Source organism: Notolabrus celidotus, chromosome 17, assembly GCF_009762535.1.
Source record: "Notolabrus celidotus isolate fNotCel1 chromosome 17, fNotCel1.pri, whole genome shotgun sequence".
Lineage (NCBI taxonomy): Eukaryota > Metazoa > Chordata > Actinopteri > Labriformes > Labridae > Notolabrus > Notolabrus celidotus.
This window is the reverse complement of record NC_048288.1, coordinates 14,183,504-14,303,101: the sequence shown is the minus strand read 5'-3', so window position 1 is coordinate 14,303,101 and position 119,598 is coordinate 14,183,504. Positions and strand designations below refer to the sequence as shown.

General features: G+C 40.2%; 2 protein-coding genes across 5 annotated transcripts in view; one reads left to right on the top strand and one right to left on the bottom strand.

Moving 5' to 3' along the window:
• Positions 1-2,242: 2,242 nt before the first annotated feature.
• arhgef4 (Rho guanine nucleotide exchange factor (GEF) 4) lies at positions 2,243-115,692 on the top strand. Of its 4 annotated transcripts, none has more exons than XM_034706438.1 (15): positions 2,243-2,791; positions 6,109-6,138; positions 47,358-51,947; positions 55,403-55,675; positions 56,070-56,199; positions 94,554-94,705; positions 106,522-106,701; positions 106,959-107,159; positions 107,678-107,857; positions 108,060-108,292; positions 109,088-109,217; positions 109,333-109,464; positions 109,808-110,051; positions 110,988-111,065; positions 114,248-115,692. In XM_034706438.1, exons 1-15 carry the CDS (start codon positions 2,600-2,602, stop codon positions 114,403-114,405), a joined length of 6,903 nt encoding a protein of 2,300 aa, XP_034562329.1. In that variant the 5' UTR covers positions 2,243-2,599; the 3' UTR covers positions 114,406-115,692. The 4 variants fall into 4 exon arrangements, with proteins under 4 accessions (XP_034562329.1, XP_034562328.1, XP_034562327.1 ...); XM_034706437.1 differs by having other exon boundaries at positions 2,290-2,791; positions 47,358-49,358; XM_034706436.1 differs by having other exon boundaries at positions 2,290-2,791; positions 55,424-55,675.
• Positions 115,693-118,095: 2,403 nt separating this feature from the next.
• LOC117829066 (protein FAM92B-like) overlaps positions 118,096-119,598 on the bottom strand; it is a 5,258-nt gene continuing 3,755 nt past the window's right edge. Inside the window, exons 8-9 of the mRNA XM_034706599.1 lie at positions 119,215-119,421; positions 118,096-119,093 (exon numbers count right to left, since the gene is read on the bottom strand). Coding sequence (XP_034562490.1) covers positions 118,908-119,093; positions 119,215-119,421 — 393 coding nt within the window. The 3' untranslated portion in view covers positions 118,096-118,907. The remainder of the gene's footprint in view (positions 119,094-119,214; positions 119,422-119,598) is intronic.

The following is a 119,598-nucleotide window of genomic DNA, read 5'->3' as shown; positions in this document are numbered from 1 at the left end:
TAAATAGGCATTTACTGGCTCAGCTGAAATAAGCAATACTACAGTGTAAGAAAATTAAAGTTTAAATAACAGTATAACTTAAGTGTCACATTTAACATCATTGATCCACGTCAGGGTCACATTATCAGTAAATTATATGAATTGAGATTTAAGCTTCAGCCTTAAAATGTTACAGATTATGCAGAAGGTTACTGTATCTTTCAAGATGATCTCATTTATGGGCAAAATTTAAAAAAGTAACTTAAATTGAAATAAATGAAGTAAATATAATGGAGGCGAAGTCCTGAGAAGGAGTGACAAAAACTCCACTATCAACATTTAAGTTAAGGTTCATCACTTCATGCTCCAGTTTCTGCAGTTTAAAACTCCCAAAGGTTATTTGTAATGCCCTTTAATTTGATGTATGTTCATGTTTTTTTCACCAGAACTGAAGATTCATGATGTTTAGATACAGCAAAGAACTGTCTTAAAAATGTATATATCTTTGCTCTTGTTATCTCCACTGATCTGATGCATCAAAGTGTGTTTACAGGCACTGAGACACATTACTGCCAGTGTGAAGCTGTAGAGAGGAGCTCCAGGATCATCATCAATATGTGAGGTCTGTATTCATTAATCTATAAGTGGACCAAGATGGTCATCTACTGGTACAACCTAAAATATGTACATTATGCTATAAACCCAACACAGGAATGATGGAATCAGGACAAACTCCCTCTGGGGGGTATCTTTTATGACGTGCAGGTGTTTCAGCATGTAGAGGCATGCATATGGTGGCTGGGAAGTTCAATGCAAATTTACAAAGAATAAAACCCTTTTACAAAGTTGAAGACAAAATTACATTTTGGAAAACATTTTTACATTTCATAAAACAAAATTGTATTAGCTGAACACTTTTACCAAAACAAATTTACATGTAAGAAAACTAATTTACAAAGTCAGAAACACTTTTACAAACAGTGAGACAATTTTAAAAGTGGCGGAACATTTTTACAAGCCCCGAACAAATTTACAACTGCAGATTGTGACAGAAAGGGACGTACAAAAGATTCTAAAAATAAAAGACATCTGTAATAAAAAAATATGTAACATACAGGGAATTCATATATATTTGACATTAACAAAATAAATGTATAGACTCAATTTCAAATGTTTTTTTTTTTTGAAAATCCAAATCAGATATAGCTGTGATTGGCAGGAACACATTTTGCGGTGTCTGAATCAAAATATTTAAGTTGAAACGGGGTTGTTAGTGTGAAAAGTATTATGTCTCTAGCTGTTGCACGGTTTCATATTACAGATGTCTTTTATTTTCAAACACATTTTGTAAATTTGTTTTCTTAAATGAAAATGTGTTTTGGCGTTGGTAAAAGTGTTCTGCTGTTTTTGTTTTATAAAATGTAAATTTTTTTTCCAAAATTTAAATTTTTCTCCAACTTTGTAAAAGTGTTTCATCTTTTGTAAATTTGCATGACACTTCTCAGCCACCGTACATGCGTAGCCGTACTTAAACAAATAATTCAAAATACTAGAGTAGGCCTCCTGTAAATAAGTACACAACTGTACATTTCAATGCCACTTACAGTCAGGGGCGTCACCAGGAATTCTGGGCCCCCCTGAAAAGATATCTCAGTGGGCCCTATCACCAAAGCCAACCCAACAAAATATAACATTGCTGCTATAACACTAGTTTATTTGCATTAAGAAAAATGAATATGCTTAAAACTATCCTGGTTAACTGACTCAAATCTAAGCTACATATCAATATATATATATATTTACAATTTCTCCAAATGTAACTGCACAATATTAACCTTTAGACTGTCCTCCTCTGTTAACAAGATTATTTGAAGCCAGGTGACTTGTTGAATAACAACAAGGGGACATTATTTGGTATAATCTAACCTCTTAGGCAGGAGATGTGCATCTCACAGAGACTGCCCTTTTTTTTTTTTTTTTCCAGAAAGGAATTCTGAATGTTTGTTTATTTATTCAGACAATTGTATTTATCTTATTGCAGTTATCACAAAACAAAAGAACAGAAGAAAACACATTTTATGTCATGGGCCCCCCTCCCCACTTGGGCCCTAGGTAGTCAGTCCCCCCCCTACGACGCCCCTACCTAAAGTCAGAGTAGTTTTCAAAGTTGAAATGACTCCCACAATGACCGCAGCCCTTAGACTGTAAATAAAAGCTACAGCCAGGTGTGACTTAATAACAGGTGTAGTTGCTGATTAAGGCCAGCACGAGGCGCTGCAGCCTTGCATGTCGGTGTTTTGTGGAGTCTGTTTTGCTCCTGGCGATGAATGACAGTTCAAGCAGCAGAAACACCACTTGAATAAAAAGGGGAGGTCTCAGGCTAAATTTGGAAAAAAGAAAAAGAAAAGAAAAACAAACGAAACACGTCCATGTTTCAAGTGTGTCGAGCTCTAAGCTGCGGCTCAGCTGAAGCGCGTCTCCGTTCAGTGTCCTGGGAAAGTGAAGTTAGTCCGTGAGCTGACAGCATGGGAAACTTTTTATCCAAGTCCAACGCAACTCCGACACACTCCTGGGTGAGCTGGTAACTTCAGGAGCCTCATACAACACCCCAACAAGTGAAATGAACAGCCCCGGTGGTCACGGAGCTCCGGCCGCGGGGAGCAGCGGGGCAGCAGCCCGCAGAGAGGAGCCGAGCAGCGGGGCGCGCTCGGAGCTACTCATGTATCTCACCTGCCTGCCGGAGAGATACCGGACCGCCAAATTCACCCTGGCAGCTCACCTGCTCTGCTGGGCTTTACTCAGATGGTACCAGGTGAGATTCTCTACTAACATTTTTGTTTGTTTGTGGAACTTCTGTGGATCAGTCTCCAATAAGCAACAACAAGGTTAGGTCAAACACCTGATTAAAAGTGGAATTTCATGGATAAAGGGAAAACAAAGTTTGTCAATGAGAAAATGAACACCACACACTTCAGCCTAAGTTGAATATAACTAAGTAGGATTTTCCTGAGCACAAATTCAATTTAATTCTATTTTACTCAAACATTGTATGGCACTTTATTCTCCCACTTCACTAAATCCTAGAGGCAAACATCACCATGTCTGTCCATTAAGTGTTTCCTTGGACTCTGAGAGTCCTGGTGTCTTTTTGCACCGAGAACTACTTTCCCTGGAACTAAAAGGTTCCTGTGCCCCCATTGTTGTCTGAGATTCGACTGCGAGCTGAAGTCCCGGGTAGATTGTGCAAATCAGGCCAGTGACACATGGAGAAAACAAATTATATTAAATAATATCTTCAAATCTTTATAAAAAACTAAACTAGTAGGCCTATGCATCCCCAGGAACTTGCTGTGTTTCAACAACTGTGTAAACTCCACACACAATGTTATGTCAACCGAAAGTCCCAGAACCTTTGAAAAGTACTACCCCCCCAACTACTAATGACTAACACCCATTTTTAATCGGAGTGATCTCTTCTCATCAGTGTTTCCTTGTTCTCAATGTTTGTCATTACCTAATACTACAACAATAGTGATGACTGAGGCATTTGCAGGAGCTAAACATTTCCAGTAGGATGATGATGTGACAGTTTTCGTCCATTCTGGTGTGTTGGATCCAGCTCCATGCAGCTCTGTGATTCTTCTGGCTGTCTGGTTAGATCAGAGGCCTTCCTTGCTTTGTTGCTGTATTGTTAATACTGTGTTTAAGTGCTAGTTGGTCATAACATAGAGCTTGTGGTTGGGTAAAACTATTCTTATTCAATAATGTATTAGCAAAATGATACAACTAATGATAAACAATGTCTCTTTGTTTTAGACAACACAGCTGTGTGTCCAATGTTTATTGTGTTCATAGAATATGTGACACGTTTATTTTGAGTGCAGCTAACAGGGCAGTGATTATACAATGAGCGATGCTATTAATTAAACCACTCAACAGCATCTAAAGAAATAATTTGCCTAGACTGTGTTGCTCCTTATTGGTGTGGTTTGATGAAATTTTGTATAATTTGGCCAGGATCTTCAGTTTCCAGAGAAACTAAAGGGTAACAATGACTTTTTATTAGGTAGCAGTTTTAATTCACCAATTTATCTACTTTGCAAAATTGTCATTGTGTCTTGACTGGTGTCCACTCACCCGTTAGTGATAAGTTGGATTATGTTACGGTAGTGTTACACAGTGTTGAGGCACATACTCACACATTTTCCCCTTGCATGAGGGAGCTGCATTACAACCTCCGGCCGCGAGACTTGAAGCCAAAGCGGAAGTGTTAAAAACTGCAGTTCCTCTAGTGTCCGCTTGAGGCTGGCTCCAAGTATCGGAAACCACATACAAATTCAAAAAAGCCGATCTTCACAGCAGAAATAAACATGTTTACAGCCTGGTACAAAAAACAAGTGTAGCCTGGATAGCTCATTTCTTGATCGGCACACACTGTAGGGGGGGTGAATTTTTTCATAACGCGGTCATTTCAAAGATATTAAGATTAGGAGTTTTCCATTATGAGAGGCACAGCTGACTTGATTGACAGGCGTGAACACTGTAGCTGTTGGTGAGGAGGCTCAAAGCCCGCCTCTTTACGTCACACAAGCTCAACAGCAGTTAGGTTGAGTTCAGCATTTCCAATATGGCTCCCTGCAGCAAAACAGTACTTTAGAAACAGATGGGTGACATTACAGATACTACAACCATTAATTATACAGTCTATGATTACAACACATGATAACCTTTAAGTGTTAGAAAAAGATAATAAGTTAGTGGGATAGGGATCTGTATTTTTATAAGTCTGCTAAGTCTTTTGGGTCCGACTAAGTCAAACCAAATCAAGTCGTTCCCAACAAATTATTTTGGTTGGGACAGAGATGTTTGGTGAATTGGAATGGTTGGATCAAGGTGAAAGTTTAAGGATATTAGGACTCTTTATTTTTTTATATCTGCACATTGGGACCAGAGCCTCAGTTAGTCTCATGACATCCAATCTGCATTTTTTAAGTTGAGCTTTGTTGTCATTAGAGCAGTCTCTAGCTGTGGTAAGTTGATGTCAGTATGGTAGTATTGGCTTGCATGTTACAACAGAGTGTGAATCCTTCTTCAAATATGATGAAGCCTATAGGGGCTTAAACAGGGGAAACTTGTTATCCTATAAAGTCAGAAGCTTCCACTGATACTTTGCTCCTATTCCATAAAGACTGTGAGTCTGCCTCTCTCCCACCGTGGAGTGAATATGTTGTTTCCTTTCTTATAAAAAAAAAAAGTGATCATATGTCCTGTCAGTTTCCAAGCCTGAACATTGAGAAGGAAAAAAAAAAAGAAGAAGTCAGTTTAATAAGACAGGGCGTGCCAGGAACAGGGTCATCACACACGGTGTGAAATGTCTATGGACTTGTCTCATGTTCTGGTCTTTGCAGCACTGATTGCAGGGACAAGCAAAGTCATGTCTTGAATCTGAATGCAGGCTCCTCTCTGTTCAGCAGCAGAGTTTTAGTGGCTCAAATCCAGACCAGAGTGATCCAGCTCATTTCATGGACATCTGCAGACATGCAGTGTGTAGACTTGTCTTCAATTATGTTTTAGATAGAGGTTTTGATCATGCATAAGAAAATATTCCAGTCTTGATGAAATTGAGGTTTGTCTTTGACTAAAAACAAGAAAGGTTTGAAGTCAATCAAACTCAATGTGCTGCCTTGTTTTTACTCTCCTTACTTGTGTGTCTTTTTGCTATTTATAGTACTGTAGTGTACCAGTTATGGTTTTGTTGGAGCTCTACAACCACAATTACTCTGTCATAGTTACATCCTGTAGTTATAAGTGAGCATAAATTCAAAGATTAGACTCACTCAACGAATAGTTTGGCTTAATAGTTCAGTGCTGACATTTTTTATTTGATTCTGACTTTAACCCCTCTCTTTGCTCTGACCACCTTCACTGTTTTATTTTGGCATGGAGCTGCAAGTCTGTTCATCGATCATACTAAGTCATGAAGAGCTAACTAAGGAGAAGGATGGGGTCTTAAAGACAGGTTGATGGTTTAGCGGAGAAAACTGTTGAAACCAGTTCAGAAAGGTCAACAGGTGAAAAACAGTCCCCCAAAACAATGTGTTCATCATGTTCTTTTTTCTCTCTCCATAGAAACTCAGATGCCAGCCTGCTCATCTTCAGGTAAGAGACCCACTGGAAATGTTTCTTTTGTAACTTACTTTGTCTCCCAGGCTACACACACAGTCAATACACATGTGTGCCAGCTGCTTACACTCATTTATATGCCCTGATCAATACACACCCACGCTGGCCTCCAGGATAAATCAAACCAAGATGAACCAGATAGTGTTTTATTAGTATTTTCATTCAAAGAGCCTGTGTGGAGCATCTCCTCTTTAGTGGGGGAGCCCATGTTAGTGTGCAGAACACAGGTCTCTGCCTAAAATCAAACTTCCTCCCTACCTGTCTTTTATGATTGCATGTTTCCATGTTCTTCTTTATTCTTTTAGGAATAACATAAAGGTATTTGGAGTAGCTTCATAAAGGCTCAAACTTCTGTTATCAAAGCTGTGAGCAGTTTTTGTTATTGATTGAAACTTTTGCAGAAGTACCATCAGCTTTAAGCAGCCACTTTTACAGTCATTATAGTCTTAAGAGAAAATCCAGTTTCTGTTTCCTGTCCTGACTTGTGGCGAAGGCACTGAGTGTAATGGTTTTCATGTTTGGATCGAGCGATGACGCGCAGGAGCTCGTCTGGTGCCTTTGGCCATGAAAATGTCTGTGTGAATAGAAATACTTAGGGGCTAGCATTTTCCAAATATTAAACTCAATTCATAAGCATGCAGAAATGCTACTATCCAACAGTTTTAAAACACATTTCATTTGTTATATTTTTCAGATTATTTATTCAAGTAAATGCTTCACTTATAAGACGTATCTGCCAACCAGTTAGAAACTCCTGACTGGGCATTTTTAATAAAAGTTGTAATTTTAGTTGGCCAATTAATCTATTCTGTCGCTAAATGGCCTTTAAAAAGAATCCACATTTGACCTCTAGTCTCTTTCCAACTGTGAATACTTGATTGATATTTTCAGGCACATTTAGAATGTAAGGCGTAGCGTGATTGGTCTTCTCCTGTATCCCAAGGCCATCTCCCGCCTCTTTTTTGGAGAAGGGGAGGGAGATGGCGTTTCTCTCTGGCAATTCTGGATGTTCACTGCCCTACAACCTGAGTATAAAAAAAAGCTATGTAGTGAACACGGATACATTTGGTTTGCATATATTTGTCCGCTGATACGAAAGTTGCCAGGTCACCTGATCAGGGTACACATTCACAATCCACAGCACCATACAATCCCTGCAACCTGGCAGCCTGGCAACCCACAACGTGATTCAAGAGATGTGTGTACGGCTGCACAAGCAGGCATTTCATTGACTAATTTGATGAAAGCAACCTGGCTGTCAACCCCAAAACCAAAAAAACTCATGCAACCCCACTTTAAAAAAAAAAAACGAACTATCCCTTTGAATATTCACATGACTGCAGGCACTGATTCAATAGTTAAAACCATATGGCAGCAGAGGCCTGTTGTGGTACTTTGTATTTATATACTTTTACTATATGGTTATCAATAAAGGAAGACTACTACATTCTTCTGTTTCTTGACTCTTAAAGAAGAACCTGTTTTCTCATAGGACAGAATCTGAAATGTAGAGTCAAGTGGAAATTACAACATAAGCCTTTAAAGTCCCTTCACCCTTCCCTGTGCTGTGGGGCACCTCTACATTGTACTACAAAGGAGTGAAATCCCTTTCAGTACTGTGACCCCAGCTTGAACCAGAATGTGCGAGCTCATACAGACTGCCTGTCAGTAGACCATCTAGTTTGTAACCTGGAGACTAGAGCTCTTTGTGTCAAAATAAAAACTTGATTCCACATTTTGAGGACAAAATGAGGGGTAATGCTATCAGAGGCCATCTCCAAAAATGTACTGGGGGTTTGATTGGTTCAGCATGGAATTCAGAAATGACAGTACAACTCAGTAACAGAATCAGAGCTGTCTGAACCCGCAGCTGCTACTGATGCCTCTGATGCTTTGGTCAGAAGTAGACCAAATTCAGATCCTATACTGTATCAGAAAAGCTTTGTGGCAGTTTGCATTTAATCTGACTTGTGTGAAGTCTGGTGTTAGGCATATCTAAGTCACTGTATTACCAAACTGCACAAAGATTGAAAAAATGCAGCAAGGTGAGGGTCACCTGGGAATTCCACCAGATCCGTGTCCGGTTCGTCTCTGATCTGCTAAGGTCCGGCTCTGTGCTCTCTCACCCATCAACACCCACAGGTTGCATTTTCAGAGCGCAGCACGGAGCAGGACCGCTGGACCGCCGGACCGCTGGAGTCAGGTGACCGAGATTTTCCCATGGTAATTACTGAATCAAGGATTCTCCTCTCCTCCTCTCCTCATCCATGTTGTCTTTATCGTCCTCTGAAAACCTCTGACCTGTTGACTCCAGGCCTGGCTCCGCTCACCATGACAGTTTGTTGTTGTAGTTAAGTGAAATACTATCAGGTGATAACACAGAGTGTTTTATTCTGAAAATTAACTAGATGTTTTCATTTTGTTTTGGTGCCTGACTGCATCTGGCAAAATTAGAAGTCTTGCGTATCTGATCCGGAGGGCTCAGACTTGCCAGATCAGAGACCCAGCCGGAACATAATGAGGCAGATCCAATGGGAGTTAACACATTGACTAGAATAGAAACCTATCAGATCCCAATGCCGTGATGGTTCTGAGACGGACCGGACACAGATCCAGTGGAATTTGGACGTAAGTGCCAAACCAGACGATGAAGAGCACACAGAAAAACAGCTTTTTTCAAAACTCTTCCAACAACTAATATTCATGAGGAGTCATGCATTTAACTGTTATAAGAAACCAGGATTATATTTTTTTCAGAGAAAACTCCCTTGGCATGTACATGACAAAATCTGCACAGAGATGTGCATTTTTACCCACAGGAGGCACAAAAATCAACACAAGGTGAAAGTTCCTCACTGCAGCTTTAATTTAGCTATGTTTAAATTCTGAGCGCTAACATGCTATTACAATCAGGGTGTTGATTTTATACAAAGTTGAGGTCAAAGTTGACCTATGTCCTTTTTCTTATCTGGGCATTTTTTGTTTCATGAACAAGCTTTTATAAGAACACAGAGAATTGTCTGCATCTACCAATATTAGAAACTGTCTCAGTGTTTGGTCACCTCCATTACCACAACATGCTTAGTGTTAAAATCTCACACACACACACACACACACACACACACACACACACACACACACACACACACACACACACACATGCACACATCAGTAAATCAGAGTAAGCAAGGCAGAGCTGTCACATTCCTCTGAGAGGTTTCGGGCTTGAGTGGGGTTGAGGGGGTTACAGGGTGATGAACTGCCACCCAGGCTTAAACACAGTATAGAAGCTGACACAAGAGATACCCTGGAATCTTTCTCTTTCACATCCAGCCAAGCTGAGCCTTATGGATGACATGGAAACATGCAGCTGTCCTTGTATTTACCTTTGACTCTGCAAAAAGCTTCAGTCTTTTCACGTCACTATCGTGTCCCATCACTGCCTTGCATTTCCCCCAGTGTTTATTTATTGTTTTGTTGGCCTTTGATTTTCCAACAAGTGCAGAACAGTTTGCTGACTTCCTTAAAATATGATTCAGGGCTCCAGACTAACTTTTTGCATTGGTTGCATTGGTTGCACTGGTGCGCCTAACTTTTTTTTTTTTTGATGCACCAGCACAAAATTTACTTGCACCCAAATTTTTTATTGTGTCGCCTTTAACACCATAAAATCACCTTTTTATCGCTCTCCATAACTTTCACATAATGAGAATGATTTTTAAACAAAAATAAGGTGTTGAGAAATGCTCTTTATTTGATGCACAATGATGTATAAAAAGAAAATGTTGTATGCAACATTAAATTTGATTATCATGTCTGATTCCTCAGAGGACCTTATTCATTACTGCCTGCTGAGTATGTTTTTTAGACATGTTGTGTTTACGCTTACGAATGCACTATTACCTGCCATATTCTGACCGCACTCCTGACAGTAAACACAGTGCATTGTATTCCTTCCTTTGTCTTACCTCAGCCAGGTTAATTCTTTCAACCAGTCCTGTCTGAAAGATAAGAATTTGGGCTTTTTAATTTGAGTCTCGGGTCAAGGCTCTAGCTCAGACTCGGTTGTCTCCTCTGGTTCCAAGTCTAATGTTATCGCCGAAGAACCGGGGCTTGGCATTTTGCCAGGGACCGAGGGCTCCGTGTCTTGGCTGGATTGAATCTCAGGAGTGGGGATGGATAGAATGACAGGAGCAGGGCTGGATGTAACTGTAGGGTCTGTTTTCTTAATGAAAAAACATTCAATATTTCCCTGCGTTCTTCTTCCGTTTCAGTATGCCTGTTTGGCACTCAGGTCTATCGCAAAGTCGCAATTTTAAAACACACAAAACTTGGAGCAGTGAACGGGACCACAGCCAATCAGAGGCAAAGACCCACACGAGCTCTGTCTCTTATTGGTTTAAACCTTGATACAGCACAATAATCTCTCTACAAACAACAGTATCAGAAACCCATCACAATGCTCTGCAGAAATCTTAAAAAACAGAAAAAAATGTTATTTTGTTTGTTTGTTTTTTTATTTTTTTTAGTTGAGTTGTTTTCTAAATTGTCTTTGTGGGAACCGGGGTGCCCGGAGTAAACCCACGCAGACGCAGAATAGCATGTTAAAGTTTTGGTGGCTTTTGTCTCTGATGGTCTTGGGTCTGCCTCCTCTGCTGCTTGTACTGGCGGCGGCTCTTAGGAGTGAGGAACTTCTTGAATGTCCTCCACAAAGAGACCCTCTCCATCTCAGAAGTCTCCTGGACCATCTCAGGTGTCGTCCCAGATGTTTCTTGGTCCGTGTCCTGAGTGTCTTCTTGGATGTCTTCCTGGATGTCTTCCTCTGTGTCTTCCTGGGTGGTGTCAATTGGAAGTGAGGGAGCCTGACTGACCTCCTCCTGCTGTTTTAATTTGGAAGCCAGGTCAAGGCAGGTGCTGGACTTTTCTTGCAGCTGATTTGTCATTTTTTCCTGCTGCTCTCCATTTAAGACCTCTTTGTTGAGGGCCTCTTTCTGCAGGTCCTCGATCTCCTGCTTCAGGGTCTCATTTTGGGTGGTCAGCTTCAGGTCAGTGTTGGCTTTTGCCTGAAGTTGACATCTGACTTCCTCCAGATCAGTCTGGAGTCTGTCTGCCCTCAACGTCTCAGTCTGCAGCTGATCATTCTGGGATGAAGCCAGATCCAGGAGTTCTTTGATGTTAGCAGCATTGTTTGATTCCTCCTTTGGTCCTCCACTTGAGACTGTCTCAGAAAGTTTTATTTTTTGAGCAGTGATGACTCCTATGAGCTCCTCTTTTGTCTTCAGGGAGTAGTAGGACATGTCCTGGGGAGGGCTGCACTTAGGGTTCAGGTGCTTGAGCTGTTCTTTGAGCTGCCTTATGTCTTTCTCACAGTCCAGCAACCCATTGCGCTCCTCCTTCACCCTTTTCTCCAGATAAGCCACTTCCATCTTGTTGTCTTTCAGTTCTTCTTGTACTGATCGCCGCAACTCCCTCTCTTTTTCAAGATGTGAGTTCAATTCCTCAATTTGGCTTATCAGACTCACTTCCACTTGCCATCGTGGAGGGCGTCTGGGGTTCCCTTGATAGTAGGGGGCCTGGTGTTGGTGGCCTCCTCCGCCTCTTTGGTAAGGGGCCCTTTGGTAAGGGGCCCTTTGGTGGTGTTGGTTACCCCAGTTGCCTCTTTCCTGTGTTTGGTCAGGGGCCTGGTGGTGGTGTTGGTCACCCCAGTTGCCTCTTTCCTGTGTTTGGTCAGGGACCTGGTGGTGGTGTTGGTTACCCCAGGGGCCTTCTTCCCCCCTTTGGTCAGGGGTTCTTGCTGGTGGCTGAGGGGGGCACTGGGTGCTCTGATCTTTCTGGCAGCTATTGCCACTGTTGGTCCATTCCATTGTGGTTATTTGCTCCTCAGCCTGCAAATCCTCCATCTCCATCATATCTCCCCAGCTCAGGGTGTTGGATTCTTCAAATCTTGCCATTACTGATCTTAGTAGAGTCGTTGTCTCTGTTGCAGATCTGCTTGGGTCAAGAGTCTCAGAAAGTGTGGTCTCAGACTGAATCTCTCACCTTGGTTTACAGTGTTTTATTATAACCCTTTAGAATGTGAGATATGAGGTCACTCGTGTCCTTTTATCCACATTCTAAAATCATGGCATTGTGACCCGTCCAGAACTCTGGAATGCTGTTTTGTTCACTGCCTGCTAACTGAATATGAACAAAAGGGCCACCTTAACATCAACATACAGCCCAACCCAACAGCCTGTATACTGTGAACAGGCTGAGATAAAACCACACAACCATTGTTATGAAAATAAAGTGAACAATGTTTTCTAAGTAGTGAACTTTAGCATGTGGTGCACTATTTCTACAACCCCAATTTCCTGACTGTTGGGACACTGTTAAGATGTTAAGAATGGATTTTGATGGTTTGCAAATAATTTAAAGGCTTTATTGAAATGAAAATAGTGCAAAGACAACACATTAAATCTAAAAAAAAAAATTGTATTCTTTACTCAAAATATATGCTTCTTTAAAATTTGATGCCAGAACTATTTTGAAAAATGAACACTGAAAAATGTGTGTAATGCAAAAAAAAACCCCAAACACCTGGAGGAACATCTCCTAACCAGTTAGGCTAATTAAAAACAGGTTAGCAACATGACTGGGTGTACAATTAGCACTACAGAAAAGTTGATTCTCTCTGAAGTAAAGATAGGAAGAGGTGTGCCACTCTGTGAGAGGCTGCGTGAACAAATATTTCAACAATTTACAGAATAACATTTCTGAACTTTTGCGAAGAAACCCATCACAATGCTCTGCAGAAATCTTAAAAAACAGAAAAAAATGTTATTTTGTTTGTTTGTTTGTTTATTTTTTTTAGTTGAGTTGTTTTCTAAATTGTCTTTGTGGGAACCGGGGTGCCCGGAGTAAACCCACGAAGACACAGAATAGCATGTTAAAGTTTTGGTGGCTTTTGTCTCTGATGGTCTTGGGTCTGCCTCCTCTGCTGCTTGTACTGGCGGCGGCTCTTAGGAGTGAGGAACTTCTTGAATGTCCTCCACAAAGAGACCCTCTCCATCTCAGAAGTCTCCTGGACCATCTCAGGTGTCGTCCCAGATGTTTCTTGGTCCGTGTCCTGAGTGTCTTCTTGGATGTCTTCCTGGATGTCTTCCTCTGTGTCTTCCTGGGTGGTGTCAATTGGAAGTGAGGGAGCCTGACTGACCTCCTCCTGCTGTTTTAATTTGGAAGCCAGGTCAAGGCAGGTGCTGGACTTTTCTTGCAGCTGATTTGTCATTTTTTCCTGCTGCTCTCCATTTAAGACCTCTTTGTTGAGGGCCTCTTTCTGCAGGTCCTCGATCTCCTGCTTCAGGGTCTCATTTTGGGTGGTCAGCTTCAGGTCAGTGTTGGCTTTTGCCTGAAGTTGACATCTGACTTCCTCCAGATCAGTCTGGAGTCTGTCTGCCCTCAACGTCTCAGTCTGCAGCTGATCATTCTGGGATGAAGCCAGATCCAGGAGTTCTTTGATGTTAGCAGCATTGTTTGATTCCTCCTTTGGTCCTCCACTTGAGACTGTCTCAGAAAGTTTTATTTTTTGAGCAGTGATGACTCCTATGAGCTCCTCTTTTGTCTTCAGGTAGTAGTAGGACATGTCCTGGGGAGGGCTGCACTTAGGGTTCAGGTGCTTGAGCTGTTCTTTGAGCTGCCTTATGTCTTTCTCACAGTCCAGCAACCCATTGCGCTCCTCCTTCACCCTTTTCTCCAGATAAGCCACTTCCATCTTGTTGTCTTTCAGTTCTTCTTGTACTGATCGCCGCAACTCCCTCTCTTTTTCAAGATGTGAGTTCAATTCCTCAATTTGGCTTATCAGACTCACTTCCACTTGCCATCGTGGAGGGCGTCTGGGGTTCCCTTGATAGTAGGGGGCCTGGTGTTGGTGGCCTCCTCCGCCTCTTTGGTAAGGGGCCCTTTGGTAAGGGGCCCTTTGGTGGTGTTGGTTACCCCAGTTGCCTCTTTCCTGTGTTTGGTCAGGGGCCTGGTGGTGGTGTTGGTCACCCCAGTTGCCTCTTTCCTGTGTTTGGTCAGGGGCCTGGTGGTGGTGTTGGTTACCCCAGGGGCCTTCTTCCCCCCTTTGGTCAGGGGTTCTTGCTGGTGGCTGAGGGGGGCACTGGGTGCTCTGATCTTTCTGGCAGCTATTGCCACTGTTGGTCCATTCCATTGTGGTTATTTGCTCCTCAGCCTGCAAATCCTCCATCTCCATCATATCTCCCCAGCTCAGGGTGTTGGATTCTTCAAATCTTGCCATTACTGATCTTAGTAGAGTCGTTGTCTCTGTTGCAGATCTGCTTGGGTCAAGAGTCTCAGAAAGTGTGGTCTCAGACTGAATCTCTCACCTTGGTTTACAGTGTTTTATTATAACCCTTTAGAATGTGAGATATGAGGTCACTCGTGTCCTTTTATCCACATTCTAAAATCATGGCATTGTGACCCGTCCAGAATTCTAGAATGCTGTTTTGTTCACTGCCTGCTAACTGAATATGAACAAAAGGGCCAACTTAACATCAACATACAGCCCAACCCAACAGCCTGTATACTGTGAACAGGCTGAGATAAAACCACACAACCATTGTTATGAAAATAAAGTGAACAATGTTTTCTAAGTAGTGAACTTTAGCATGTGGTGCACTATTTCTACAACCCCAATTTCCTGACTGTTGGGACACTGTTTAAGATTTAAAGAATGGATTTTGATGGTTTGCAAATAATTTAAAGGCTTTATTGAAATGAAAATAGTGCAAAGACAACACATTAAATAAAAAAAAAAATGTATTCTTTACTCAAAATATATGCTTCTTTAAAATTTGATGCCAGAACTATTTTGAAAAATGAACACTGAAAAATATGTGTAATGCAAAAAAAAAAAAAAAAAACACCTGGAGGAACATCTCCTAACCAGTTAGGCTAATTAACAACAGGTTAGCAACATGACTGGGTGTACAATTAGCACTACAGAGAAGCTGATTCTCTCTGAAGTAAAGATAGGAAGAGGTGTGCCACTCTGTGAGAGGCTGCGTGAACAAATATTTCAACAATTTACAGAATAACATTTCTGAACTTTTGCGAAGAATGAAGGAATTTTTATTATCTACTGTTTAAATATCATTCAAAGATTCAGAGAATCTGGAGAAAAACAATACTGGATGGTTGGGATATTTGGCACTCATTTCACCAAGTCCTTAATGTGTATTTAAGCCAGCTGGATGAGGACTGGTCCACTTAGCAGGCTTTAGCATCCATATAAATCTGCTTAACAAGAAAGTGGGATGAGCCTCTGCAGTTTAGCCTGAGTGGATAATATACCAATATAAGTTAAGGATCAGGTTATTTGCAAGAATAATAATTTTGACAATATCTTAAGCCCAGAGAACATCAAGGTAAAGAATTGGTAGCTCTGTTAGGATTAGTTTTAGCTTGTTGGATGATATAGCTCCACCTCTTATTGTCAGTATTCTTAACATGCAAGTATACAAAGTATGAATCAAAGTTTTTGTTTACATCTTCCATTTTGAAATCCATTTAAACACAAGTTACAGCACTGCTGAAACGGCATGAGAATAAACCAGGAATTTACTAAATAAAAATATCTAAAAATATTTTTTAGCATAATCCTGACTAAAACAACCAAATTTCATGCAAGTACAGTTGAATAGCTCATAGCACACTGCTTACTGCAGGGCTAAAGAGACCACGCCCCCTACATGCACTGTGCATTCCTCCATCACATGCACAGATGATGTCTAGAATCTTGCTGAGGCTAGGCTTGAGAAGCTTGAGGGAATTTGCTTTTTTATTCGCATGTTGAATGGGACTTTTTTTGGAGGGAGAGGGGCTCTCTTCATTTAACATTTTGAATGGGACTTTGTATGGGATTGCATTTTTGTATATTTTTGAATTTGTGGGGTCAGGGGATGAGTAATATTTAAGTCAACATTCATGTTTTTCTTCTTCAATGAAAGAATTGATTGTTCAATAAAATATTTAACGCTTGATAAAGTTCTACTTACAAATAAATCTGTTTTAATTGTATTATTTTGGATGGATGTCTGCTTATAACAAAACATATTTATTCTTTGATATGATACCTTTCTATTAAAGCTGGGGTTGGTAATCAGATTTAGATACACTTTTTGTTATACTGGTTAAAATGATCTTTATGTCCTGATGGCAATCATTACATGATGTGTTCCTAAAAAAAAGAGTGAAAAAAAGCTGCTATCTACAGCCGGAGTAAACCTGGGAAAAAAACAACCAATCACCGTTTTTGGGTCCCAAAATTTTAAACCAATCAAATCCTGTCCTGCTGTTCTGCCCGCCTCCTGCGCGTACATTTCCCCGGCATGCACTCCGAGTCCCCGTCCCCTGCCTCTGCTTCCCCTGACTCTACTGACTGCCCCTCTCACTCGACCTCGGGCCTGTCCCCTCTGACCCAATGAGGTGCTTTGCTCAGGACTGTAGTCCGGATCAGAGTCTGAAAAGCTCTCACCATGGGAGCTCTGACAAGCAAAAAAAGTAAGGACATTCAGTAAGTCCTACAGAAAATGTATTTGTATTGTAGCGTCCCTCTGGACTCTGTAAGGATGACGAGCCGATTCGTGAACACGTTGAGCTTTACTAACCGGTCACTGTCGGCTATGACCATGCCAACCAACAAAACAACAATCAATGTTTGAATGAATGAAAAACTTCTCTTGTCTCTCCTCTCTTTCGCTCGCAAAATCTGAGTCTACACCTCTCCTGATGCCTTCACTTACTGTCAACACTGTCCTGAAGACATGCTACATTCAAATTCATGCTAGTTTTCCGAGACTACCAACCCCAGCTTTAAATTACCATCAATTCCCAGTTAATTCCCATAAATTCCCATGGAAAGTTTCCAATTTGGAATATTTCCAAATTTCCCCAGCTTTACATCCCATGGAAATTTACCAGAAAGTTTCCACCTCTTTGCAACCCTAGTAGAAAGCAGACCCATTCACTGTTAATATCATAGCTCCGAATGCATTATGCAATTGGCACACATCATAAGCCATTGAAAGTTATATACAGTAACAGATTCACACCGTGTTCTAATAGACCAATGAGTGCTGAGACTGCTTTCAGATTATTACTTAGCGACATCACTGCTTTAGAAATAGCGCACACACCTGCAAATACTATTTCCCTTATTCTCAGACGACGTCTGCGCATTTCCCCAAAATCTTGAATCCAGTAGAAAATCCAGAAACAAAATACACAGAGCCGGAGCCTTGTGGTGCAGGAGGTAATGATACAGCCACACCCTCACTCATGATGATTTTATACTCATCCATGCATATCCATGGCGTCAATTGTACATCTTAACCAGGGCTTTAGAGTAGGACTGCGTTACTGTGATCCACCCCTGACCCAAAGTTTACCATCAGCTGAAAATAAAGAGGAGGAGAAAGGGGTTAGAATGGCCAGTAGATGGGCAAAATGGACAAGGGAGCGCCAAAGAAAGCATTCCTCGAACAGGAGGATGCCTACTGACTGACTTTTCTTTTTCTGGACTTGTGGTCTCTCTGCCCAATCATTACGTTTCTCTGACTCCAAGTTCAGGACAACAGATGTGTGTGTGTGTGTGTGTGTGTGTGTGTGTGTGTGTGTGTGTGTGTGTGTGTGTGTGTGTGTGTGTGTGTGTGTGTGTGTGTGTGTGTGTGTGTGTGTGTGTGTGTGTGTGTGTGTGTGTGTGTGTGTTTGTGCCTGTTTTTCTGCAACAGAGAGAAAGAAAGAGGACATGACTGGAGTGGCTGGGTTTGCAGCAGACAAGAGAACAAGTAAACATCATGATTCCTTTGACTTCCTTTAACAAGATGGCAATAATGACTTTAGTCGACTTTATCCAAGATCAGAGTCATTCAATGGTTCTGAAGGAACATGGAATTACACTAGCATCAGTAGCTGGGAGGGGGCTTCTCTTCTTATTGTCTATCTGGTAATTTCCCACATTCGATGAAAATTAATTAAATGACTTATTCTAATAATATGAGATATGTCTTTACATTTTTTTTAGCTGTAGGCCATATTTATCAAATTAAAAATATAGATATATATTTAAAATATTTTAGTTTACATGAGTCCAGCATGAATAAAAATGAACTTGCTTAAATCGTTGATGAAAAATATTGAACTTTTTTATGATATTCTTATTCATAAGCATGCACCTGTACATGCAAGTTTAAAAGACACCTAAGAGAACATTTGTGTTAAATAATTTACTATAGTTTGTTGGATTGATTAATTGATTTGTGATGCTCAAGTCAATTGAAGGTCCCCAGACATGGGGATTTGACAACATGTATTGTCAAAATGATCATTGATTTTCCAGCTACAATTAGTCAAATGCACAGAAAGCACTACTGTCCCACCAAATTCAGTCAATTACAACAGTAGCTATATCAATTAAGGATGCTGAATGCTAGTAAGCCATTATAACACAAATGATCAGACTAAACTATTCAGCCCCTGCCAAAAGATTTCAAAACTTAAAGCTGGGGTTGGTATAGATTCAGATCCACTTTTTGTGATACTGGTTACAATGGTCTTTATGTCCCGATGGCATCAACACATAATGTGTTCTTAAAAAAGAGTAAAAAAAAGCTGCTATCTACAGCCGGAGTAAACCTGGGAAAACACCAACCAATCACCGCCTTTAGGGTCCAATTTATGAAACCAATCAAATCCTGTCCTGCTGTTCTGCTCGCCTCCTGCGCGTACATTTCATGTTTGTTTGTGTTTTTAACTTTCACTATGAGAATGTTTTGGTGTTTTCTTACCGCTGAGTGAGACATGAGTTGATGTAGTGCAAACAACAAACGATGTGCTGAGGACCGGTTTTGAATCAGTCACGATCATATGGTCATGAATCAGCGGCACTCGTGCATGTGGGCGGGGGCATCGTTTTGGAGGAGCTCTGAGGGGAGGGGGGGTTAGACAGAGTCCTGAGGAAATGCTACATTCAAGTTCATGGTAGTTTTCTGTGACTACTAACCCTAGCTTTAACTTTCACCTATTAAAAATGCGTACAGCAACATTCTTGCAACTCAACCAGGTTCAGACATCTGTCTGATCTCCTGTGAACATCAGATAGGTGTCACTGCACTTGGTGAAAAAGTTTAAAGAATGTCTTTACTCATATTCCTATAAGCAGGATTAAATATGTGTCACTTTACCTATAATAGGCAAGAGTCCAGGACTTGGGCTCCAGTTTGACTAAACTCATGCCTCGACTTGGACTAGACCACTGATGACTCAGACTTGGACTCGTGCTCTAGCATTGACTGCATTCAGTCTTTGGTTCTTGACAATACCCAGCCCTAAGTGTGAGTGTTCTGCACTGTGCTCAGGTTTCGTTGGCCCAGGCTGGAAGGTTGGAAGAGGTGGGCTTTGGCACGGTATGGTTGCTCATGCATGAGCACAATCACAGTACAGTGGAGCACCTGCGTCTTTCTGTGCCTGGAGCAGCCAATGATACAGAAAAATAACACTCTGAGTGCTCTGAGAAAAATGCTGGGTGCAGCGCTTTCTGCTTGATATGCTCTCTCCTCCTTGGGAACAGCTCGACGTATAGCTAGAGGCACTTACATAGCCTGCAAGCTAATAGGCTAACATTAATTCATATCACCTCACGTTTCTCTGCTGCATGCTAATTCACTAACCTCACACAATAGCTGGCATACCTTGAAACCGGTAACCAGCAAATGCCCTGAAGGACATGTATGAAAGGGGCATGAGATGCTTCATAACAGCAAAGAGAGCATAGAAAAAAGTAGGTTTATGTCTGTAATGTATTTATTTCATGAAAGTGTTTACATTTCAACAGATGAGGAAGCAGAGCCAGGCCAATTTCAGAAAAGGGGATGGAGAAAAAGTGGAGGGGTTCTTTGAGCTGGTGCTGACCCTCTAATGGGTTCCCAGAGTTTGCCTGGGCCTCTGCGGTGCTTGTCATGCAAATGAAGGAGCGAATGTGTGATGGTTTCCTCCTGTAACTAATGGTAACCTTGGAAATACAAAGGGGCTACTGTCTTACACTAGCTCATTGAGACGAAAGAAGAGATTGGTTTTGTTCTTTGAAATTAAGAAACATGACCATGAATGTTTTGGGGGACTGTGTGGTAAAATAAAAATGACATTAAAAAAAAAGAAGTTTGTCCATACTCCTAAAATTATAGAGACCCAACAAATGTCATCATGAGCACTTGCTCTATTTATTGGCTTTTACTGGTGGCTGACTGAAAACACTGTGCTTGTGTGGTTGCAGATGGTAAAAGGTAGAGCCCTTATTGGCTGTTTAAGCTGTGAATGAATGATGTCACTCTTTTAGAGTGACTTCTCTTTATGTTGCACCTCCACCGTTTCATTCCCTTTCACTGCCAGCAGAAATCATGACATCGGTTTGTAACAATGTTGAAGTCGGTCATGCCGTGTGGCTTGCTGGATTTAATGAAGGACGTTATTTGGTATCTGTATCTCATGAACTTTAACTGACACCTGTGTAGCATTTCTTCTTTGCCATGTTTTGTCAAAAATGCTCTAAGAGAAATTCTGCACAGACACAAAGTTGTTGTTCTACTTTTTTATTTAGCTTGTGTCTCCTATTATAGAGACCAATGGCCATTGAGCACATGTATGCTGGTCATTTAGCATACCACAGTGTTGCTGATGAGCTCCTTTCTGGGAGGAAGGAAACAGTCTTTGTGAAGTGAGGTATAAGTATGACTCTTAGCTTCTCCCCTCTTCCTTTAAAGATCTCATCTTAAGTGTTCACGGTCTTTGTTTATTTTTTGTTAATGATAAGAAGCATAGTAAATGTATAAGTGTTTTTCCCATGCTTTACCCTCCACTCAAGTCTCTTTCCATACCAGACAACAGCCTGTTGTGCTGCACACAACATTCACCATCCTCAACCTCTCCACCCTGGGAACCCATGTGAACACCCAATTTCAGCACAGAGTCCTTTTTTTTTTTTTTTTTTTTTGAATGAATGGTCTGATCCCTTGAGCTTACCATTTAAAAGCTGCACACACACTGTTGCATTGTGTAGATGCAGAGGCCACCGTTCTGTCTACCAATGAAAACAATTCGAGAAAAGCAGCCTGTCTCATTGGCCATTGACACCATCAGTGTTGTCAGCGTCATCAAAGAGAGAGTATTGTAGGTACCTGTGAGCCTCCTGCAAAAGCTGAACCTGATGATGTAGTCTGTTAGGAGGCCCGTGAGCTTTGTATTCAGGGCTTGACCTTTAACCTGTGACAACATTGTGTTCAGGGTGACACCTGATTTAGGAGGTCAGGTCGAACCTCCTTTAGTGAGACAGGTTGCCGATGCTGTGTAAGAAGGTGCTGTTGATTTCTGATCCATTGCGCCTTTAAAAACGAGGGTTTGTTCTTACATTGTGCACATTATTTTTGCAGAAGCACTCTGGCTAAATGAGTAGAAAACATGCCAAGTACCAGTTTTATGTCATGCAAGGGCACACTGCATTTGTCCTCTGTTCTCCATGTTTGGACAAAAGGGGGCTCAGAGATGGGCCTCCATCACACGCACACTGTTTTCCCCTAATAGACTTCATTTGGAGGAGCTGTCCAGGTTTCAGATGTCCTCTGAATGTTGATATTTACAACAGTAGACCGCATGACTGAGGCCAATGTCTTAATTTATTTCAAAGGATGTCAAAAAAACCACTATTGTTTTACCTCACATTCTTCTTTTATCATTATTATTATTATTATTATTAATGAATACTTTATTTATAACTTATTCAGAAGAAGGTTAACAAAGAAGAACATACCCCCCTCCCCATCCCATTCTACAAACAAAAGAAAACAAGACAAAACAAAACAAACAAAGCAAAAAAGGAGAAAAACAAACAAACAAACAAACAGACAAAAACAAAAAACACATCATCTGTGTAGCACTCTAAATTACATATTGCTATGGTCATCCTTTTGAGCAATTATATTGTGTGATTAAAAGGCAAAGGCACTGAGGTGTCATGTGGGTCTTCCAAGAGCCGTGATGTAGTCAAGGAAAGGCTGCCATAACTGTTCGAATCTGGTTGTTTTGCCCAACAGCTCATATCTGATTCTCTCCATATACAAGGTACTGGAGAATTCTGTAAGCCAGGCATCAAAGCAGGGCGGTCCCTCCTTCTTCCAAACTTTTAGAATCTTTTTTTTTTTTGGAATTACCATTCCATACGAAATGAAGGAGGATTTCCAATGGCTTAGAGCCTCCAGCTGTTGCGACCAGCCGAGAATGGCTGTTTCTGGGTCATTATTTTTTAAATAGAATTGTTCTCTTGTTAAAATCACACACAAAGTAGCCTTTTTAATCTTAATTTCTTATTTTCATTGGTAGTTTATATTGTGTCCCCTTGCACTCCCGGCCACTTTGTATTTATACTCAACCCCATCAGGGTGACTCCTGCTTTTCTGTGAGCCTTGTATTTAAAAAAAAAACCCTCATAAGGTAATTTTACTGACTGGATATGGTGTCATCTCCCCTAACTGAGAGGTCAGTTCCTGAGCAGCCAAATAGCTTCACAGTCACATGCTGTTTACATTGTGATGTTTACATTGTAGAACCAAGCTGCAGGTCACAAGAGAATAGATCTGCAAAACGAGCAGACTGAGAACAGCGTGCAGGGCAGTAAAGAAACAACTTAATATTGATCTGCTTTATAAAAACCACAACTATCCATTTGATGTGCTTGGATTAGCTGTAGTACTAATTTCTAGGATTAGCATACATCTCTAATAATCTAAGATCTGAAGATGGATGCCCCTGTTTAATGCAATGTTGGCCCATATTAGTTTTTTTCTCATTAAGGTAATGTATAGACTTTATAAAAAGTGTATGGCACTCAGAAGTGATGCTAAAAATATTTGGAGCTCCCCCTGGTGACAGGCTGCAGTATAGATCATAACGCCTGTCTCCTCTATTATAAGATAAGATACTTTATTGATCCCTGGGAGGAAATTCAGTTGTTGCAGCTGCACAGACATGATAGCTGATAGTTGTACAAGAAGAACAAGGGTTGAAAAAGAATGTAAAACTAAATAAAAATAGATAAATAAAATAAAAATAAAAATTAGAGGTATACACAAATGTTACACATGGGTATAAAGGAAGAGTTAATTTGCAAAAACAGTTAACTCAATTTTGGAAAAAAAAAAAAAAAAAAGTTGAAAAAAAACAATTTTTTCTAATACTAGCCTTTGGTATGATCAATCAACTGAGGTTGGGTGGCTTTGACTAAGTCAAAATGACTTTACTAATCAGAGATATCTTGAAAATGTCACTTTATTAAGAAAGACATTTTTTTTTGAAAATTTATAAAAACGGTGTTATCTATTTTTGCAAATGAACTCTTCTAATAGTTATAACTATACAGGCAGGTAGGACATGATTATGACAAATGGCAACAGGGTCACTCCAGGGTGATGAAGACTAAAAATGACAAATGTAAATGTAAAGGTCCAAAATAAAGTGGCAATAAGAGGGGCAAGACATTTTCATTAAAACAGAGCAAACAGTAGGTGTGGACAAAGGGTCAGGGGTCAAAGTATAAAATCAAAATACATGTTGAATTTTTTTTTCTCCAACATGCCTGCTGTCTTGACAGATAGTTCATCTCATGCTGATTAATGTCCAATTTAACATTTTTCTGGAGAGTTCAGATTGTATTATTTGATGTTAAACAGCATCATGATTGGGGCGCTGGTTTGGCCTAGTGGTGAAATTGCACACCACATTACAGAGGCTATAGTTCTCAGAGTGGGCAGCCGGGGTTCAATTCCAACCTGCATCTCTTTTCCGCATGTCATCCCCCACTCTCTCTCTCTCTCTCTCTCTCTCTCTCTCTCTCTCTCTCTCTCTCTCTCCCAGTTTCACACTCTTTTGGCTGTCTTGTCCTCTAACAAAGGCATGAAAGCCCCAAAATAAATGTCAAAAAACAGCATCTTGATTGACAGCACTGTTGACCAATGTGGTTTTAGACTAGCTGAGAAGAGGAGTGTATATCAGTAAATGTGTGCTTGGTTAGCAGAGGGGGTGTGGCGACAACTGTGGGGCTCCAAATGATGTCAGTATTCAACACAATGATATTTTGGCTTATTTATTTTTACAGTGGGGGTAAATGGAGGCACATCTTTCATATCTATAAACAGACGATGGTCAACTCTAAGAAAAGGTTTAACCAACACCTTGGTAACTGGTTTAGGAGACCTTATGGACCCTGGTTTGGCTTTTAGACTGATCATAATTACAACGTTTGCTCTATAAAAAAACAAAGCTAGTGTTACGTAACTCTTTTGGCAGGACTACATCCTCCCTCCCTATTCCCCTCCCGTCTTCTCTCTCTGTGATCAGGCCTAAGTCTGTTTAAAATAGTAACAGGTTGTGAGGCTGGAGCTCCTGCCGACCTATAGACCCAGAAAAGGAACCACAAAGAAGCTAGCTCCTGGCTAGGGGAAGAGAGAGCAGAGGAAAAACAGCTGTACGTCTGTCTTCCTCTGATTGAACTTTTCAAGAATGCTGAGTGTTTTGTATTTTCTCAACACCATATTCCAGGTAAGCCTTGTCATTCTGTTTTAAGTGAATAGAATACTTTGTTGATCTTAACTTCACTAGGAACCAATCTCAGCTATCATGTATTATTTGTGATGGTTGTAACAAGTCAACAAGTTGGAATACTTAATAAGGAAGCCATGTCAAAAACAGTGGCGTTAACAGTCCTCCTTATTGCCTTTTAAAGTCTGTTTTATTATAGAAGTTCTGCTTCATCTAGCCTCATGGCCTACATTGGTCCAGGAAGCCACTTAGACCCTTACCTCTGCTCAGCTGTCCAGTCTTTACTTGTATGAAACTATATGTAATATAAAAGTTAGTTCCAATAATTCGTCAACATGATGAGGGTAGATGGAACAAGTCAAATGAACATAGAGGTATTATCAGCTTTCCTTAGGTTGGAGGCATGTAAGCACTTTAAACACTTCAGCTGTTAGAGCATCTGCTACTTCCCATCTGCTACAGCCTAGAAACTAAACATCAAACAAACATTGGCAACATGACCCGTTGAACCTGTACATGTAATGAATTACTTTTTCTGCTGATAGAGAGCTGGTAAAAACTTTTAATGAGCTCTGTATTAAGGATGTGGGCGTTTAGTGGACTCACAATGTACGTAAACACCAGAACTTGTCTGAGCTGTGGCTCAACAACCCAGCACTAGCAAGAGCTGTTTTCCAGTTGATGACGACTACTATCCGGTTTTAAACAAGCTCAAATGACAGATGGCATCTTTTAGCGTGGCGCAGTTTGGCAGTGTTTTGATTTATAAAATGGAGATAAAGTTTTATGTAGGCTGTGTATGATTAACTCAACTGGAGCAATGTGTAAACAACACAAGCTTGTGGACGTTAACCTGCAGAGAGGACCAAAGCCTGATGCTGCTAGCTTTGAGCTTTGCTAACAAAGCCACACTCTGTGGACACATTGTCATCGTTTCCCCGCAGACTCTGTGATCACATATTTAGGTGTGTTACATAGAGACCTTTAGACTAGTCTGCTAGTCTGAGTTTAAATTTCCATTTCAACAACTAGCAAATTAATCTGTTTGGAACATTCCTCTTCTGTATAATAGTACAGCATGGCTGTGTATTGTAAAGTCTTACATCAGATTTTCTTGTTGGCCTGTCGGTCAAGTGTAAAGTACTATTAAACTAGACTTAGATGATGAACTCAGTGTTTCTTCCGTACCTTTGCAGTAGGGGTGTAATGATTCTTTTTAACAGCGAATCAATTCGATTCATGATTTGTGGTTGCTGATACGATTAAAGGACGATATTGGTTCATTTTGAACGATACGATCCGAAACGATTCAGTGACTTGAAATCGATTCAGTAACATTTCAGCCAAAAATTCAACCAGTGTGACTGTGAATCCCATGGCGCCTTAGTAGGTGGTTGGATAGATTTGTGGTGTTGCCGTGGTACTTGACCTTTACATATCCTACAAACAGCGAGCGACTTATTTAGAACATCTCCCTCTTTGCAAAAGCCAAAGTGTTTCTAAACGCTGGACCGCAATGGTGGCTTGATAATTTCTTGCTTGCCGGCTTCTCCTCTGACATCCGCCATGCTATGTTTTGTTGTCTGCTGGCGCGTGGCGATGATGTCACAGACAGGCAGCCTGAATTGAGTAACGTTTAACGTCTTTATCATTAAAAGTGGAAAAAAACACATCCATATAAAGTCTGCCGTGCTTTAATCCAATGCGTTATTTTCAAGCGGCAACCTCCGGTCTAAAAATATGAGTCAATGCGGAAGTGTTAAAAGCTGCAGTTCATCGAGGATCCACTTGAGGCTGGCTCCGGAAGTACCGGAAGTCACATACACATGAATGGGGAAAAGACGATCTTTGCAGCATTAATAAACATGTTTACAGCCTGGTACAAAAGATGAGTGTAGTCTGAATAGCTAATTTCTCGACGTCCTCTCCAGTCTTCCAATGAGAGGCACAGCTGACTGTGGGAACACTGCAGCTGTTGGCTAGGAGGCTCAAAGCCCGCCTCTTTACGTCACTCTGGCTCCACAGAAGCAATATAGCTGCCGCAGCCAATTGGTCTCAAAACAGCTCTTCAGAAACAGATGGGTGACGTTACGGATACTACGTCCATATTTTTTACAGTCTATGGTTATTTCCTAGTATTGATACAATCGATTTATTACCTTTTAAAATGATCTTAGGTGGATATATGTCGTCTGGAAGGCCGACTTGCCGAGCACGGATCGATGTAGTCGGATCATAGGAATATAAATCGACACATGGATGTAGTGGATGAATCGTTACACCCCTACTTTGCAGTAATGGGGAGTGATTTTTTTCTTCTTTGCTAAATCGATTCATCCTTCTATTGATATTCTACCCTCTTTAGATCTAAAATGTGCTCAAATGAGTATTTAGCAACACAAGTATCAAGGATTATTACTTTGATATGAGTTGAATGAAAATCGAACTCTGCTGAAACGTACTTTTTTGAAAACTCTCGACAGTTAAATCTTGGCTGTAGTCCTGCCATGGCCTTTTCCAAGTTTTGCATATGAAATCAAGTTTGCTTGTCAAAGTTTTTAATGATTTATGTGGCTTTGGAAGAGAGAAATCTAATGAGCTTAGATTATGTGGTAATATCATGTTGGCATATGCAGTCTACTTTGAGTGCCAGTTTCTGCACAAGCCCTCTTGCTAAGTGAGGAAGATGAAATAACTGTTATGTTGTGGAGATGTCTCGTTGTTTATGGAACGATTATGTTAAGTTGCATTATGTAAGTGATTTTGGATCTTGACCCTTAAGAATGGGGAAAGATGAAGCCACCAGTGAGTCCTCCCCTGTTGTATAATCATGATGTGACAGCTCCTTAAACTTCACTTGAAAAGTGTTCTAACGATCTAGAACTGATGTGAAGTTAGACAGTTAGCATAGAAGCCATTGATCTCTAATGTGTAGCTTATGTCATTTTCAGAAATTGATGTTTGGGGCTTAAACCACTTCAGTGTGATTCAGGCCACTGGTATGTGAGTGAAGCTAAGAGCTGGATTCCAACAAGTGATCCACACCCTCTGCTTCTTTCAACTTGCTGTTTTAATGATGTAATATATGAGGGGGGCTTTGAAAATGAGCTGTAGCAATCTACCGTTGAAGTTTTATTATCAAGTCATTACATTTTGACAGCAGCTCTTTTTGAGATTGATTTGCTTTCACATTAATTAAATGTTCCTGACACAAGTTAGTGCTTTTTGAATTGTAATTGAGGGCAATAACACACACAGTCAATCATGAATTATCACTGAACTGATGCATCATGAAAAGTTTCATGGACAAAATCTGCCAACAACAATAACACCAACATTGTTTTCTGTCAATTGTGCTCATTTCACATTTCTCAGCTGTCACAGCGTCTTTCTGAGGACTTTATTTACCCTTAGGAACCTTAACCCAGTCACATATGTGTTGTTATTGTACATAGATGTTTGAGCTTTACAGTGCAGAGTGATAAATGTGAGACTATTGTTGTCGTCTTCTGGAGGAGGAAGGAGTCTCTTGGCTTTCTTTAAAGCTCATGTAAGTGATTTTAGGTTTGTGTTGATTTTGGCATCCCCTGTAGAATAGCAGTGCATCTTCTCTCAGTACTTATCTTGTCTTGAACACTATTTACAGTCAAATGTAGAAATAGTCCACCTTTTTGCTGATGGTCTTGTTGGCTTTTTAGATCATAAAAAGACACTATTCATTTTATTATGTTTCATAGCCAATTAAAAACTCTTCACAAGAGCTTTAAATCAATCTTTCACACATGCATATCCAATAGGATTTATGACATCACAACTTCTTTTGAAGCTAAACAAGGTCCAACCAAGCGGCAACCTCCGGTCTCAAACTATGAAGCCCATGTGGAAGTGTTTTAAACTGCAATTCATCGAGAATCTGCTTGAGGCTGGCTGCAGAAACACCGGAAACCACATAGACACCAATTCAAAAAAGACGATCTTTGCAGCATTAATAAACATGTTTACAGCCTGGTTCAAAAAACGATTTGAGTTCCACATTTCCAATATGACTCCCGTCGTCGATTGACTTCAAAACAGCGCTCAGGAACAGATGGGTGACATCACGGATACTACGTCCATTATTTATTCAGTCTATGGGTCCAACCATAGACTGTATGATAAATAGATGATGTCTCAGTAACTCATCCATTTGTTTCTGAAGAAGAGAATCCTATCGTCCATATTGCCATATTGGAAATTCGAACTCAACCTATAACTTTGGTGTATCTAGCCTTACAAATTTGCTAATTATTTTACTAACTCATTCCAATATTCTTTAAATGTCATATTGTTGTCTAAATCAATCAGTGCATGGAAACTACAGTGGGCCCCAAGTCAAAGGAAAACTGTAGTGATAGAAAAGCACACACAGGTTTATCACAGGTCAAGGGAGACATGCTACACCTTCATCCATCACCCCCCATACTGCCATAGGATTACAGTCTACTAATACTACTCTCTACTGTGGCACAGATCAGGGGACTTTAATGAAAGTCATGGGGCATGCAGAACACTCTAGTATGGGAAGCTAGGCGCTGTATGTAAAAGGTAAAATCAGAGGCTTAAGGTTAGTTTTCAAGTTCACTTTGTTTAGGTGGATCTACTTAGACATAAAGTCAGCCCTGCAGACACATTGTGGCTTCATTGTAAATCGCTATACACAGACTTGCCATGGTAACTCTACACTCTTCTGTCTCTAACACTTGACCCAAATGAGCACACAAAGCCTTCTTTCACAGATTAAGCTAATACCACAATTGCACAGTCATTAATTACACTAGAGAAGAGGCAAAGATACCTGCTTCTTAGTATACTGTAATGCTTGCTTCTTCAGGTAAGGTAAGGCAAGGCAAGGTAGCTAATACGATTCAACGTCTGATTTACTGTTTGTAGTTGTGAAAGGCTAGATAAAAAAGGATTTTCAGTCTCAAATTAAAATATTCTCTCTCAGTTATCACCGATTAAGGAGTTGAAATGTGGGGTTGGGTTTGTAAATTAACCTTCTACTTGATTCTTGATTTTTGCTTGTGTTGCTGTGTTTGGGAAATGTCTGTGCATTGGTGTTGTTGAGGTCACTGCCAACGGTCTCCATATTGGGACTTAAAGCTACAGTAGGCAACATTTGGTGAAAATAAAAATGTGTGTTGGAATTGCTAAAAATCTTACAGCACATACAATTATTGAAAAGTTTGTACTAGTTTTTATTTTTAAACCTGATCACATCTGAATTAAATAACTTATCAGGGTTATGCTTAAATGTAAGAAGCCAGTCATAATGAGTCTGTACCATAGACTATATAAATAATGGACGTAGTATCCGTGATGTCATCAATCAGTTCCTGAACGCTGTTTTGAAGCCATTCGACAGCGGCAGCCATATTGGAAATGCGGAACTCAACCAGGCATAGTTTGACGTAAAGGGGCGGAGTTTGAGCCTCCTAGCCAACAGCTATGTGTTCCCGTCTGGGAGTCAAGTCAGTCATGTCCTTATTTGGGCAAAAACTCGGGTTCTTTTCCTCCTTGCCCTGGTGATAGTGAGAGAACAGGGACTGTGTGGCACACATAAGCTGCTACTTTTTAAGTTTATTTAAATGTTTATTGATAGGCTCAGTGTTTTTGTTCAACATCCAAAATACAGTAGCTGGCTGAGTAGAACAGGCATATTGCATGACAACCATTAGTATGTGGCTTAGCTGACTGTAAGAAGTCAGGAATGTTTTTTCATTGAGATGTTCAAGTTGCTTACTGCTACTTAAAATATTTTCTTTTAACAACAAATACAAAATTGACTCATACGTCTTTATGAGCTGCCAAAAGAACTGTGCAAAGTGTTCATATTTTGACAATTATTAACAGTATAAGAGGTACAGATGTGACAGAGGGCAGAGCAGAGACACAGCATGCAGGATCAAGCGTGGCTACATTTAAATCCAGCATTTAAATTGTGTAGTGGTGTGGGTTACTGAGTTTATTTTTAGAACATGAACGCTCTAAAACAATAAGAAAAAAATGTCTTACTTATCTGTGTCTCTGCTTTGTACTCATTAGCAGCACTTGCTTGTCCACTATTGTTCTATTTTTTGCTTGCAAATGACTGCAGATTTGTGAATTTTAAAAATGTGTTACCTTTTGATGCTGTTGATCATCAGAATAACGGCAATCAAATAACGAATCAAAAAGTATTGAGGTACTGAAAATGTTGTTGTGAATTTATTCATATACAGTCATGGCCAAAAGTTTTGAGAATGACACAACTATTAATTTTCACAAAGTCTGCTGTTTCAGTTTTTATAATGGCAATTTGCATATACTCCAGAATGTTATGAGGAGTGATCAGCTCAACTGCAATTAATTGCAAAGTCCCTCTTTGCCTCGAAAATGAACTTTATCACCAAAAACACATTTCCACTGCATTTCAGCCCTGCCACAAAAGGACCAGCTAACATCATTTCAACGACACACAGGTGTCACACACATTAACACAGGTGTGGGTGTTGATGAGGACAAGGCTGGCGATCAATCTGTCATGATTGAGTGACTGGACGCTTTAAAAGGAAGATGGTGCATGACACCATTGTTCCTCATCTGTTAGCCATGGTAATATTGACTTATTGCATTAATTCTGTGTAATTCTCAATAAAAGCTTTTGATACTTATGAAATGCTTCTAATTGTATTTCATTATACCATAGAAACATCTGACAAAAACACCTAAAAACCCTGAAGCAGCAGACTTTGTGAAAATGTAATATTTGTGTCATTCTCAAAACTTTTGGCCATGACTGTATTTCAGTGGAAATGTAGTAAACATCAATTCACTGGGGTCGAACAGTGAATTGCCCCTTAAAAACACATCTGCATACTTTAAAGCTAGGGTTGGTAGTCACGGAAAACTAGTATGAATTTGTAGCATTTCCTCAGGACTCCCTCTGAGGATGATTGGTTTCATAAATTGGACCCAAAAACGGTGATTGGTTGGTGTTTTCCCAGGATTACTCCGGCTGTAGGTAGCAGCTTTTATTCGCTCCTTTTTAAGAACACATTATGTATCGATTGATCGGGACATAAAGACTATTTTAACCAGTATAACAAAAAGTGTATCTAAATCTGACTACCAACCCCAGCTTTAATGTGAATGAAGTGTAGAATGGCAGCCAGTGAAGTGTTTCAGGTGTTAGAGTAATTTGATTATGCCTTCTTTAACAGAAAGAAGTCTTACTAATGAATTCTGGAGAAGCTTAAGTCTTCTTGTTGAATGTTTAGACAGTAGCTGATGGCATTAATGTAATCTGTTCAAAAGAGCACAAAGGTAGTCTCTCTTTTGTGACTAATTCAGTTCAGGAGATGTCCTGTGATTATTTGAAGTTTATTATTCTTCACATAGACATTTTACTGTATCCAAACATGTTTAGCAGCAAGGGCCAGGTTTACATGGATCACGTTAACACAGATCATTGTTTGGATGTACAGTGTAATAAATAATAGGATATAATTTATATATTGAGTTCCCACTCATTTGAAATGTAGATGGCCTGTCTGCATCATGAGTCACAATGTGTCCAGTTAATGATGTGAAGTTCAGATTGATTTTAGCAATGAAACTGGGACAGGGAACAGAACTCCTCGAGGCTAATTGGCAGCCAAACTGTCATAGTAGTCTTTTACAGTAAGTGCGTCCCACAAACAGCAGTTGTTGAATCATTACCTCATCAGGCCTGGCTCTAGCAGCTGTTTGGCCCTGACTCAGATTAACATTTTGTTCTCCCTTCATAATACGAGTACTACCGCATGACCACAGGGATTAGTTTCAACATAACTTTTGGCGATAGATAAACAGCTAAGACACCCCATTGATAAAAGTACATTAAGATACTACTAGATACCACCGGTAGTTACATTTCTGAGGAGGTGCACACCAGGCTATACGTGCTAATGCTTCTACGTTGGAAAAGGCTACGCAGGCCTATGGCATAGCCAATTCATCGCAGAAGTATAAACCAAGCGGCAACCTCCGGTCTCAAAATATGAAGCCCATGCAGAAGTGTTATAAACTGCAACTCATCGAGAATCCACTTGAGGCTGGCTGCAGAAACACTGGAAACCACATACACACCAATTCAAAAAAGGCGATATTCGCAGCATTAATGAACATGTTTACAGCCTGGTTCAAAAAACGGCTTGGGTCTATGTAGCTAATTTTTCTATCAGCACACACTGTACGGAGGGTGAATTTTTTTCTTAACTCGATGGTTCAGAAAATATTAAGCTTCCAAGTTTTTGCCCAAATAAGGACATGACTGACTTGACTCCCGGACGGTAACACATAGCTGTTGGCTAGAAGGCTCAAACTTCGCCTCTTTACGTCACACTTTGACTGGTTGAGTTCCGCATTTCCAATATGGCTGCCGCCGATGATAGGCTTCAAAACAGCGCTCAGGAACCGATGGGTGACGTCACGGATACTACGTCCATTATTTATACAGTCTATGGTATAAACCAGACTTAAAGACAATTAGGTTTTTGCTTTAAACAAGTGTATATCAGAAGTAAACTAACAAGCAATTGATAGATAGATAGATAGATAGATAGATAGATAGATAGATAGATAGATAGATAGATAGATAGATAGATAGATAGATAGATAGATAGATAGGAAATAAAGTCATAAACTCCAAACAGACAAAGTTAAAGACAAATAAAAACCGATTAGATATCAACTTGAAAACAGATTAAAGGACAAAAGCCAGGTAGACTGCCCGGGGTATTACACTTGAGTTGAATTGGTTGAGCTCTATTATTTTTCACACCTGCACCTGAATGTCCCATCATTTCTCCTCCTGCTGTAACATGTATTGAACAGTGAGTAATAATGAGTGAGTGTTCTTGAGTGTGAGAGCGAGGAAGCAGTGAACGCGCGATTAGCACAATAAGAGCTGAGACAATCTAATCGTAGATTTATCGTGCTCACACGATATACACAAAAGGTTTGGGCCAAGCAAACCCCCCCCCCCCAGGACCATGGTGCCCTCGTCGACTGCCCATATCTCCTTTTCCATGAGTGGGCTCAGTCCTTCAGTGTCAGGAACCATCTGCAGCATGGGGTTCACACAATCCCTGTTGTTAACACTGATTTAAAACTTACAGGAGGCTCCAGGATGTCTGGCAGCCTCTGGCAGACTTTAGCCCCCTTCAGTAATACACCCCTTACATTTATCCCACCCACTTTCAACACTGTGCAAGTCCGAACTGAGCGATGTTTGATTAACATAAATGTGCTGCAGCACTGCTTCTTCTTGCTGAAACATAATGTGCTCCTCTTTTCATTTTGTGATACTACTTCTTGGTTCAGTGGTTGTATACGCACAATGATGAGTAACGGCAAGACTTAAGCATGTGTAAGGGTTTGCAGCTACCATGACAGTCAAGTCTCTGCTGGTGGTGAAGCTACCAATGATTTAACCACTGTAGATGAAGAGATTAGCTTGGGTGCGTTGAGGAACATTTCTATGTTACATGTAAAATACTGATAATCAGTTAAAGGTTCAGTTTGTGATTTTCATTTCTTCAATGAACATCTCTTCGTGGTCTGCTGGTCCTTTCTCCAGTTGACTATTCACACTTTGTGCCAATTTAATATAAACTCTTCTTTAGTTTAATTCTTGGATCAGAGGAAAAATAAAAGGCCTACAATGGTAACGATACACTCAATCCTTGATTCGATTCGAATCCCGATTTTTGGTTCACGATACGATTCAATCACGATTCTCTAACGATTTTCAAGAAAACTGATTGAACTCAAAATTTAAACAACTATTATTTTATTTCAAGTCTCAGATATGGACAGTTGCAATATATATTTTTTGTCTTATATTTCTTTGTAAACAAAGTCATCCTTTTTCATTTTTAAGGTGTGTTGTAACTCAAATAAAACTACTGCACACTCTTTTTTAGTACCCTGCAAAAAAACTAAAAATGACCGCACAAAAATACCTTGCTGGAAAATTTCAGAACAATTATAGAGAAATGGAAAGTGAACGATTCCCAAATGAAAGTATTAAATATTAAAACAAATGAGGTAAATCTCTTTAAATTAGGGATGGAAATTTCAAGTATTCTCCTTGGCAGAATCCCTTCACATTGAAACAGTGCACATGATTGGACCAGCCTTAAGATGTTTGGTTAGGGAATGCAACTTGTCATGCTAGAGGCTGCTGATGATACATTTTAATGTTTCATTTTATTTGTTATTGAGTGAGAGGTTAGGGAAAAGGGATATGTGTGTTTTTGTATTGACCTTGGGACAGTTTAGAGCAGGGGTGTCCAAACTTTTTTCAAAGAGGGCCACATATGATGTTGTCAGAATACCTCAGGGCCTCCTACTGAGACTTTGGAATCCTAAAAGTTATATATGAAATATCTATTTAATAACAATTATTTTAAATGTTTTCTCAATAAAACAGTGACTAGGAATGTAAAGATTAGCATTAGTTATCTTCTTCTGGGGGAAAATGTTTTTCATTGGGGTCGGGCAATTTGGGGAAAAATATTGTCTCATTATTTTCCTATGGCAGGATCACGATCTGGATTTCATCACACTTCTTTTTCAAGTTGTTTTTAAGCCTTTTCTGACCATCAGACAACATTTTATAACAAAATAATTATTTTCCTGAGTTCTGAACATTTTTTAATTCACCAAATTTTGCCTTTTCTGCACAATTTCATAATTTTGATCTTGTCTTGTGTCCTCTGAACTTTTAGTGTTCATCATTCTCACATCATGATAAAAACATTAATTTGAAAACATGTCAACTTTAAGAGTTCTTGTGTTTCTTCTTTATTGCCGTCTTAAAGAATTCCCAGAGCTTTGGCTTTAGACAGGTAGTCCATATGAAGCTTTTTGAGATGTTTCTGGATTGACTTTAGTTTTGTTTGTGCACTTGAAAGAAACTGCAAATGTACAGATGATTCAGACGGTGATTAAGTTATGTGCTATAAGCAACACAATTTAAGATAGAAGCTTGGGGCCATAAATAAATGGACCTCGGGCCACAATTGGCCCCCGGGCCGTACTTTGGACATGCCTGGTTTAGAGGATTACGAGTGAAAACAAAGCCTAGCCAAGTAACACAAGCCCAGACATTTCTCACCACTTGTTACTTCATCAATTTTAATAACTTACAGTACATGTGAGAAATAAATGTTACTCAAAACACAGTGACAATTAATGCTGAAAGCTCAAAGCAGAAAATATTTTGCCCCTTAGTCAACCAATGAAAAGCTAGCTATTCATCTTTGTGACCCATATTTGTGGGACATGTTGTAATTGCATTCCTTTTCCCTCCCTCCAGCACCCAGTCTTTTTTTTGAAAGCACTATTTAATAACACAAAAGATCCGATCTTTCCATCACATCCTTTATATTGATTCATTCTGGAGAGTTTACAGAGTCCAGGTGAAATGAAACGATAGGTTTTGTTGTTTCGTACTCGAGCAGGAGGACAGAATAATGAAGTCTGTAAAGAGTCACATGCGATCTTTCCTGTTCTTTCCCACACTGTGTTATTGGTATTCCGACCCAGATCTCTGAGGCCTGTTTTGCCTTCCTTTGTGCTATGTTTCCATGGTAGTGTCCTCTGGAGGGGGGACAGGCTTGGTTAAGTAAGAAGGGTGCGTGTGTCTGTGTTTGTGTGTTTGTTTGTGTGTGTGTGTGTGTGTGTGTGCAAGTGTGTGCGCATGTGTAGTTGCATACATATCAAAAAGCAGACCTCACTCCAAGAGTGCAGCAGCTAGCAAAGGGGACATTTCAGATGTTCACTGTTTGTCAAGTTTTTATACAAATCATTATAAAAACATGTGTTTAAGATATTAAGCACAAAGAGAACCTGCAGGTGTTTGGTAACTAAAATCAGGGGAAAGGACTTGGACTGGAATTTGCACATCTGCTATGATTATTATCCACTCTCATGTCAGATATCTGGAATTATAGTAAATTATGAAAAACTTGAAAAGGTGCCAAAACATAGATGTGTCCTGACTGACTACTCTTGAACTTCATCTAAGCCCACATGAACATGATTAATAGTCCTCCTTATAACAAATACTAAATTCCTGTCTATAACAACCAAACACCAAATTGCATGGCAAGCTAAGTTGTCTACTTTCTGATTTAACAAAACTTAAAATAAAACTATGATTTACACATTTTCATAACAGTTTAACAATGGTTTTATTTCTTTACTTCAAAAAAAGGTAGATTCCGCTTTTGGAACAGGGTTCATAGCAACAGTAAACTCTGCAGCTTTCTAAGAATTATTAGCTGTTGTTATTTACGTATAATTAAACATTCTAGCTAGGGATGCACCGATCCTACTTTTTAGATCCTGATACCGATATCGATACCTGGGCTTTAGTATCTGCTGATACCGATACTAGCTGATCCGATCCCCGTATTGATTTAATAATCTCTACTCCTTAATGTGAGGATATAATCATGTTTTGGCAACTTCAGGCTTTTCTGACTTTGTAAACCAAAATAAAATGAACATTTTTAAACTCACAGTATCATTATTCAAGAGATTCTAAATGTGTACCAGCAGTTTGGTGAGTTAATCTTCATAACCAACAGATATTACAATTGAACTGTCAACCTCAGCGGTGGATAAGAGGAATTAAATATTCTGTATAAAAAAAACTGCTTCAAATGAGAAAATAAAAATATGTCCACGTAGTGTTTCCATAGAGTGTTTCCCAGAGAAGTACAGTGTACCTGTGGCTGGGATTAAAATCATTGAATACATTATTACTCTACCCAGCTTTGCCCTTACTGTTTCCCTTCTCTGCATCTGATATTGTGACATTAATCAGCACATTTTGTAAAGACGCTGATGACGTAGGAGACGCACATTGCTGTTGTAAACACAGAAAAGCATAGAACTGATATGAATAGATCTGCCATATGGATCGGCACTATATATCGGCCCTTTGTCACTGATATCCGATCTAGCTTTTTGAGTCCGATCTAGCCGATATCCGATACCAGGATCAGATTGGTGCACCTATAATTCTAGCAGTCTAAGCACGCCCCATGTACAGAGGCTAAAGTCCTTGTTGCAGCGGTCACTGGCTTGATACCAGGCCTTGACCATTTGCTTGTCGTGGTGATATTTACAGTAACTTCCATTAGCTCAGTGTTCCGTCTGTCTCCGCTCTGCTAAAGCATCAGAGCCAATAGATGTTTTTTTTTTTTTAAAGTTATGTTTTTTGGGCATTTTGCCTTCATTGGATAGGAAAGCTGGAGAGAGACAGGAAACGCGGAGAGTAGAGAGTTGGGGAAGACATTCAGAAAATGGTAGAGGCTGGGAGGTGAACCTGCTATCGCCTCTGTATATAGGGCGTGCACTAAAACCACTTGGCCAACGGCCCCTGAAGCTAATAGATTTATATTCTAGTAGATATGTGTGCTTCCACTGGCTCCACTCCATTGTGTTTCTAGTCCGTTCCAGCTTTGGAAATCCTGAGCCCTCCACAGCAGATACAACATTAAGTTGACTTTCAGAGTAAAACACTGCAATGATGTCAGATTGTGTATCGCTTGACGACATCAACAAACCGTCTCAATGAGCGGAGCCAGGCCTGGAGTCAACAGGTTTGAGATTTTCAGAGGCCAATGAGGTCAACGTGGAGGAGGAGAGGCTCATCATGGAGGTGGATTCAGTAATTACTGTGGGAAATTCTTGGTCTCGTGACTCCAGCTGTCCAGCATTGGTGCTCTGTGCTGCGCTCTGAAAACGCAGGGAGCACTGACCCAAAATGACCTTGTATTGCTACATTTTGAAGAGCAAACTATAAGTTTATGTTGAATTACAGCAACCTTGCTCTAAGAAAATACATGAATTAATAACATATACAATGAACCCCTTTTATGCATCAAAAACAGTCATCACTGCACAGATTACATTCAGCAATCAAGGCTAAAAACTGATTTTCAGAAAAGTCATGGCTGCTCATGAATGCTTTGCCAGCTACAATTCAGTGCAACATTGAAATTAGTTCTATTGAGTTATTTTAATCAAACTTTAATTTTTAAGGTTAACAGAAAAGCACATCTTTGTGATCTTATAGTCTGTATTTATATTCAGAGCAAGAAGTGGAGTTTACTGTAAAATATTTGAATCATATATGTTATGACAGCTAAGTTTAAAACATACAGAAAGAGAAATAGTCCATTAAGAGGAGAGGCTTTATTTTGGAACATTTGGGACTGGACCTAGGCTGTGAGGCCGTCTCTCTCTAGGATCACATGATCCAGCCTGACAGGGTTGATGTGAGCCAAGATTTATAAGTTCATTAAAGAATGTTTTCTACAAACACAAACCTTGTTAGCAATACAAAGGCTCAGTGAGGTCTGTTTAGAGCAAACAATCTTTTGTATTAGGATCTGCTTCTGTGATTTGGTAAACCTTTTTCACAGCAGTTTTCTTTTTTACTGTACTCTGACATTTAAAATCTGTGAAATGAGGCTCATTGAGTGTGAATGATCTTTCACCACAGGTGATTTCCTGTGGTTAATCAATAAAGTGCTCTTGATCTCAAGTCTTTAATCTAAGTTGCCTTGCTTTTCTTGCTCTCTTTCTCAAGAGTAAAATAAAATGTGTCCTCTCCAGTGAATGTAAGCTGTTGTTTAAGACAGCAGTGCTTTGTATTCACTGTGAACATTTAGCAAAGCAAATGTGCTCTGGCATCTTCCATGGTCAGTGTTGACCTTTTCAGTTATTCATGCTAACTGACATCAGTTTAATCAAATCTGTGGTTGAGTGACATCAAATAGTGTTCTGTCTTAGTGCATTTAACATAATGAAAGCAACCACATGTGCATTTTAAATGCAAGCGTCAGTGTCAGACTGTGGGCTCTTACATGATTCCATTACAAGGCGGGATATTTACCCCCTGTTATGCCTCAACTACAAGCTGTGTGTATGTGCGTGTGTGTGCGTGCCTGTCTTAGTGTTTCTGTAGTATGTGGTGCCCCTGCTGCGTGTTAACAACAATCTTACTCCATAATGTGATGTGAAACCACACACTGCTGTTTCGGGGTGCACTGTGTAAGTGATGGCGGAACTTTGTTCTGGTGCTGTTGCGGAGACGCAATCTGTAAGAGGCTAACGTGTTATAGGCTCAGCTTAACTACCAATAAAGTTGCACTGGTTCGGCTCAGTTAGGGGAGTGGGCGCCCCATGTACAGAGGCTATTCTCTTCATTGCACTGGGCATAGAATTAAGTCCTGATCCAGACAAGATTTGCTGCATCTCTGTCCCCACATTTATTTTCTCCCTCTCCTGTCACTTTGTTCATTGTGTTTTTATTTAATGTAAATGTGGCATGGATATCTGTCTCAATAAAAATCAGTTCATTTTACTGAGATGTTTTAACTGGTTGTGAAGTCTCAGTTTAAAACTAATGCGTTCTTTATTACTTATCAAATAGGGGTGTAATGATTCTTTTTAACAGCGATTCGATTCGATTCATGATTCGTGGTTGCCGATACGATTAAAGGGCGATGTTGGTTAATTTAGAACGATACGATCTGAAATGATTCAGTGACTTGAAATCAATCAATAACTTTTTAGACAAAAATTCAACCAGTGTGACCATGAAATAAATACCTTGATACTGGACAGTCCTAGGTTCCTGTTGTTTCTTGTAAGGGAATCAGGTATACATTAATTATGGATCTATAAAAAAAAGGCCTAAGGCTTCTGCAGAGCTGATGTTACCTTGGGCTGCTGCTGCAGCTGGAACGATGCGGTGCCTTGACGGCCGTCGTTGTGTGAAATCCCACGGCGCCTTAGTGGGTGGTTGGATAGATTTGTTGTGTTGCCATAGTACTTTACTTTGCCTTTACATATCCTACCAACAGCAAGCGACTTATTTAGACTTTGCAAAAGCCAAAGTGTTTCCACTCTCTGGACCGTGTGGCTCGATAACTTCTTGCTCGCTGGCTTCTCCTCTGCCTTCCGCCATGCTATGTTTTGTTGTCTGCTGGCGCGTGGCGATGACGTCACAGACAGACAGACTGAATTGTGTAACGTTTAATGTCTTTATCATTAAAAGTGCTTAAAGTCTCTCTCTCTCTCTCTCTCTCTCCAACCCCAACTCGGTGGAAGGAGATGGCTGTCTAACATGAGTCTGGTTCTGCTCGAGGTTTCTGCCTGTTAAAGGAAGTTTTTCCTTGCCGCTGTAATTTGCTAAATACTGCGAGGTGCAATGCTCATGGTGGATTAGGATGAGATAAGATCTAGTCCTGTCAGTAAGAGAGAACTGGATCGTATCCTGTCTTGATGTATGGCCTCTGTTAATAAACTAGCATACGGTCTAGACCTACTCTGTTTGTAAAAGTATCTTGAGATAACGTTTGTTGTGATTTGGCGCTATACAAATAAAGATTGATTGTTAATTAGAGTCTGTTTTATAACGTGATGGACTATAATTTGGTCTCTAAAATTTGTGCGGTTGCAGTCATTGGCAGGCAGACCAAAAAAGTACATTTTTGAGATTGTATTTTAAAACTTAGGGTATTTGTATGTATGCTATAGCTTCCATCATGTGTGAATGTTGGCAACAGCTTGTTCTGCCTTTTCTCTTATGAATAAATGAGCAGCTGTTATAAATAGATACAGGTGGCTGCTGTAACCACACCTCCATTTATCAAGTCTGCTCTGTTTCCTGTGTAACCACAGATTACCATAAAACCATATCTCTTTATGTGAGGAAACTGGTGGGTTTTTTTCGACTCAGAAAAATGAGATTGTGTTTTGTGTCATATGTCGTATTGTTAGTGAGTCAGACAAAAAGACAGTGAATGTGACTGGTTTGAGTGGAAGTCAGGTCCAGCTCTGGGTGCAGTGAAGAATGGGGAATATTGTCTTGAACAGTATTTTGGAGAGGAGAAAGACAGGCTTTGTTCATGTCTCTGATTATTCATGTTAGTGTGTTCATGCAAACAGTGTTTGTAGGGCCGTGATGTGTGTATGTGTGGTGGCACAATGGTTAGCTGTTCCCAAAATGGCTGCAGCACCCACGTCCACATTCTCTCAGTGCGGGGTGTGGCAGCATGCTCCAGGTCATCAGGATGACGATGGGATGCCAAGGCTACTTATGTTAGCTTTGGGAACAAGGAGACAAAGACATGAGAGCAGGGAGTGAAATTTGAAACCTGGATTAAAGGCTCGTCAAAGACAGGTATTCTGTGTGCTTTTTATATTCAGATGCAGGATCAAATGTCACTGTAATTTACTGGTCTGCATGTTTCATTCAAGTCAAGGTGTGCAAGTGATGGTGTGTTTTGAGAGGAGGGGGGGAACCACTGACTGTGAGTTAATTTGAAATTCTTCTTGTCACCCTGCATCCTCACATTTATTGCAGATGTTCGGTGCAGAAACTCCTACATAGGATGAACACTGATGACATCTGATACATTTATATTTACAGTAGTTACTAGGGGCAATTATAGGATCAGACCATGAGGGGGCTCAGCCTGCAGAGATAGTGAGATGGAGAGTTCCTTGCAAGTGTTCATCTCTACTGCTCAACTAAACAACCATATTTTCCTACATATGATGGTTCATTTGCATCCATAATAGAAAAAAACACACAAGTTTTACATCAATAAATGTTTTTCAAGACAGTTAAAACTTTCCTTTCTGCAAAGGTACTGAGTTTGCACATGTCTTATTATTATAATTACTACAGATATTATTTTTACAGCTAAGAGGAGGTTGGAGAGAATCCAAAGCTGATGAGTGGTTAACTTAACAATGCATCAATTATTATAATACAGTTACATAATACACATTATTCAGTATGTAACATACTCACTGTTAATTAGAATGCTTTTTTCTTGTGTAAATGATCTGGGTCCTCTCATCACTACTTTAACATCTTTTCTGTTCATAGAAGAGACAACAAAATGTAATTTCTCCAAAAATACATACCGTTAGCATTTTTAACCTCTGTCACAATGTGCAGAATAGTGAAGATTCACAAATTAACAAAAAGGCAAAACATGAATCAAAAGTTGGCAAAAAATGTCCATTAATAAAATCCAAAAAGGTCCAGACGAAAATACAAAAACCACCACAGGGAGCATGAGGAAAAACACAAAGAAGACTCAGGGAGGATGTCATGATCCAACAACACAAGGGAGGAAACACAGGGGCTGTTTTCGAGACTGCCTGCTACATACTACCTACTAATGTAGTACTGCCTACTACATACTGCGTTTGAATTTAGTATCTAGTATTGCTGTTCTGTGCGATCTGTTATGCAGCATTCTGGGCCAGACATCACTGGTTTTCCGGTTTCGTAAAGCGGAAGTAAACAACGGCCAAGCTGATTGCAAAACTGCTTCTTTAGCATCACTTATGACTTAAAAAGTTAAGAAGTGGCTAATATGGAATTTAATGATTTTCACAGCACCTAAAAACAAAATTCTACTGTCAAAAAAAAATAAAAAGAAGAAGTGTAATGTAAGCGCTGTGCATTGTGGGAAACGGTACATGAGGCAGACTGGTCCGATGCATACTGAGAAATGTTTCCGTAAACATCCGGGGAGTTTTGGCTTACTGCAGATTTTGCTCTTCTTCACATACTACTTACTACATACTGGATTTTGGCCAAATCAGTACGTACTGCTAGTATAGTAGGCGGTTTCGGAAACAGCCCCAGAACTCAAACACACACACACACACACACACACACACACACACACACACACACACACACACACACACACACACACACACACACACACACACACACACACTGACCTTGAAGAGTGAGATCCCTTCCTGAATTGCAACTTTAATGCTAGGGATAGAGTCCATAATCAATTTTATTTTATCATTATTATTGTTTGTTTTTTTTCTAATGATAAAATCAACGGGAGCTTTAAGTGACCGAGTAACTCAGATCAAGTTGTTGTTCTCTAAGACATCAGAATGCTTTTTGATTGTCTTCCCTCCCCTGGATATTGAATCCTGGTGTCGCTGCCTGCAAACTACTTCAAAATCAACATTTTAGGAACCAAGAAAATTGCTGCGTTCTGTGTATTAAACTGGTTTAAATGGTTTTTCAAGTTAATAAATGGCAGTCTGACTTAAAGCCAATGCAGTGCATGTTATTCCCAAACTGCACTACTTGAAAGTGCTATGCGTTGACTTCAGTATGTCTTCCACAACCATATTTTTGCCCTTACCCTGACCTGAGACTTCCAACATTTGAAGTCTACCTATAACCTAATATTACATAAACCACAAATTATAATAAATATATATTGAGAAAGTTCAGCAATGAAGGAATAACATTCTGGTATGATTCCCAGGATGACCCCAGGACTTCCTGGCTCTTAGTTAGGGTTCAATGTGATCGTGTTTTCTGTGTGTGTTTCGTGAGACTCTGCACGTTCCTACTGACAGACAGTCAAGGGAAAGCTTTTAATTTTCTGTCTCAGTGGGTTGTTAGTCCTGATTGTCTCCTCTGTTAGTTTACTGTGTCTCTTCCTGCTACAGAGGGCTAATAACATGAGCCATGTGCTTGCTTGGGTAACTGTGGTGAGAAGCTAGAGTGTTGTGCCTCAATCAGCCAGTCCACTATATGTTGGAAAGGGAGCTCTGCTAAGCCTTTAAGCTGCTTTGAGACACTCAACTATAATTAATTAGCAGAAAATAACACTGGCCACTCTGTGAATGGATTAACCAATGAGTGGAGTTTTTGGTTTTTGGTCCCGCCCCTTAGGCTGAGGGGTTGTCCGTATTGGTGTAGAGCTGGTCAGTGGGGGATGTGAAGCTGGTCAGTGGGGGACGTTATTATTTGTCATGTCTACAGGATTTGGGGCCGCAGTAGACTCTTATTACATCAATGTTGCATTAGCTTTCAATATTTTGTGATTAAAAATGCACATAAAAAGTTTCATGAACTAGGAAATGTTTTTTATTATTGTATTATAGCTGCAAGAAATAAACAGTTCAACCTAAAAATAACATGACAGTTTAAACTGGAAGTACGCTCATAGAAATGGAAACATTGGTGGTGTTTAAAATGGCTGTTACTGCAATGCTCCAATTTTTTACCATATCCAAAATGTGTTCTTAGAGCCTGAAGGAGGAATAACTAAGCCTTTTGTTATCTTCATTGAATTGCATGTATTTTTCTAAGTTAAAGGGTTTCGCAATAACACACAAACGAGTCATACCATGTCTGACATCACCATTTCTGATATCATTGGCATGAAATTGTACAACAAACACAATGTTGGATTATCGAGATGATATAATGCATACAGTTTTGTCCAGTTGATTTACACAGACTGATAGTGACTGATCAAAGAACCAGCAGATTTGCTTCTATTATTTTGCTAGTGTGAATACTTGTGAGTAGCCATGTTATAAAAAATTAGGATAATCAGACTTACTGTATAAACATCCAAAATCTATGCATGTCCAACATCTACACTGTGAATCTGTGAATTGTAAATATTTAACATTACAATACAGACATTTTTTTCCAGAGTCAGATTTTTTGGTTAACTTGTAGAAGTGGTCGACAAAACCGTCCTTACTTAACTCTGCAGAGACTCAAAAGAAGAATCAGAGATAACAGTGTTACTTTTTTTTTATGAGCCCAAATAAAGATTGAATGTGTCGATTGAGTTAGCTTTCTTTTGCTTGCCCTTGAGTTGAGTTGAGTTGTCATGCAACCGACACTGCTCTGAGTTGCAGGTCTTGTATTTATAGCCAGGCTTCTTAATGTCTTTCCTCGTTATTGAGACACTGAGTTCACTGTGAACCTGCTGTGTTGAGGACGGATTAAGTCCTAGCTGCTGTAGAGGATCCACTTCTTTGACATGCAGTGGAACGGGACGGTCCTCTTCTTGTTATGTCAGCAGTTATCTTCCGACATGGTCTCATGTGAAGGCCATGCTTTGCACGTTGATGAAAAAAGGATGGATCTGAATTGGCTCTTAGCACTAAGAACAATAATGGAAGAAAAAGAAGGAGGAAGAAGAAGAGAGCAGTGGGAAGCTTATGAATGTAGTAGAAGGACAGTGAAGACCCTCTGAGCGCATTGTGTGGTTATGCTCTTGAGCATATGTGTGAGGGACATCATGGGAGTAGTGTTCAGCTGGTTTGCTGCTCGCTTTCACACTCTGGTGTTGGATACAACTGATGCATTGAAGCACTTGACAGTAAGTGACATTTTTCAAAGCACTGGATACTACAAGTGATGTGATTGTGTGTTTTAGCAACCTGTTTTTGATGAGGTTAACATTTGCTCGAGCAGTACTAGCAAAGGGGAACATTTGGGATCATTTCTTGTTGACAGGATTATTTTTGATTATATATTTACTTCTAGACTTGGTGTTTCATTTCTTAATTCTGCGTAGGATGTAGCTAATTGTGTGCAACACTTCGAATCAAGATCGATTACCCCAAGGAGACAGCAGAGTGTACCGTACCGTATCATATTGATCGTATCGTATCGTATCGCCTGTTGTGGTGTGGTGTGGTGTCATATCATATCGTATCATGTCATATCATATATTGAGTTGTCTAACTATTATTTATTTCTTAGAAATCACTGTGTATCTACTTTCCCTTTATTCCACCTGTTTGTTTACAGATGTGATTACTCCAGTTATCTCCAGCTGATTATGTGCTTCTGTTGAACTAGGTGCCAGATTGACACTATGTTAACAACAACCTCAACCCATTAAATTCAATAATTGTTATCATCGTCATTGACTTTTTGGTCATAATGAGCAAAATTCACTCCAGTTGTAAACAGCTGAGCATACAGGGCCAGTCAAAACAACGCATCAGAACCAGCTGCATGCAGGAAATACAGCTGCTGTAGATATGAGTCAATTTGAGGAGGACAAAGACCTCTTATTTAAGTATTTGTTCTACTTGTGTAACAGTTTATAGATTATCTTACTATTTTGGCACTGTTGGTTTTTCTTTCGGGGCTGGCTAAAACATGATTTGGGGGATGCTCAAAGTTCCTCAATTCAGTTAAAGTAAAGTATGGTGATCTCCATTCAGTACTGGAACATAGCACATGACAAGATTTCTCCTAGTAATGCTAGCTGTCTGTCAAGCATGGGCAACAAACTTTCAGAGAATTCAGGCTTGGCAGCTGTTTCCAAAATAATATTTATAATATGTATGCAGATTTTCTTATCATTGATTTTTCTCTTCACAAATAAAAGGAAGACTTTCCAATTTACTTACATTTAAAAAAAAATGTAATAAATCGAAGTTCAAAATCTGAAAATTTTCACCAACTAAATGAAGAAAATCTGTCCACTATGATTGTACAATACATTGTGTATATTTTTAATCTAAATTAAAATCAATACTTTACATTTAGCCTTCTGCAGGATTACTCATAAAGTGTTTGGATGAATGAAAATCAGCGTAGAGATAACCTTAACCCTGTCATTACCGCTCTAATTTCAACTATCTCCTTTACTGTCTCTTCACAGCCCCAGGCAGCCCTTCAAGACTGCCCCCACTCTGATGAAATATGTTCAGTGGAGGGTGATTTGTGTCCTGGCTCGCTGGAATGGTGTGAGAGAGGCATTGGAGAGGCTGACACGTCTGATGAGTATTTTGACTTCCGCTCTTGTCACAGTGACACTCTATCAGAATTGAGTCCTGATGAGGAGGACTCGGTGGATGCCCTGCTGGGTTTGGAGGATGCCTATGTTGGCCGACTGGCATTGGACGGCAGCTTCCACTCTTGCCAGAGCAGAGCCAGGCGAAGAGAGTCAGTGACATCCAAGGACTGTTACAGAGATGCAACAGAGACTTATGTTGAACAATCCACGTGTAGTCTGAGAAACAGCCCAGAGAACAATGTGGACCCTGACAGCGCCAGATACCTTTGCTCTGTTGAGATCCAACCCCATCAAAGAACTGAGAACGTAAAATCAGACTTTGACCAAAAGCAGTCCTGCTTACAGGCTGTGTGCTCAGAAACTCATCTCAAGGGAAACACAGAGCCATGCAGCTTATATGCACAAAGCCAAGAAAACAATGAAACATTTGACACAAAGGTAAATTGTACACAAGACACTCAGGAAGTGAAGTTACCTGCACTGCCTGAAGTAAGCACCTCCAACAGATGTCATGCATCTACAGACTTGCATGAAACATGTATGATACGTATAGACTCCGGAGGAGACAAGATAGTGGATACACAGCGACAGCAAAGCAAACATGAGAAGAGGTTACAGACAGAACACATAGATAGAGTTAGAGACACGGGGGAAGAAGGATTAGAAATCTGGGATGTAGCAGATGATAATGCTGAGCATTTCAGAACTTACTCATGGGAGGACAACACATGTTTAGATAGATGCAACGATGACTGTAAAGATAGACTTCTCAGAAGAGGACATCTAGAACATCAGGGTGTGACAAATGAAGACACTGAGATAGAGACTAGAATAGTGCACAGTAAGGACAAGGTGTACCTGTGCAAGACTGTGGGGACATACTTCAACAGAGCAGATCACAAAATAGAGTGTAAAGAAAAGGAATGCGTCACTTGCAGAGGGAATGTCACAGATGTAGATGCACAAACATTTGCACAACTGGGCTCTAAGTCTGAGACAAAACACAAAGACTCCCAGTTTGAAAGAGATTTTTTTGAGGCATGTCCGGACATCACAGAGAGACGTAAAAAGTCAAATGGTGTATCACATAGCACAAAGCCAGAGCTTAAGGACACACTTGGTACACAAATCAGTTTATTGGCTCATGATGCGGATATTTGCTACCCTCAATCTCTTTGTGAGGAAGTTTGTACTGATGCGATAAACCCCAAGGATAAGGCATGGGTGTCACATGTCTGCTTCCAGGCAGAGCAAATCGCATGTTTCGGTGCTACAACGGAGGGAACCAAGCAACCTGGGACAGTAAATGAAATTTGTTCCTCCATCACATTTTCCACAGGAACAACAGCTACCTTCTCATCGGATACCTGCGCTTCTGAGCCAGCGGCCTCACATGTCCCATCACCTGACTCAGGCAGGAAGGAGCTTTCTGAGGTGAAACCGGATCAAAAACAATCTCAGAGCACAAGGTTACAACCACTGCAAGTTCCAGATCCAACTCAAGATTTAATCCCTAATCACTTGGATCGGGGTGCTGCTGCAATAGAAATATCCACTTGTAGGCGGCTCCATTCTTTGGAAAAGCTCACACTTTCTGGCTCTGCAGACCAAGGGCCTTGCTCAATCAAAATTAGATCTGACATTGATCAAGGGTCTGACGAATCCCTGCCTCCTCAGACATTATCAAAGAATCTGCTGTTTTCTTCTGGCAAACAAGAGACAGAGGATATCTCGCCCTTGTTATTAAGGAACTTTGAAAGAGAGAGGTGGAAGGTACGACCACCCTGCTCTCTTCTCTTGAACAATAAGAAGCCAGAGGTGGAGCGCAGCCAGGATAATCTTCACCAGGAAGAAATTGTGGAAGCAGTAAGCAACATTAATCTTTCACTTTCACAGTTTAGCACAACAGAGCTTTCTGAGCGGAGAACAATTCCTATAGCTTTTGCCAGGGATTTAGAAGCTTATTCTACACATGTGCCTGGTGAGATACATCAAACATCAACATATCGTGCTGGTCATGAGTCTATTCAGGAAAGTTACAGAAAAGACCAAGATTTAGCTCAGAATGTGAATCCAGCAAACATTAAAACAACTGTCAGCACAACTTCTAGTTATTGTAAACAAGTTTGTCATCAGCATACAACCCCTGAACCTCATTGTAGACTCCAAGCCCCTCTTTCTCTGCTCTCAGACCCCAATAATAACACCGGTGCCAATTTAAAAGGTGTAGATAGAGGGGGCAGTGTAGGCTGTTCCTCAGGGGAAACCCGTAACATCTTTCAAAGTATTGGAAGAAAAGATTGTTCCCTTGTTGAGCCATCAACCAATGTGATATCTGACCTGGAGGGCACGGGCAAGTCCCAGGTGTTTCAGTCCTCACTGCACCAGAGGCATAGCTGGAGCAGTGAGGACTCTGGCCTGGTTAGCTACAGCAAATTAAGGTCGGCTAAAACAGATGAGCTAAACGACTTACAGAGAGAGAGCAGCCGAGGAAACAACACTGTTGTAGAAAGTCAGGAGTGTAAGCGTGCTAACTCAAAATTACATGAAGGCCCCTCAGTGTCAGGTTCAGGGAGCCGAGACCTTTTAGTGGACAGTAAATCTAAAGAAGAACATTGTTCTAGAAAAGCAGGAGATCAGAGCTTCCCTAACAGAGAAAGTATTGGCTTAGCCCAGTCATGCAAGGCCTATGCTCTAGCAGATGAGTGTAAAGACCACACACTGGTTAGCTTGCCAGCTCCACAACAGCAGGAAGTGATGGTAGTAAGGTACTCACAACCTGAGGTCAGCCTCAATCTGCTTGTTGCTAGTAGTTTAGAGCCTATTCTAGAGGCTGAGCGTCCACTAGAAAGTAATGACATGACTGATGACGATTCACAAATAGAAACCAAGGCAGAGTATCTTGAGGTCTTGAGGCCAGTTAACGTAGTAAAGGATAATGTCAACATTTCAAGTCCGAGTCCACACCACCAGCAAAACCAGGAGGATTATTTAAACACTTCTAAGTGGGAACTTGAGGAAAACCTTGTAAGCCAAGAGCACTGTAGACCTACGAATATTGCTTATGATGCTTTGTCTTACACCTCAGCTAGCAGCAGTTGTGATGACTTAGAAGATCCTCAGTTTGCTCTCTCGGCCAGAAATGCCAGCAGTGACAAAATGATCAAGAGAAGCAAAACAAAAGGCTACCAGACAGGAAGTAAAGGCTCTAAGTTTTCTGTCTTTTCTAAAATCCCTTCATTAAAGAAGGCTAAGGCCACAAAGGGTTCCAAGACTGAGGAGAGACCAAATGAGATTTCAGATGGAGGAGATGAGTGCCTTTTGACCGGGCAACAGTTGCAGAGGGACATCACAGACAATGAGGTTTTTTGTCAAGGTGACATCCATGACCAGACAGCTTACCAAGCATCTTCATCATTGCATTATGTGATGGATGAAGAATACTGTGGCTTTTTCTCTTCCAATCCCTATGTTCATCAGCTTGTGAGTAGAGGCAACAGCGTGGAAGGTAATGGGGAACCAGGTCTTGACAAACTCCGTGAGCAGGTCCAGTCGCCTAATGAGCAGACTTACAAGAGAAGCAGGAGCAGTGACAATTTAAACATCCGCATGCGCTTTGCACAAGCACACAAGTCCCTTTCCAGCCTATTTGAGTCCCGTTCAATGGACAAGGAGAATTGTGAGCAAGCCACTGTTGGTGCTGGTATGGATTCTGGTAAAGCAAAACAACCCTGGAAGAAACCAAAAAAGGCCAAGGAGGCTGAAGCGCTGAAAAGAACCCTTTCAATGCCAGATGGGGAATGTGGCAGCAAGGCTTCTGGACTTGAGTGCAGAGACTTTACGTCCTCTCCCCTCATGCACAGGCTCGGCAGTCAAGGATCGCCATCCTCTATCACATCCCTTCGCCACACTGATCCTCTCTCAAAGCGTGGAGTTCCACAAGGGAGTGTGAAAGAAGACCTCCACAGGTGTATATCAGAGGGCCAGCAGAGAAAATATTCACTTAATGATGACTCTGGTCTGTCATCATTTTCGGGTGACTATCCTGTCTCTCCGTCCGGTCAAACCAGCCCTGTCTCACCTTTAAGCCCCTGCTCTCTAGCTTCCCTTTCTCATCAGATTTCACCATCCCAGATCAGATACCACTTTGTAGCCAATGAGAACCTGACTGAGGGCCCTCTACGGCCAATGAGCCCTAAACCCAACAGCCCTAGACCCTCGGCTCAGCGCAAAATGTATCGTTACCCTTACTCAGCAAAAGCCGCTTCTGTCTCTCCTCTGGGCCAGTCGGTCAACGTGGAGGGACTGGCAGACCCCCCTGAGCGACCCAAAACCCTAAACCCTTCCACTAGCCCGCTAGGACTCAGCCTCAGCCCGCCAGATATGGCCGAGAGCAGCATTGACTGCCATTCACACGTCAGTCTGTTTTCCATTGGCAGCATCAACGACGTGGAGGTAAGGAAAAATCCTGTATGGAGTAGACACATGTTACGTCTTTATCAAGAAACTATAATGTTGTGCTATTGATTGTCAAATGTCCATGAAGTGCGAAATTACTTTTAAAAAAACTTTATTATATTAGGATGAGAAATGAATATGATTAAGCACCTGATTTGATAAAGGAAATGCCAGCTGTTTAGCAGTGTTGGCAAAGGGGGTGACCTTTGTTCAATTTACTAACATACAGTAGCTGATGGTATCATCTCTCACATGGCCTCTATGGGTTATCAGCTCTTTGGGAATAGGTTTCATTCCCACCTCCAAGTCTCCCAAAGTTATTTACTTACCAAAGTGTTTACAGTGTATGAACACAGTGTACGGTGCTTTGGTGCCCCTCAGGCCTCTGGCATGAGCCTTTTGGCCAAAGAAAAGAATTTTAGACGTTTATATAAGTAGCTTATACTTTTTATGCCCCAAGCCAACAAACAGTCTACTTAAGGATCTGAAGCAGCTGAAACTATTTCCTGCCAGAAACTTCAAACTTAACCATTTTCTTTTAGATGAGTTAACAGACATTACAAGAAACATGTTAGCTTATTTCTTGTGCGTCTTAAAGTTGTCTGTTCTTATTCTGTCTTATTATTTCTTTAATGTTATTACTCATTTCATAATATGTAATACTTGTTCAGTCTTTGTCCATCTGTGGATCACTTTGAGCTTCGCTATCCCATATCGACTGTGCTTGCAAATACATGTTTTACTGAAGGTTGGAACTGACATTTAAAAGGAGGCTATAGGTTCCAACTGACTTTATGTACCATGTATGAGATAAAACTCAATGATCTACCAACCAGCTTATTGCCAGGCACCATTTCTGCTAATTAATGCCAACATATGTGTAGCAACTACGAAGAGCCAAAAGCCGCTGAGAGGCTGACATTGGACCTAGTTAGTGTCGGACGCGCTTAAAGCAAAAATCACTAATGCACAAAAAGTAAGTTTAACCTTTTTATTAAAGAAAAAAGATAATCAACTCATGATAAGACCCAGCTCACCCCCTCTCACTGTCTGCAAACAAAAGAAGACAGGTGGCCTAAATGAGCTCAATATGCCCGCCCCTAACACATGACCCCACTGACCCCACAATAAACCATATCATAAACAAACAACAAAAATAACACCACAAAAAATATACAAACAATAAACTATCCTAAACATCAAAATGAAGATACAATAAACACGTGAATCCTTCATGGCTCCAAAATAAAATCCAAAATGCAGCAACAACAGAAACGGCAGAAAGGTTAAGCTCAATGACTTGAATTAGCTTAGGTGACTTAGCAGCACCCATCTGTCCTTCAATACAGTCCATCTATAAGTATGTATAACTTTGACCTTTATATAATTTTAGATACAAATAATAATAATTCCCTGTTTAGTTGTTTTGTATTGAGAGTTAGCTGTAGGCACGTGACTACCAGCCACAATTGCCGCTTAAAGAATAACTGGTTTTGACATTTCCTTGTTGGCTTAATTTCTCAGCCCTGGGGAATGCTGCATTTTGGCTACCAGTCAAAGAAATGAAAGAAAATAGTTCCCATATTGAGAATGCTTGCACTCACCCTCATCTCTTGATCCCCATTGATTAAGGAGACTGAATTTAATTGTATCATTAAATGAAAATAAATGTTAAATGTATGAAGAATGATGTACGATCTAAGTCCTGGGCTGGCATGGTGAACAAGTCTCTCATTCACTGTGGCTCTTTGTGAACTCGATGAGGAGCAGAGAAATATCAGCCCACAGTTGAATTTTTGGTTTCCATTATGATTAAGCTGCTTACCAACATCCTACCTCCCTGTCAGTTTCCACAATGGCCCTATACACACAGTCAGAAAGAGACAACTTGAGAACAACCCCCCCCCCTCTCCCTTTCCCCATGAGGAGGCTGTCTTACACATTTTAGGAAATAGGATTGGACTATGAAACAGCTCTTTCATCACAGGATTTCCCCCAACTTTGACTCCCACTCAGTACACAACACCCTGAAGTCTTGCCAGCTGCAAACTGTTCGCATAACCGGAACAGTTTGTGTGGGAATCTTGGGTTCTATTATTCTCTTATTATTACTCTCTATCCTTTTAAAGAATGATAGCAGGGGCTGAACTGCCTTTGTCTGACAATCATACCCAATGCACAAACCCCATGCACATGGGGACCTTCAATCCTCCTCACCAGCTATAGGGAAAGGACAAATTACACATTTTTTTATTATAAACTGATCAACAAAAACCACTATTGAATACAAAAATGTTTAGGGTATTTTAAGACTCAAACGGTCAGCCTATCTCAGCTAAGCAAATACAGATTTAAGTCCAAAATTAATCTAGACACATTACATGCAGAGATTTGAGAACTGTATAAGATTTAGGCAAATGACTTACCATAACTGCTAACTTATTTAATATTTTCCCAAATTCTACTCATTAATAGCTTTTAACATTAAAGAAAAAAAGGTTTTAGAGCATTTTTGCGTCATGTGTTTTTTAAGTAATTAAATGTGCAACCATTATACTCGCCAAACTAGTTTGAATATACGCTACACATATAATCTTTATTCAGTGGGCGCTCTCCAAATTCAAAGTTCATCTAAGTCACAACCAAACTGCTGAGTCATTGAAATTGTGAAAATGTCATATTGATTTGCATATTGGTTCACAATTGACATTTATCATTTCATGTCCATTTGCAAAGATTTCTACCCAAGTAATATTTAAAAAAATGAATTTGGCCTTCATAATGTAACATTTTGTAAAGTTGACACTAAAGAGGTCGTTCAATTAGAGAAAGATATTTTTTACTAATAATAGAAATAATAAAAATAAAAATAATAAAAACACACAATAGTATTAATAATAACAATCATGATAACAACAATAATAATAGTAATAAAAATAATAATGAAAATAAATTATGAAACGTATTATTATAAATGTCCTTATAATAATAATAATAATGGTAATACAAATAACAATGCTAGCCATGCTTATTATTATTGTTATTGTTATTATTGTTATTATCATTATTATTATCATCATCATCATCATCATCATTATCATTATCATTATCATCATCATCATCATCATCGGTATCGTTATTATTATTATTATTACTATTACTATTATTATACTTATAATCATAATATGAATCTCATACTGTTTGAAACCCTAGTGTTGGCATTGACTAGCTGACTCTTTCTCGGTAAGAGAAGAAGGTGCCTGTGCAACATTCTGTAGTTATTTTTATGTCCATCCACAAGATATCATAAAAGCTTGTAGACACCAAGACTGTTTACCTTACTTGTGTCAAGATGTTTTATCACCATCTACAGCCACTGTCGCCATCTGCAATCATGATCTAACCCTAACCCCTAACCCCTAACCCTAACCAGTAAACTGTGCCCTCATAAGGGCATGCCAAATGGTGGCCAGGTTTCCAGCCAGTCCAGCGCAGGAAAGCTTCTGGTAGAGAAGACTGAAGGGAAAGCTTGTGTGGCTCCTGATCGGTTGAGGAAAAGCCACTGGGTGGATATGGACCATGATGGAGTTGGCCAGCAGAGAAGGAGAAAGTGTTCAGATGACCTCTGGATTGAAGAGCAAAAGAAATACAAATGTAAACTGGCCAGAGTCACCAGGAGGAGCCTGGGCCAGCTCAACGCATTGTTATCTGAAGACTTGGACAAAGTAAGATGTTGCCACAGCAAGGTGGGCCGGCAAAACTAAGGTCCAAGCCTTGGAAATCTCTATGATCTTCATCTTCTTCCTTCCTTGACTTGCTTCTGAGTTTCCGCTTCTCTTGAACTTTATCTTCCTCTTTGATGACTTCTGACCGTTCTTCTTGGAAATGAAGCTTGGCTTTATCCGTTTTCCCTTTATTTTTCTGGCATGGCCTCCTGTTCTCTTTTCTGCATTTGTCTACAACTGAATGAATACTCATTAACCTCATAATCTTTTCTTATAATACATCGTCTTGTTTCTAAAAAAGATTGTCTCTTGAGGGTTTATATCCAGTTGATAATTTCAAACAAACTGATGTCAATAAAGATATAATGAAACAAATCCATTGTCCTTCTTACAGATCGATGCTGGAGTCATCTCAGGGCCCGTAGAGGCCTTCCGGGGGATGCCCCTCAAGTCCCACTGCTTCTCCCAGAGCACCCCCATTGGCCTTGACTGCCTAGGCTGGAGAAGCCACATCTCCTTGTCCTGTAAGTACCCGCTCTGGTTCAGTTATCTTTCATTTTAGCTTGTTCATTCCTATCTAGAGTTGGAGAGGGGGATTATCAAATGGTACACTGGCTGAATGAACGATTGAAACTTGAACATTTTGATCACTAATTTAATACTTCTACCAACATGATGTCAATTCCTTTCATCATGGTGCTGCCTCTGTAGCAATAGATCTGTTAGTTGAGGTCTTTTCAAGTCCAGATGTTGAAGTCCATGTACCGATGTGTTCTTGAGCCGGCCCAAGCTAGGCTTTATGTTTGTCTTCTCTAATATGCTGGACGTCTCTGTCACTCAGCTCCCTTTCTTGTTTCTGCGTGGTATTCCTTCTCTTGTCTTCTTTTCTCTGCTGTTGACTGGTCAGCGTTTAAAAGTGGATCTTAAGTTTTATGCTCCCTAAATAAATTGAATTGATATTAAAGCTATTATCCATTGGAAAGAAATATTTTTGCCACTTTGTCAATAAGAAGAGGTAAAATCATAAACTTGATAAATATGCTCTACATCCTTTTGTGGATTGATTTGATAATACATGAGCGATCTGAATGCCCCTGACATCACTTTTGGGATTCAGAAATAATGATGTGGCTATGGCGTGTTTATTAGAATCAACTTTATGTCGTTGTACAAGTACAATGAAATTTCATCTGACTTCTCTCCATTTAAATGAAATAAAATGAAATAAAATGAAATAAAATGAAATAAAATGAAATAGAAGACATAAATATAAATATATATATATATATATATATATATATATATATATATATATATATATATATATATATATATATATATATAAAAATAAATGTACAAATAGAAAAATGTACAAGTATAAATATAAAATGTAGGGTTTTTGACCAGATTCAAGTTTTCAACACAGCTGGGTGATTAGTAAGAAATCTGGGTAATAACTCTGGTTGTCAGATGATTATGTTCAATAGTTAAGATTATGGAGGCTCTCAGTAGTTATTACTAAATAACAGTGATTCTGGTTAGCCTGATTTCACCCCTGTGATTTTTTGACAAATTTGTACTCAGGTAAACTGGAATCACTCATTGGTTGACATTTAGCATTTTCTATTACCACATAGATATTACATCAGATTATTGATTGAAGTTGTATCAGTGATGGTGATATGTCATTGACGGTCCAGTGATCTAGGTATCTGTGCAGCACCTCAACTGTTGTAAGAGGAAAAGTCTGCAGTTCCTCATTAAACCTGCTGGCTGCAGCAAACTCTCACTGAAACTTAAAGCTATGAGCAACTCTTGCAGATTACAATCAACCATACCAACAGACACCAATCCTCCAATTGGGGGAGGTGTGCATTTGTTTTTTTTCTTTTTAGATGTTTTGCTTATTTTATTATCAGGTGACAAAAGAAAGGACTGAGTTATCTACCCTCATCAGACATCTTTAAGAAGAGTCTTACAGAAGGAAAGAAGCACAACAGCACATAGCTGATACCATTGTAAACAAAGTTGTATGTTCACTGATATCCAACGTGGCTTTTAACATATCATTTTTACTTTGTCATGTTGCATTACAGAAATAACATCGCTCTTCCCTCCTCTAAATTGAGATTCAAACATTTTTACCTTCTTTTTGATTTTTGGTTATAAATACATTTTGCATGCTCTCACTGTGAGGTATGCAGATCTCCATAATGTAATTAGAAACATAGAGATTCAAGGACGCAGAATGCATTTATAATTAGTATATTAGAAGTATATCAGCATTTAGAATTACACACTACAATGATATATGAAATTGTATGAGGTTTATCAGTTTAGTAGGGTACAAGTTTTGAATAGTGCACTCCCTTTGTAGATTATTAAAGGGTGATGAATTAATATTGTTTCCCATAGTGAAGTGAATGCATCACTTCCTACAGTTCATACTGCATACAGTGTTCAGCTGCACTATGGTTGTGATGGACATTGAATGTGTTTCAGATGCAGAGCAGAAGTAGTCCCCATGCTTTTTGCTTTACCCACATCCTGATAGTATATTTAGTTTTGTGTATGTAGTTACAAGTGTACTCTGAGAAAATACAGTGTCAGATTAACAAGTATAGGGAGACACCCTCGAAAACACATAATGCAATTAAGTATGCAACATTTGTTTTGTCTTCTTGTCTTTTCTCTTTCTGTTTTTTGTGGTCCGGCTCGCTGCTGGAAAACACTGATAAGAGAGTTTGCAGTGGGGGGGTCACACTTACTGGCCTGGTGCTGGCTGAGGGTCCACTTACACTCATTTGGGACTGTAATTTCTTGCTTTCAGTGTGTGTGGCCTTTCTTGTCGACAGCATTTCACCCTGCTTTGAGCTAGTAGATATTGCGTTTTCTTCAGTGTTGCTGCCGCTCATTTCAAGTCTGCCCTTCTCAATCCCTGCGACTTGATTGGTTGTTCGTTGCTGTATTCTTCTTCTCTCTAATGTTGGGCGGCAACTAGCGTTTCAGGTGCATCAGTCCCCCTCCCTTTCCGGTGTTTGGGTGATGTAATCATAGGTTTAACCATATCAAAAATGTATCAAACATTTCTTATATTTCTATCAACTATATCTTGATAATTATTGTTATTGTTTTATCGCCCAGCCCTATGATCAGGTACTTCAGGTCAGCAGCCTCATACAGGGTTCTCTGCTTAATACACTGTTTCCCCAAAGGCTCACTGTCAGCGTGTGAGTAGCCTACTTTGCAACTTTCATTCGCAAAGCCCTGACATCTTTTTTTTGGTTTTCAATTATATCATAGGTATTCCATTAGTGATAGGTAGATTGTGTTAATTAATTGTGTTTACATCACATGGCACATTTAGCCAGTGCATTTTTAGAATACAGAAATGATTGCGTTCTGATAGGTTGTGAGGGGGCATACGAAGCAGTACAAGTCCGTGGTCCATGATTTTAATCATGCACTACACCTAATGGAAAATGCAGCATAGCATGCAGTGCAAACTCACTGTATTAGACTGTCTAGGAATGGAAATGAGACAGCACACCACAATAAAGCCACTTACGTCTTTGCTATGCATTATCATCCCAATCCCCAGCAGGGCAGAGTTAAGCTGTGCAGTGATACATCAGATTTCCTCATGTAATCTTTTAAGGTGGTTTCATTAGGCTGAATTCCCTGGGCGATGGCAGTCTGATCTTGGAAAGTCACACAATCAATTGTTAAGTTAGGTACTGTAAGTGTATGGCTTTAGATTCTGACTCATTGTTTGTGACTGGCATATGACAAAGCTTCATGAGCAACAATGTAGTAGGACTGCCTTTTGAAAGTAGTAAAAGTAAAAGGTTTTGGACTGTCTGGTTTAACAGGATTCCAAATAGATTCTGGAAGGTTCTGTTCTTTTTTGGCATGAATCAGTGTCAACTCTCAATCAAAAGGTCGGGGGTTCAATCCCAGGTCCTGCTGCCCACATGCCGAGGTGTCATTAGGCAAGACACATAACCCCAAACTGCCCCTGCCTGCTATGCCAGCGTGTGTGTGAATGGGATTAACAAATACTGATGGGTGCTTCACATAGCAGCCGCTGCCATCATGTGGTGTGAATGGGTGAATGTGACATGTGATATAAAAGCACTTTGAGTGGTCAGAAGGCTTGAGATAGTGCTATAAACTGTAAATACAGTCCATTTACTATTACACACACATCAGCAGGGTGATATATTTCTTGTTTGGTGTGTGTACTCATATAATTCTTCCCTGTGTGTGTGTGTGTTTTTCTCTTAGTGTATCTTGGCACACATATCTACTACCTTGGGAGCAGTGTCAAAATCTGCCTTTCTTTGCTTCACTCCATGCTTTTTGGCTAGCACTGTAGCGTCTTCATTTCTTGCCCACTGTATTATGTATGGAGTGACAGTGACAAGTGTGAAGTTATAGCTGTGACATGCAAGCAGTGAATTCATGTGAGAAAGATTAAAGAAGGATACTTTTATAAAATCCAACTAAATACGAAAATTGACTAGGTAATGTAACGAGAGGGGCAAGAGTTTGACCTAAGTGTTGTTTAAGGGGTGTATTTGGCGTTGGCTTATCCAAATAACAAAATATATAGAAACATATTTTCTGACTGACTTCTTGTTTTATGTCACATAGTGATAGTTTTGTTTTACTTTATTTAAATGTATTTATTTTTTCTCCAAACACTGAGGAACACAAGCCTAATTCTATTACTTATTTTTATTTGGACAGGCCAGAAATATTAAAGATAACTCCCAACTTATCTATATAAAAAAAAAGGAATCTCTCCTTTTTTGTTTTGGTTGACCTCTGGTGGTTTCCCTCAGAGGTGCAGGTGAATAATCAAAATGAGATAAGATAAGATAATATCATTTGCACTGTTATCTATTTACATTGTCCATTTTTAAACTGTCACTGCACTACCTGCACTGTGTACATAGGACGTTTTTATATACTTTATTTTATTATATTTTATTGTATTTTATATTTAGATTTTAGATATTTAAAAGCTGGAAAAGAGAAACAGCATCTTGTTTTTCCTGTATGTCTCGTATATACAGTCAAAATTGACAATAAAACCTTTGAATCTTAATTCTTGAATCTTAGATAGGTGCATCATAGCACATCAATGCTGTATTATGTTTTAGGGCGTGTGTTTTCAGTTCAGAGTTCAGTTGGGTGCTTGCTTTCAGATAGAAACTGTTCATAAATCATGTGGTGCTTGTTTTAAAGGACCTGTATCATTTTCTGAAGGGCAGCAGTAATCGACAGGTTAATCAATGCGTTACATAATTTATCATACATTTTCAACGCTACTTGAGTTTTTTACACATATTTTATTTACTTAAAGCTAGGGTTGGTAGTCACGGAAAACTAGCATGAATTTAGATGTAGCATTTCCTCAGGACTCCGTCTAACCCCTCCCCCCCTCCCCTCAGAGCTCCTCCAAAACGACGCCCCCCGCTCACATGCACGAGTGCTGCTGCTTCGCGATTCAAAACCGGTCCTCAGCACATAGTTTGGGTTTTTCACTACGTCAACTCATGTCTCACACAGCGGTAAGAAAACACCAAAACATTCTCATAGTGAAAGTTAAAAACACAAATAAACATGAAATGTACGCGCAGGAGGCGAGCAGAGCGGCAGGACAGAATTTGATTGGTTTCATAATTTGGTTCCCAAAGGCGGTGATTGGTTGGTGTTTTCACAGGTTCACTTCGGCTGTAGATGGCAGCTTTTTTTCGCTCCTTTTTAGGAACACATTATGTATTGATTGCCATCGGGACATAAAGATCATTTTAACTAGTATAACAAAAAGTGGATCTAAATCTGACTACCAACCCCAGCTTTAACATTTAACTAATAAGTCAGTTGAGTGATTGTGATCTGACTGCTAGAATATGATCACCTTTTGATGTAACCTTAAAATCCTGTGAAATTAGGATTTTCTCTTTTATATTGCTCATGTTGATACTGCATTCATTATATACATACAGTACCTACTTAACATTGACTGCATCTCATGTAAAATAGTCACAGATGATTGTGGCCAAAATTACTAATACATTTAATCTTTAATCTGCTTTGTAACACACTGGAGATTTCAAAAGCACATATATGATGGACTAAGTGTATGTTTGTGTGTTAGTGTGTTTGTGTGTATGGGTGGGTGGGGAAGGGTGGACTGAGGGAGGGCAGGCTCTTTTCAATCTCCAGTTAAATGGATCCTGCGCCATTAGTGAGCCGTCCACACTGTCGCTGGCAGGCAATTGACACAGTCGAGCTACAGGAACCTCCCTGTAGGACCCCCACTGATGTCAGCCTGGAGACAGGGAGAGAGAGAGAGTGAGGGAGAGAGAGAGAGTGAGGGAGAGAGAGAGAGAGAGAGTGAGGGAGAGAGAGAGAGTGAGGGAGAGAGAGAGAGAGAGTGAGGGAGAGAGAGAGAGAGAGAGAGAGAGAGAGAGAGAGAGAGAGAGAGAGAGAGAGAGAGAGAGAGAGAGAGAGACTGCGTGTTGATGTTAGGAAATGAAGCAGTGTGCAAATGGATAGAAAGACACAGCACAACAAGAGCAGAGAGAGAGGGAGCAGCCACTGTATGAGCAGGGATCAGGAGCAGAGAGTTGAAGGGAGGAGAGAAGCGTTGTTCTGTGCTTGGGAGGAGGAAACAGCAAGTTGACAGCTGAAGCTTACCTCAGCGAATAGCGCAGTAGATCAGCCAGGAGGACACCTCCCCTTCCTCCTCCTCCTCTGCACTCTCTCCCTTCTGGGAGAATAAACCACCTGCTCAGGAACCTCTTCATTTCCACTCACCTCTTCACTGCTCACTTTCATTTACCCCCGGTGTATGGTGCATCCAAACTGGGATGCGGACCCAACAAGGCTCAGAGGGGGGCGTTCCCTTGCCTGGGGGCAGCTGTGGCAGCAGTGGCAGTGGCAGCTTGGGGCTGTCACCAGGGTCTGACTCGGATGGTGGAAGCCCTACAGGCGGTGGGGTGGACAGCATTGTGGACGGAGGTCTCGGAGTCAGTGGATGTATGGGGGGAAGTGGAGGAGGAGGAGGAGGAGGAGGAGGAGGAGGAGGAGGAGGAGGGGGGAGCTTGGGTGGAACTCTGAGGGGGGTCCTGTCTCGCTATTGGAGCTTGGAGAGCCTGCACTCCACCACAGGTAAGTGCCCGGCACACATGATGCAGGTTGGTGCAGATATCCTCTAGTTCAGTGAGGTGCGATACAACTTGCACACATAGAGTCTGAATGCAATCACACCTGCAGACTGACACACTCCCATGAGGTTAGTGTGTTACAAAGGGGTGGATAATAAGTACTGTGAGTGTATGAGTGTGTGGGGGTGTGGGGGTGTGGGTGTGTGTGTGTACATGTTGGTGCATCATGGCAGTTAACACCAGCTGACAGGAGATATGCTATGTTGACGTTTGGGTGGGCCAGCTCCATGGCTTTCTAGTCATGCCCCAAAAATCCAGGAAGTAATACTGGCTTCTCCTGCCAAGTGTTGAATTCCAGCAGTCTTATTTATTTCACTGATTTCAATCTGTGTGCTTATCAGTTAAACACATTGGTTTATACCAATGGTTGTTTGCCAAGGCTGAACCCATTTTGGCCTCCAGGTAACATACACAGAATATGACTGAGCATCCCAAACACTCTGTACCTGCTTTTTCCAAGATTTTTGCCAATTTGTTTTTAAATAACTTCACAGAGATGACGATAAAGAAAAGACAAGACATATGAGGGGCTTGAAGATCCACAGGAAAACTTAAACCTGCAATTTTGTGATGCTATGGTTAATGTAATGTCGACACTTAAAACAGTGTAGTTTTGATTATTTTGCTTAAAACATTCATGAAAGTATGAGAGTGTTTGAAACCAAGCCACTGTTGAAATCACTCTTTATTTCATTTTATTTAATAGGCTTTTTCCAGTTGATGGGTTGAGTCCATTTCCATCAGTTTCTGGGTTTTTTGTTTTTTATTTTATTATTTATTTAAAGGGACAGTGCATATCAATTAACATTTCAACGTAGCATTCAAGTAAATATGCCAGAGTTAGCCATATGGCTAACTTTCATCTGTAGTCCTCTGCAGGTCAGAGTAGAGTTCATAAAAATAGATAAAGATAAATAACCCCAGATGGAAACAATACATCATGATAGCGTCAAATATACAAAATAGTGCAAATTAGTTAAAGTTAAAGTGCTATTCGGTGCCATTGGTTCAACACAGGAAGTCTAGTTGTCAGTGACTGGTGAAGGATGGATTGTATACATTTTGCTGGAGTAGGGGGAGGAGGGTTGAAGATGTGCAGAAGAGTGGGAGGAGGGTCGGATACAGCTCTGAACACAAGAACATAAGCGTTTGTTGTTTAGTTGGAGGAAGAGGAACAAGTATATGTGCTGCTAAGCTGTGGTATTAAAATGGGTACAGTGCATGTAAGAAATCTGAGTAGTCACATGTAATAAGTGATGTTTATAGGTGAATGTCCTTGACAGAATGTTTTTTCTTAATTCTCTTTCATTTTGAGGAGCCACAGTATTTCTTCCTGGGCACCTACCACACAGAGCGGCCTTGATATGCTCTTTACACAGTGCAAATATATAGAAATCTGTCTCAACATCACATAGAGTGAAAAAGTGTGGTCGCAATTTCCTATGGAGCATATCCAAGGGCAAACATCTATCAACCAATTGGCAGCACTCAAAGTTACAAAATGTATTGGACCCAGCACAAACGTTGCCTTTTGTCAGAGGACGTGGGAGGAGCTTTGCCTGGCATTGTCAGAGCAAGTCACAAACGATGATGAGTCCGGATCCTCCAAGTCATTTTTATTTTGTTTTAACCCAATATCAATGGGCACAGACCAGGTTGGACAAAGGGATAGGCTGCTTAGTGTAATAACAAGATGCAACATCAGATTTGAATTGTTTCTTGCTGCTTTGGTCCACACTGTCACGATAATGAATTTGGAATTGAGAAATCTTTTATCTGAGTAATTTTTAAAGGTCCTGATACACTAAGATGTGAAAAGTTACAGTCTAAATAGACACAATAACACATAGGAGATGGAGGGAAAATGATTGAGTTGAGATTTCTCCTGGATGGAAAATTTTTGGATTGAAATGCGATGTGATGTACATTGTTTGATTTTTCCCTTTTTTTTGGTGTGAGCTAGTACAAAGTGACACAAGGACGTGTCTCCAGACAACAATGAGCCCCTGTGACTGATAGTAAACTCTCTCTCTCTTTCTCCCTCACCCTCTTCTTCTCCCTTTCTCTTTCTCTCTCATATCTTTCTCTTTAACCCATTTCGTGCATGAACTCCTTTCATTTGCCAACACTGAAGCCCTGATATTTCAGGAAGACGCTTTTCACACATGCACCTCACAGTGGGAGATTATCTGTGTCATACTCACTTTCTCAACTCGACACACCCAGTTTGCTTTAGGTAAGGTGGGCGACTAGCTTAGTAGTGCATCGGGGTGGAGTCTTCTACTACTGTGTCAGGATGAATATCACCACATTAGGTTTAAAGGTTGTTTATGCAAGACGAACACAATGGTAGAAAATAATAAAGTGGCAACTTGGGCAAGAGATAGTGTAAGGCAGTTAAACATGAATGAACACTGTCTTCACACAAACGTGGTAGCAGGAAAGGTCCTAATAAACTTGGAGTGAGCAGATTCTTTCATTTGCATCCACACATGTGGCCAGCATGGACCATGTTGGGACATTTCAGATGTGCAGGAAACGTCTAAAATGACCACCAAAAACGGTTTAATCCATGTTGGTTGTGTTGGAAACAAGAAATAGTTGCACTGGCATACATAGGCATAGAATTGGTGAGGGATGGTAGGGATGTGTTCTCAAAATCCACTCTTTTCTACATCAATCTCTGGTCCCAACTTTGAAATACTGGCTGATTAACTGCAATTTCATGCTAAGCCATTAAAGAAAAATGACGCAGCAGTATTCATTTGTATCTCCTTTTGCCATTGGGTTAAGCAGAGGTCATTATCACAAGAATTAAGTTGTCATTGTATTGTAGTTCAAGTGAAAATCGTTGTGGGAGTGCTAACACTTACTTTGCCTCAAGTGAATCAACGATTGATAATAGATTTTAGAATTTGCATTTATCTATCTGTGTCTGTAAATGGCTCATAGACACCTGGATATTGGGCCCTCTGTCTTCTTGGAGGAATTTTCATCTGATATTTGAACCTCTTGTATGTATTGGCTGCATTTAGAAACAAAAGCATTAGTTAGGTACAATGAAGCAGCAACCTCCAGTCTTGAGAAATGAAGCTATTTCTAAAAAGTGCAGTTCCACAAGTGTCCACTTGAGGCTGACAGCAAAAGCTCCTGAGGCCACATACACAGCCTCTCTAAAGAGCTCATCTTTACAGTAAAAATAAACATGTTTAATAATTTTGCTCTGAATATCTCATTTCTTTTTACACACACTTTTTTTTTTAGAACTAATTAATTTTTAAGATGTTAAGGTTACAAGTTTTGAATAAGTAGGGGCATGGCTGGCTTTACTGATATGCAGGCACACTGTAACTGTTAGCAAGGAGGCTAAAGACCCACCTCAAGGTTTTCCTCTATGCCTCTTGCTGGGTCGCCCTAAAGCGACTGCCATCAACAGGCTGAAAACCCTTGCTTCAGAATCAATAGGTGATATCACACAGACTACGACCATGTATTATACGATCTATGGGGACCACACATAGACTGTATAAATAATGGACGTAGTATCCGTGACGTCACCCATCTGTTCCTGAGCGCAGTTTTGAAGCCAATCGATGGCGGCAGCCATATTGGAAATGCGGACCTCAACCAGGCAGAGTGTGAAGTAAAGAGGTGGGATTTGAGCCTCTTAGCCAACAGCTATGTGTTCCTGGCCGGGAGTCAAGTCAGTCATGTCCTTATTTGGGCAAAAACTCGTAATCTTACTATCTTCTGAACCGTCAGGTTAGATAAAAAATTCACCCTCCATACAGTGTGTGCCGATAGAGAAATTAGCTACATAGAGTAAAGCCGTTTTTTGAACTAGACTGTAAACATGTTTATTAATGCTGCAAAGATCTTCTTTTTCCCATTCATGTCTATGTGGTTTCTGGTGTTTCTGCATCCAGCCTCAAGCGGATTCTTGTTGAATTGCAGTTTGTAACACTTCATGGGCTTCATAGTTTGGTAACTAATATAAGGTTATAGGGCCTGTGTCAGTGTTCTTACTGAGTGCTGCATCCTTCCCTGGAAATGCTTTGTCATGCCTGACCCGAGACCTCCAGGTTGAATTGAGTAGTTTTGTTTTCTTTCTCACCAGCAACAATGTAATTCATCCAAGAGGTCAAGAGTTGGAACGTTTCTATGGCTGGTTCATATTTTTGTTAACTTTGCCTCAGTGTGGGTCAGTTCAGTGTAGCAAACCCAGCTCGCAACTCTGAAGCACACTGTTCATACACACACACACACACACACACACACACACACACACACACACACACACACACACACACACACTGACAAGTGTCCTTATCTGTGTAGTAAGAGACAGTCAGGGAGGGAAGGATGTCTTGAAGCATCCATCACTTAAAATGTTCGGCACAGGGCACTCTGGGAAATAGGTCACTGTGAAACATCCATTTAGCCCGGGGCATCTCTGTGCTTTACCTCTGTTAAAGTAACTTAGCTGAGATGGGGACAGTGGAAACAAAGAAGTGAACCACTGCAATGAATCCTCTTCTTTTATCCATTCATATGGTACTTTGTCGTTGAATTCATCACTGAAGCACAGCAGCAGTCTGCTTTGGATGGACATTGCAACACACAGAACCCCGTCAGGTTCACTGTGTTTAGGGAATTCAGTCATTACTGAACCATTAGAATACATTTGATAATGACAGCCTCAACATAGGCAACAATTAAAAAACTCTCCACAATAATGAGACATTTTACTGCACCGTATATTTCTTCTTGTCTGCAGCTGATCAATGAAATATACAGTTCAGGTTGTTCCAGCAGTCAACCTGGGTATGAAAACTGAAGCGCAATCTAAAGTGCTGAGAGCAATTAACTCCTCTTAATGGCATTGTTGTCTCCAAACAGCCCATTACCTCATGTCAGAGGAGCATGCTAAAAGAGATTAAATGCTGTGGTAGTTGTTGTTTAGGGGCACATGTCGTCATGTAGCAAGCAAAGAGAGGCTTTTCCATTAATCAATACAGTCTCCGGTTGTTTCTCCAATGATGATTGATTGAAATGTTAATTAAAAATGCGCCAAATTTTGGAAACTTTGTAGAACTCTGCTACTCTGAGGATAAAAGTCCCACGGTTAATGATAAATTAGATTCACTTTTCTTTGTTCCTTTCAAGTTCTAATTTAGTGCTTTAGTACTTACGGTGTTTGTAGAGTTTACACAGTTGTTGAAACACAGAGGGAGTTCCTGGGAATGCATACTAGTTTAGTTTTTTATCAAGATTTCAAAATATTATTTAATATATTTTTTTTTCTCAATACGTCACTGGCCTGATTTGCACAATCTACACAGGACTTCAGCCCGCGGTCGAAACACAGAGGACAATGGGGGCACAGGAACCTTTTAGTTCAGGGGAAAGTAGTTCTGGGTGCTAAAAGACCCTGGAACTCTTGGTCGAAATGCGCCTATAATTCTAACTTGGGGTGAGTGGCGTGAGCGCGGTGGGATTGAAAAGCAACATCCAGCCTCCACATTATAATGCAAATTGTAATGCTCAAGCACATCTTCCTTGTTGAAGTAGAACAAACAGTGATCAACATAAATGTGTGAAAGGATTTTGTTGACACCACTCATTCAGATTGAAGTTCGTGAATGTTTTTGTTGCTGCCTCACAAAGGTTGGAAAGAGCTGTTGTTATTGACTCGGGGAAGGGAAAACCTGTTACATATGTATTTCCAACTATACAAGAGTATTTTTATTGTAAATTCTGTACAAGAATGTGTGTTCTTCTCCTCTGCTACATGCCGTACATCAGCCAATCAGCTGGCAGTCATGCAGTTGATGGAAAGCTTCTATCCTTTTTGCTTTTTTTATGTAAAATGTAGACTAGAACATAACTTCCAATGGAAAATACTCAAGTAAAGTACTGATTTAAAAAACTACTCTCAAAAAAGTAGTATGCAAAAAAGCAACTCTTTTACAGTAATGTGTAAATGCAGTTTCACTCGTAAAGTGGGTCTTCTCCAACTGGAAGGTTGGCGGTTTGATCTAGCCTCCTGAAAATACAAACCAAAGTGTTCTTAGGCAAGACACTGAATCATTGTAATGTTGTATCAATGCGTATGAATGGGATTAGCCAATACTGATGGCCTCCTACTATAGCATCGTCCGCCACCAGGGCATGGCTGTTGTGTAAAAGGATGAAAGTCCATTTAGCATTTAGCCTTGTGACTTTAGTGAAAATAAAGTGGAGGGGGATGAACGTTGAAAGATACATAACACGCAGGGACTCTGGGAGTCCTCCTCGATTCATGTTCACATTTTGAACTCCACTTTACGTCACTTGTAGGTTTATTTTGTCTGAGAAATGTGAAAGGTTACTCAATCTATCACACATTTTATTTACATTTTTACTGATTTCTTTCTCAACCTCTCTCTCTCTTTACGCCAACCTTTTTATCTCCTTCCTATTCCAAACTTTCCTATTTAGAAGTGTTGATATGGTTGTTTCTTTGAGGAGAATTGTAACATGCAGTTAAATTAGACTCCAGTTTGCAGAGAAGTTCACATTAATCATTGCCCCTCCCCCCAGATATCTCTCTCCACCGGGTTTTGTTTTTTCTTTTTTTTTTATAATTCCTTTTCTTTTTTCTTTTGGTAATAAAAAGATGCACATCCACACTTGCAGGTCCCTCTAATGCCCATTTCTTTGGCCTGAGCAGCCTTGTCAATTGCAGGGATCCAGCTTTACTGAGACCTTTATTCAGCTTTGCACAGACTCAAAGGCAGTTTGGCAAATTGAAATGTACATGTGGCATTTCATGCACATAAAAAAAGATTCTCCAAAAGTTTCAGATTTAACATACAATATGTCATTAACCACCTCCATGCGGCTGGTTTGGCTGCACCTCAACTTAACAGAATGCTAAAATTACTTCTCTTCTACTGGAGACAGAAGAAAGGAGAGAAAAAAAGACTAACTCCACGTCTGTGCTCTCTATTGGCAGGAAAATAGTGAAAAGGCTTTCTACTTTAAATAGATTTCCTCTGATGGCGAGAAATGACGACACCCATGGGCTGAGTAGAACTGAGACTGGAACTCTGGTTGTTTCTCATCCTGCTACTCTCTGTAGCATGAATCTCTGTCTTGCCTGTTTGCTGTTCGACCCATTGAGCCACAACCTTTTTTCCAGCAGGTTTTGCAGACAGGGGATATGTCATCTTGAATAACTCCCTGGTCATACTTGGTGAAACAGAAACTGCCAGCTGCCATCATTTCTTTGGATACAAAACTTTTCTGCTTGGTCCCTCTGTCTTAGCTTTCGATACTGATAGTCCCCTCTGTCAAAATCTCTTGATGATGATCCCTACAAGCTAATGAAGCAATGCGTAAGGTTGATAAGCACAGCATGTGGAGCTGGTGTACACAGGTGCCACTTTGTATTTGATCCGTGTAGAATGCACCAAAAATAACATACCAGCCCTTTTTTTGAGAGATTGAATACACCCGTTGCAGCAGAACCTTTATTGTTAAATAATCGCAATGTATGAAAGAGAGGTAAATGATGAAACTGGTTTATATCTGATGAATAAATGATGAAACACTTCTTCATGATGAAACAGCTGTGTGCATACTTGCATGCTGACTGGCTCGGTACTTGTTGGTCAAATGTGTCTCTGGTGTAAGTGAATGACGTAGTAGTAGCATGTTGTAATGTATGCATGATGAACAATATAATCTGCATCTCCTCTAGGCAGCAGCAATAGCAGGGTAGGCGAGTTAGACTGTGCAGGCCAGGTAGAAGTGTGTCTGTCATTCCTTCAGGTTGATGCAGCACTAGCCTCAGCTTCAGTTGAGAATCAGTGCCTGTGCCTCGACATGTCCCCAGTGGACAACGACAACAACAACAACGATGAGTCATCTTCTTAAAGAATACATCCATTCCCTGTACTGGTGTACAGAACAGGCTGCTGGAGTCTGCTGTAGGACTACTTTATGTACAGAGCTGGCCTGAATGGTGAACCCACTGACTTACAGAAATCTGTATGCAAAAGGTGCTACTAGGTTGAAGGGAGGGAGCACTCCAAATCTTGCAAAACACTGCAGTGACAGACATGCAGACTTCTTCAAGAGGTTCATGAAAGGTCATAAGCTAGCTTGCTAAACCCACAGGTGCAATGCTGATGAGCTCTTGAATGATATAAATTACTCAAAGTTAGATTATGGGTAGTGTACAAGGGCAGAGAAATGGGTAGGGACATGAAGGAAGTGTACCATGAAATATTGAGCAGGAGTTAATTTGTCCCTACTTGTAATTTAATCTAGTAAAGACAATGTATTTCCTGAATCTACTGAATCACTCTGGACCTTTGCAGGACTCCATCAGCTGTCACTCTGCGTGTGATGTGAACAGAGACTATCGACTGCTATGTGCTACTGGTACTTCAAGAATTATGAAGAGCTACACTGAGATTAATGATCAAATGTCCTGTTTGTGTTTTACAAGTGTCCTTATGTATCTGCACGCCCTCGCTGTCTCTCCCTCTGCCTCTCGACCCCTAGGGCTTGGGGAGTATGGTGCGTTAAAATATTAATTTATATTCCTGTAAGATTCTAAGGTTGCGGTGGGACACTGAAATGATATAACCTCAGCATGTGAGCGTGTAGTTGAAAAATTTGACCTGCCCCCAGACGCTCCTCTTTGCAGGAAATGTTCATGCAAATTGATAATTAACGGATATGAAACAAGATTAAAAGTCTTTGCAGCTGCAAATACTGGTCAGCAAGGAATTGAGAAGCATGCATGGAAGAGACTGCAATCAACAGCCTTAAGAAATGATGACCACTTGTAGTTGTTTATTGGGTAATTCATAATTCTTACAGATGTCAGGAAGAATGCAGCGAGGTGAGTGAAGCAGTAAACCTCTCTGTTTTACTCAGATGTATTATTAATGAGTTACATTAAGTAATAACAAGAGAGAGTAGATTGTGACAATATACCTTTTCCTGCAATGTTGACTTAATGTAGAAAATACAGTGCATTATTATTTTAATGAATAATATAATACACTTTGGGGTTTTACTATATATACAAAGAAAATTCACCAATAATAAAGAATACATGTGTATGCAGGGATTAGAGAGTTTCACCCTCAAAGCTTTCACTGTCCTATCTAGTTGACCAGTTTTCCTGCCTTTGTAACATTCACTGTCTTCCTTGGCATATACTGACACATGTATTCTACCTCGTCTTCTGAGCTGCCCCAATCAGAAGTAGATTTCATACTGCTGCTGAGTCACCTTTGGATCACCATCATAGTTTGTCTACTTTAGCACCAAATCCCAATTTTTTTTAATCTCGTGACTCTTTCCAGAGCAGGTCGAGAGCGTACTCTATGTTATATTATTAGCAAAGACCACAACGTCAAGACAAGATAAGATCCAGTACCATCTTACAGGCAGGCCTCTGTCTTATCTCATCTTAATTCACCATGAGCAGAGCACTTTGCAGCATTTAACAAGTTACAGCAGCAAGGACAAACAGAAACCTCGAGCAGAACCAGACTCATGTTGGACATCTACAGTATCTGCCTCAACTGTGTTGGGGATGTTAAGGGGGCTAGAGGGAGATGCAGAAAAAGAGAGATGATAGTGGTTAGACAGATAGTAGTAGTTTTAGCAGCTGGACCCTGGCACGTCCACAGCAGCAGGCTGTCTACGGCAGCGATCCAGAAGAACCTACGAGACAAGGGAGCTCAGGGACTCCAGAGATCGATGGTTAGTGACTTAAATGGGACATATAGATTTAAAGTTAGTGACAGGCAGATAGAGGAGAGAGAGGGAGAGACAGGATCCCACTGTGTCAGTTCCTCCGGCATTACCAAGAGCTGGTCCAAGACTGAGCCAGTCCTATATGACCTTTATCAGAAAGGAAAGTTTTAAGCCTGTTCTTCAAAATAGAGAGGGTGTCTGCCTGCCAGAACCTGACTGGTAGATGATTCCAAAGGAGAGAGGAGAGGGGCCTGACAACTGGAGACTCTAACTCCCACACTACTTTGAGAGACCTTTGGCAGCAGGCCTGCATACTGGGAGCGTTCTATGTGTAATAGGCCACTATGACATATTTAAAGCTGGGGTTGGCAGTCTCGGAAAACTAGCATGAATTTGAATGTAGCATTTCCTCAGGACTCCGTCTAACCCCTCCCCTCCTCCCTCAGAGCTCCTCCATAACTACGTGCCCCCCCCCCCCACATGCACGAGCGCCGTTGACGCTTAAGTTAAAAACACAAATAAATTTGCCTATTGTTAGTACTTACTAACTGTCATTGTAGCATTATCCAGTTGTACTGGTGACACGATATCAGGAGAAAAGTTATAACACATATAATACTGTAACAGCTCTACTGTTTGTTAAACCTGTTCAGTGTAGATGTTCTTAATTCCTACAGTGTTGATGGTTAGTGAAGGCATCAGGAGAGGTGTAGAGTGTGTGAGCTGGAGAGAGGAGAGACAAGAGGAGAAGTTCTTCATTCATTCAAACATTGATTGTTGTGTTGTTGGTTGGCGTGCTCACGGCCGACAGTGAGCACGCCGGTTATTAAAGATCAACGTGTTCACGAATCGGCTCGTCATCACTACAATACATATACATTTTCTGTAGGACTTACTAAATGTCATTAACTCTTCTGCTTGTCAGAGCCCCCGTGGTGAGAGCTTTTCAGACTCTGATCCGGACTACACTGAGCAAAGCACCTCATCGGGTCAGAGGGGACGGGCCCGAGGTGGAGCGAGAGGGGCAGCCAGTAGAGTCAGGGGAAGTAGAGGCAGGAGACGAGGACGTAGAGTGCAGGAGGCGGGCAGAACGGCAAGACGGGATTTGAATGGTTTAAAATTTTGGCACCCAAAAAAGGCTGATTGGTTAGTGTTTTCCCAGGTTTACTCCGGCTGTAGATTGCAGCATTTCTTCGCTCTTTTTTAAGAACACATTATGTATTGATTGCCATCGGGACATTAAGATAATTTTAACCAGTATAACAAAAAGTGTATCTAAATCTGATTACCAACCCCAGCTTTAAGATACGAAGGTGTCTGAACATCAAGAGATTTGTGTCAGCAGAACGATTTTGAATTATATTCTAGATTTTATGGGGGGCCAGTGTAGAGAATCTAACACAGAAAAGATGTGCTCTCTCTTCCTAGTTCTAGCCAGTGCTCTCTTTCCAGATTCCATTTGTTTGTCAGAATCAACCCTTGCCTTATTTTCCTTGGCTGTTCCTGTTTCATTTTGAATTTTGAATGCTTCACTTACAGCAGTATTGATTGACTTTAAGTTAAAGCAGTGTATAACTCTCAGCAGAAAATGTACATTTTCTGCAGTTGTTTTTTTTTTTTTATCCTTTAGACAGTGTGTCATTCTGCTCTTCGGGTTATTACTTGCAATATTTACACTTGCTGTTGCAATCCTGTGACAGACACCCAGACTTCTCCAAAAGGTTCATACAAGGTCAGTTTATAGCTAGCTGACTAAGCCTGCTGTGTTATATGAGGTACTGAACATTAGAGCATCAATAGTGTACTGGTATAGAATTGGATAGTAGGGATGGGTACCCATCAATACTCAAGCAATTGCCCAAATGTTCCTACCGCCCTATATAATGCATGTTCCCTTGTGATTCATTTTGTTGATTTGTCCGGCCTGTCTTATGAAAGCCACTATCTTGTATTTTTATTCTTAACATTTCTGAATTGTTGACCATATACTGCTGCGTCTGAAGAGAGCTCTGGACTCTCAGCTTAACATTTAACCACTAAGTGTCCTGCCTGGAAACAGAAGGCAGACTTAGAATGCACGGAATGTAAGATAAGACCAAGATCCTGTCAAACTCAAGAACATCACACCTTAAGGTGCTGACATGTATTGATAGAGTTAGTGATGAAGATTTCTAAGGAATGAGGGTCTGGCAGCAGTTTTGATCTGAATGGTGATTCCAAATGCTGCCACTGCCTTTCATCTGTGGCACAATGTCATGATGTAGATTTAGCTTGTCTTAGAATCTTTGTTTACTAGTGTGGACTAAGCTTCTCAGATTACATTTTTATATATATAATTATTTATTTATTTGTTGATCCTCCCATCTCTCTTCCTCTATCTCTTTTCATGCAACCCTTTGCAATCAATATTTTTCTCTATGTTTATTGAACGAGCATGTCAGTGTCATATTTGAAATAGGAATGATGTCATTAATCTGTGAATATTGTAACAGGAGTCTTGCAAGACTGAACCAAGACAAGTGAGGATACTCTTCGTCGTGACTGTCTAATTTGCTGCCCCCTTACTAGTTCTGTTCTCTAATGTCTGAATACAGCCATGATAAACAAATAAAGAAATAAAGGGAAATCAGCAGAAGCCTACAATATGTTTGAAAGCCCAGACGTCTTCACTTCAATAAATAGATAAACTCATTGATGTGACAGATTCCTGAAAAGAGCTTTAGTCTACCTTTCCTTCCTGCTATTGTCCTTCATCCGCCCATCCCCCTTCTTTCACATGTCCTCTCCTCAGCCTCCCCGTTTCTCTGCTAATAATGCAGGCAAAGGTGTGCAGCAGCAGCATGAGGAGAAATTCTGAGGATTTTACAGACCTGCAGAGCGGAGAGGTGTGTTTGTCACATTCCACGCGGTGTGCTTTGGTGTCTTTATGTCCTTGTAATGTGAAGGCTTTCATACACTGCCCATGTATGGCTGTAAACACAGAGCCAGAGGAGTAACGCAGAGCAGCCTGGCATTTCCCTGCACACACTATACACCTCCCCCCTCCTCCCTCTATCATTTCTCTTCACTTCACTTGGTCAGAGCCTGGAAGTCCTCATCAGAGGAGATCAGTCATGAGTCCACACTCCCCGAATGTGTGTGACACAGTGAAGCTAAGATTTTAAACTTGTTCTCATTCTTTTGTGTGGATGTGATGAGTAATGGCACTGTGTGTTATTCCAAGCAGCAACGGGCCTTTTCGTCCAGATAGACTGGGCATAGTTGGGTTTCCCTTGATGAAATGTGTACTGCACTTTTTATTCCTCATAAGAGCAGAAGTGTAGAGGACTTTTGGAGAAGTAAGTGCTCTTTCAGGAGACTTGTCCATCCGCTGACAGTGGGTAACTGACCTTTTTTGCATAAAGTCTTTCCAATCTGTGCATTAGTAATTTCTTCCTGTGGTAGATGTTGCTATGATTATCTTGTACTGGATGAATGCTGATCAGCTGTTGCTTTCTCTCTCTCTCTTAAAAGCTGAAAACCACAACAGATTGAAACACAAATTTGCAAACTGCAAATTCCCCAGACAGTTTTTAGATTTTCCCTCCTGACATCATATTGTTTGACATTAATTGTGTAAGTGTTTTGCTGTTATCGCTTCTGTAATGTTGAATATTGCAGTAACATAAACAGTAAGCAAAACTAGTTATAGTTTGAGTACAGTTTGTCTATTTTCTATTTCTATGGTTTCTTTGTTTTTTATAAAAAGATAGCCAATCAAAGAATTAGAAGAAGAATCCATGACGTCACCCATCTATTTCTGAAGAGCTTTGTCCTTTAGCCTTTTCTTTAACAGCTACAGGGTGCCCACCTGTCAATCAAGTCAGTCATGCCCTTAATTAGGTAAAATTCGAAAGTTTAACATCTTGGAAAATAACAAGTTATAAAAAAATTCATCCAGCATCATGTGGTGATTGAGAAATTAGTAATCAGAGCTAAACCATTTTTTGAACCAGGCTGTAAACATGTTTATTAATGCTGCAAAGATCGTCTTTTATGAATGGGTGTGTATGTGGTCTACAGTGTTTCTGCAGCCAGCCTCAAGTGGACACTCGATGAACTGCAGTTTTTAGCACTTCTGCATGGACTTCTTATTTTCAGACCGGAGGTTGCCGCTTGTAGCCAATCCATATTTCAGTCAGGAGAGACACAGTTTGAAGATTGAAGGTTATTTATTACAACTTAATGAATAAAGAAACTTGACAGAAATCTTTGGCGTAAGGACTCTGTGGGGATAATTTTGTGAGCGTAGGATGTGTGAATTTGGCAGTAGAAGAAATCCCCCTAGAGTCCAGACACTGGTGGTGGTCGTTGATGAATTCTAGGGATTGAAGACTTTGCGGAGGCCAGGTGGAGATGAGGAGGTGGAGGGGATTGCACCATCAATGCAAGAAGGAGCTAGCTGGAGAGAGAGACACATTTAAAAAGACAGCAGAAAGTTGATAGGCTGGTGATAAGGGCGTGCCACTGAACTATTGGATGACAGGCGTTGCTGATTAACCAATGACAGCTCTGGAGCATGCAGCTGGAAGCGGGTGAGCTATTGAACGAGGGAGAGGGGAGTTAAACAACTGCTGTGATTGCTTTTGTAGTCTTCCTGTCCGAACTTTCACTCAAGCTACGTTCCTACAGGCTAACTGAAGATACACTCCTGGCAACAGTACTGCCATGTATATGTGTGTATTGGAGATGTCATTATTTCCATGTATCAATCACACAACATAATGAGGTACATTAGAAAATATGAAGTTGAAGGTAGCAATTTGTTATCTATGCTATGTTCATGGTTCAAGGTAAACTGTATTATTTCTGAGAGGCAGTTTGTTTATAGCAAGCAGTTAATACAAAATAATGTAGAGTTTCATGATTTATTTTATGATACCTGTTTTATGTTCAAGCAGCAGTTAAGAAGTTTTAATAATGTTGTTTGATTTAATACAGCATGCAATTAAAAAGCCACTCCTCTGTTGTGTTAACTCCTGGAAACACAAATTTGTTCAAATTTTCTTCATTTCATTTTTACAAACTAGAACCTATTGTTAGATAAAAACAACCAGGACATTTATTAGATAACTTTTACACTAACTCTTATGAGGTCTCATTACAAAAGCGTGCAGCCCCCCCTCCCCCCACACACACTAGCACACACACTAGCACACACACATACACTCTCGATCAAGTCATTACTGGACCAGTAGAGAGGGTTAAGCTGATCGTAGATGAAATCCACTCTGCTCAGATAACCCATCTAGTGTCGTCACAGGGTCCAAAACTCCAACCTGCCACGTGCTCAGCTCATCCAATTTATTGTCCACTCAAATCATAAGAGCATATATAATCCTCACATTATTCAGACGACTCAAAGCAGTTTGACTTCTATGCCTCAAACACAACCTATTGTCTGTTCGCCACTCTGTCCCATAAACATACTCTACATCAGCTGTTTTAGAGCCCACATAGGACCCCCCCTACAAAACGTTAAAGGATCATTCTAGTTTGTTAACACTGATTTTTAATGTGTCAATATTTTTTATTGTAAGCACATTTTATGATCCAAAGGAACTACTGAGATCTAAAAATAGGAGATCAATACATGTCTGACAGAAAACAAAAGGAAGCAAATCTTTTTTTTTTTCAATTTACCAACCATAACAACAGGTTCTGTCTTCAAATGAAACACTTGCTGAAAATAATGACTCCATTGAGTTTGAGTTTCTAAACTGGGCCATGTCTAACAGATAATGTGTAACGCTTATCAAGTCTCCTGCTCGCCAAAACCACTCCTTTCCAGAGTACTTTATGTTCTCCAGCATTCAATGCTTAAAGCAGGGCCTGCATGTTGACAAATTCTTTTGGTTTAACGGTTTTCTGTAGCACCACACTGTTATCATCTGAAACTGGGTTGGATGATTTGGGGCCCTGGGGGAAGGTGACAGTGACAGGGTCGCTTCAGGCCTCTGTTTCCCAGCCGTCCTATTCCCCATGTGAGTTTTTTTCAAGGCTGATCTGGTTGGGGTTTTTTAAACTTGTTCCCCTGTGACTATTTATGAATCCCTATAACAGCTGGAACTACTTCCACTCTGCCAGAACAAAGTTGTGTGTGTAAACATAAATGTATGAAGGGGACAAGATATATGAGAGTTTTAGAATTTCCTTTCTCAGAACCTTAAAACTCAAAAATGTTCAACAGAATCAATTGTTTTGATTTTAGCTTAGTCAATCGGTTTATTGATTTGCACTCAAAACAGAGGCCTGTTTTCTATGAAAACGTAACGTCATTGACTGTGACTTCAAGTGGATTCAAATTGGTCTCCCTCTTCATCATTCCTTGAATAATGTCATGCTCAACAAAGTTTTGCACTGATGCAATGTTTCTCAGCATCGGCCCAAGTCTTTGGTGTTGTTTTGGTGTGTTTAGTTTATATATTTGCTCCTCACTTCTTGGATCTTGATTAAGTGAAGAATAACATGAAGGTGAGAGTGAGGATTTAGGAAATTAAATAATTCAAGAGAGTGATTGCTCAAGCAGTGACATAAAAATGAGTGTTTTGCTCACTAGTGTTCTTTCAGTTTTGTTTTCAAAAGAAAACAGTGAACTTTTGTTGCGTTTTGGCTCTCATTTACATGGAGACAGCGTTTTGGGTGACCGAAAACACAAACTTTTACAAACCTGTTCCAGAGGGGGATTCTCCTGACACCCTGTTAAAGGGAAATATGCAGATTCTTTAATTAAATAAAAAACAATGTAATATATCTCAAATCAATTGCCAATGCTCTATTTGGGTCATTTTTTTCTGGTCTCAAACGAAGATCTTGAGGTATCAGCTGAAAGCACAGACCTCCATCTCAACCAAAAGCGTTACAGATAATAGTAGTTTTGGTGGTGATCGGGCTGTTTCTAAAATGTTCTCTAATGTGAGTAAAAGGAGAGCTAAAAGAGTACTGTGGAAGTGAATGCATGAGTCAGGGAGGAGGGATAACAGCTCTCACAGAAAAGGAAAAAAAGGGATTGAATCAGGGTCAGTGGGATGGGGGGCATTTAATGAGGGAAGAAGCAAACATTTGTGTTGGTGTAGTGAGCTTTTCCATTCGTATGTGGTAAATCCAGAACAACCAGGCATTACATAAGGCGGTCCCTCTTACTGCTGAAGCAGCTGTCAGTTTTTGCAGGTAGTTAACAGTGTCCTGCAGTAGCTTTGAGGGCACATATTGACGAGGCTTGCGAGAACTGTTATATCACTTAGTTTTGAGTCACTGATTGCATACTCATTACTCACATCCTTCACATCTATTTCAGTAAACTGTTGTGTGGACCTGGCATTGTTTGTGATCTCTGTTTAAAGTTAAGTTTGTGGGCTAAAAGCCCGTTCAGAAGGAAGCTATCATATGGCAAAAACACAGATACAAATGCTGTGTTGCTTGCTAACATCATCCTGTAATCCTCAGAAAATAAGGTCATCACTGAGTCTCCAGAGAATCCCCATATATTCTTAATCATCTTGAATCATCAGCACTTACATGGTGTGTTTGCTGTATCATTGTCCTTTGGGACTCATCTCTCTTAGACATGCTGAGTGGTTTTCTACCTTTCTTTCCATTCAATGATTGGCCTTTGCAGCTTTGGTGGTCCCTTGGTTCTGTGGAGCAGCCATGGGGAATGAGAAGTTTGTTGTGGCCTCGTTTTCAGAGCAAAACCACCAAGAGAATAGTTTGTGTACAGCTTGGAATAAAACCAGACCACAGGGAGTGCCTCACATGGTGTATTGGTTTTTGGGGTCACAGAGAACAGGTCAAAACTTATAAATGGATAACATTTTCAGATACAGTAGGTCAATTTTTTCATGTCACCAACAGGACGCTTTAGGAACCTATTCTCTGGCCCATTATCACACTATGTGCTTCGTATTAGGAAGTATAATGTTTTGTTATACCTCTATGCTGATAACACACAGCTGTACCTCACTGGAAAATCAGAAGCTTTTCTAGTCTCTTGACCACTTTCTTGGCTATCCCATGGGAAGTTACATTCAAGGAAGCCTTTATAATCCGTCCACTGCGTTAATTACAGGCTTTCAGGGTGGGAAGCTACATGAACAACACTGGCTGAGTAGAAGAGATCAACTTAAAGGTGACTTCTGTTGTTCTAGCTATTACAGCATCATTTCTACAAAGACTGTAGAATAACAAAATTTCAGTTCCAAAAGGGCAATGGATGAAGAACAGAACTTATCTAGACGTATCCCTTTTTGCATTTTAAATTAGATCACCTGAGTTCCATTATACAAGGGTTGAGGCATTATTAAACCAACCAAGGATTACAGATGTGTGTTAAGTAGGTGTTGATTTTTAACTCTGTGCATGACTTGAATCATATTGAAGTCTGCAAGGTGCCTTCATTTCAGTGTTTTCAGTTTGGTGAAGAGTTAGTTTGTAGGTTTAGCTTGTGACTCTTTTCAAAAGGATACACTTTGGGTCTGTAGTAGATTGATATGTGTTTCCCAACACTTCCATACAGTAGTTCATGTATGGGAGTTTGAAGGAAAAGTGTTTCATGATTGGTGACTCATTCACTTGCATGGGTATCAAACTTGTCATGTCTCTACAAAGCATTAGTACAGACTGATGATGTCTGCAGAGTTAAAAGCAAGAAAGACAGAAACAGAAAGAAAAATGTGAGTATCTTTGTTTATTTAGATTCACAGATGAATGAATGGCACATTTTAAAAGTCTGTGTAAACACATTCAATGGAAAGGATTGACATCTGACTTCAGAATTTTTTTTTATGTATGTGCTATTACAAAGTCTGGTAGTGCTGCATTGTTTCCTCTACTGATTTCCCATCAACTCCATTCACCATTTAACTTTGAGACCTCATAATGCAGATTTTTCTCCAGTTGCACTTTCATACCTGTCATCACTGCAGTGTATTTTCTTCTTCTCACACCTCCGTCTGTCTTCCACCCTGAGCCATCAGGTCTGGCTGGCTGAATTCCTCCAAACCCCGTTTATAAAAAGTCTACTTTGAATTTCAATGAGCACCACTGGGATACACTCAGTCCAGCTTCAGTTCTGCACCATATGGTTACAGAGCTGCAGCTATAAAAATGGAACCACTTATTTCTCTTATGCCTACAAACTGATACAGAGAAAGTTATGTATGAGTGTGTGTGTTGCTGTGTGTGTCTCATTTTAGTTTAACATTGAGTACACACATCAACAATGAAGCGCACAAGGGTGTCAGTGTTTGTGCATGGGGCCTCATGACCAGTCTGTTTGGTGCAGATCAATACACTCAGAGAAAACGGTGCCTGTGCTGATGATCCACATTGATTGTGCACTTTAATATCCAGGACTTGTTTAATGAGTTCAGCCGCTATACAGACAACCTAATAACTGTCCTCCAGACAGTCAGACGTTATCTCAAACACAACAAAGGCAACGCTTCAGTACTTAAATTAAGTGTCAACTCACATAGCTGAAACTGTTATAAGACATTCACATGTTGACTATCTATTTCTCACAACTGTTTATCTATTTTAGGGCCTTTTAAGAACATATATGAAGAGTTCATTTGCAAAAACAGATAACCGTTTTTATACATTTTCAAAAAACATATTTCTTTTTTATATAGATTCCTAATAAAGTTACATTTTCATGATATCTCTGATTAGCAAAGTCATTTTGACTTAGTCAAAGCCACACAACCTCAGTTGATTGATCATACCAAAAGCTAGTATTAGAAAAAATATGTTTTTTTAAACATTTTTTTAATATTTAAAAAGTGAGTGAACTGTTTTTGCAAATGAACTCTTCATATACTTCAACATTTAATACAAAAAAATAGCTATTAGTTCTATTTTGTGCTTTAGTAAACCCTCTGGAGGTGAAATATTAATCAAATTTTGCAAAAAAAAAAAAAATCAGCAGAGCTGTTTTTTCACTTTAAAGTGCTATCTTACTAATATTAAAATCTTTGCATCTAAACTAAGACTTAATACATCAATACATTGCTACCTGATGCAGTGCATCTATGGGAAATGTTGGGCTCAGATAGAACTCTTTTTCTCTGCTTCATCATTGGTCAGTGGCTCAGAGGAAGTACAAGTGAAACATGGCACAGCTAATGCCAATCAGGAGAAATAATTACATTTTGGAATGGTATATATGCTGTCCAACCTGTTCACCAGTTTCCTGAAGCCGCCATCAGAATCAGAATCAGAACCAGAAATACTTTATTTATCCCAGGGAGGGAATAAAGCTGGGAGAGCTCTTATAAACAGTATAAGAAAGTCAAAATATTAATAGAAGAAGGAATAAAATAAGATATAAATAAAATAAAATGAAATGAAATGAAATAAAATAAAATAAAATAAGATAAGATATATACAGAAGCACAGAACAGTAGATATAATTACTTTACCAATAAAGTACATTACCCACAGTATATGGACTGGTTAAAAGGGTATGTCTTCAGTTTACTTTTAGAAATATCCACACCACTGATCTTTGCTATTGTGGTTACAACTGTAATTGAGGTGTTGGCTTGAGTGAGGGGGTTGGCTACATTGTGGTATCATTGAAGCAGAGAGAAGCAAGAATACAAGATAGTTTCCCAAACTGCTGGTGAAAGTTTTGCTTGTTTCTAGTGTTAGGAAAGTATAATTAAATAGGCTTGAAAGAATTCTGCTGTACTGTTAAGTGTCTCTCCAATGTCACCGTGAAGGATCCAGTGGGGGTTGTTTTTCTGTACTCTCTGTGTGGCTGGTATATTATTTCAATCCTCTTTCCGGGCACAGGTGTTCATCTGGTTCTCAGTAAGAACATTACATCATCACATTTTCACACATAAGTAAAAATGTGTCTTAACTTCTACCACTTTGTTTTTCCCTGCCACTTTCTCCCACGTGTGCCAGGGTGTGCCAGCACACACAATGAAGAGCAGGATGAAGAAAAAATGTACTTTGAAATTAAATATCATTCACAGTGGCACAGGAGGAGAGAGCTGAACTCCTGCTCAGAGAAACTTCATACCCATCTTTAGAAAGAAACTCTGATCAATCAAAGAAACCTCTTCCCCTTATTCTTGGAAGAGCAAATCAATCTAGAGTCCAGGGAAATTATCATGTATTTAGGTTTTTAGGTGTGAGCGTACTTGCAGACTGTCCACTGAGCTTGTCTCTCTTTCTGCATCTCCCTTTATCCTACCTCCGGATAGGAGGTAGGTTTCTGCCTGTTAAAAACAAAGTTTTCCCTGCCATCGATACTTGCCAAATGAAGCTAAGTATTTGCTCATAATGGATTTATGCTAGGGCTTTGTAGGTGCAGATCTAGAAAAATACTCATGGGTTGGCAAAAGATTGTGAAATATATGGTGGCAGTAATATAAGTAGACATTTTGAGGAGCTATGCACGTTTCGACAGCAGGAACCAGGGTCTAAATTTAGTTCTGGGGTAGTTAATCTCCCCCCTGAAAAGTCCCTGCTTTGGTGGTAGTTTCCAAATGTCCAGGCACTTGGGGGGCAAGGCCTGCAACGCTGAACGTTTCTGATTAGAAGAGTGACCACAGTGTTTTTATTTCACCCGCTGTCCACAATAACATCACACACAACTGTGATTCACTTAGGTTTAATAGCTCTTTCACTGATGTCCTCTATAAGCTCACCGCGATTGCTTCTCCGTCAGCTCCAGGTTTTACAGTTTTAAGAGTGCCCCTGTAAACTGGAGACCTTCAGCTGAACCTGTCAGTGTTTGTGGAGTCTACAACAGCTGTTGAAACACAGATGGAGTCCTCTGGAATGCATCCTAGTTTAGTTTTTTATTAAAATGTCAGAATATTCTCATTAGATGAGTGTTTAATGATAATCTAAAGATGTTTGTAAGGGATGCATGTGATGCAACCATAGCTACTAAACATCTGTTTCAGTTAACAAAGCATTACTCAGTACAGAGGAGTAGTAAAATAACTCAAAGTCACCACATATATATTGTTGATTAAAGTTGGATAATTAGTGATTGCAATATTAAAACCATTTTTTTATGATAGTTAATGCATTGTACTGTCTGGATTGTTAACTTCATTACCTGCTGCTGCTATCTCTCTCTTTCTCTCCTCTCTTCCTCCATCGCTTGCTCGTGTTTTTTTCTCCTCTCTCTTTCTCGTCATCATCAGCGGTTGTTTGTCTAAATAGATGCATATAACAGGCTATCTCACAATATTGGTACACTTATTGAACAAGAGCACAAATGGGTGGCAGCTGGGGTGACACTTTCAAGGGTGACATTTGCTACCCTTTGTCTCAACATATATGTTTTCATTTGTGCTTATGTATAACAATGAAATGGGCATGCACAGTGCAAATTAGTAATTCATGGGAAGTTACTTACTCAGTTATTTACACATTCTATCTGGCATCTTGAAAAAAAACTGAGTGGCAGTAATATTACCAGGCAAACAGCTTGCTTGACGAATAGATGGCAAAGCAACTCAACTTGAGTTGCAACAAATCACAGGACAACCCTGTTGAATCTTATAGGAATTGAATATTAAATCACTATACAGCTGGCAAGTGATGAAAATATTCACATTGAACAGGATTTTCTGGTCAATGGGCTGCACAGTGGTGCAGTGGGTAGCGTGGTTGCCTCACAGCTAGAAGGTTTGAATCCCTGGCTTGGCAGGTGCCTTTCTGTGTGGAGTTTCCATGTTCTCCCTGTGCATGCGTGGGTTCTATCCGGGTACTCCGGCTTCCTCCCACAGTCCAAAAACATGCTCACCAGGTTGATTGATCACTCTAAATTGCCCGTAGGTGTGAGTGTGAGTGTGTGCGTGAATGGTTGTCTTTCTCTCTGTTTGCCCTTTGATGGGTTGGCAACCTGTCCAGGGTGTACCCTGCCTCTCTGCCAGCTGGGATAGGCTCCAGCTCCCCGTGACCCCTAAAGGGATAAGCGGTCAAGATAATGGATGGATGGATGGATGGATGACTTTGCAGATATTGGAAGAGTCAGAGAACTTGTTGGCATAGCAAGTTGACATTAAGATAAACACTACTTTGAACTTCCTCTTTGGGGATTTTTATTGAGGTCATTGTTGTTGGTGGTCAACATTGTCGAGGACGTGACCTTCGTACTAAAATAAACCTAGTTACATTTTTTATGAATAAATAATGAGGATTCAGTGTTAACATTTAGCGTGATCACTTATTCATGACCAGATGATCCATACAGACTGAGAACTACAAAATGAGCTGTGTGAGTTAAGATAACGTTTGAGTTACAAAACACAAAGTGAACTATAGGCTTAAGACAGTTAGTTAATCAATGAGTGCATCAGTAAGAGGATTCTGTGAGGCCTGGGATTTTTTGACTACCCTACTGTTGCCACTTAGTCCAACATGTAGTGAAATATAAAATACTATTTAGGTTGGATGATCCTTACTTAGAGTGTTCTACATGTCTGTGAACCTGAAGTTGAAATCGCTGCGTGGAGATGATGCTGTAAACTAAGTGAGTGATGTGTGGGATTCCTTTTAGATCAGGACCATTCTTATTTTTCTACAATTGTATACACTAACTTTGATGTTCCATGTAGACAGTAATTTTGCAGCGTCATGCTTACATTCATGCTGTCTTTTTTTTTATCTATGGTGAGACCTAAAAAATAAGTGTGAACTGGAATGAACAGTGAAGGTGTAAAATCACTATCACCGCTCCCTCTGTCTCTTATTCTCCTCTATCCCTCTTTCCAGACCCAACTCGGTCGAGGCATGATGGCTGTCTAACATGAGTCTGGTTCTGCCTGAGGTTTCTGCCTGTTAAAAGGAAGTTTTTCCTCGCCACTGTAACTAGCTAAATACTGTGATGTGCAATGCTCATGGTGGATTAAGGTGGGGTAAGACTGAGCGTTACCCTGTTTTGAAGTTGGGTCTCTGTTCATAATTTGATATAGAGTGGTCTAGACCTCCTATGTTATCTCAAGACGCTGGTACAAACAGTTTGTAGAAGCGTCTTGAGATAACGTTTGTTGTGATTTGGCGCTATACAAATAAAGATTGATTGAATGATTGATTGATTGAAAATAGGAAGACTTCAAATTACTTGCATCAAATCTGAGTGTCAAAAACTGGCAAAAAAAAACAAACCAGGCTCATGAAGAGGTTTCAGCATTTCTTTCAATGTTTGTTTTAGTAAATGCAGATGATAGGTTGATTCCTGTTATTCTTCATTTTTGATCTTTTAAAGTTTAAACAGAGGGATCCTACATGTTCCAAAGGGAGTTTATAAGAACTTGATGAGTGTAATTTTTATCGCTTGATACAGGGAAGCTAGTTTTTTTTCCTTCTGCTTTCAGTCTTGGTATTTAATTAGGTGTACCACTCATGATTCCATCAGCTTAACACATGAATAAAACACTGATTTGTCATCTCTGCCTCCTCAGAGGCTCCATTTCCCACAAATGTAGCCAGTTTAATCACATTAGTTCCTCTAAAGACGTTCATCTTTAAAAACAGCTCACAAGGGTGTAGTCACAGTATTTCTTGGAAACCCTTACTCAAACAGGAGGAAGTGGGCCTTGCTCTACAGTTGATGTGAATCAAAGTTGGTTCCTTGCTATGAATACTTCTCCTACAAGGCCTCATTCCATTTCACTAGCCTGCTTCACTGCAACAGTCCCTCTAGCCTCCACTCCTTTGATGCCCACCTGCTCTCTACATCACTTAGGACCGAGCACTGAACCTGGGGCGCTAGAGGCTTCGTGATAGCTGCTCCCTTTAGTCTAACACGAAGCCTTTTGGTCCCTCCGTCTAGCCCCCTCCCTTCCACCCCTCTCCCTTGTCCTGGTTAGCAGGCTAAGTGATTGTCAGTGTGAGGCTGGCCGGTCACACGTGGGTAGTAGACACGTGCCCCTCTGCAGCCAGCAGCACACACATCTAATGAAAATGCAACCATTACGCCTGAATTCCTCAACCAACCACAAAATCAGACACTCGTGTGAGTGAGTATTGAATGTTCTCTCAGCAGACAATCCTGCTCCACTAATATGACTAACCCACATCCAGAGGCTCACAACGATTAAATGCTGCAGCTCACACACTAACATGCTTTGCCTTTGCTCCAGCCTCCGAGGGTTACACACAGATTCACAAAAACCCATTAAAATCATTGTTTTGTTCTGTGATCCTATTAGCTTCTCAGTCATGCCACACACACGCTACCACTCACACAGCCATTTCTCAAGGACAAGCTGGCCAGCCGAGCGAGAGGCAAACTGTAAACAATGCAATTTAGTTCTCTCTCCTCACCGTGAGTGACACAGTGGCCTGTGTGAACCTGCTGCTATTTGGTGACACTGATTGTTTCTGTTCTCTGTGGATGATAAGGGACCAGAGAAAACACCTTTTCCTGCCACTGTTACATCCAACAGTGTGTTATCACTGTCCTCTCTCTTTTGAATGTGAAATATACTTGTGGGCACAAACACACACACACACACACACACACACACACACACACACACACACACACACACACACACACACACACACACACACACACACACACACACACAGAGATAGAGACAACAAACTTCATTGTCTGAGTCAGGAAAAGTGAACAGTTGAACCAGACCTTTGCAATGAACTGTGGGTAAATTTATGTTGTTTGAATTTTGGATTCAGCAATGATCTGATTTAAGAATGGTAACTGCTCAGTGAGCAGTGTGATCACCTTCCATTACTCTGATGGTTGAGCAGCGTTACAGAGTGAGGAACAAAAGAGTGCTTGTACTTAGTTAGTCTAGCAAAAGAAATGGGTTCCCATGTACCCACAAATCTTATTTTTAGCAACCAAATGGTGTCCAATTAGGAAATTTCATGTTGCCGAGATGGTCCAGGCGGTTCATTTAGTGACCATCTGAGCTAATGTCCAGTAACACAGCAACTTCTGATCCAGACTACATACAAAGAAAAAAACAACTTAACGCTAATCCTAACCTTTTGTGCTGTCTGCTCCACTACAGTCCCTTTTAGAGGGAAAAAAAACACTCTTCATGTAAGACAGGGGAGGAGATTTGTCAACCAGTCTGAGGGTAAACTTAGGCTCTGTTCACACTGCAGGCAAAAGTGGCCCAAATCTGATTTTTTGGGGTCAAGTGAACAGGTCACATTTTTTAGATTTTTTCAAATCAGATTTAGACCACTTCTATATGTGGTCCTGAATCAGATGCAGATCAGATTTTTTTCAATGTGACCTCAGTGTGAACGGCCAAGGCGGATTTGATGCGCATTTGATACTTTCACGTCACTTTATAGTGACACACAATTCTGCATGGTGGTAGCCTTGCAAAAATGGAGGATAGCAACGATGGAGCAAGTCAATGGAGGGACAGCGAGGTCTTGGACCTTGGCTCTCTTTTTCTTTATACTTGACCTCCTCTGCACCTGGTCATTCATTCTCCGGCTCCCACTGCACAAAAACTTTGGGACAAAGGTGAAAATGCTGACTTCCTCCATGTTTTCGTTCGTGAAACAGCTGCATGTGACGTCATTGTTACTGTTCTTTTGCGCATGTGGGGCAGTTCGGAGCTACAAACAGTTCACACTTGAATCGGATACAGGTCACATTATAGATGGTAATGTGAACAGGCAAACAAAAAATCAGATCTGAGCAGAAAATCTGAATTGAGCAATAAGCCTTGCAGTGTGAATGTAGCCTTTGTAAGAGTAAGGAAAGCATTTGACCACCCGTCCGACTCAAAGCAGATCCCCAGAAGCTGTAGAGTCATAGCTTTCTGCGGGACTGAATGGTCTTTGAACCAAACTGAGCCTCAGTATTACAGGGTGTTTTTAATGGCAGAGCAGAATTAGAGCGTGAATATTCCTTTGCTGGCACTAAATGACTTAGGTCTCTTAAAAAAAAAAAAACGCTGATGTGCCTGTTTGCTGAAGTCCACAGGATCAGACCACGTACACCAAGATTATCTTAATGATGCTTAATGGCGTCGTTTTTTATCATCAGTGTCTTTGTCCTCAATTTTGAGACTATTGTCTGTTTTGACTTTGAGGGTTATGATTAAACCAGTGATCTGCTGTCTGAGAAATGTATACTCTTTATAAACATGTAACATATGAATGTATGTGTGTGTGTGTAAATCATTTTTCAAAATCAAAATTCACATATTTAATTGTTGTGGTAATGTGCTGTCAAGCTGCCTCATCATCATAGTGTGCTATAGAGGGAATTACAGTGGCTGGAATGCAAACTTTGTCCAGAAATACTACGTGTAATCCTGCAGTGTTGCAGAGCAGATGAGAACAATTTTTTGTGTTGTTTGTAATTTTCTCAATCTGCAAACTGGAACACAAGTGTGTAACACTTTGCAGGAATTGAGCCAAAGTGATCTGTTTCTCAAACAATCCTGCTCAGCATGTTTGCTGACACACAAAACAGATTTGGACTTCCTCAGAGAGAAAACACGGAAATCATTTTTTTAATGTAGGCACTCTCACTTACTTGCAGCCCTTCCAGTCAGGAACTGTCGCAATATGTTGGTGGTGTTTGATTGGATTAGGATCTATTTACTGCCATTTAAATCATAGTTATTCTAATCAAACCAGTCTGTGATTCATTAACGATAAACGGGATCAGATCAGCTATGATCTGACATCACGGAGGCATATGTTAGTGATATGTCCCCAACTCAGCATACAGGAGGCTGTGCTTTTAGCGATACAGTAAAACATCCTTGGTCAAATCAAGAGTGTATTAAAACAGTTTTGTTTTCTTTTGTTTAATGTGCAGCGAGGTAGAGGTTTTTTTCTGTCAGTAATGATAACAAGCCACTGGGGTCTGGATCCACTGGGATGTCAGCATAAGTATTTACAGAAATCATAGGATGTCTCTGGAGGAAATATGATTTGTACTTGTGTATAAGATGAAATTCAGGTATGGATGGGGAAGCTTCAGCATTGCTATTGTTGTTTGGGAGTCTCCATTCACTAGTGTACAGTCCGTGTCTTGTTTGACAATTCATATTATGTCACACTCCTTTCACCCCTCCATGTAACTGCAAGCCATACTGCAGGATCTCTCTGCACAAAAATAAAGGCCAGTCAATACTTGGAGCTCCTCCATCTCTCTACAGCATCACACACCACCAGTCAGAGTGTCCTACACTGCCCCCATAAGGAAGGCATCCACAACTTCCACATTCCTGATGATGGCAGTGATGGCGATGTGAAAATGAAAGGTGTGAGAGGATGTGTGGAGTGCTGCTGTGCTTCAATATTATGCTACCAGGTGTTGACTGTGAGGACCTTGTATTGTCCCCACAGTGTGATTGAAAAAGCAATGCCCTCAAAATGCCTCTTTTGTTTATTTCTTGTTTCCAAGTGAATCTTTCCACCCAGGGGACACCATGTGCTTTTTCATTTTAACAGTCTCTGGCTCAATGGTTGCTAGGGATTCGTCTTGCGTGGAAACAGCTGTCAGCTCAGCAGCAGAGGGTGACGCCTTCGATGAGGTGTGGCAGCAAGTTTATTTTTAGCTCATCATCCAGGTAGCCACAAAGTGTGAGTTCAGTCACTTCAGAAGTGTCTTGATTGATTGGGAGTAATACACAGTGGGTTTTGAGAACGCTTGTGAGGCTGTTGATGAGGGATTTTTTTGATGCAGATGTTTAATTTAGAACAAACCCTGATTGAGGGTCCAGTTATTAAACAGTATAAATCATATCAGATGTAAACAACCCTCTATCACCATCAGAGTGACACAAGCAGGCCATTTGCAGCATCTAACATTGATGATTGGTGTCTTTTTATGCACTGCTGTAAATAATGTTGTGCTTATTTAGGTTGGAAGGTAGCCACGGGAACAATCTCCATGGTTACAACTCAGGAGCATTCACATCAGTCACTGACAGGAAGTGGTAGACCCATGGGTGCGCTAAGACTTCTGACAACAGTTCAACAAATGCTCTAGGACAGTAAATGTTTCTAATCCCTGAGAGGATGTTTCAGACTTTCAGAGGCTCAAACTGAGTCTAAATATAACACCGGTGTTTACTAATGAAGACATCTGGATCACTGTAGGACTGTAATAGCTGACAGAGCAGGCTGACAAAACTAGCTTGTTAATATTTGACTGCAAGTAGAAATGCATGTTATGGATGTTTTGAGCTGAAACTGATAAATGAGTTTTACCAACCTGATAGTGGGGGAGGTGTAGTAATCAGAAATGCACATATATATATAAATGTTCTCTACTTACCAAGTCTAACCAAGATCTCTATAGATATTAGGCATTGCATCCTAGTTGGGGGTGGGGCATCCACATGGAGGAAAAAAAAGTGTCCTCCTCAGCCTTTCATACTGTGAACGCACTGATTTTAAACTCTGATTCTAATGTGAAGAATCTGTCATGTCCTAAATTGAGTCATTACTGTCAATAAAAAAATAGAACAAGACATTCATAAACCAAACAGAACAGAATCGGCTCGTTGATCATATGTTATAAAAGACTGGAGGATTGATCTCTCTTAAAGAACCTACTGACAACATTGTATTATCACCTTGTAAGAGATTTCACATTTGCTATAGATATGATAAAATAAACTTAAAGCTAGGGTTGGTAGTCACTGAAACCTAGCATGAATTTGAATGTAGCATTTCCTCAGGACTCCGTCTAACCCCTCCCCCCTCCCCTCGGAGCTCCTCCAAAACGACGCCCCCGCTCACATGCACTAGCGCCGCTGATTCGCGACCATATGATCGTGACTGATTCAAAACCGGTCCTCAGCACATCGTTTGTGTTTTGCACTACATCAACTCATGTCTCACTCAGCGGTAAGAAAACACCAAAACATTATCATAGTGAAAGTAAAAAACACAAACAAACATGGCTGCTGTTAGTGCTCACAACTGTCATGGTAGCATTATCCAGTTGTACGAGTGACACGATATCAGGAGAAAAGCTATAATACATATAATACATATACAATTTCTGTAGGACTTACTAAATGTCATTAATTATTTTGCTTGTCAGAGCCACCTTGGTGAGAGCTTTTAAGACTCTGATCCAGACTACAGTCCTGAGCAAAGTACCTCATCGGGTCAGAGGTCGAGCGAGAGGGGCAGTAAATAAAGGCAGGGGACACAGGCAGGGGACGTGGAATGCACGCCAGGGAAATGTACATGCAGAAGGCGGGCAGAACGCCGGTATTTTATTGGTTTCCGTCTAATGACGGTGCCTGGTTGTTTTTTTCCCAGGTTTACTCCGGCTGTAGATAGCGGCTTTTTTTCGCTCTTTATTAAGAACATATTATGTATTGATTGCCATCGTAACATAAAGATAATTTTAACCAGTATAACATAAAGTGTAACTAAATCTGACTACCAACCCCAGCTTTAATTGAATAGCATGTTATAATGAATACCAAGCACGATTATCGACGATGTGCTACATCATGCAGGGATTTACACACAAAGCTGCCTCAAAAAGCTTACTATGTTTTTACTTGCCTTCTTACTATTAATCCAACATTCATGGTACCCCTGAAAAAATCATACACTGTTGGATTTGGTGAATATAACTTAATAGTTACTTAAGTGTTGACTACTGACATGTTTGGATTTTGGATCCCACAGGCCACCGAGGTCAACATCGTGCATTGGCTTGCAGCCACAGTGTTCTGTTGTTTGGCTCTGGGCTTTGGTTGGGTAAATGATAGTTTATATTCAGATGTATTTGTTTATTTATCATGCAGAAGGGCAAGTAGCAGCTCCTTTGCATTGTGGATTGTAGTTTGTTTTCACAGGATGTGATGTTCTCTGGGATGCCAACTGTATCCACCGTTACACTCAAAAAACATACAAAAGTTCTGTCTCTTGAGCCGTCATTTTCACATACTTTAACTAAGTAAAAATTGCAGAGTACTTCTGTTACTAATGTACTTAAAAAACATTCATATACCATTTTGTCTCAGACTTTGGATTAAACGCTTTGACAATCTGTCAATGCAGACATATCAACAAATAAAGCTCAAGTAGTTTTATAAAGGAGAGTGCATCCCTTCAGGCAACATGAAAGCCATGTTTATGTCCCCATCCACCCACTGGGCTGTCAAACTAAGCGTACCCACTGCACTCATGTCAGAAGTCCATCTGTTTGTTGTATAACGTATGTCGTTGTTGTTGTCAATCAGAAACTTGGCACTGGCACTCAATGCTAATACTTGCCACAGCAACTGCTGCTGCTCTGTGTTTCTTCAATTCATCTTCATGGCTATAACAACTTCTCAGGTGACTTATAGAATTCATAGCTTGAGGGCTTTATTCCTCCTTTCTGCATTCTTGTGCTACGTTTCTTTTATTGTAGTCGTGTTATCTCCTCTGAAACAGTAAAATACACAAACACCAGTGATTCAAAAGACAAAAACACCTTTTATGCCACATTGCCTCTTGCTGAGGCTGTGCTTGTTCTTTCCCTCAGCGCTTAATGGCGGATTGCATACCACCACCTACTGTGTCAGAATGTGAAGGCTCCTTCATATGTAAATGACATTAGTTATAACTGGTTATTTTTATCAGGTAAAATTGTTATATATTTTTCTTTGTGCAGCAGTGTTTATGCCGCATTACTGGGAAATAACAACAAACACAAGTTTTTCTTTTAATACCTGTTTTTGTGCACCTGTGTATATAACTGTATAACATCCAACCTTCAATATGTCAAGCATTTAGACTAAATCAAGCATCAACTGTTTTAAGCAGGATTTAAAAAACTGAATAAATTATTAGTGAATCAGTTTCTCACATTATGTTATGTTTGTCTCTCCTCTCAGCCGTGGTTGTTCCTGATGGAGCATCAGAGAAGGCGGGGCTTGGAGATGAAATGGGCAGTGAAGAAGACTTGCTGTATGAAGAGTTTCGCGGCTCTGGACATCGTTTTGGACATCCGGGAGGAGGAGGGGGAGAACAGCTGGCCATCAACGAGGTAGGCAGAACAAAAGTAACTGACTGAGAAAAGTGTGTTCACAGTGACGGTCTCCTCACAGATTTATAGTGAGGCAAAAGTTTGTGTGTGTGTTTCATAAAAGTACCACTGGTGAGCACAAAGGTACCATCTCAGAGGGTTCAAAATGTTGCTGATGTTTAGGTTTAGATTTTGAGTGAGATAGGTGCGAGTGTTTTTGTTCGTCAGGTTAAGATGTCTTTGGACAAGTTTGTATTTCCGCTGTGATGATGTTGAAAAATATATATCTTCCTGCTGCTTTTCCCTTCTCCTTTATCAAACCCCAATGTAAGGGATTGTCTGTCCAGTTAAACCAGCACTGTTATCTCTTAGACTTTGATAACTATAGATTCTCAGTTGCTGTTGGGTAAACTGAAATAGAAGCATCTGTTGTGTTATGATGATGCTACATTGAATAGAGCCTGGCCTCACAGCAGCAAAGGGCTGGAAATGGCTCTTATTGCCTTTTGGCTAAGAGGAGTGGCAAAAAACAAGCTCTGAGGTTGCTGGGTTATATAGTTGTCATGGATACCTGCTCTGGATTCTGCTGAGGCACAAGCTCAGTAAAATGTGATTTACTGAGTAGATACATGAACGTTAACAGCAGATCAGTTGAGCCTGATTGTTCAATGTGTTCCACTTTGAATTGTAGTTGATTTATAAGCATATTTTATTGTGGACATCATGTTACCCCCCTTATTCTAGTTTGTGGGTTTGGCCCCTTTCTTTTAACCCTCCTGTTACCCTCAGATCTACTAACGTCTTTTATCCTTGGGGTCAATTTGACCCCAGCAATTTAAACCTCCAGAAACTGATTGTTACCCAGGTTTATGTGTCAGCTACTTTATGTTTCTTTGTTGACTATCTAAATAGCCCTTTAAATAAAATATATTTTAAGCATTAAAATAATTTAAAACATTTAGAAGGACTTTATTTGTAAAACAGAACATCAAACTGCTGCGAGTTTGTCATGCTCTCGTTGGCTCTGACTTGTTTCTATGTTATCAAAACGTATGACACAGGACACATCATTGAATGTCTTTAGAGACATGTTGGCTGGAAATATTATATCTCAATCTAAAGGTTGGCGGTTCGATCCCAGCTCCTGCAGTCACATGCGGAAGTGTCCTTAGTTATTGTGACCTCAATATCATCCAAAACAACCAAAACAAATGTGTGTTAAATGTTGATATATCTTATGTTATATACAGCTAAAACAGCCTGGGGTCAAATTGACCTCAAGGATATTAGGAGGGTTAAAGTCTTCTCTCATTCATCCTCAAGTAACCACTATAACTAAAGTGTGTGACCCCAGTTTGGTAAAAGCAGTGACACCTGATCTGATCAACGTGTCTGATAGTTTTTTTCCTTCCAGCTGAGATCAGCTGATGAATAAAAAGTGGTCCAGTGACACAGACTGGTGATCTAGAGAAGCTACCACCCGAAAGTGGCAAAGAAAGACGTCTCCTGCTAGTTTCAGGACATGTTGTTCTTTATGTCAGTTCCTTTTTCTAGTTTTGGTTTGTGCTGTCTATGCTGGTTGACAATTACCCTTCAGTGGCATTGTGTGGCCCTCACTGATATACTGCATATACATTCATATTGTTCTTGTTGAACCCTCCGTACAGTGCCAAGTATCAGCCAGTGTTGATGCTTTATTGTAAAGCAGAAATCACACATGGGTTTCTATAATGCATTTTTCTATTTTTCAAACCCTTTTTAATTCTACAGTAATATGGTAGTTGTAATATCAATAACTTGAGGAGTCATCTTCTCCTTTCTCCCTCACTCACATAATTCACACTGCTGGACGGATTGATAGTGACCAATCATTACAGATATCCTGGCAACCCAACCGCACTGTGTCCCAGTTCTCTTCATTTCCTGAAATACCAGACAGACAGGACAGAGTCTGCACTTTGCTGCCATCTTGTGGGCGACTGATGCCTAATATTTACCAACATGACAAGACAGAATCAACAACAAGCTGCTATGTGGGATCTGCCAAACCATCTTTGCTGCACAGAGTGGTGTTCATTAGTCATCATTAGTCATTAGTTCTTTGTCACTGTTTGGATTGAACCGATGATTTGACTTTATAAACCTTGGTCCCAGAATATTCTGATTAGCATCTTTAACGATTTTACATTGACCAGTCATTGCTTTTTATTCTTGCCTTCATGTGAAAATGAATGAAAAGAGTATTTTGGACATAAGACATCTTCATGTTAAAGTCAGTTCTGTGGAAGTGTGGGGCCAGTAACAGTTACCCAGATAACTTACAACAAGCTAATGGGCTAAAACAAAGGTTAGATAATCATTAGCAATGCTACTGCTAATCTCTAAACTCTACAGGTGTGGTGATAGAGGGGGGGTGAAGGGAATATGAGAGGAAACACTTGTTGCTAAAAACAAAAGTGAAAGATTGAGAGGTTCACTAAAACATCAGCAAATTAAAGTCTGATAAATTAGATTTATTCTGAAAAAAAAACCTATGATGGTAATAATAATAATAATAACATCACACTATAAAGCAACAAAACAGACTTTTTAAAATAATTATGTAATTATGTTGCATTATGATTTACTCTCATCTTAGGTGCATGTGTAACAAAGTCTCCACTCACAGATAGATTGATAACTCATCTTAGGGGTTTTTATTAAATTAATACAAGCAAGGAAAAGAAGATAAGTCGAGCACTTAATCAATGCCACAAGAAGTCTATTAAATCACAATGTTTCAACCTGCTGGTCTTTGTACCCTCCACCTTCTTAAGGTTATCACCTGAAGAAGGCCACCAGTTTGAAACGTAATGATTGAATGCATATCTTGTGGCTCCGGTTCAGAGCTCGGGGTTATCCTCTTTTCTTGCTGCATGATGTTTTGTGTTTGCTCTGCACCTGTATGATGTGCATATAACCTACCTTCTAATTCATTTAGATAGAAATTACATTTCAACTTGGTAATATTCAATGTTAAAATTAGGTTCAGTTTAACTGAACACAGAGCTGGTTCAACAGGCTGCAGATCCCAATTATTAATGTTTCCCAGTATGTAGCCCTGTGTGCTAGCTACTGTAGGGACAAAGGCAAGTTTGACCATGGCTCTTGACAGAAGCAGGTGGGGTTTCAGTGCTGTTACTTTTTCACCAAAACTCTCCCCAACGATGTTACAGTGTACATCTACATCAAACAGCATTAAAGCTGCTGTTGGTAAACACAGCGTAAACATCTGTTCAGAGAGAGGGACGTCTAATGTCAACACTGCCCCTCCCAACCAGGTTTCCTCTTAGCCCCCCAACACAGATCGGCGTGTGTAGTCATGATAGTGCCGGACTCATAACCAATCGGAAGACGTAGTAGGGGCTACCCCTTAACAAATCAGGACAGAGGATTGGAGATGAGCTATGATTGGTCCGTCATAACGGGAACGAGGGGAATAATAACATTGCTTTATACAAAGGCATTGGAAAACGCAGAGATTTCACAATAGTCTCAAATTACTCCACTTACCGATGAGTACCGATGGGCGTTATGACCTTTTCTCCAAACCCAGCAGAAAAAAAGTAACGTTTGTTACACCACTCCTTCCAACAGCAGCTTTAACCCATATGTAACCATCTTCTTTAGGCAGTGTGGGTCACCAGTGACTACCATACCACACTGATAGACCCAAACAAGTGTTTTATGAAAGTTCTTCTAACCCTGTTCAACAAAAAATGTCATTTAAATACATCACTTCAACAATCAAAACAACCAGCGATTCGTTCTGTATTATAAAAATGAGCCATATTTGTATTGCTATATGCTTGTATTGAAACCACCCTATTAATGTGTTCTCCTCACAAATACTGTATTATCCAAAACACAGCACATCTGTAAGATAAATCGGCCACACTTTTGAAGCACTTCTTAATGTCACAGACAGAATTCATCACATTCACACACCATTGGTTATGTCAGGAACAATTTGTGGTTCAGTCTTGTACAAGGACACTGTAGGATAAGGATTGTACCAATTAGCAGACAACGTACTGCGTCTCAAGCCACAGCTGTCTGTCAGGTTTGAGGTGTCTTTGGTCAATGTTCAGTAGAAACTGGTGTGTCAATATGTGCTTTGAAATAGATATTTGATGCTGCAGTTGCTCCTTCTCTCTATTCCAGTTGCATGGAGTTCACTTTCTTACTCAACCTTTCCATTAAATCCCACCATGATTCCCTGTCACACATGAACTCTTGGCACATTCTCAACAATGTCTGGATAATAAGGCCAGAGCTGCCCTTCATACATGTCCCTCACAGCGGGATAGAGTTAGTGTCAGACGGGCTCTCACAACTCAGAGTACTTTGTTGAGTTTGGTTAGGGGGTTGTGCATGAGGAGAAAGAAGTGTTCTGCATTAATGGTTGTCTCTAGGTTGATATCAGTAGAACAATCGTGAAGATATTTAAGTGAGGTGAGCAATAAAGAGTATGAAGCAGAGACACTCAGCTCAGTGTGTATGATGTAATCAAAACTCTCTGGTGGTAAACTTTCCAGACCATGACCTGCTTCATTCACATTCATTTGAACCCAAATCCTCACAAGCTTTTTTCTAAGGGAGACATGAACAGATCCAGCCATTTGTCTTGGTAAAGGGTGCATGCGTGAACAATTTGGGGAATTTTCAGGCATGTGGTGCATGTGTGAAAGGAGCCAGTGAGCCCCACCCTGTTTGTCTGACAAGGCATTGTTAATATTAATATGATTCAGTTCTTGACATTGGTGAACAAGATGTCAGGTGGTACATGCAGACTCTTTCTTCAATGTTGAGACACAGCTGGAACATTCAGTTCTAATGTTTATTAATCTGTCTGTGAACTTGGCCCTGAACAAAATTTCAACCTGTCTCTTCTGTTTAAGAAACCTCTCATAAAAGAAAAACACCTTGGGATATTTAAAGACATGACTGCACCTATTTTTAATGTTAAGCTATTGTTCTTAACAACTTTGAAGATGTCATCATCAGGAGAACAAACAACCTGAGAACCAAAGACAGAGCATGAAGTCAGAGAAGCTGCTGAAAAAGAAAGGATAGCACAGGCTATCATTTAAACTTTAATTTAATGTTGAGTTATTGCGTCTGTAAAATGCTCTTTTTACTTTATTTTTTCATTTTCAACTTCTCTTAAATGTCAGATTATTCAGTTAATTGCTTATTATTGTAGATGTAAAAAATGCAATACACACATCCGTACATGTACACACACATACACACAAATTATTTTTTCAGACCTAGTGGTCTGATGATAATTCTTCATGGTATCCACCAAATCCCCTCCCTCTCTCCATCTCTCCTCCTAACAACCAGCCCCCCCTCACCCTACTCTCCTACCAACCGGTTGCTATGGCCCTGCCTCAGCTACTCTGGTATCCAGGATACGGTGACACATTCTACATCCTGATTGGCTGCCAGCTATGCAAGGGTGGGTACACAAAAAAAGGAAGGGCAGGAGTGGGGAAAAAAAGAAAAGAAGGAGATCCTGGTAGTTAGATGGATGGCTGAGGCAGCACAGCTCCAGGCAGAGCATTGAGCACCATTTTAGCAGGAGCTGTTAACAGAGAGAGTAGGTGGGTAGAAACGGAGAGACAGAATAGAAAGAAAACAGGCCAGGAAGAACCAGTGGCTAAATGGTTTTGGATGTAGAAAATGACTGAGCGCATGTAGGCTGGAGTGAGAAAGGAACGAGCTGAGGAGGGATAAAAAGAAGAGGAAGGAAGACAAGGAGGCATGAGCATGAATGGGAGACGTGCAGCATCCTGTCCTTGGTCTTTTGTGCTGACATCCTGACCAAGGAGAGCAAGGAATCGGAAAATAAAGAATAAGCTGCTGAAGATAAAAAGAAGAAAGAGAGGGGAGGTGCGTATTTCTCAAAGAGGAGAAAGCGAGTGAAGGAGGACGAGGGGGATGCTCAGCACGTAACACACAAATAGCCTCACAGCGCATAGATTTTCTCACACGCTGACACAGATCGGCACCCAGCCTCCACTGGCAGGCCGGGCCAACGCTGGGCAAAGTGGCAGGAGAGGCAGAGGAGGCGACCGCTGGAGCCGAGCGGAGGAGGAGAGCAACACTAGGCGACAGCGACGGAGAAAGTCAAGGAGGAGGACGAGTTGACGCTGTGTGGTGTGGAGGCTCAGCACTGAGGGAAAGGCGACGGGGGAGGGGCAGCAGTGCTGAGGAGGAAGAGGAGGCCAGGGGACTGATGGCTCGTGGCAGCGGCTCAGGAAGGTGGAGCAGGCAGAGGGTGGGATTCTTTCATTCCGTGCTGCGCTGCAACCTCCCCCCAGAGACCCAAAAGGTGGTAGTGTTCCTCATCATGATGCTGCTTATTATCATTAACGTGGTGCTCATGTTCCTGTTGGCCTTTCAGTAGAGCAACCCCACGGACCACCACTTTCTCACACAAACACACACACACACACACACACACACAAAAACATACTCATAAACACAAGCTCATACATGAAAGACAAAAAACAGACAAACTGAAAGACAAAGGAACCAAGGATCAGAGGAGGACTTCCCTGCTCATGAGAGGGACTGCTGTGATTGATGGGTGTCCAACATGGCAGCAGCAGAACACAGGTACTTCCAGGAGGAGGGTGGGGGGGCATCATGTGGTGTGAGGTGGTGAATACACTTCTGTTATTTGAAACATTTCATTCAAAACAGATTTTTCTTCTAAAGGCAGGGTTCATTCGATTGTAGGAAACATAAATCTAATATTGATGACCACAGCAAATGATTTAGGTTTGATTTTTCACAGCTTTGAAATATATCTCTGTATATCAAGTCTCAATCAATACAGCAGTGGTAACAGAATTCAGATGATATGACTTGCAAAACAAGGAAAGTGCTGTTCAGTAAAAGTGTCTACAAATATCAGACTAATGGAAGTAGCCTTTGTCTGAATACTTTCTGGCTCCTCTACCCTGTTTGTGGCTTTCAGCTCTATATCTTTAACAAATGATACTTAACATGTGAGTGGTTTGAGGGGCTTCACTAAGTGTGAGTCAAATTACACTACATTGTGTTTGTGAATGTAGTATGTGGTTGTTTTGGACACACAACTTTTGTTTGGGAGGTTGGGCATTGGAGATTTGTTCAATCTGACAAAAGTTTAGAGTATCACAAACATCACATCCTCTACAGCAGAAAGGCAAAATCTTCCTCAGAAACAGTGTCCTGTGGCACCATGGATTACCCATGAAATAGTTGATTTCTTTCATATGGAGCATATCTCTGGTGTAAAGTCACATGTTAAATTACATTTTCATTTGGGTAAACAAACCACTTACAAGCAGGAATAGTACAACAGAATGCTTCCAGGTGATGTAACACACTCTGCAGCGACCTTGTTACAGTTACAGGGCTCTTAGATAACCTGGGCTGATTGTGTTTTGAACAAACAGTAGCAGAACTTGTCAGTTTCAGCAGCACTTAGTAGTCTGGGTTAATTTGTGTTGACACTTCCTGTCCATTTGAAAATCTCAACCTGTTTGTCAGTGATGTGATCTGTACCTCCCTTGTCAGCTAACGGTTTCTGTCTTTTTAGAAGCTATTGTTCCAGAGTGCTCTGGCACTTTTACATTATCTGCGCACTAGCTGCTGTTGATAAATTGCTAATGTGTCTGCTGTTTGCAGTTTGTAAAAGTTAACATAGCTGACTCCTACAGGCCAAGGATACAGCATATAAAGTGTTTAATGTCAAAGACCAGGCAGAACTTAAAAATACCGTCAATGTGATTACGTCAACTGTGTTGGTAATGGAAGTGCTGATGGTGTTAGCCATGCATATTAAATGTATTCAATGAAACAAGTTTTATGTATGAAAACCTACACAATGTTCATTTACAGAGCAATGTCAGATATCACATTACTAAATGGCAACTTTTTCCAGTTTGACTGCAACCTTTTATTTGAAGCAGGCTTATATTAACAACAGTAGTTTACTCCCTCTGAAGTTTCTTATTTTGTAGCAGAAGTATAAATCAGGCTTAGATGTATACTCTCTGAATCCTGCTAAAGCAAAGCAAAACTTTCCTCCATTTTTTCACTCCTATGATCCAGTAAAATTGAATACACTTTGGCAACATCAGAGTCATGTCGTCTCTGTGTGAATGAAACCACAGTTTTTCCTAGAGAACAGAAACTGAAAGCACCTAAGTTGTGAGACTGACATAACCTTAATGGTGTACTGATGGAATAAGTGCTGTGGAAACACAGTACATAGTATTTGGTGAGATGTCTGTAGTTTTGTGTTGTTGCTTTTCAACATTGACTGAAATTGAATGATGCTAGCTAAACATTTACAGTGGTATTCTCAAAATTACACTGGGCATAGTACCAAATTATGGGTGTCATACAGCCAGATGTTTTTCAAATAGGGTTGCATGAACACCTGGTAAAAACACATTAGATTTGTGTTATATACACTGTTAGGCAACTTGTTTCATTGTTACAAAAAATACAATGAAACGACGAGTTCCAAATTGGCAACTAGGCTAGCAACGGTGATTTAACATTAAATGTTGAACATTTAAGTAATAGTTTGTTTGACATATCTTTGTCTAACTGTGTGTCTCAAAACTGTCCGCCTTCTTAATGTGATAAGCTAAAGGTATCTGGACTATGTTTCTGTGGTTATGGTTGTTGCCTCTTAGCATTATCTTTTTTGTTAGCTTTTCACAGATTGAAATGTACACACTTTCCTTTTTCTCCTACGATACAAGGCTGCAGAAAAAAACTCATTGTACTCTGTGTTCTCTCAGTCTGTTCTGCTACCCTGCACAGTATTGTCTCACATTGGGACGCTTGTATTGTGTTGTCAATTATTTATTTGTTTACAAGGAGCTTTTTGAGAGCATCCCTTCTATATCAGTTGCATTTGCATAATTGAAAAATTAAATAAACATGCTTTACCAAATCATTGAGCAATATCCACATTAGGCCCTTTGTGAAAGGTTTTACATTTGTATCAGCTGTGAGCAGATTAACCAGAGGGATGTTCCTCTGTTTTCAATTTACTGACAGATTGCCCTCCTGAGGTGAAATTACTTCAAAGCGTCAACAAAAGCAAGCCGCCTTTGCCACAGATTAAACTAATGTTAATCTAAAATAATTTAGGAGCTCCTAACATGCATCCAACTGTCAGTCTAAAATAAATCCAAACAACGTTTTCATTTTATTTGGAGTTGCATCGTCTTTGATATTAACATTTCCCTTTAACATTCTGCCAAAGTAGAGAAAACATTACACCCAATGTGTCTACTCTCTCCAAAGGACCAGACACTACTGGGTGATGAATGCTGTTTGTTTTCCCCAGTATGTGGACTCGCCTCCTCTTTTGCAATACCAAAGAATTCTGCAGTTGCATGGAGATATAGGCCGATGCACCACTGTGTTAACTTATTTAACAAAATTAAACATTTATTCATGTGAAATCTTTGAAATCATGACTCGCAACACGCAGATGTAAATTAGCCTTAAGCTAACTCTGGTACAATGAATTAAGTGATAACATTTATGTTCAATATTGCACATGGTCCCTTTAAATATAAAACAATCATCTAAAAAAATAATTGCATTTCATAGATTTATAGAACTGCAAAGACCACGCATGAGACAAGGCTGATGACACCCTGCTCAGCTGCTCATTTTGCAAGTTCAAGGGAAAAGGTTACAGAGACAGAGCTGCGTATGTGTGACAGTGTGTCGGTGTGTGTGTATGTACCTTAATGCCGGTCTGGTAGTGACCGGTTCTTTGAGCACTGTCTTGTAGCTCAACCTGTTGTCATGAGGAAGAAGCTGTTTACTATCATAACATTTAATTATTAGATATTGTGGTGTCATGTAGTCAAAGAAGAATCTGGAGATAAAAACAGCAGAAAGGCAAGATGGTGTGGGTGTGTTGCTTAGCAACAGCCACATTGTCTGTTTCCCTCATTGCCATGATGTATTGGTAGTGCTAAGAAAATGAAAGGACTTGTTCCGTAACAGCACTAGTAAGGTAGAGTGAACAGCAGGCTTTTTTTCCCCTGCTATCTCTAAAAAAGACTAGCTTGCAGAGAGGAGGGATTGTGGGCTGATGAGCTCCAGCAAGATTTGTGCGGCCTCTGCAGGAATGAGAGGCTAAGCAGCATAATGGATACCCTCTGTGGAGCCAGGGGCCATGTTGACGCAGTGAAATTGGTGGTGTGTACGAGGCAGTGTGAAATATGACCACTGCAGTGTCTCCATCAATAGCACTGGCTCCATCTCTTTCCTGGTCTCACTCTGTGTCTGCCTCTCTCTCTCCCTTTCGGCCTCTTTCATCTAGTGTGTCTTACTGTACTTCCACCTTTGCATCTCATTGATCTCACATTCAGCAGCATCCAGTGCTCAGTAGCCTATATAAAGGCTGATATATTTGCGAAGCACATACTGCACAGATGCATTTTAAAGTACGACTGATTTAATCATGTGTCTGCCTCTGATCTCACGACATCAAAACAGACTGTCTCCCTTTTTTGCCGTTAGTGGGCCGACTGATATTGATAGCAAGATTGTGCAGACTGAATGTTTTATTTCTGTAGCTTAAGGAAGAACTTCTGTCTTTGTATCTTCCAGAGAGGACTGGAAGTGGAAAAGGTTTGTACCAGAAGTTATGCTAATTTGGAGCATGTAATATTTCCTTATGCAATATCCATTGGGAGTGCAACTGTGTGCTTTTTAAAGCACCAAATTAATTCATCATTGTCACATAATTATTAATGAAAGGTTTTTCAGCATCTTCATCCTCTTCTTTTAATCTCTCTCTTGCTCTCTCATTGTTTTTAGAATAACTAGGCACGAGTTAGGTAGAAGAAATATCTTTCACTTGTATTTGGATTTAGTACATCTGTTCAAGACTCACTGAAAATACTGACATCCTAAACATGACTATTAAAATAATGAACAACAAAACAACATGTACTAATTTGTAAAAAGGATGGCTTGTAATGACAAGCTGAATCTAAAGCTCACCTCAACTATCCAGACCTTCTTATAGAGTTTCAGCTCATATCAGGCTACTTGGCCTGCACAATAATAGACGCAGTTACAGAGTAGCTGGTGAATACGGGTTATTAGAGCCATATATTTCCTAGAGATGAAAAACAATATTAGCATATAATGTTAGATTGAAAATGCAAACCTCATTGTAGAAAAAGAATGGTCAGAAACAATAAAGCAGGCTACCCTGACTTTCACGATCTAGCATTGGTCACGCCCTGAAAAACACAACATGTTCTACTTTCCTGTAATGCTGCAAACTAGAGTCTCTATGCTCCCTCGCTACAAAAAGAAAACTATGGTTGTTACATTAGACTTGACCAAGCACTCCAAAAGTCACACATGACATACTGTTCTGCTTTGCACAACAAGGTCTCGACAACTTTTGAATTGATGGTCATGAAATCAGGCTTTGCCGTTCACGTTTGGATGCATCGTTACATACTTGGTGATCATATTGCTTTAAAAGTACCACCATCATTTAGAGTAAATGACTTAAGAATGCTTATTTTTCATGTTGAACGTTTCTTCTGCATCACAGCACACTTTCCTCAACCAAGTTAGCATCATGAAAAGCAAGAATTAGCTCAAAGCACCTTTATGCTTGAATACAGCCTTGCTGAAATAAGTGCAGTGTGGTGAAGAAATCCAGCATCACATATGAGGTTTACCAATGCTCGTTGTGACTTTTGAATTTTACAATCTGTGTCCCTTCCTCTCAACAGCTGATCAGCGATGGCAGCGTGGTGTATGCTGAGGCCCTCTGGGACCATGTCACCATGGACGACCAAGAGCTGGGCTTCAAGGCTGGTGATGTCATTGAAGTAGTTGATGCCACTAACAAAGAGTGGTGGTGGGGTCGCATCATGGACAGTGAGGGCTGGTTCCCTGCCAGCTTTGTGCGGGTAAGACACACTGTCTATGGCTCTTGAAACACACCCCAGATTATTACAGAATAATGTTTAAACAGAACTCTTTGATTAAAAACTGCAGCTTTGTTACTCTTATTATTTCAATGACTGAGATGTAATCTAGTTACAATTAAAACATAGAACATTTCAGTTCATATTCATTAATTCTTATAAAAATAGAGAATCAACAAATAAGAGTTGTGTTGGATCCAATAAGAGTTCTTATTTTAAGTCACCTGTGTCCTCCTCAGCTGCGTGTTAACCAAGATGAGCCCATGGAGGAGTATCTGGCCCAGCTGGAGGAGGCTCAAACAGGGCAGGAGGACCGGGCAGGTCTGGGCTTGTTGCTGGGACCTGGTTTACCCTGCAAGGAGCAAATGAGGACCAATGTCATCAATGAGATCATGAGCACAGAGAGAGATTACATCAAGCACCTGAAAGACATCTGTGAGGTCTGGATTAGTTTCTGAAACAACATCATGTCGTCCACTCTACACAATGTTTTAATCTTTGTCATGTGAAGTACTCTGTTCTTAATGATTATGTGAATTATTACTTCCTGGGTAATGACAATGTTAAAAATATGATTTGTTTAGTTTTCACATTTCATGTTATGAAAAGAAGGCTTCAATTCACATAACTCAACATGTAATAATGATCAGTAAACAGTACACAGCTTAGTTTCCCATGTGCCAGAGTGTTACAGTTGTTATGGCTACAAATTACATCAGGTGCATTCACACTTGCACTTTGGATTGGAATTCTTATTAAACACTGAACAATAGAGTTATGTAACTTGGAGCATGAACAAGACAACATCCTAAGTCCTGGCTCGGCTGGGGCTCAGCTGGCTCACTGATCTGCTTGTAGGGTTACCTTGAATATAAGAAGTGTTCAATGGCACATTATTGGCATCCTTTATGAATGCCTGAATGTATTTATTTATTGTGTATGCCTCTGTTTTCCTCAGGGCTATATCAAACAGTGCCGCAAAAGGACAGACATGTTTAATGAGGAGCAGCTTCGCACCATCTTTGGCAATATTGAAGAGATCTATCGATTCCAGAGAAAGTTCCTGAAAGGTCTAGAGAAGAAATTCAACAAGGAGCAACCCCACGTCAGTGAGATCGGCTGCTGCTTCCTAGAACATGTGAGCTGGGTCACCAAATCTTAACATCCATCATTTTCATTTTAACAGCTTGGATTAAAAGAACTCACAAAAAACACTTATATTTCAAAGTTAAATTTTTAAGAAGGTGTTACTTTTTTTCAACATTTCAACTCTGGACTATATATACCACCTAAGTACTTTACCTGCTTTTAACCTGGTTCCTGTTCCCTTTCACGTGCAGCAAACAGATTTCCAGATCTATTCAGAGTACTGCAACAACCACCCCAATGCCTGCGTCCAGCTCTCTAAGGTCATGAAGGTCAACAAGTATGTGTTCTTCTTCGAGGCCTGTCGGCTGCTTCAGAAGATGATCGACATTTCCTTAGATGGATTTCTGCTCACCCCAGTTCAGAAGATCTGCAAGTACCCACTACAGCTGGCTGAGCTGCTCAAATACACCAACCCTCAGCACAGGTGACTACAAAATGGTTAAAAACATTAAAAAATGTTCTTATTTTAAAATCAACTAAATGTCTCTTCAGAAAGGCTAGCTCTCATTGCTCAACATTAGATATGACTAAAAAGAGATACCATGAACCTGTCAGACTGTCAAAATATTAATATCTGGTTATTAGTAGTCTGCAAAAAAAATGAAGTGCTTTTAAGTGTCATGAATTGCTGTATGGAATTTCATATAGGAAGATTGTTTTTAAGATCCACCAATCAACATTTGCGCTGTACTGAGTGTATTTTGCCAGTGTACACCAGAACAGTGTATGAGTGTTTGGGTCAGAATGAATTTGAGCACAGCAATATACACAACACATCAGTGTTTGTGATAATGAAAATAAATGGTACCCATGCAGTGCAGCACTGAGGGCTCTTTATTGTGCCCGGGATCCACAAATAAGCTTCCCCAAACCGGCAACAGTGAGAAGTTCAACGTCAAATTAAGAATCACTATTCCAATTTAATCAATAAGTCATAGTCAAATTGCATCCTGTTGATGGTGTGGCCCAAGAATGTTTATTTGCCATAGATTTTCTGTCTTGAAAAATGAACTGTGTGGTCAGTCCTATCAGGAAGGCCACTACTGGAAACACTGCTTCTAATATTATTAATAATTGATTGGACTTACTGTTCCCATGGAAAGTTTCCAACTTGGAAAATTCCCAGAATTTTGCAACCGTACTTACTGTATATAGTGCTTTCTAGATACTCAAAGAGCCTTTATTTAGTGTCAATTCTGTGTGATTGTCTCATTTTTAGGGACTACAAAGATGTGGAAGCAGCCTTAAATGCCATGAAGAATGTGGCCAGACTTATCAACGAGAGGAAACGGCGCCTTGAGAACATCGACAAGATCGCTCAGTGGCAGAGCTCCATAGAGGACTGGGAGGTAAAGCATCCTTGCTAAAACAGCTGAAATGCTGCTCAGTGCAATAGAAATATGGCTGGGTAGCACATAACTGTCTCGTGTGTGTGTGTGTGTGTGTGTGCTTTGATCCACACAGGGTGAAGATGTCCTGAGTAGGAGCTCTGATCTCATCTTTTCGGGAGAGTTGACCAAGCTGTCTCAGCCTCAAGCTAAGAGTCAACAGAGAATGTTCTTCCTCTTTGACCATCAGATGGTGTACTGCAAAAAGGTGCCTTTAAGCACTCTGCGCTTTATTTTACACTGTGTTCATTTATATTAGTGTGCTGGAAGATTCTTAAAGGTTGGGGGAAAGGGAAGTTACTCTGACGGTGCATGTACGTTCATAATGTCACATAGTAGCCTTTTACAGGGTTGTTCGGTACAGCCATCTCAACTGGTCTCCTACTGGTTACGGGATCTGTACAATAAGATAAAATAGGATCATCCTATCTGTGCCAAGAAACAGCATTTTTCAAACATCCACTAATGACTGATCTTCTTGTTCTGCAACCTTAGCTCATGTACGCTTTAAAAGGATTCTTGGCTGAGTTTGTCATGCTTACAACCCGCAGGATCTCTTGCGCCGGGATATGCTGTACTATAAGGGTCGGATGGATATGGACCACATGGAGGTGATAGATGTGGAAGATGGAAAGGAGAAGTATTTTAACATCAGTGTGAAGAATGCCCTGAAGCTACGGTCTCTGGCTAGTGACGAGGTCCATCTTCTGTGTGCCAAAAAACCCGAACAGAAACAACGCTGGCTCCGAGCGTTCACCGATGAAAGGCTTCAAGTCCAGCATGACCGTGAGACAGGTCAGATTACCTCCACATGTCATGTTCATAACTCAAAGAAAAGGTGTAGAGTTTGTCCTTTTTGTCAAAGGAACTGTTTGGTAATGAGAAAATACTGGGAGATTTTTTTTACTCAAAGATGTCATCGGTGTCATCACAACTTACTCCTTTCTGTGAGGCATCTGGGAGTGGACTCATTCATTTCTGGACTTACCAATAACATGTGATTTGCTACATTTATTTGTGCTTCCAAAGTCTGGTAGCAATCTCCATACGAGCAAGGGAATATTTTCTATACTACAAAAATATAGTCAAAATAATTTTAAATCACGCCTAACAGAAGAAAAGTAAAATTCTTGCATGTCTTTGAATCTGTCTCCGAATCTGCCTCTGAATGCTCTTCCTCAGCAACTGAATGAGGAAGAGACTGAATTGAGTTTTCAGATTCAATTTACTGAGTTACATCTCAAATACATCTTTCAACTGAATTTAAAAAACTGTTTGACTTCTGAGAGCTGAACTTGATTAATGAGAACACAATGTGGAGATAAAAAAGAAAAAAAATTCTCAGAGAAATGTAATCCAATTTCAGAATATTACATTACAAATCATGAATTAATCCAGTTTATCCACTCTTCTGATACTGTCAGGAGCAGCTGTGCCTCAGTTCATGCAACATGCTCCACAGCTGTTAATAAAAGTGCATGTTTCTATATCAAACATGAAAGAGTTACTGTGTTCTTAGTTTTAGAACACACTACCTTTCCTACTACTAAACAATGGGACGACCCTGAATCTCTCATGTTCTCCTTGTCAGGTGTTGTGGATATGGATATGTAAAAAACGAGTATAATACTCTAAAGCTGCTGATTTTGGACACTTTTGAAAACCATTATTCAGGTGGCTACATTTTCTGTTTTTGTCTGTTTCTCTAAAATGTGTTTTTCCTTTTCTCAGGCTTTTCTCTCACAGAGGTCCAGAAGAAACAGGCCATGCTGAATGCCTGCAAAAGCCATCCGGCTGGGAAACCCAAAGGTATGCAGATTGTAGTAGTTTAACATATAGGTGCTCATCACTAAAGGCCCTCTTTACAACTGGTGCTAGCATGACTCCAGAGGGAAGTGGTCACAAGTGGACAGCTCTGAGTATGAATGTCCATGCAACCAAGGCGCCTATAGGACGGGTTGAGATCTGTTCACTCAACTCAACTTTATTTATAACACCTTTCATACACAAAAGCATGCAGCCCAAGGTGAAATATCTTCACCGTCTTCAAACAGTTCAAAATGCAGCAGCTCGTCTTTCAACATGAGCTAAATAATGTTCCCACATCACCCCCATTTTAGCTCATCTACACTGGCTGTCTGTTGATTTTAGGATTGATTTTAAGATTATTTTATTGACTTTTAAAGCACTACATGGACTTGCCCCTCTTTATATCTCTGAGCTTTTATCCCCCTACAAACCTAGTCACAGTCTTGAGATCCTCTGGCAGTGCTCTGTTAGCTGTTCCAAGGACCCGACTGAAAACCAAATGGGACAGGGCGTTTTCAGTCAGAGCTCCTACACTCTGGAACAGCCTGCCAGAGGAGATCAGACTTGCAGAGTCAGTCCCTCATTTTATGTCATTACTCAAGACACATTCTTACAGGAAAGCTTTTATTGTGTGATTTTATATAATGTTAGCTCTGATTTAAGGGTCTGTTTTATAAGTTTGTAGGGTTTTTGAGCTTTTATTTCATTTTATTTTGAATCCCTTCATTTTGCTTATCACTTCTTGTTTTCATTACCCACTGTAAAGCACTTTGTTACTTGTATTGAAAAGTGCTATATAAATAAGTATTATATAAATCAAAACCAGTTAAATTTGAATTAAAAAATAAAAAAATACCCAAAAATGAAACCAATGTGAAGTCAATAAAAACTTTGACTAAACCCTTAAATCACTCTGAGTTAAAACCAGATTTAAAAGGCAGGTCTTAAGTTTCCTGTTAAAACACAGAGAGAGCTTGCTGTTTTAACGTCCAAATGCAGTTTCAGAGTTTTGGTTCATAAAAACAGAAAGCTCTCTCTCTGGTGTTTGTGCGGGACATTTAAAAGGGAACTGCTCTACAACTCACACAACATTTCAAAGGCAGACTGAGCCACTTACTGTATAGCTCACTCTGTATCCACTGCCTGTTCCAAGGTCTGTCATGTCTCTAAACAAGGAAACAGTGGCATGTAGTGACAAATCTAATACTTCTTTGCTGTTTCTCATAAAACACTCCTAGTTTTTTTCAGAGGCCCAGATGGAGCCTGAAGGCAGGTGAGGGAGGCGACCCATGACTAGTTCATTGTGGTTTATGAGAATGCAGGGCAGTGAGGGTACACATGTTTTATAATAAGAGGAGCTGGAAACTCATCCGTCTGCTCACTGCATTCACTACGAGAAGAGGCCCAGCCATTTGAACAATGCATCGATTCACCACGGGAAGTTGTTGTGACAAGGTCCCTTTTGTCAATTTTCATACAGTAAACTCCCACCGTCCCTCTCTATCTTTGTCTCTCTCTCTCTTTCTCTGCTGCTGCTCTTCATTACATCGCTTCTTGTAATCAAAATGATGTGCATGCATATTTGCACCAGACAAATGTCAACTGCAGTCCTTAAAGCTGTCCTCTTGTGATGAGCTTTCTATTGACTGGAGACTATACTTTGTTGAATACATTTGTTTATAATCAAAGCTTCTTTTTTTAAAACCTTGTCTCAGGAAAAATAATATTATAGTAATAGATCATTTTAAGTCCCAGCACAATATAGTTCTCAAGATTTCTTTCTTTCTGGGCTTGGACATAAGCCATCTTCTTATGTATAATACATAACCACTGTTCAATAATTCATAGCGCAATGCTTTTTATTGAAATAGTGTGACCTGTATTCCTGAAAAACCTCACACAGAGGCTCAAGAAAGGTTTGACTGGTACTAAAAATACTCCTTCTTCAAAATAGAACAGCAGAGTTATTTATAAAGATCGCCACAAAATATCAACGAAACACAGATCTTGAAAAATACAGATCAGCTTTTGTGTTACTTCTTCTTTGCTGATCTTTGATTCTTGTTAAGCTGCTTTCAAATATAACTCAACATCTATCTGTAAATGTCTGTATATTCAAAGATTCCAGTGGGGGAGAACGGGGTTGGTTGTCACAGTTTTTTACTGTTTTGATGATTGCTCATCATCAAAACATCTCTCAATAGTCATTCCTACATTAAATTGAAGCTTAAGGTGTTGGCTTGAAATGTGTATCCCTCTCATTTTCTCTGGGGTTGGTCGTCACACACTTGGTTGGTTGTCACAATGTTATTTCAATGGGAAAAATCTTTTAAAAAAGGCAAGAAGGCAGAACTAAATTTGAAAGTTTAATTGCACTGACAAGTGATAGGCCTACATAACTTAATGCATTTTAACATAAAATGAGCAAGGAACATGAACAGGAAACACATCTTTAGGCCAGCCTATATAACAACATAAAGAACAAAACAAATAGGCCGTACAATAACGGCCTACTCAACTAGGCTACATGCAGTCACTGTCTGAGTTACAGTGATGGCAAATGTAGGGTCTGCACACTCCAGCTCATTTCACCATGCATGATTTTGCCAACATAGGGGTTGGTTGTTACATGTGACGACCAACCCCAAAGAGAATGTGACGACCAACCCCAACTGGAATTTTTTGCTAGCATCAAGGCTAACAACCATCTAACAATTAGGTAGTTGGCTAATAAAACTCTAAACTGCAGCTTTCCCCTCACACTTTGTAAGGGTAACACTTGTTTTGTTCTAAACCCATCGTTTAAAAGCCTAGAAGAAAAATACTGAGGAGCTGAATATTTACAATTTGACATGAAAAACACAAAAAGTCCTCTCACCTGAAGTTCAGCTGTCTTACTCCAGAGAAGACTATGTAGGTGAGCTCTGATCCTAATTCTGGAAATGTCCATACCCCAATTTGAGAGACAGTGCCTTCTGGTGGCGAGATATAACGAGTGTGCCAACCAACCCGTGTGACAACCAACCCCGTTCTCCCCTACATGATAGGTCTTGAATATGAACCATTGTAAGACATAGTTAGGTGTGACTGATTTTAGTCTTTGTGTGACTAAAAGACAGAAGCAGGCAACATTTCTGTCACACTTCATGATGCTTATATTCTGTTCATGTCTTCCTCTTTAGCGGTGACCAGACCCTACTACGACTTCCTCCTGCGACAGAAACACCCCTCTCTCCCCACTGCTTTGCCCCAGCAGCAGGTCTTCATGCTGGCGGAGCCCAAGCGCAAAACCTCTACTTTCTGGCATAACATTGGTAGACTGACACCCTTCAAGAAGTAAAAGAAAAGAAGAAAACAGATGGAAGGGAAGAGAAATGCAGTGGGAGAGGGAACAGAGGAGGAGAAAGAGAAGAGCTCTCTGCTCGTGCCTGAATAGACCCTTTTTAATTCTTCCTCTCCTTTCTTTCATACTCCTAACATTGCCCTAATTGACATACTGATTTATTGTATAGATGAGGATGATTATGATATAAGATTATTTTTGAAAGCACTTTATAGGTTGGTTAACAATCAGATTTAAGTATGGTCTCCTGGAGACTCGGAGTGAAAAAGGGAGAGTGGACTAAACCTACTACTTCTTTACCTTCAATCAAGCGCCAATTGGTACTAATGCTACTACTGTACTGCTGCGAGTGAACGTGGGACAACTGACTGTTTCACTGAAAATGTTGGCTGTCTACAAAACTGCTTCATTTATTTTCACTGTGTAATTGTTCATTTTTGACGGATGCCAAGTGCTCACAGTGCCCAAGTGTTTGTTTTTTTAATATTTGTTTCTTTTATGTCTACTATTTAAAAAAGGTCAAATGGGGGTTGTATCTTGTGTGTCTACATTGGGGAAAAACTGAAGAGTGTATGGGGGATTACAAGTTTCCTGTGCTTTACTCTTTGCTACTTTTTCATTTGAGTCCAATTTCTGCTGATCTTGGAGTGTTTTATGATCTCCATTGGCCGGATTCTCATTGTGTATGTCTGGTGCATTTGTGACATTGTGCACATGATAAAAGTCATTAAATGCAGCCAAAAGAAAGCTCAATGTCCAAAATTAGGAACTTTTCCTTCCAACAAACAGCAGAAACCCACACACTCCAGCAACACATTCCTCGAGTCTGATCCTTGACTCCTCCTTACAACTACCACGTCAGCGAGGTAATCAAACAAGCAGTTTTTCCTTTTCCTTTTTTTTTTAAGTGCCATTTAAAGTGTGTCAATGATGATTTACAATGACGTGCATGGATGTGATGAAAAAATACTGTGAAGAATATTTTTTTATCTCCGAAGAACCCTGCTATATTTAGCTAGATTAAGGAACTGAGGTTTTCATTGTGCTACTAGGCTGACAACATTAACTACACACTGATATTCTTTGATCTACCTGTACTTCTGATATCCAGTATTCCTGCTCAGTGTATCTGGTCTTCATTATAATCACATTTCAGATCAATGCGGCCCAGTGATATTGCTCTGTAAGTGCATTCAGTGAAATGTACTCCTTTCACTTTTATGTTCAAGTGTTTTTGCTTCTGACGATACGGAATATTAAACATTCCTAAGCTGACAAAATGTGGACACTAGTGGGGATGGTTATTTTTTTCTGACTGAAAGAATGAGGGCAGGTTATTAGACTCTAGAAAATTAAACACCAAATGAGCAAGCATTGTGATATGAAATATAATTGCCCTGTTATCTTCAGGGCTAGACTTAAAATGTATTTAGATAATTGTGCAAAATCAAAAATTTTGACAACCTTTTTCATGTCCAATTTAAGTTTTAAAACTACTTCTGAGCACAGCAAAGTAATATGAAAAACTTGTGATCGAGGTTGATTTCTGATTTCTGATCAATGTAAGGATGCAGGCTCCAGCTTTAGGCATAAAGTTACACACCTAACACTGTTAAGATAATTAATATGGTCACTTTTACATCACAGGAAGCCTTTTAGAACCCCAAAATGTAGTATTTTAGCTGGAGGTATGCTGATTTTCTGGAGCAATGACCATGCATATTTGGACAAGAAGTTCGACCATTTTGGTGATGCTAAATAATCAAAGCTAACCAGGCTATGCTGGGCTGTTTTTATAATTCACCAGTTTAAGAGCTCTATTTTAATCCTGCTCTCTTTGGACTGTGCTGTTTACTGCATACACATGTTGTGCGTCTGATCTAGGAGGACACGTTACTTCTTCATGTGATAATCTGCATGGATCTTTAACAATTTTAGATGGGCCTATCCAATTTACTGTTAATTCAGTCTCAAGACCTGCGGTAAGTAGACCAAACTATGGGGATGATACCTTGCATTTATAAAGGTACTGATTATACTCTGTGGGACTTCAGAGTAAATCTATTGAAACCTAAAAATAATTGCAAGCTTGATTTTTACTAACTTTAAGAGAAAAATGCAGACAATGTGTCAAACATCTCTCAGAACAGTATTTATCGCTTACCACTGACAGCTGGAGCCTAAGAACTGTGGGATAACAGGAATAAAGCCTGTTTGTAGCAGAGATGTTCCTTCACTTGTATTGAGGAGCAGACTGTAGTTTTTAAGACACCTGAGAATTAAGCCTATGTGAGTAAGCATGAGATTTTTTTTTATTTTTGTTAGATCTGATTTTAATTTGCAGCATGCAGATTAAGATAAGAGTTTTACTTGTGGTTATTCATCTTCGAGGGATGAGCAAAAGGACTGCACACATCAAACAAGGTACCATTTATTTTATTTCTGTGTTACATGTTAACCATTATGTCTCTAAAAACATGGTATATACACGACAAAGCTACTTATCATACATGTTTCCTACAGTGTCGAGGTAAAAATGCACATGTGAAGGTAATTTATGATGCATAAAATAACAAGCCTATACAAATCTTATATAAGCGCATTGGAGTTTTGACATTTAAAGGACAAGTGTGCAACCATCCATCCATCCACCCACCCCACCATAAATCCATCAAACCATCCATCCACCCCACCATCCATCCATCCATCCATCCATCCATCCATCCATCCATCCATTCAACCAACCAACCATCCATCCATCCATCCACCCACCCCACCATAAATCCATCAAACCATCCATCCACCCCACCATCCATCCATTCATCCATCCATCCATCCATCCATCCATTCAACCAACCAACCATCCATCCATTCAACCAACCAACCATCCATCCAGCCAGCCATCCATACATACAGCCATACATACATACATACATACATACATACATACATACAGCCATACATACATACATACATACATACATACATACATACAGCCATACATACAGCCATACATACAGACATACATACATACATACATACATACATACATACATACATACATACATACAGCCATACATACATACATACATACATACATACATACATACATACATACATACATACATACATACAGCCATACATACATACATACATACATACATACAGCCATACATACAGCCATACATACAGACATACATACATACAGCCATACATACATACATACATACATACATACATACATACATACAGCCATACATACATACATACATACATACATACATACATACATACATACATACATACATACATACATACATACAGCCATACATACATACAGCCATACATACATACATACATACAGCCATACATACATACATACATACATACATACATACATACATACATACATACATACATACATACATACATAAATACAGCCATACAGCCATACATACATACATACAGCCATACATACATACATACATACATACATACATACATACATACATACATACATACATACATACATACATACATACATACATACATACAGCCATACATACATACATACAGCCATACAGCCATACATACATACATACATACATACATACATACATACATACATACAGCCATACAGCCATACATACAGCCATACAGCCATACATACATACATAAAATCATCCATCCAGCTAGCCATCCATCCAGCCACACATTTTTACATTCAAATACTTGGACGGCAGTTAGAGGGAGTATGGTCCATTCAACCATCTATCAATCAAACCCTCAAACCAATCAACTATCCAACCATTTATTTGTCCTACCATCCATCTAACCAACCAACCAACCAACCATCCAACCAACCAATCAACCAACCATCCAACCATGCACAATATAAATTAATATTGAATGATAACAGAAATCATGGTTTTGCCCTAATGAGTATCAATAACTTCTTCAAGTCTTGTGGCTACTTCTTAAGCCTTCTTTTCAGCTGATTTGTTTGATTCAGAGACTAAACAACAGATGAATCCATTACTAATAATTACAGATAGCTCACATTACCTAACAATCTCACCCATGCTTTGTGTAACCTTGAGACTCTGTGTTGTAATTTTGAGATAGGTCAAGGAAGAAACAAAGCAAAACAGACTGTATTTTCAGGCAGCATAATATCGAGGTGAAGAGTCTGCAGCTTATATAGTTCCACCTTGACAAAAAAAAAACTTTAGCCCGGCCTTGGGTTTCTTGGCCACTCATAGCTCTCATCAAAAGTACCCTACTAGCTACGTGCCACGGAGTCACACAACTCTATTGGTGGAAACCCTGATTCAAATGGTGCATAATTAATTTAAATGGCATTAAAGAAAAGACATGATGGAAAACAGCTACAGCAATCTATTTATACCTATTTCAGCTTGGAAGCCGCTACATAACAGCTCTGTGTAATAGTGCTGTAGCTTTGCTGGTATGTCTGTGTGTGTTTCCATGCACAGGCTTTACTTTTGCCATCTGCGCATCTGGGCATATTGAGCAGCATAAGACTGCCTGCTGGTGTTCTGACCCTCATCCATCTCTGATTCATACTCCTCTTCTTCATCCTCTTCCTGGTCTTCATCCTCTTCTTCCTCATCCAGTTCCTCTTCCTCCTCCATGCCTCGCTGGCGCTGCAAAGTGCTCCGAGGCTTAAAAAGAAAAAGGTGGAATCATCAGACTCACTGTGCGGTGACCTTGTGGTTGACCTGCTCCAAACTGACCGTAAGTACAACTAGATTGTTACTAAAGCAAAAATTACACAAGGCTCACCCTCCTGGCTGTGTCAGGATGCTGGCTGTGTTGTTGTCTGAGGCTTTGACCTGTGGTAGAGGCCAGTGTTGACCTGAAGCTCTGGGCTGTGGGAGAGGCCAGAGGAGGACTGGCGTAGCTGCTCATGAGGGGAGAAGGGTAACTGCTCAGCTGGGTGTCCAGATGCCCGGCCAGAGAGTCAGACATCCTGACCCTTCCATTGAACAGCTATGGAGTTATTAAGAAACTGTTAGGCTTACAATCAAAACAGAAAACAGGCAGAGTCTCAAGCTGCAAGATTCACTTAAATATAGCTATCATCTTATGATTAATTATTTTTGTTATGCATTTTGGATAGAGAACATCAGAATAAAAGTTTTTATTTTGAGGTTTGTGTCAAAGGGT

Bases quoted from the DNA above. Each gene is read 5' to 3' on its own strand.
- arhgef4 (XM_034706438.1), top strand. From the start codon at position 2,600: ATGAACAGCCCCGGTGGTCACGGAGCTCCGGCCGCGGGGAGCAGCGGG. The intron at 55,676-56,069 runs GTAAGATGTTGC...TCCTTCTTACAG, and splicing joins TATCTGAAGACTTGGACAAA to ATCGATGCTGGAGTCATCTC. The intron at 107,160-107,677 runs GTCTGGATTAGT...TGTTTTCCTCAG, and splicing joins ACCTGAAAGACATCTGTGAG to GGCTATATCAAACAGTGCCG.